This window comes from Gavia stellata, chromosome 33, assembly GCF_030936135.1.
Source record: "Gavia stellata isolate bGavSte3 chromosome 33, bGavSte3.hap2, whole genome shotgun sequence".
Classification (NCBI taxonomy): Eukaryota; Metazoa; Chordata; class Aves; order Gaviiformes; family Gaviidae; genus Gavia; species Gavia stellata.
The window spans coordinates 2,986,199-3,108,094 of NC_082626.1; the positions used below are offsets into that span (position 1 = coordinate 2,986,199).

The 121,896-nt window shown below is 69.0% G+C and overlaps 16 protein-coding genes across 22 annotated transcripts; 6 read left to right on the forward strand and 10 right to left on the reverse strand.

Annotated features, from left to right (window-relative positions):
* The first annotated feature begins 8,456 nt into the window (after window positions 1–8,456).
* Window positions 8,457–17,737, forward strand: EFNA3 (ephrin A3). The gene is made up of 5 exons (XM_059832313.1): window positions 8,457–8,581; window positions 16,230–16,519; window positions 17,168–17,233; window positions 17,393–17,470; window positions 17,616–17,737. Exons 1-5 carry the CDS (start codon window positions 8,457–8,459, stop codon window positions 17,735–17,737), a joined length of 681 nt encoding a protein of 226 aa, XP_059688296.1.
* A 5,511-nt stretch (window positions 17,738–23,248) lies between these two features.
* EFNA1 (ephrin A1) lies at window positions 23,249–26,733 on the forward strand. The gene is made up of 5 exons (XM_059832349.1): window positions 23,249–23,349; window positions 25,466–25,761; window positions 25,843–25,908; window positions 26,200–26,250; window positions 26,447–26,733. Exons 1-5 carry the CDS (start codon window positions 23,249–23,251, stop codon window positions 26,560–26,562), a joined length of 630 nt encoding a protein of 209 aa, XP_059688332.1. The 3' UTR covers window positions 26,563–26,733.
* A 2,109-nt stretch (window positions 26,734–28,842) lies between these two features.
* SLC50A1 (solute carrier family 50 member 1) lies at window positions 28,843–32,812 on the forward strand. The gene is made up of 6 exons (XM_059832328.1): window positions 28,843–28,883; window positions 29,910–29,987; window positions 30,101–30,224; window positions 30,312–30,473; window positions 30,575–30,698; window positions 32,669–32,812. The coding sequence occupies exons 1-6, from the start codon at window positions 28,867–28,869 to the stop codon at window positions 32,767–32,769; spliced, it is 606 nt and encodes a 201-aa protein (XP_059688311.1). The 5' UTR covers window positions 28,843–28,866; the 3' UTR covers window positions 32,770–32,812.
* A 3,003-nt stretch (window positions 32,813–35,815) lies between these two features.
* Window positions 35,816–36,118, reverse strand: DPM3 (dolichyl-phosphate mannosyltransferase subunit 3, regulatory). The gene has a single exon (XM_059832407.1). It carries the CDS (start codon window positions 36,116–36,118, stop codon window positions 35,840–35,842), a length of 279 nt encoding a protein of 92 aa, XP_059688390.1. The 3' UTR covers window positions 35,816–35,839.
* A 1,155-nt stretch (window positions 36,119–37,273) lies between these two features.
* Window positions 37,274–38,721, reverse strand: KRTCAP2 (keratinocyte associated protein 2). Its single transcript, XM_059832172.1, has 5 exons — window positions 38,689–38,721; window positions 38,258–38,412; window positions 38,121–38,184; window positions 37,729–37,795; window positions 37,274–37,483 (listed from the first exon to the last, which is right to left on the reverse strand). Exons 1-5 carry the CDS (start codon window positions 38,690–38,692, stop codon window positions 37,363–37,365), a joined length of 411 nt encoding a protein of 136 aa, XP_059688155.1. The 5' UTR covers window positions 38,693–38,721; the 3' UTR covers window positions 37,274–37,362.
* On the forward strand, window positions 37,721–45,960 carry TRIM46 (tripartite motif containing 46). Of its 4 annotated transcripts, none has more exons than XM_059832171.1 (10): window positions 37,721–37,731; window positions 41,384–41,634; window positions 41,748–42,091; window positions 42,210–42,353; window positions 42,500–42,595; window positions 42,714–42,967; window positions 43,079–43,200; window positions 44,553–44,852; window positions 44,951–45,248; window positions 45,391–45,960. In XM_059832171.1, exons 2-10 carry the CDS (start codon window positions 41,385–41,387, stop codon window positions 45,764–45,766), a joined length of 2,184 nt encoding a protein of 727 aa, XP_059688154.1. In that variant the 5' UTR covers window positions 37,721–37,731; window position 41,384; the 3' UTR covers window positions 45,767–45,960. The 4 variants fall into 4 exon arrangements, with proteins under 4 accessions (XP_059688154.1, XP_059688150.1, XP_059688152.1 ...); XM_059832167.1 differs by lacking the exon at window positions 37,721–37,731 and adding an exon at window positions 39,323–39,487 and having other exon boundaries at window positions 41,379–41,634; XM_059832169.1 differs by lacking the exon at window positions 37,721–37,731 and adding an exon at window positions 39,323–39,385 and having other exon boundaries at window positions 41,379–41,634.
* Window positions 45,961–49,506: 3,546 nt separating this feature from the next.
* On the reverse strand, window positions 49,507–53,509 carry MUC1 (mucin 1, cell surface associated). Its single transcript, XM_059832113.1, has 7 exons — window positions 53,467–53,509; window positions 51,852–52,567; window positions 51,578–51,651; window positions 51,324–51,466; window positions 50,887–51,002; window positions 50,634–50,780; window positions 49,507–49,581 (listed from the first exon to the last, which is right to left on the reverse strand). The coding sequence occupies exons 1-7, from the start codon at window positions 53,507–53,509 to the stop codon at window positions 49,507–49,509; spliced, it is 1,314 nt and encodes a 437-aa protein (XP_059688096.1).
* Window positions 53,510–56,722: 3,213 nt separating this feature from the next.
* On the reverse strand, window positions 56,723–66,033 carry THBS3 (thrombospondin 3). The gene is made up of 23 exons (XM_059832356.1): window positions 65,937–66,033; window positions 64,697–64,903; window positions 64,255–64,511; window positions 64,050–64,152; window positions 63,778–63,804; window positions 63,376–63,458; window positions 63,214–63,265; window positions 62,980–63,128; window positions 62,636–62,776; window positions 62,373–62,450; window positions 62,137–62,289; window positions 61,899–62,009; window positions 61,681–61,788; window positions 61,287–61,446; window positions 61,053–61,171; window positions 60,858–60,910; window positions 60,479–60,672; window positions 60,225–60,403; window positions 60,068–60,116; window positions 59,699–59,895; window positions 59,444–59,616; window positions 57,016–57,155; window positions 56,723–56,781 (listed from the first exon to the last, which is right to left on the reverse strand). Exons 1-23 carry the CDS (start codon window positions 66,031–66,033, stop codon window positions 56,723–56,725), a joined length of 2,889 nt encoding a protein of 962 aa, XP_059688339.1.
* Window positions 66,034–66,984: 951 nt separating this feature from the next.
* On the forward strand, window positions 66,985–71,599 carry MTX1 (metaxin 1). Of its 2 annotated transcripts, none has more exons than XM_059832309.1 (8): window positions 66,985–67,065; window positions 67,181–67,250; window positions 69,362–69,441; window positions 69,596–69,688; window positions 70,110–70,292; window positions 70,478–70,554; window positions 70,994–71,148; window positions 71,228–71,599. In XM_059832309.1, exons 1-8 carry the CDS (start codon window positions 66,985–66,987, stop codon window positions 71,452–71,454), a joined length of 966 nt encoding a protein of 321 aa, XP_059688292.1. In that variant the 3' UTR covers window positions 71,455–71,599. The 2 variants fall into 2 exon arrangements, with proteins under 2 accessions (XP_059688292.1, XP_059688293.1); XM_059832310.1 differs by having other exon boundaries at window positions 70,224–70,292.
* A 1,894-nt stretch (window positions 71,600–73,493) lies between these two features.
* Window positions 73,494–76,117, reverse strand: LOC132320017 (lysosomal acid glucosylceramidase-like). Its single transcript, XM_059832114.1, has 10 exons — window positions 76,051–76,117; window positions 75,704–75,895; window positions 75,469–75,615; window positions 75,158–75,291; window positions 74,800–74,972; window positions 74,460–74,697; window positions 74,156–74,380; window positions 73,911–74,074; window positions 73,683–73,808; window positions 73,494–73,602 (listed from the first exon to the last, which is right to left on the reverse strand). Exons 1-10 carry the CDS (start codon window positions 76,115–76,117, stop codon window positions 73,494–73,496), a joined length of 1,575 nt encoding a protein of 524 aa, XP_059688097.1.
* Window positions 76,118–79,597: 3,480 nt separating this feature from the next.
* Window positions 79,598–83,077, reverse strand: LOC132320113 (lysosomal acid glucosylceramidase-like). The gene is made up of 9 exons (XM_059832327.1): window positions 83,053–83,077; window positions 82,651–82,842; window positions 82,153–82,286; window positions 81,637–81,809; window positions 81,289–81,523; window positions 80,234–80,458; window positions 79,993–80,156; window positions 79,784–79,909; window positions 79,598–79,703 (listed from the first exon to the last, which is right to left on the reverse strand). Exons 2-9 carry the CDS (start codon window positions 82,799–82,801, stop codon window positions 79,598–79,600), a joined length of 1,314 nt encoding a protein of 437 aa, XP_059688310.1. The 5' UTR covers window positions 82,802–82,842; window positions 83,053–83,077.
* A 4,487-nt stretch (window positions 83,078–87,564) lies between these two features.
* On the reverse strand, window positions 87,565–90,083 carry LOC132320076 (lysosomal acid glucosylceramidase-like). The gene is made up of 8 exons (XM_059832255.1): window positions 89,918–90,083; window positions 89,388–89,521; window positions 89,133–89,305; window positions 88,794–89,031; window positions 88,407–88,631; window positions 88,130–88,293; window positions 87,846–87,971; window positions 87,565–87,707 (listed from the first exon to the last, which is right to left on the reverse strand). The coding sequence occupies exons 1-8, from the start codon at window positions 90,066–90,068 to the stop codon at window positions 87,605–87,607; spliced, it is 1,314 nt and encodes a 437-aa protein (XP_059688238.1). The 5' UTR covers window positions 90,069–90,083; the 3' UTR covers window positions 87,565–87,604.
* A 2,846-nt stretch (window positions 90,084–92,929) lies between these two features.
* Window positions 92,930–97,701, reverse strand: ENTREP3 (endosomal transmembrane epsin interactor 3). The gene is made up of 12 exons (XM_059832408.1): window positions 97,483–97,701; window positions 96,728–96,784; window positions 96,451–96,561; window positions 96,136–96,261; window positions 95,932–96,039; window positions 95,598–95,758; window positions 95,391–95,490; window positions 95,220–95,304; window positions 94,523–95,101; window positions 94,170–94,238; window positions 93,683–93,945; window positions 92,930–93,100 (listed from the first exon to the last, which is right to left on the reverse strand). The coding sequence occupies exons 1-12, from the start codon at window positions 97,699–97,701 to the stop codon at window positions 92,930–92,932; spliced, it is 2,049 nt and encodes a 682-aa protein (XP_059688391.1).
* Window positions 97,702–98,795: 1,094 nt separating this feature from the next.
* Window positions 98,796–102,153, reverse strand: SCAMP3 (secretory carrier membrane protein 3). Its single transcript, XM_059832412.1, has 9 exons — window positions 102,106–102,153; window positions 101,958–102,035; window positions 101,718–101,858; window positions 101,518–101,638; window positions 101,277–101,405; window positions 100,924–101,083; window positions 100,404–100,505; window positions 100,178–100,295; window positions 98,796–100,032 (listed from the first exon to the last, which is right to left on the reverse strand). The coding sequence occupies exons 1-9, from the start codon at window positions 102,151–102,153 to the stop codon at window positions 99,886–99,888; spliced, it is 1,044 nt and encodes a 347-aa protein (XP_059688395.1). The 3' UTR covers window positions 98,796–99,885.
* Window positions 102,154–104,212: 2,059 nt separating this feature from the next.
* Window positions 104,213–111,139, reverse strand: CLK2 (CDC like kinase 2). Of its 3 annotated transcripts, none has more exons than XM_059832411.1 (12): window positions 110,970–111,139; window positions 110,553–110,787; window positions 108,710–108,791; window positions 108,296–108,362; window positions 107,779–107,895; window positions 107,387–107,553; window positions 106,816–106,910; window positions 106,332–106,461; window positions 105,892–105,974; window positions 105,585–105,664; window positions 105,276–105,366; window positions 104,213–104,843 (listed from the first exon to the last, which is right to left on the reverse strand). In XM_059832411.1, exons 1-12 carry the CDS (start codon window positions 111,137–111,139, stop codon window positions 104,661–104,663), a joined length of 1,500 nt encoding a protein of 499 aa, XP_059688394.1. In that variant the 3' UTR covers window positions 104,213–104,660. The 3 variants fall into 3 exon arrangements, with proteins under 3 accessions (XP_059688394.1, XP_059688393.1, XP_009809849.2); XM_059832410.1 differs by having other exon boundaries at window positions 108,710–108,803; XM_009811547.2 differs by having other exon boundaries at window positions 108,710–108,806.
* A 2,273-nt stretch (window positions 111,140–113,412) lies between these two features.
* HCN3 (hyperpolarization activated cyclic nucleotide gated potassium channel 3) lies at window positions 113,413–121,582 on the forward strand. The gene is made up of 8 exons (XM_059832178.1): window positions 113,413–113,741; window positions 116,643–117,072; window positions 117,228–117,389; window positions 117,868–118,086; window positions 118,555–118,701; window positions 118,805–119,045; window positions 119,659–119,823; window positions 120,372–121,582. The coding sequence occupies exons 1-8, from the start codon at window positions 113,413–113,415 to the stop codon at window positions 121,514–121,516; spliced, it is 2,838 nt and encodes a 945-aa protein (XP_059688161.1). The 3' UTR covers window positions 121,517–121,582.
* Window positions 121,583–121,896: the final 314 nt, after the last annotated feature.

A 121,896-nucleotide genomic window follows, 5' to 3' on the forward strand; every position in this document is an offset into this window, starting at 1 on the left:
CGGGGCGCAGGGGAGTCCCTGCACAGGGGTCCCTCCTCATGCCAGGGGCCCCGGTGCGGGAGCCCTGCGGTGCCTCTGTGCCAGCTCCCCGTGTTCATTGATCCGCCCCGTGCTCCTTTGATCATCAGGCTGCTAACGAGCTTCCCTGGCAAAGACCTCGTTAGCCACGCGAGAGCCCCATGCTGCCTGGCCAGCATCCGGCTTCGGTGGCCATGGGGCTGGTGTGCCCAACTCCACCATGGGTGACCTCCTGGGTCCCTGCTGGTCCCAGCCCGGGGACAGGGATGGGGACAGGCGGGTGCCAGCGGCTGGCAGGAGCGTGGCACGGCCGGCCCGTGGCCAGAAGCAGGAGAAGCAGGAGGCGGATCGATGTGCTGAATTATTTAGCGAGGGAGCGCGAAGCAGCTGCGACGGCAACACCCCACGGGGGTGCACGGGGCCACTCTCGCACCCGGGCATGGGACCCCCCCCCCCCCAGCCCAGGCAGGGTGGCCGGGCACCCATTGCTAGGCTGCAGGTTGGGTGCACCTGCCCGGGGTCCTCTGCCACCGCCTTGGGCAGTGGGTGCCAGCGGAACGGGGCACCCCGCTCCCCCCAGCACCTCTCCATGCCCCGCTGGCCACGCCAGGCTGTCCCCGGGTGGTGCCACCGGCACCGCCGGCTCTGTCCCCAGCCGTGCACCACCGCAGCAGCACCCAGCCGGCACCACGGGCTTGGCACAGGCCCCACCGGAGCCCGGCGGCTGCAGCTGGCAGAGGGACCACCCGTTTTTCACCAGGAAAACCTGGTGAAAACCTGCCGCGTCTCAGGCGAGCTCTGAGCCGTGGCCGCCCTCGCCGCGCGCCCCCGGCCCCTCTCGCAAGCCTTTTATGAGCGATGCATTATTAAAACTAGCCCGCGCCATCGCTCACGGCCGGCGTGACGGCGGGTGCCGCGTCAAACCTGATGAATATTTCAGGCTCTGAAATCTCCTGCGCCTGCATGCTTTATCCTGAGCCCCCCTGTCATCCCCCTCCCCAATTTATGAGCTCATTCGCTTCCCCGCGCTTCTGCCCGGCACCAAGGGCGCGGCAGAGCAGGGTCACCGCATGCGCCCAACCCCAGGCCGGGGGGGGTTACCCACCGCCGCGGCTCCAGCCCGGGATGGATGGGGACGGGCTGTCCCCGTAGGGCGGGTGGGCAATGCCGGAGCTGGTTGCACATCCCCAGGGCAGAGCCAGAGCAGCCAAGCGCTGCCGAGCTCGGTGCCAGCCGGGGGTCCCCAGGATGGCTCCCGTGTCCCCCGGGACCCCTGCACCCATCCCCAGCCCTCTCTTGGCACCAAGGGTCTGCAGTTCCCCTGACACTGTCACCTGCAGGGTCAGGGCAGGAGCACAGGGACAGCCCCGGGCAGGTCACAGCATTGACCTGTCCCCGTCACCCCCAGCCTGGCACCCCCCCCATGTCACCCCTTCCGCCTCCGCCAGCGCTCCCGGTCCTGGCAGCCGGAGATGCTAATTGCGGCGTGATCTACGTACGGCGGGAGCGGGATATTGATGCTGCCTGTCACCCCTCGATCAGATTAACGTCACTTAGGCACCGGTAATGGGCAGCTCAGAGTCCTGCCACCGGCCCTGGAGCGGGGCTGGCAGGGGCTCCGGCACCACCATCCTGTACCAGCGCAGGTGCCGGCTCTGACCTGCCAGCACGGGCGTGCTCCCTGCCCAGTCCCATGGATGCTCCACCAGCTCCATCACCGCTCGCGTTTCTCCCGGCACCCCCGGGGAGCCGCCTCGTGCTCAAACCCCGCCGGGGCCACGGCACCGTGTGCACAGCCGCCAGCGCGGTGACGCACCCAGGAGCCCCCGTGCGCACTGACAGCCCCGCCACGCGCGCTGCTGCACGCACCTACGCGCGCTCACCCATCAGCTGCACGCGGCGGCTCGGGTGCGGGCAGCAACGGCAGAGCCGGGGCGGCCGAGGCGCAGGCAGCGTTTGGGGAGGGCGAAACGCTGCTGGGACTGAGCAGGGCTGAGCCCCAGGGATGCTGCGAGGTCCTGCCAGGGCTCCGGCAAGGGCGAATCCGGGGTGCAGGGCTCCTCGGAGGGGCCGCGGTGTGCGGTGGCCCACTGCCCGCCATGCGCCGGGGAGCTCCTGTGGCTGCTGGAAGCAGCGGGGCTCAGCGTGGGGTGTTTATGGCTCCTCATGGCCCCGCCGCGCCTGCCACCAGCCCCGTGCTAGGCTCTCCGTTGCCGCTCTGCCCACCGCCGCCGCTGCCTGCCTGGGTCTGACGGGTGCTGGGGGGGCAGCGGGCTGCAGCCCCCGGCCACCATGCAGGGGACACCAGGGCAGCACAGCCGGGGCGAGCGGAGCGCCGGGCCCCAGGGCCGGCAGGGACGAGGCCAGCAAGGAGCCGAACGCCGGGGCCGGTGGCTCCGTGTCCTTGTCCCTTCCCCGGGGAGCTGTGGCTGCCACGCCGCAGCGGGGCCGGGTGCCAGCCCCCGCTGCACTCGCCCTGCCCATGCCACACGGCTCCCTCCCGGCACGGCCCTCGCACCCACTGGCACATCCTTGCCGCGGCCATGCCGGAGCAGGAGGGGCTGGGACTGGGCCAGCGGGGCCGGGGCTGCCGCCGGTGGATGATATTGGAGTGATCTTGAGGCCGGGAGGGAGGTTTGCCACGCGGGAGGAGAGGAGAGGAGCCGGCTGAGTCACCCGGTGCCGGCTGCTGACTCAGGCGCTTACTGCCAGGTAGCCCCCACCGCCGGCGCGTGGGGTGCCAGGCTGCGGGATGCGGCAGAGGGGCCAGCTGGGACCCCGGCACCCCAGTCCGGCACCCGCGGTGCCGCAGGGTGGTCCAAGGTGAGAGCAGCGTGCGCGTGGGTGCCGGTCTGTGCCTTGCAGCGTGGTGACCTATTTCTACCTGGGATCACCCGCCAGCGGCACAACCGCGTGCCGGGGTGGCGTGGGGGGACCGTGGCTGCCGGGCTGTGGGAACCATGAGGAGCTGGCCGCCTGCACCTCCCACCCGGCACCTCTGTGTGCCCGCACGCCCAGGGCTGGTGGGATTTGGAACGGCGGAGCCCGCTGGAGCCAGGCTTCCGGCAAGCAGGCGCCTGGCACCCAGGGCAGGGACCCTACGGCTTCCTCCCTGCTGGGCAGCGGGAGCAGCCCCAGCGCCGTGAGCCAGCCCGGGGTTGCCAAGGCGGCGGGGCCGGGAGCCACGCGTGGCTTCATCCGGCGGCTCCGCGAGGAAGCTGATTTCCTCCGACAGCCCGGCTCTGCGCCGCCACCGCCACCCAGCGCAGCCGCCCGCTCGTGGCTGTGGCCGGGCTGCTGGCGGCGGCTTTGTGTTGGCAATTAACCCTCCTCTGCGATCCCGCGCCATCAAGCTCCGCATCAATTAACTCAAGCCACTGAGGTGCTAATTAACAAATCACCCCCATGTCCATCTGCGTAGCGGGGCTCACCTCCAGCCCCCCCCCCCCGGCATGAGGCCGCTCTGGCTGGACCTGTGGCTTGCCAGGGAGGCGGTCCGGTGGCCGGTGGCACTGCCACCCATCTTCACCTCCCCTGTGCCACATCCCTGCCCTGGGTGACGCCGCCATCGCTCCAAGCCCAGCCCCAACGCAGCCCCAGGAGGTTCTTCCAGGGCTGGAGGTGTCCCCTCTCCCCAGGGTGGGGGGGTCAGCACCCCATGCCCTCACCGGGGCGGCACTCGCCCGGAACTTGCCAAGACGCTGACGCGGCGCAACCATCCGTGAGGCCTTCATTTAAATTTAAAGACCGACACGGGGATAAAAAAGGAAAGGGGTGGCAAGGAGCGGGGCGGCTGCGAGTCTGCGGGCGCGCGGTGAACCTGCCCCAGGCGTGCTGGCCGGGCACGCTCCCCGGCAGGATGGCGGCGTGCCCAAGCGCCGGCGCGGGGCTGCATGGTGCTGCCTGATTTGTATGGCTAAGAGGCGCCAGGAGGAGTGGGCAAGAGCCGGGGGCCACTTCGGCTTCGTGCGGACATGCCGGCACCACCGGCTACCTGCTCCCCAACCCAGGTGCCGTGTCCGTGTGGCCCTGGCCGCCCGTTCTGCATGCCATTAGCGTGTTCTTGCCGTGTCCGCCTGGACACATGCCGGCACCTGGCTCCTCCCGGCAGGTCGGGAGCCCTGAGCTCAGCATGTTTGGGGCCGTGTAGGTGTGGCTGGTGAATATTTCATGCCGGCGTTCACCGAGCCCTTTCTTGGTTACACTCCTGCCTCCTCCCCGTGCTCTCGCCATGTTTATTTATTTAATGAATTATTTATCGGCTCCCCCTCTCGCTTGGCTGGGCGCTGCTCCGCCGCTGCCCCCCCGCTCCCCCCACCCGGCTCCCAGCCCGGCACGATGATTTATTGAATGCCGGCTCTGCTCTGCGGTTGCGACATGCTGTCACAGGAAGCCGCGGTTAAATATTAACCAGGGTGGGCGAAACGGGTCCTCTGCCCTGCCGGGCACACGCTGCCGGCGGGACCCCTGGGCCCACCCCGCTCCCAGCACGGTGGCCACCGTGGCCGGTGCCCGTGGCTGCCTGCTCCGGGCTTTGCTCTGGTCCCCCTGCTCTGACGCCGTAACCTGCTGGATCTCAGTGAGATGGGCACAGGGTGGAGGAGATGGGGGGCACGGCCACGGAGGTGGGGGGAACCGGGGCTGCTTCGTGCCCCAGCTCACCTGGAGAGCTCGAGGCCGCTCGTGTCCTCCTGAGAGCGAAGCCACCCGGCTGGCGGTGACCCCGGCCATCCCCACCGCGGACGTCGTCTCCTGCTGTGGTCAGCAAAACCCAGCCAAGCACCCTCCGCGTGCCAGATGCCGTGGCTGGGCTCCGTCCCCGAGCCCCCGCGGCGATGCCCGGTGGGTGTCGGCACCGGCTCGTGGGTGCACACCGTGATGCTCAGGGCACGTTCGGCCACCCACGTCCCTCCGTCCCTGCGGGACCGCATCCCGCCGCGGCCCCACGCATCGGGGTGCCCCGGCGCGGGGTCCCCCCCAGTGAGCACGGCCGCATGCGGGTGCTGGCGGCGGCGTGTGCGTTGCCATGAGCGGGGGGGGGGGGTTTCCATGTGGAGGTGTGTGTTGCCATGGGTTTGCCGAGCCAAGGCGTTTCCATGGCGGCAGCGCGGTGCTGCCGGGGGCCCTTCCAGAGGTGCGCAGCCCCCCCGGGATGCCCCAGCATCAGGGTGCACCGGGAGGGAGCCGCCGCCACCGCCGCCGCCGCCGCCGCCACGCCCCGGCACCTGGGTGCCCTGGTCCCCTGCCGCCCCTCCTGCCCCTGCCCCCCCAGCGCCCCCCCGCCTCCGCTCCCCGGGGCCAGCCAGAGCCCTTTTCCACGTGTGGTGTTTTCTTCACTTCACTTCTCCGGATGAATAATTAATAGAGGCTTTTTTGGTCTGCCGGGCCCTTCCGCCGGCCCCCTCCCCCTTCCCGGCAGGGCTCTGGCGGGGGCTTGGCCCCCCGGTGCCGCCGGGGCGCAGATAGGGGTTGTGGGGCTGTGGCACAGCCCTGCCACGGGCACCACCGGTGCTGGGCCCCCCACGGCGCTGAGTGGGACCGGGGGGGGACCTCAGCGAGACCCTGACCACCACCGTCCTCGTCCCCCGCCATGGGCTGGTGACCCCGCGTGTCCGAAGGGGTGTTGGGGGGTCCCGAGGGGGGAGCGGCTCCGCTCCCACCCTGAGCTCCCCCGGCAGCTTTGGGGGGGCCGGGAAACCCTCCTAACCTTGGCACTGGGCAGCGGATGCCCCGAGCTCAGGGCTACGCCGCGTCACCTGCCCAAGCCTGGGAGCCGCCATGCCCAGGTGGTGGGGACACGGGGACGCAGGGACGCGGCCCCGCACCGCCCCGGCCACGCTCGCCACTCCAGCGAGACGGCTCCCAGTGGGAGCAGCCAGGGCCGGCTCAGCGAGCCCAGCCGCGGTTTCGATAGCCTCCCGGTTTCGTTTGCAATCTCCTCGGCCTGCCAAACCTTCGGGTCATGTGCGAAGCCGGCACTGCCGGAGCAGGGGCCGTCAGGTCAGTGCCGGCAGCGTGCACGCGCGCGCGCGCGCTTGGGCGCGCTCCCGCATGGGAGTTCACGGTGAGCTGCGTGTGCCTGCGCTGGTGCGAGCGTGCTCGTGTGCGCACACGTGTGCTGGGGCGTGGATCACCTGGCACACGGGACCGTCGGGCGGTGCCGCACGGCAGTTGCTAAGGGATCTTGCCGAAGACGGCCGGCTGGAGCTGGCACCCAGCTCAATCTCTTCCCACATGGCCGGTGGGGAACGGCACCCGGGGAGCACCCACCGTCCCCGTGGCTGCCGCCGGCCCCTTGGGTACCTCTGCCCCACCGACCCTCGGGGGGAAAGGAGGTAGGGGTGTGGGAAGAGCGAGGGGACCGGCCCCACGAGTGGGTGCTCGGCCACGTGCAGGCTCCTGCGGCAGGACGGGGCAGGCGGGAGAGCCTGGCACTGCGACTGTGCTCCTCCGGCACCCGGGCTGCCCTGGCACGCTGGCCCCAGCCCGTGCCGGTGGCAAGTGGCTGGGTGCCCACCCTTCCGAGTGGCTGGGTGCCCAGCCTCCCGCTCGCTCCCGTGTCCCCGGGGCGGACAAAACCCTCTGCGAACACGTGTGACCGCCATGGTGCTGGCAGCAGCACCGCAAGGACCCTCTGGGGCCCTGAGCCCCCACCCACGGCTCTGCCGGCCACACCGACCCACGGGGGCCGCTGCCCCGAGCCCCAGCGCTCCCACCCAAGGAGACCCCAATGTCAGTGGGACCTGGCACTGGTGCCCCCACCCGTGGGTGTCCCAGTGAGACCCCAATGTCAATGGGACCTGGCACTGGTGCCCGCACCCATGGGGGTCCTGGTGAGACCCCAATGTCAGTGGGACCTGGCACTGGTGCCCCCACCCATGAGGGTCCCGGTGACACCCCAATGTCAATGGGACCTGGCACTGGTGCCCCCACCCATGGGGGTCCCGGTGACACCCCAATGTCAGTGGGACCTGGCACTGGTGCCCCCACCCATGGGGGTCCCGGTGACACCCCAATGTCAGTGGGCCCCAGCACCAGTGCCCGCACCCATGGGTGCCCCAGTGACACCCCAGTGTCAGTGGCACCCGGCACTGGTGCCCCCACCCATGAGGGTCCCGGTGACACCCCAATGACAATGGGACCTGGCACTGGTGCCCCGACCCATGGGGGTCCTGGTGAGACCCCAATGTCAGTGGCACCCGGCACTGGTGCCCCCACCCATGGGGGTCCCGGTGACACCCCAATGTCAGTGGGACCCAGCACCAGTGCCCGCACCCATGGGTGCCCCAGTGACACCCCAGTGTCAGTGGCACCCGGCACTGGTGCCCGCACCCATGGGGGTCCCGGTGAGACCCCAATGTCAGTGGGCCCCAGCACCAGTGGCCCCACCCATGGGTGCCCCAGTGACACCCCAGTGTCAGTGGCACCCGGCACTGGTGCCCGCACCCATGGGGGTCCTGGTGAGACCCCAATGACAATGGCACCCGGCACTGGTGCTCCCACCCATGGGGGTCCCGGTGACACCCCAATGTCAGTGGGACCTGGCACTGGTGCCCCCACCCATGGGGGTCCCGGTGACACCCCAATGTCAGTGGGCCCCAGCACCAGTGGCCCCACCCATGGGTGCCCCAGTGACACCCCAGTGTCAGTGGCACCCGGCACTGGTGCCCCCACCCATGGGGGTCCCGGTGACACCCCAATGTCAGTGGGCCCCAGCACCAGTGCCCGCACCCATGGGTGCCCCAGTGACACCCCAGTGTCAGTGGCACCCGGCACTGGTGCCCCCACCCATGAGGGTCCCGGTGACACCCCAATGTCAGTGGGACCCAGCACCAGTGCCCGCACCCATGGGTGCCCCAGTGACACCCCAGTGTCAGTGGCACCCGGCACTGGTGCCCCCACCCATGGGGGTCCCGGTGAGACCCCAATGTCAGTGGGACCCAGCACCAGTGGCCCCACCCATGGGTGCCCCAGTGACACCCCAGTGTCAGTGGCACCCGGCACTGGTGCCCCCACCCATGGGGGTCCCGGTGACACCCCAATGTCAGTGGGCCCCAGCACCAGTGCCCGCACCCATGGGTGCCCCAGTGACACCCCAGTGTCAGTGGCACCCGGCACTGGTGCCCCCACCCATGGGGGTCCCGGTGACACCCCAATCCCAGTGGCACCTGATCCCGGTGGGACCCGGCCCCTCTGCCCCCACCCGCCGCGACCCGCAGCCCAAGCCCTGCGCGCCGCCGGTCCCCGCCGCCCGGTGCCGATGCCGGTGGACCCGGGGCGGCGGCGGGCGCGCGCGCGCGCGCCGGGGGGGGCGCGGCGGCGGCGGCGGCGGCGGCGGCGGGCGCGCGCGGGGCGGAGCTGGGCGCCGGGGGCGCGGGCGGCTCGGGCTCGGTTTCTCCATTCATCGGGATCGCGGCGGGTTCCGCGGCGGCGGCAGGATGGCTGCTCGGTTGCCCGCGTTCCTGCCTCTGCTCCCGTTACTGCTGCTGTTGCTACCGGGCCGGGGCCCACCGGGGGCCATGGGTAACCGGCACGCCGTGCACTGGAACAGCTCCAACCTGCAGTGAGTGCGGGGCGGGGGAGGCCGCCGGTACCGGTACCGGGAGGAGGAGGCGGAGGCGGCGGCGGTGGGGGGGGGGCGCCGGCGGGAAGGACGCGGCGGGGATCGCGCTGAAGGATGCGCGCCCCGGGGGGGGGGGCGGCGGCACCGGGCCGGGGGCGCGCGCGCGCCGGGACTGCGGGACACCCCCCCCCCCCCGGTGCCGGTGTCCGCGCGACGCCCCCGGGCGGGCGGGGCTGCGGGTCCTCGGGACTCGGCGGCTGCCGGTACGGGTGGGTCGGTGGCACCGGGGGCCAAGCGCCCCCCCCCCCCCTACCCCACCCCGACGGTGCTGACCCGCGCCGCGGTGGGCACCGGGGTGCTGCGGGAAGGGCACGGCCGGACCCCCACCCCCGGTGCGGTGGACCGGGCGGGGGGGGGTCCCGCTGCGGCCCCCCCCCCCCGCCGCCAGACGCGCCCCCCGCCTGTCTGGGTGCGGGAGCGGCACCGGCGGGGCGGTGGTGGCGGGGCGGGGGGACCCCCCGACGGCTGCCCGCCGCTCCCCCCCTCCCCCCCGCTTCGGCGGGCACCGGTGCCGTCCGTGGGGCAGCAGCCGAGGGCGGTGGGGCCGGGGGCTCCCGGGGGGGCGCGATGGCGGGGCTGCCAGCGGAGGTGCGGGACCCGCCGTCGCGCCCACGGCCACCGGGAACCGGGGGGGGGGGTGTCGGTGACCACGGACCCGCGGCACCGCCCTCACGCCCCGTGTCGGGGGCTGCGCCCTCTCCTCACCCACCCGCGGGGAGGGGGGGGTGTGGGGTGCGGGACCCCCGCACCCAGGGCTGGCATGGCGCAGGCGTTGGGGCGGCGATGGGCACGGCGGGGGACTCCTCCCGGGAAAGTGGGGGCTGCGAGTCCGCGGTGGGTCTGTGGACCCCTCCGTGAGGATCGGGGAGCTGCACCCGCTACGCTCACCCATCGCCCCTTCCCTCGCCCGTGCGAGCGCTCAGGGGTGTGGCAGGGACGTGCGCCCAGCCGGAGCATCCCCCGGTACCCGTTAGTGGGGGGGCTCCCCCCGCCCTGCACCCCTTTGTGCCGGAGGGAGCGTCCCCCGGCTGCTCCTTCCCCTCCCATTGAGATTGTGTCGCCAGGCGGAAGCCCGGGCCCCATAAATTGTGCGTGTGTGCGACGTGCCGAGGCGCAGCACAATGGCGAGGCGCTCGGCTCGCCCCGCATCCCCCCCGCACCCCGCTCCTCCAGCCGGACCCCGCTCGCCCGCCGGCCACGTCCTCGCGCCGTGACATTGCCGAGACCTCGGCGGGTGGGAGACGCCCGCTCCCTCGCCCCGCCACGACCGAGAGGCCGCCTCTCCCCACCCCATCACCTGCAGCCGCGTGCCGTGACCCGGCGCTGCCCCGGCACCTCCCGAGGGATGGGGCGGAGGGGGTGCCGGCGGGCCACCCGCCATGCCAAGCCGGGGGTGTCGCAGCCAGACACCCGCGCCCGTTGCGCACGCGTCTCAGGCGCGGCTGCGAGCGTCCGGCTCAGGGCATGGGCGACGCGGTGGGGGCGGCTGCGGCAGAGACGTGTCCCAGGGACTCCGGAGCGCTGATATTTATTGTTAGGCAGTGCGGCAGCTCGGCCGCAATTATAGCCGCGCGGCAAAGTGTCTGGATTAGATAAATTATGGGGGGAATTAGGCTCCCTGGGCCGCAGCCTGCAAATCCCAGCAACCCCGCTGCAATCGGAGCGATAAACAAGCCCTGCGCGGCCCCACGGGGCTCTGGGGGACGGGGGGGGTGCGCCCGCAGGCTCGGCTGCCGGCCGCTCCTCGGGGGCTGCGCCAGACACCCCAGAAATTCATTGCATCTCCCACCGCGCTGCCCCCGGCGCCCCTGCGGCTCCCCTCGGTGGGAGGATGGGGCGAGGGGCTGCCTCGCGGAGCCCACCCGCAGCACCCGGGGTCCCAGTGGTGCCTTGGGCTGGTGGTGGCTCGTCCCCCTGGGGCACCCGGCCGGGCTCCTCCGGTCCCCTGGCCACCGCAGGGGATGGCTGGTGGTGCCGGGGGGCCAGGGAGGGCCACCGAGTAGGTAGGTCCCCCCTCCTGCAGCGGGTTCGGGGTGCTGATGGCAGAGCCGGAGGGAGGCGTGAAGGCGGGACCTGAGGCTCGGGGCAGCGCCGGTGCCTGCTCCTGCTTGGCCGGGCTGTTGGTCCGGCTGCGCTTTCCATCTGTCCCGCCGTCTCCGCCGGTGGCAGCCAGCGAGCCCGGGGGACACAGGACCATCGTTATCCGGTCCCTGCCCTCCGCTCCCAAGTCCTGCCGGGAACAGGCGTGGTGGCACGGGACAAAGGTACGGGGTGGCCACGTCCCACCTAGCGCTGGCATTCAGTGGGGCTGCGCCCCTGGGGTGCCCCATGGTGTGGGGCTGGGGGCTCCTAAGGGTGGCCCCAGCCGAGCTGGGCCCCGGCGTGCTGGTGCGCATGAGATGCCGCCTCCCCGCTGGGAGTCCCGGATGCCGAGGTGGGGACAGCGGTTTGTCCCCCCGCACGGGCACAGGCGTTGCTAGCCCCCCCCCGACGCTGCTGCAGCCCCCAGGAGCCCCCCAGAGCGGGTTGGGGTAAACCACACTGCTCCCCTGGCTCCGGTGCCGGGGCTCAGGGTGCTGTTGCCTGAGGCCTCAGGGTGCCCGGTGCCGTGGAGAGGGGTAGAGCGGGGTGGCTGTGAGATGGGGGTGCCCGGGGTGCTGGTGCCCGGCTGAGGCAGGCGGCTCAGAGCCCACCTGTGTGCGATGGAGCATCGCGTACGGGGTCCCCCCCAACCGCTGGCGCTGCCGCCACGCTCCTCGCCTCTTCAAGGCGGCTTTTATCTGGCTGACTTTGTGTTCCAGGCGGCGAGAGCTGGAGCGGGCTCTCGAGAACGGAGCAGCCTCTCCCGGGGGAGCGTCTCGTTTGGGAGAGGAGCCGTGTCCCCGCTCTGCGCCCATCGGAGGGTCCTGGGGGTGCCCGGACTCCTGGGTCCTCTGCAGCTGCTGCACCCCGACACCGGATCCCTCCATCGCATCCGCTGGCACCCACAGGGTTGGGGATGGACATACGGCGGGAGGGACACCCCCCACCACCCCGGCAGGTCCTGGGGGCATAGCAGGAGGCGCTGTGGGGCGCGGGGCAGTTGCGCACCCCGCCGTGGGGCGAAGGTGCTGATGACACCTCTCGGCGACTAATTATTCAGCCCCACTGGCTGTGGCATCCCTGAGCAGGATGGGGGGGGGCTCTGCCACCCTCCACCCCACAGCTGTGCCCCCGAGGTGGGTCCCGGTGGGGCACAGACCCCCCCCCGGTCACCCATGGGTGCTGGCTGCGGCGCTGGTGGGAGCTGTTCCTTGGGGACAGAGGGTGCCGTGCCCCGTGAGTCACCGCGCTGGGCGGCACCGAGCCCTGGCAGCGCGGCCGGGGCTCTCGGGGTTCCCGTGGGAGAAGGGGCTGCGACGTTGGGGTGTGGGGGCTGTCCCGGGGTGCGACGGAGCCGGGGCCGCTCGCTCCTGCCCAGGCTGGTAATTGAGTCACTGGTTGCAGATTGATGGTTTAATTAAAACCCAATTAGAAACCTCATTGATCTTGTTAGCAAAGCGGGAAGGTACGGGCTTTAGCGGGGATTAAAGGGATCGCGAGGCCGTCGATAGGGACGGGGGGAGTGGGGGCACCTGTAGGGCGGTGCTGGGGGTCCCGGGGTGCTCAGAGAAGGCTGTGCCAGTCACCCCAGGGTGGGTGCTGCCCCGTGGCACCATGGTCCCTTCGCCCGCCGTCGTGTCCCCGGGGAGCAGTCCCGGTCTCCCCAGGAACCCCGGTTCCCCGAGCGGGGAGGCGGCTCCGGGGACGCCGTGTGCCGGCGATGCCTTTTGCGCCCGCACCTTGCGGCTGCGCCAGGCGTGTTGGGGGGGGGGGGGGGGGCGGCCGTGCTGTGGCGCCGTGCCACCCGTGTGCGTGGGCTGCGTCGCAGGCGCTGTCTGCCGAGCCAGCGCGCGTGTGCGCGGCCGTCTGGGTGCCGTGACTGTGCAGCGCTGCCTGCGTGGGGAGGGCTGGCACGGGGTGGGGGGGGACAGGCCGAGCCACCCATCTCCCCAGCGGCTAAGCGGTGGGTGCAGGCAGGCAGTCTGTCCATCCGTCCCTCCTGGCCGCGGCGATCGATGCGCCTTCACCTCTCGCTGTCGCGTGGGGTGACTGGAAGGGGACCGTGTAAATCAATGGCACTTTTTTGTTCCCCGGCTGATCGATGGGCCCTGGATGTGCCGAAAGGGCGAAGCTGCCGGAGCCAAACAAAGGGCCCGGCTGGGCTGAGGGGGGCAGGGGGTGTCCGCCCTGACCCCCAGTGCTGGGGGGCACCATGCTGTCACCCGCATCAGGGGACGCCCTGTGTCACCCTGCTCCTCACCGCTGTCACCACCAACGTGGGGTGCTGAGCCCAGCTCCAGCCCCACCGCCCTCCAGGCCTTTCCTGCGCCGTGGGGACGAACCTCCACAGCACGGGGGTCCGGGTAGGGGTCTGGTCCCCCCCATGTTGCTGCTGCCGGGGCGTGCTGCAGTGCACCAGGCGCTCCCTAGCAGTGCATGAGCGAGCGTGCGGCGCTCAGCCCAGATTTATCGCAGCAGATGGGAGCGGAGCGGCCGCCCAGCTCACCAGCGGCTGCGGCTTGCCAGGTAGCCGGGGTCCCGCCGGTGCGGGGCCGGTGGGCGCCGAGCCCAGCCTGCGCTCGGGACGGTTCTGCCAGGGGACATCCATCTGCCCAGCGCCGACAGGCTGCTGGAAGGTACCACTGCCTTGCAAAGCCCTGCTCTAAAAATGCAGTCGTGCAGAAGTGATGCTGCCCATTCTGTTCCTGCGCTTAACCCTTCGGGCACTGCCGGAGCCCGCTGCGCCCCGTCGGCCGCACCGCGGCTGCCGGAACCTGGGAGGCCAGGGGGTCCGTCCTGACCCTGTCGCTGGGGCTTCCCGACAGCCGCAGGGGGCTGGCAGGGACCGGGCAGCCTGTGCCCGCTCAGGGGTGGGTGTCGGTGAGAAAGGAGGCTCCGACCCTCGCTCTGGGTGTCTGTTCCCATCCTCCTGCCTGAAAACGGGGCCCATGGGCTCCCTGCGCTCCCTGCTTGCTGCTGGGGTTGGGCCGGGCATGCAGCTCTGCCTGCCCTGCGCTGCCGGACAGTGCCGCTGGCAGAGCTCAGGGTGCTCCGGTGATGGCATTGGGGCTGCCGGGATTCGGGGGCATCCAGCTGCGTGGGGTGTTGCTCTGCACCCGCGGGGCTGGTGGTCACGGTGCAGGAGCCGATCGGGGCGGGGATGCAGCATCGTGGCCGAAGCTGCTGCTGGAGTCCCCTGGACGTGCCCCGGGCCATGGTGGCCGTGTGGCTCTGCCCGTTTGGGGCTGTGCTCCAGCCTCTCCCAGCTGGTGACGATGCTCTGATGCCTGCAAGCTCCCAGCACACGACGGTCAGCGATGTCTGTGGGGCTCACTGCCATGGGGAGCCGGGCTACCGGCTCCCACCGCATGGTCTTGGGTCCTCTGTACCTCCCCATTGCGGTGCTGGTGTGCCCCAGTCCAGGGCAGACCTCGGTGCCATGTGGGGCAGCGCTCGTTAGTGAGGCTGTTTACCAGGAGTCACGCTTCCTAATGAGCCCCGCAGCGGGGTCCCGTGGGGCAGGGGGTGTGCCTCAGCACGGGGTGTCGCAGGGGAAGGAGGGGGTTACAGCTCCCTGGCACCCCAGGACAGGGTTTCCCGCGGCATGGCGGGAGATGGAGCTGGGTGGTGGTTCCGTGGGGTGCAGAGACCTGGGGTCGATGCCGGGGGCTGCGCTTCCTCCGACCCCTCGCTCCCCCGGCATAGCCACAGCCCAGCCACAGTGAGCACCGGCTGCCGATGCTCGCCCCGCTGTGGGGCAGCCGGCTCGGAGCGCGCTGGCGTCCCAGCCCCGCGTCCTGCACGGAGTTAATTGCAATTTTCTCCTCTAGGCCATTTCTTTAATAACTATCCTTTTTCTCCCCCCCCCCCCCTCTTCCCACCACATCAAAGGGGGAAGATGAAAGGTCCCGGCACCCTGCGGAGCAAGGGTGGCTGCCTCAGCACCTTGCTGGCGGAGGAGTTGCCCGGCGGCCGGCGGGTGCCGGGCTGGGCTGGAGAATAGCGGCTGCGCGGCGAGGGAGGTGCCGCGTGGGGCTGCGCTCCCTGCCCCACGGGTGACGAGGTCTGCCGTCGGGCCCCCCACAGCCCCCGGTGCCGGTGGCAGCCCCGGACGGGGTGGCGGCACTGCTTGGGTCCCCCTTTGCTGGCGGACGCCGGGTCCTCCTTTGGTTCTCTCTCCAGCACCCGGCTTCTGGGGCGCTGCGTGCCGGGGTGCCGCGGGCCCTGGCAGGGTGCCGGGGCTCCCCAAACAGTGCCGGGGGCGGTTGGGCAGGGTGGGGCGTCTGCACGCGCAGCCCTGCCCGCTGCCTGCCCAGCCCTGCCGGGGAGACCCGGGAAGCCGGCTCCGCTGCGGGCAGGGCCCCGGGGAGGGGGGTGGCGGGACCCCCCGTGGGGCGAGGGGACCCCGGGTGCTGGGTGTGGGGCTCGTGGACCCAGGTTTGCCCTGAGACGTGGGGAAAGGGGCCCCGAGCCGGTGCGATGCACCGCGGGGGAGCCCGGCCACGTGTGCCAGCATGCTACGGCCCACGTCCCGGCAGAGCCCGGCAAGGGGACCCCCCAACGCAGTGGGGTGTAGAGGCACTGCTGGGCACGGCCACTGCTGAGCCAGGCGGTGGAGCGAGGTTCGGTCGGGGTCTGGCGCTGCCGCGGCAGCTCGGTGCAGAGCCAGCGCCTCGCAGCGCCGGCTGGTAATTAATTGGCAGGAGCAGTGGGTCAGCGTGGCGGCGAGGATTACCGTGGCCGGGATTTCCATCGGGCGCGGATTAGGAGCCAGCGGAGCCTCTCCTGAGTGGATCTGAGGGGATTGCTGCTCCTAATCAATGTAAATGAGGCTCCCCCAGGGCCACCCTTTACGGCATTAACGAACTAACGGGATTAGCCAGAGCAGGGTGAGAAATCCTCTCTCTGAGCTGCGGCACGTGGCGGGGCTGGGGCCGTGGTGGGCAGCTGCGGTGGGTTGGCTGCAGGCTGCCGGAGCTGGGGAGCACCGGGGCCCCGTGCCCCTCCTGCGTGCCCAGGGCCGCGTGGCGAGGACCAGGGGCTGCGCCACACAGGGTCCCCGGTGCCTTTGGGACCCCGGTGTCCGTCAGCCCGTCGGTCTGTCCGTCCTGTTGTGCCTGTCCCCTCCTCGAGGCCGCCGGCACGTTCCCGGCAGGACCCAGCAGTGCCGTCTCATGCACCCACATTCTTGCCGGCGTCCCACCCGTGCATGTGGCTTGGCACCCGTAGCATCCATCCCCAGCAGCGTCCCTCCCGCCCCAGGCTGGCCCGCGCCCCCCGAGACGGTGATGCCGCACTGCGGATCCATGGGGCTGAGGTTGCGCAGGGGTCCCGGTGCGTTGGGGGGGCTCCAGGTAGAGGTTGAGCAGGGGGATACCGCTGCCCCCCCGGGATCCATCCTCTGGGACCTGCCCGTTCTCCAGCCTCCAGGTCCCTTTCGAGGAGGGGACCGCGTCTGGGAAGGCGCAGGGGGTGTCCCTGACCCCGTCCCCCCCTTCCTTTGCAGCCTGCGGCGGGAGGGTTACACGGTGCAGGTGAACGTCAACGACTACCTGGACATCTACTGCCCGCACTACAACGCCTCGGTGCCCGAGCACCGGCTGGAGCAGTACGTGCTCTACATGGTGAACGCGGAGGGCTACCGCACCTGCAACACCAGCCAGGGCTTCAAGCGCTGGGAGTGCAACCGGCCCCACGCGCCCCACAGCCCCATCAAGTTCTCGGAGAAGTTCCAGCGCTACAGCGCCTTCTCGCTGGGCTACGAGTTCCGCGCGGGGCAGGAGTACTACTACATCTGTATGTGGGGCGCTGGGGCGGGACCCCCCCCAATCTCCAGCTGGGTCCCCCGCGTCCCACCCCGGCTGGTCCCCCTGCACCTCTCCCAGCTGGGTGGCTGCAGTCCCGTCCCCGCCGCAGGAGTGGGCACCCTGACCTCAGGGAGGGGGTTATGGGGTGGAAAGGGTGTGTGGGGAGGGTTGGGGGTGCAGGGAGGGGTCGTGATGTGGGGGTGAGATGGGGGCGTGGGGAAAGATGGGGGTGTGGGGGGCGGTGCTGGTGCAGGATGGGGATGCAGGATCAGGGTTCAGGGGATGCTGATGTAGGATGGGGATGCAGGATCAGGGTTCAGGTGCAAAAATCAGGGTGCTGATGCAGGATTGGGGAGCTGGGAGGGTGCTGGTGCAGGACAGGGGTGCAGGGTGCTGATGCAGGTGCAGCTTCAGAGTGCTGCTACAGGATTGGGGTGCTGGGGGGTGCTGATGCAGGTGCAGCTTCAGGGTGCGGGATGGGGGTGCTGCTGCATCCCCCCCAGCCCGGAGCGCGTCCCCAAGCAGGGCCAGACCCCAACCTGCCCAGACCCACTGGGTGGCAGCTCACCGAGCCTCCGGGTGCCCGGGGCTGGGGTCACCCGCTCCGGAGCCACCCCAGCCCGCTCTCGCCTTGCAGCCACGCCGACGCACAACCACCGCCGAGCCTGCCTGAAGATGAAGGTGTTCGTCTGCTGCGCCTCCAGTAAGTACCCCCGTGCCCGCCCCGGGGGCTGCAGGCGAGCGGGGGGCGGCGTGGCATGCCGGCGGGTCCCCCATCCCTCCCGGGCAGGGTTGGGGGGGCTGTGGGACAAGGCGGTCAGGGAGCGTGACCCCCCTCCTGTCCCCTCTCTCCGTCTTGCAGCGTCGCACTCCGGGGAGAAGCTGGCACCCACCCTGCCGCAGTTCACCCTGCGGCCCGAGGTGAAGATCGAGGACCTGGGTGAGTCGGGCAGAGCCCCCCCGGCCCCACAGCGCCGTGTGTCCCGTCCCCCTCCCCGCCCGCCGCCCGCGGGGTAGCCCCAGCCGTGGGGTGGGGGTTCGGGGCTGCCCCGGTGCCACCCTCACCCTCTCGCTCTTCCCCGCAGAAAACTTCAACCCGGAGATGCCCAAGCTGGAGAAGAGCATCAGCGGTACCAGCCCCAAGCGGGAACACTTGCCCCTGGCCGTGGCCGCCGCGCTCTTCCTCATGACGCTGTTGGCCTCCTAGCTCCCGGCGCCGGCGGGGACCCGGCCAGCGCGGCTCCGCCGAGTGGGGACCCCCCGACCTGCCACCCCTCTCGAGAGCCGGTGGGGAACCACAGCGGGACCACCCGGCCCCCTCCGCACCACCACCCCACCGCCCGGACAGCCGCCCCGCGGGGCAGGGGGTCGCGGCACGCACCGATCCCGGCTGGGACTCGCCCCCCCACCCCGCCGATGGCTGCGGTCGCCACGTCTGTGAGGATGCAGCTTTGGCGCTGCCGCCTGCACCGCACCTTCCGCCGACGCCGTCCCACAGCGTGGAGTCCTGCCCGCAGCCCACCCGGTGTCCCGGTGCTGGGGAGCAGCGCTGGACTGGGGAGCCCGGTGAGGGCAGGGACCCCCAGGGCCGGGCAGCCTGTACATACCTATATAGAGATCTATACATACTGTACAGAGAGCGACTATATAGATATATCTATACTGTACCATAGGCAGCGGCGCCAGCCCCGGGCTGGCTTGTACATAGTCGAACGTGTTGGATTTTCCTCGTCTTCCGTGAAGACCCGACCTATGCAAACGCACAGACACTTTTTGGGGAAAAACAAAACAAAAAAAACAAACTCAACCTTTTTTTCAAGTGCTTTGGCTGGTGATTTTCATATTCTGCTCTTAGTCTATATAAAAAAAAAAATTAATAAAAGGATAAAAAAACGGACCCCTGTCACAGCGGCGTGCGGTGCTGCTGGTCGGATCCGGTGCGGTGGGCTCCGGCCGGGGCAGGCGTCAGGCGAGGGCAGCGAGTGCCAGGTGCCGACCTTCACCGTGCCGCCCGCCTCGCCGGCGCTGGGCACGACGGCTGCGGTCATGGGCTCTGCGCCGCTGGCAGCGAGGGCACCCCAGGGGGATTCAGGGTGCTCCCTCCCGCCGGCTCTGCTCCGCGTTGACCCCCAGACACCGGCACGGAGTATCCGGCAGGGCCCCGGTGCTGCCCGCAGGAGGACGGCGCGGTGCGGATGGCAGGCAGCACCCTCAGGTAAGGGCAGTGCGAGGCCGCGGGCAGGGCCCTTGGCACGCGTCCCCGGGGGGTGCTGGGTGCAGTGGCTGGGAGCAGCGGGTGCAGGAGAGTCCTCACCACCCTCACCGGCTGCATGGGGTGAGCAGCCGCGAGCAGGCACCCCGATGTGCCCGGGGGCCCCGTGGGAATCCCCGCGTCACCCCCACCGGCGCGTCTGGCTCCGCCAGGCATGCCGGCTCCTGCCGGCGTCGGGGGGATCTGGCACACGCCTGTCTGCGCGGCAGCTCCCACAGGATGGGGGGACGCCCTCGGCTCCCCCCTCCCCGGTGCCTCCAGCGAGGCAAGGGGACGTGTGGGGAGGGGGCTGCGCCCTGGGACCTGCTGCAGCTGGGGTCACGCCTTGGGGGGGTGTTGCTGGGACTATGGAGGAGTGGGGTGCACCCAGCCCCATGGCTGGCACCCCACAGCCTCGGCGGGCGCAGGGGAGCAGCCGTGCAGGTCCTGACCCTGCACCCCGCTGGGTTGGGGGGGCCCAGTGCCCCCGGGGGGGGGGGGCAGCCACTCGAGGCAGCATGGGACCGAGGGGGCTGCGGCCCCTCTCCCGGTGGGGACGGACCTGCTGCGGACGCAGCCTCGGTCAGGGGGTCCCCGCGGCCATCGCAGCGGGGCGGCCGTTCTCCCCCCACCCCAGCAGGCGCTGCTGGGCGGTGGCTCGGCGTCCCACCGGCCCAGGCTTGTCCGGGTGCGGGAAGAGCTGGCGAACCTGTCAGACAGGTCCTCCGAGCGCTCCCGGCAGGCGCCGGGCTCCCCGCGTCCCCCCCGCGCTCCCGCAGGCCTGGCTCACTGTGGGGCCGAGGACCCTGCCTTGGACCCCCCTTTCCCGGGGACTCGGGGTGCCAGCGGGCACCTGGCTGCCAACCCCGGGCTGGAGCTGCGCGGCATGGCCGCGGTCCAGCCGGGGCAGCATCACCCAGTGGTATCCCCCCGGATGCTGGTTGAGGGGGACCAGCCGCAGCCCCCGTCCCGGTGCACGGTGGCTGTGCCGGCGGAACGCGGCAGGGTGGGCTGGGGAGCCTGGCGCAGCCCTCTTGGCCGGTGCATCGCAGGGGTAGTAGGGGAGTGACTCAGCCGTCCCGGCACGGCGCGGCATGGCGAGCTCCGCTTGCAAAATCTCTCCTTGCCGCTTGCCTCGACCATGGCACCGCTCCCCGGCGGGTGTGCGGCACCACCGCCAGCTCGGTGGGGACTGGTCACCCAGCCCTGCACCGCACCGTGCCCTCGGGCAGGGCGCAGCGTGGCACGCCGGGGGCAGCCCGGACCAGCTGGGAGAATCCTTGGGTGCTGGTACAGGGGATCCCCGAGCCCTGCTGCCCCAAGGCAGGGGCGACCCCTTGTTGGGACCCCAGCGCCGGGGCTTGGGTGTCTCCTGGGTGCTGGGTGGGCTTCCGCAGCCCCGGCAGCAAGTCCAGCTCTGGGCAAGGGGTGTGTGCCTGGACCGGCCGTGCGGCACGAGGCTTTGCATCACCCGGCGGCAGCATCTGTCCTCTGCGGGCAGGGCTGGGTGCATCCCGCTCTCCGGCCAAACGCGTAAGGGCCTGGCGTGGCCAGCCAGCCTCGGGGATGCGGCTCTGCCCCTGCCACGCGCAGCCTGGCGTTGGGCCGTGCCTACCTGCCGGGCTGCACGCAGCCAGCGCGGCACGTCACCGCGGCCTTCGCTCCCGGCCGCGGACTGGACGGCTCCTCTTCCTCCCCCAACCTCGCGGCTGGTGACGTCAGCCCAGGCAGGGGTTGGGGCACACCTGGGTGTCCTGAGCCGAGAAACCATAAATTGTTTGTCACGAGCTCCGCGGCCTCTGGCCGGCCCCACCTGCCCCGTGCCGCTCCGCCGCGAGCGTTTACGGTGTGAAATGGCTTCACCTTTGTCCTGCAAACCGCAGCCGGCGCAGCAGGAGCCCTGCCTGCGTGGGCACTGACCCCGTCCCGCGGTCATCCGGGGCGGCCCCCAGCGCCGCACGCACCAGGCAGCGTGGTCGTGACCGTGCGCATGTGCGCACCGCCGCTGGCACTGCCGCTGCGGGTGGGTGCCCACCCCGATGAGCACCCTATCTTTGCCGTGGCTCGTCCCTCGCTGTCGAGCCCCGGGTGATCCAGCACGGGGAGGTAACGGGGCACCCTCCAGCCCCGGCTTGTCCCTCGGGCTGTCCCCAGCAGGGGACACGTGCTTGTCCTTCCTCCCCCAGTCCAGCCACCGATGCCGGCGCTGCCCGTTTGCCACCGGCCAGGCAGGGCAGTGACGCCAGTACTCCACCGGGTCCCCGTGGCCTCGCTCCCAGCCCTGTCCCCATGCGCCGGTGGCCCTGCCCCGGGGCTGGGGACCGCAGTGGCCGACGGCGCTGGGCACCGCATCCCAGTCCCACGGGATGGGTCCAGCGTGGCGCTCCAGGAGGTGTGTTGCCCCCACCGGAGGCCTGCGCCAGCCCTGCCGGGGCGGACAGCCTCGGGCACGGGGCTTTGCCAGCGGCTGCACGGCCCCCCACATCGCTGCTCCCTGCCTCAGTTTCCCCAGGCACCCAGCACAGCCTGTCTCTGCCATGGTGGGGGCAGTACCGGGGTGCTGCCGGGACCCCAGGGAGGGCAGCGGCTGAGGTGCTGACCTGCTCCCACCACCGTCCGGCTGCGCCCGTCCCCATGGCTTGCACGCGCCGCGTTCCGGCTCTCTGATCCCGGCGGGCTGCGGTGCTGGGGGGGTTCCCGGGAGGTGCTCCCAGGTGCTCCCCTGTACAAGCCACGGCAGCGCCGGCTTCCCGGGAGCCTGAGGCCTCGCACAGTCATTACGGCGCAGGGGATGATGTCAGGCCTGGCCGCAACAAGGGAGGATGAAAGGGAAGAAGCGGGTCCCCCTCCCACGGGAGCTGAGGGTGGGGAGAGAGGCCGGGACGCAGGGAGGCCACGGGGGATGCGGGTGGGACGCAGGACACGCAGCCCCACAGCCTCGACCCCACGAGAGCCTTCGGCTGCCGGAGCCGACAGCCACTCTCCGGTTACAACCGCGGTGCCGGCGCCTGGCCGAGCCCCTCCAGCGTGCCAGGGGAGCGTTCCTCGCACGGCTGCAGCGGCGGGCATGCAACATTACCCACAATCAATGGATCATTATGTAATAAACAAGAGGAAAGTTGTTTTGCAAATGCGGCTGAGTTATCACTTCACAACACGCCGGCGAAGCATCTCTCCGCCGAGCTTAACAAGGACGGATCGGTGTTGGGGGCAGATGAGAACAGATAGCGAGCTGCCGCGCTCCCCGCCAGGCAGCCGGCAACGTGCCCGCTGTACCCGCAGCCCCCCGTCCCGCGCCGGGGGGTCACGGTGGGTGGGGGCGGATTTCATAATATTGAGCAAACGGAGAACCGGGGCGAGCGGGAGAGGGGACACGCGGGGGGTTTGTCCGGTGCCGGAGCCAAGCCCTGGGAGAGCAGAGGTGGCTGATAAGGGCAGGGGGAGGCGGAGGGGGGGTCACCTTTGCCACCTCCAGCCCCTCCCGGATCCCCACAACTTCTTGGCAGCGGCCACGGCTCCCCAGGCCCCGCTCGCCGTGGGGCCCCCCATGTCCCCTCAGATAAGGGGGTTCGCACGGGGAAGGCCGGGAGAGGGACAGGCCTGTAGGGTCCCCCCCCTCAGCTGGACCCCACCGCCGGCCGTTGCCCCCCCGCCCCCCCCAACAAGGAGGGGACGGTCACGCTCCGACCCTTCGCCCCGGGGGTTCGCCCCGGGTCTCACCCCATCAGCACCCACCACCCCACTGCCTCAGCCGGGGTCACCCCCCCCCGCCCCCCGTCTGTGCCCCACCCCCCGCATCGCCCCCCACCCCCCGTCTGTGCCCCCCCCCGCATCGCCCCCCGTCTGTGCCCCACCCCACATCGCCCCCCGCCCCCCGTCTGTGCCCCCCCCACCCCACATCACCCCCTGCCCCCCGTCTGTGCCCCCCCCCCGCATCGCCCCCCGTCTGTGCCGCCCCCTCCGCATCGCCCCCCACCCCCCGTCTGTGCCTCCCCCCCGCATCGCCCCCCGCCCCCCGTCTGTGCCCCCCCCCGCATCGCCCCCCACCCCCCGCCTGTGCCCCCCCCCCGCATCGCCCCCCGCCCCCCGTCTGTGCCCCCCCCCGCATCGCCCCCCCCGTCTGTGCCCCCCCCCGCATCGCCCCCCGTCTGTGCCCCCCCCCCGCATCGCCCCCCGCCCCCCATCTGTGCCCCCCCCCCCGCATCGCCCCCACCCCCCGTCTGTGCCCCCCCCCGCATCGCCCCCCGTCTGTGCCCCCCCCCCGCATCGCCCCGACGGGGGGGACGGGGGGGGGGTCCCCTCCCGGGGCCGGTGGTACGTGGGGCCGCCCCGCGCTGCCCGTGTTGTTGTTGTGTCTCGGCCCCGGTGCGCGGGGCGGGGCGCGGGGCGGGCGGGGCGGCGGCGGCGGGGCCGTACTTAAGGCGGGGACCGGGCCCGGTGCCCGCCCGGCGGAGCCCCGCGGAGCCGATGGAGCGGCAGTGGGTGCCCCTGGTCCTGCTGGGGCTGTGCTGGGGGGGGGTGGCGGCGGCCGAGCGTCACACCGTTTTCTGGAACAGCTCCAACCCCCGGTGAGTGCCGCCGCCCCCCCCCCTCCTCCTCCTCCCGGTACCGGGACGCGGCGGCCCCGAGGGCGCGGACGGCGCCGCTCCCTGCCGGGGCCGGGCGCTCCCCGGTGGCCTTTGTCCGGGACGGGGGGCCCCCGTGGGGCTCGGGGGGGGGGTGGGGGGGGGTCGAGCCCCGTGTTTAACCCCGGTGCGGGGGGGGGTGCGGTGTTGAGCCCCGGCGGGGCGGTCCCGGTGCGGAGCCGGGGAGCGGCGCGGACCGGTCCAGGTGGGGAGCGGTGGGGGGGGGGGGGTGGGGGGGCCCCTTTCCGTTCCCAGGGCCGAGCGGGAGTGAGGCCTCTTCCTTCCCCGCGGGGGTGGCGCGGCGCCAGCCCCGGCGCCGGGACACAGGGAAGCGTGTTGACAAACACGGGGCTGCAGGATGTGTGTGTGTGGGGGGGGGCTTACCGGGACCGGCCCCCCCCAAAACCCCCCGGCTGTGCCCGGGCACCGGCCCCCGGGACGGGCTGGGGCTGTGGGGGTGACCCCCATCCCAGGTATCCCCCCCCCTCCCCGAGGCTATGGGGTGCCCGTCCCAGGCCATGACCCCCCCCTTTGGTTTTAGGGGTGCCCCCCCAAGGTGGCAGCCCCCCTAGACTCTAGGAGTGCCCGCCTTGGCTTTAGGGGTGCCCCCCACTTGGTTGCAGCCCCCCAGGCTGGAGGGGTGCCCCTCTGTGCCGGGCCATGACCCCCAGGCTGTAGGGGTGCCCCCCACCCAGGCACCAGCCCCCCCAGGCTGGAGGGGTGCCCCATGCCCCCCCAGTTGTAGGGGTGCCCCCCACCCAGGCACCAGCCCCTTAGGTTTTAGGGGTGCCCCCTGCCCAGGCACCAGCCCCCCCAGGCTGGAGGGGTGCCCAGTGCCTCCACTGGTTGTAGGGGTGCCCCCCCACTAGGCACCAGCCCCCCCAGGCTGGAGGGGTGCCCCATGCCCTCCCTAGTTGTAGGGGTGCCCCCCCACTAGGCACCAGCCCCCCAGGCTGGAGGGGTGCCCCATGCCCCCCCAGTTGTAGGGGTGCCCCCCCCACTAGGCACCAGCCCCCCAGGCTGTAGGGGTGCCCCATGACCTCCCCAGTTGTAGGGGTGCCCCCCCACTAGGCACCAGCCCCCCAGGCTGTAGGGGTGCCCCATGCCCCCCCCAATTGTAGGGGTGCCCCCCCCACTAGGCACCAGCCCCCCAGGCTGGAGGGGTGCCCCATGCCCTCCCCAGTTGTAGGTGTGCCCCCCCACTAGGCACCAGCCCCCCAGGCTGTAGGGGTGCCCCATGCCCTCCCCAGTTGTAGGGTTGCTCCCCCCCAGGCACCAGCCCCCCAGGCTGTAGGGGTGCCCCATGCCCCCCCCAATTGTAGGGGTACCCCCCCACTAGGCACCAGCCCCCCAGGCTGGAGGGGTGCCCCATGCCCCCCCAGTTGTAGGGGTGCCCCACCCCTAGGCACCAGCCCCCCAGGCTGGAGGGGTGCCCCATACCCCCGCAGTTGTAGGGGTGCCCCACCCCTAGGCACCAGCCCCCCCCCAGGCTGGGGGGGTGTGCCCCCCCGGGAGGGACGGGGTCCCACAGGGTTTCGAGAACCGGGACTGGCCCCGATGGGTGGCTGTGCCTTCCTGAGGCCACCGCAGCCAGCGGGGTGAGGGGACCCCGCAGAGGCCCCCGACCGGCTGCCAGTCTGTGTGTGTCCCCCCCCCCGGGTGAGGTGTGGGGAGCAGCAGGCGCTGGAGCCGGGCTGGCTGCCCCACGGGCGAGAGCTGCCGACGCCTCCTGGCTCCGGGAGCTTTGGGACGGGCAGGGTGCGCGTCCCAGGGTGCGGGTCCCCTCCCTGCTCCCCGGCTGCTGGGGAGTGCTGGGAAGTGGGGGGGTGCGCTTGCCGGTCTTGGGGGGGCTTTTCCTCCCAAAGCCAGCCAGACTTTGCACGGGGAAGGGTGGACCAAAGGTTGCCCGTCTCGGGCTCCGAGGAGCTGCTGCGGGCAGGAGACTGCTCTCCTTTGGCCGTGTTAATCCCTGGGGGGGATTTGGGGGTGCAGGGAAAGGGGGACACCCCCCCCAGGCTTCTCCCTGCTGGAGCTGACCCCCACCTCCTTCCTACCGCAGGTTCCTGTGGAGCGACTATACGGTGGAGGTGCGTCTCAACGACTACCTGGACATCATCTGCCCGCACTACGAGGAGGGGAGCGTGGACCCCCGTGCCATGGAGCGCTACACCCTCTACCTGGTGGAGCCCGAGGAGTTCCAGACCTGCAAACCCCGCTCCAAGGAGCAAATCCGCTGGGAATGCAACAAACCCAGCGCCCTGCACGGCCCCGAGAAGTTCTCGGAGAAGTTCCAACGTTTCACCCCCTTCACGCTGGGCAAGGAGTTCAAGGAGGGGCACAGCTACTACTACATCTGTGAGTGCCGGGGGTCCGCCGTGGGGCCGGGGTCCCCGCCGGCGTCCCCCCCGCCAGCCTAACCCGCATCCTCCCTTGCAGCCAAGCCCATCCACCACCACGGCGAAGCGTGCCTGAAGCTGAAGGTGACGGTGGCTGGCAAAGGCAGTGAGTATCATCCGGATGCCCCAAGTCCCGTGTGTCCCCCCCGGCCACCCCGTGCCACCCGTTTTTTTTCCAACCCCAACACGCTTCCCGCTCACAGCGTCGGTGCCCCGCTCGGCCTTTCCCGAGCTGAGTCACGGCCGGGCCATGGCCCAGTGCCAGCGCCGGGGTGTGGGTGCCTGCGGCTCGGCCGGGAAGGTGCCAGCAGCTCGGTGGGGGGGACAGCCCCCCGTGAAATCGGGCTGCGGGGAGGGGGGTGTCCTTCACCGCCCTGACCCTGTGTTTGCTTTGCAGCTCAGGCACCGCCTGTCCCTGCCCCTACCCAGAAAGGGAGGATCCAGGCAGGTAGGTCAGTGGGGCTGGCTGTGGGGCTGGCTATGGGGCTGGCTGTGGGGCTGGGCTGAGCCCCGCTGCTCTTCCCGGTGTGGGGGGGGAATCGGGCAGCCCGGTGGGTGGCAGCCCCTGCGTGGGGTGCGACGCGGCGCTGGCTCAGAGCATGGCACCTCCCTCCGGGACGCTCACAGCTCCTCTCTCCCCGCAGACGACGCGGCCGCGCACGTGCTGAGGAGCGTGGGGCAGAACTCGGCGATGAGGGGCAGCAGCCCCTTCACCTTCATCAGCCTCCTCCTGCCCCTCCTGGTGCCGCAGGGGCTGTGAGCTGCCCCCCGCCCCTGCCCGGATGGACCAAGGCTGTGGCCGCTGGGGACGGAGCCGGGATCCTCGGGACCCCCGTGGTCCTCGCCCGTGTCCCGGGGCGGCCTTCCCTGCGCACACCTGGGTCAGGAGAGGATTTGTCAGTATTACGGGGCTGGAGGGCCCGAAGCGGAGCTTGAGCAGCCAAAACCCTTGGGCCGCCGCGGCCCTCGCAGGCAGGACGGCAGCTGGAGACCGAGCACCAGCGCTGGGGCTGGAGGGGCCGCGCGCCCCGGACTGGAGGGGAGCGGGGGGCTGGCACCCCTGCCCCAGGAGCCGAGCTCGCCCGCGGGGCGGCCCTCGGGTCTCTCTCTGCTGTGGGCTCGGACTGCGACGTGTCCCGCAGGCGGGGACGCGGTGTTGGCCCTGCGGCCAGCCCGATGCCACCGGCGCTGGTTGCGGCGGCGCCCTGGGTGCCATGGTCCTTGGGTGTCACCGGCTCTGGGAGCCGGGCCGTGCTCGGGATGCCCAGAGCGGGGCTGGAGGAAACACCCCCCTCCCCACCCTGCCCCTTCCCCATCCTTCACCCCACCCCACCCTGGACCCCCCCTCTGCCCGGTGCCGGAGGGGCACCCCCCCAGCAGCGCCCTGCGCCGGGGTGTTTCGCCGCCCCCCATTTGTACAGCTTTCTAACACGGGAGTTTTTATACCATTGTCTTGAATAAATAACCAAGAGCACCCCGAGTTGCTGGGGAGGGGGGGTCAGGGGGCCTGCCCCCCATGCCGTGGGGCTGGCCAGGGAGGAAGGGGTCGTGCTGGTTAATTAATTAAGGGGCTGGTGTTTGCATGGGGTTTTGGGGGGGGAAAATGCCGCAGCGGCGCTGGCGCTATGGGTTGGGTTTATCTGGTGACACAAAACCCTCCCAGGGGCTGGGGGGGGCTTTTCCCAATTCCCCCCCACACACACACACTGGGATGAGCTTCCAGTGGCTGCTGGGATGGGCCAGACCCTGCTGGGGGGGGGCTGAGGTGTGGGCAGGGGGGCCCTGGGGATGTGTGGCCTTGGGAATGGGGGGTCCCAGGGATGTGGGACCCCCTGGGGAGGTGGGATCTGGGAGAACTGGGATCCCAGGGGTATGGGGACCCCCTGGGGAGGTGGGATCTGGGGGAACGGGGATCCCAGGGATGTGGGACCCCCTGGGGAGGTGGGATCTCTGGGAATTGGGATCCCAGGGATGTGGGACCCCCCAGGGCTGTGAGACACACCCCCCCCCCCCCCCCCCCGGGGAGGTGGGAACTGGGATCTCTGGGAACTGGGATCCCAGGGATGTGGGATCTCTGGGAATTGGGATCCCAGGGGTGTGGGACCCCCAGGGCTGTGAGACACCCCACCCCCCCCCCCCCCCCCCCGGGGAGGTGGGATCTGGGGGAACTGGGATCCCAGGGGTGTGGGATCTCTGGGAATTGGGATCCCAGGGATGTGGGACCCCCTGGGGAGGTGGGATCTTTGGAAATTGGGATCCCAGGGATGTGGGATCCCCAGGATGTGAGACCCCCCTGGGGGGGTGGGAACTGGGAGAACTGGGATCCCAGGGGTGTGGGATCTCTGGGAATTGGGATCCCAGGGATGTGGGACCCCCTGGGGAGGTGGGATCTCTGGAAATTGGGATCCCAGGGATGTGGGATCCCCAGGATGTGAGACCCCCCTGGGGGGGTGGGAACTGGGAGAACTGGGATCCCAGGGGTGTGGGATCTCTGGGAATTGGGATCCCAGGGATGTGGGACCCCCTGGGGAGGTGGGATCTCTGGGAATTGGGATCCCAGGGATGTGGGACCCCCCAGGATGTGAGACCCCCTGGGGGGGTGGGAACTGGGATCCCAGGGATGTGGGACCCCAGGGATGGGGGATCTGGGGGTGGGGGACCCCAGGGATGGAGGGTCCTGCAGAGGGGGGGTCCCAGGCACACGAGCCCCCCCCGGAATCTGCGGGCCCGGGGATGTGTGCCCACCGGGATGCAGCGTCCTGCGGCGGTGGGTCCCCTGCCCTGGGGACACCGGCGGTCCCCGTTCGCCGGGGGGGGGGGGGGGGGGGGTGCCCCACGGGAGCAGCCGCTGCCCATCACCGTGGCGTCCGGGCTGAGAGGCGGTGCCCCCCCCCCCCCCCCCCTCCCGCCGGGTGTCGCGGCCGGTCCCTCCCCGGTAGTGCGTCCCGCCCCGCCCCGCGGCGGGCAGCCCCGCCCTCGCTGCCGCCGGTGCCCGGTGCCGCGGGCCGGCATGGCCCCGCCGCCGCCGCTGCTCGCCGCCGCCTGCCTGGGCTGCAGCCTCGCCATGTTCGGGACCGGCCTGTGAGCGCCGGGGGGGGCACGGGGGGGGAATGGGGGGGGGTGGGGGTGCAATGGGGAGGGGGCGGGGGGAGCTCAGGGGGTGCAATGGGGGCCATTGGGGGTGGGGGGGTGTTGGGACCAGGTTGGGGGGTGCAATGGGGGCTGGGGGGTGTTGGGGGTGCAATGGGGAGGGGGCGGGGGGAGTTCAGTGGGTGCAATGGGGTGCGGTGGGGGGTGTTGGGGGTGCAATGGGGAGGGTGCGGGGGGAGTTCAGGGGGTGCAATGGGGGCCATTGGGGGGTGGGGGGGTGCTGGGGCCAGGTTGGGGGGTGCAATGGGGGGGGGTAGGGGCGGTGTAGGGGCTGTTCAGGGGGTGCAACGGGGGCCATGAAGGATGGGGGGGTGCAATGGGGTCCAGTGGGGGGTGTTGGGGGTGCAATGGGGAGGGTGTGGGGAGTTCAGGGGGTGCAATGGGGGCCATTGGGGGGTGAGGGGGTGTTGGGGCCAGGTTGGGGGGTGCAATGGGGGGTAGGGGGGTGTTGGGGGTGCAATGGGGAGGGCACTGGGTCCGGGTCAGGGGATGCAGTGGGGGCCATGAGTGGGTGGGGGGTGTTGGGGGTGCAATGGGGAGGGTGCGGGGGGAGTTCAGGAGGCGCAGTGGGGGCCATTGGGGGGGCGGTGTGGAGGGGTTTGGGTGTCCAAGGGGGAGCACACTGGGGCCGGTTCAGGGGGTACAATGGGTGAGGAACTGAGGGGTGCAGTGTGGCTGACACTGGGGCGGTTTCGGGGCGGGGGGGTGACAAGGCTGAAGGCAAAGGGCCCCAAGGAATGGGGGGGGGCGGCTGGGGGAGCGGGGGGGCACTGGGGGTGTAGGGGCTGAAGGAGGGTTGGTCACAAGTGCAGAGGGTGGGTTGAGAGTATTTCAGGGTGTACATTTTGGGGGGGGGGGCGTGCAAAGATTGTAACCCCCCTGCAGGCCTGTACACCCCCCCACCCCCCCGCAGTGGGGCCGGGCCCCCAGGAGGTCGCTCCCCTCTGCTCTCCCTAGGTCCGACCTGCGCCAGATGTTGGCAACCAAGAGCGTGGAGAACATTCAGTTCCTGCCCTTCCTCACCACCGACGTCAAGTACAGCGGGGTCGAGCCCTGGGCGGGGCGGGGGGGTCACAAGCAGTTTGCCGGGGGGGGGGGTTACATGGTGGTGGCCGTGGCAGCAAGCGCCTGTGCCGTTTGCCCCGCAGCAACCTGAGCTGGCTGGGCTACGGCTGCCTGAAGCAGGACTGGACGCTGATCGCCATCAACACCATCGGGGCGACCCTGCAGACCCTCTACATCCTGGCGTACCTCTACTACAGCCCCGCGAAGGTGGGGGCCTGCCTGGGTGGATGGGGGAGACTTGGGGACCCCCACCCTGACCGTTCCCCCCCCCCGCCCCGCTGCTCTCCGCCCCAGCGCCCCGTGCTGCTGCAGAGCCTGCTGCTCCTGGCCGTGCTGGCAGCCGGCTACGGCTACTTCACCCTCCTGATTGCCGACACGCGGACGCGCCTGGCGCACCTGGGGCTCTTCTGCAGCGTCTTCACCATCGGCATGTACCTCTCGCCGCTGGCTGACCTGGTGCGTGGGGCTGGGGGGCAGCTGGGAGGTGGGGGGGGGCGGCCATGGGGGCAGCACCGGGGCTGCTCAGCCCGGGACCAGCCTCACGTTTGCTTCTGCAGGCCAAGATTGTCCGGACCAAGTCAACGCGCTGCCTGTCCTTCCCCTTGACCGTTGCCACCTTCCTGGCCTCCACCAGCTGGACACTGTACGGCCTGCAGCTCCGTGACCCCTACATCACGGTGGGTTGGGGCAGTGGGCGGGTGAGGATGCTATCCCATTCCCACCCCATCCCGTCCCGTCCCATCCCATCCCATCCCATCCCATCCCATCCCATCCCATCCCATCCATCCCATCCCCGTCCCGTCCCATCCCATCCAATCCCATCCCATTCCCATCCCATCCCGTCCCATCCCATCCCACCCTGTCGCATCCCATCCTATTCCATCCCGTCCCATTCCATCCCAACCTATCCCATTCCGTCCCATCCTATCCCATCCCATCCCATTCCATCCCAACCTGTCCCATTCCGTCCCATCCTATCCATCCCGTCCCATTCCATCCCAACCTGTCCCATCCTATACCATCCCATCCCATCCCATCCCATCCCATCCCATCCCATCCCATCCCCGTCCCGTCCCATCCCATTCCATCCAATCCCATCCCATTCCCATCCCGTCCCATCCTATCCCATCCCATCCCATCCCATTCCATCCCAACCTGTCCCATTCCGTCCCATCCTATCCCATCCCGTCCCATTCCATCCCAACCTGTCCCATTCCGTCCCATCCTATCTCATCCCATCCCATTCCATCCCAACCTGTCCCATTCCGTCCCATCCTATCCCATCCCGTCCCATTCCCTCCCAACCTGTCCCCATCCCATCCCATCCATCCCATCCCCGTCCCGTCCCATCCCATTCCATCCCATCCAATCCCATCCCATTCCCATCCCGTCCCATCCTATCCCATCCCATCCCATTCCATCCCAACCTGTCCCATTCCGTCCCATCTTATCCCATCCCGTCCCATTCCATCCCAACCTGTCCCATTCCGTCCCATCTTATCCCATCCCGTCCCATTCCATCCCAACCTGTCCCATTCCGTCCCATCCTATCCCATCCCGTCCCATTCCATCCCAACCTGTCCCATTCCGTCCCATCCTATCCCATCCCGTCCCATTCCATCCCAACCTGTCCCATTCCGTCCCATCCTATCCCATCCCGTCCCATTCCATCCCAACCTGTCCCATCCCGTCCCATCCTATCCCATCCCGTCCCATTCCATCCCAACCTGTCCCATTCTGTCCCATCCCATCCCATTCCATCCCAACCTGTCCCATTCCATCCCATCCTATCCCATCCCGTCCCATTCCATCCCAACCTGTCCCATTCTGTCCCATCCTATTCCATCCCATCCCATTCCATCCCAACCTGTCCCATTCCGTCCCATCCTATCTCATCCCGTCCCATTCCATCCCAACCTGTCCCATTCCGTCCCATCCTATCCCATCCCGTCCCATTCCATCCCAACCTGTCCCATTCCGTCCCATCCTATCCCATCCCGTCCCATTCCATCCCAACCTGTCCCATTCTGTCCCATCCTATCCCATCCCGTCCCATTCCATCCCAACCTGTCCCATTCTGTCCCATCCCATCCCATCCCATTCCATCCCAACCTGTCCCATCCCGTCCCATCCTGTCCCATTCCATCCCAACCTGTCCCATTCTGTCCCATCTCATCCCATTCCATCCCAACCTGTCCCATTCCATCCCATCCTATCCCATCCCGTCCCATTCCATCCCAACCTGTCCCATTCTGTCCCATCCCATCCCATTCCATCCCAACCTGTCCCATTCCGTCCCATCCTATCCCATCCCATCCCATCCCATCCCATCCCATCCCATCCCATCCCATCCCATCCCATCCCAGCCTGTCCCATTCCGTCCCATCCCATCTCGTCCCCCACCGTGGCATTCAGCTGAGCGGTTGCCCCCCCCCCCAGCCAGCGTCGTGCGTGTCACACAGCAGAGCCCGTGACTAGGCTCAGCGAGATGAGTATTGATTTTAATTAATTAGATGGTATAAGGCCAATAAATCTCCCCCGGCAACGCGGGGCTGGTGGAGTGGCGGTGGGGAGGGCGGCAGCGCCTCGAGCCAGGTAGATCCGTCGTTCCCCCCCACCCCACCCCGGCCCCCACCCATGTCATCCTGCAGGTCCCGAACGTGCCGGGATTGTCACGAGCGTCGTGCGGTTCTGGCTCTTCTGGCGGTACCCGCCGGGCCAGGACAAGCCCTACAGAGCCCTGCACGCTTGAGGGGGCCCCGCCGGCCCCCGAGGAAGGAGCCCACGATGAAGGATCCCCCCCCGACCTCCTCCCCCCGCTTTGCCAGTCTGCTCCAGCGTGGGCTGGCCCCAGCCACCGAGCCCTGGGTGCCACCGCGGCGCTGCTGTCCCCCTCAGCCGAGGGCTGCCCGCTCCCGGCAGGACCGGGGCCCCAGGAGAGCACCTCCTGCTTCTGCCGCCGTGGTTCGCCCTCGCCCCTGAAGCCCTTAGTCCTTTGGTGATGGTTGGTTTGGTCTCAGCGATGCTTTTGGGGTGCCGGGACCACCCCCCCCACACCTCAATCCCCGGGCACCCCGCCTGTCCCCGGGGACCCCTGGACTGTCTTCCGTGCCCACGGCTCTGCCCCAGCGCCGGGCTGGGGCTGCCGGGCAGCCCTGTCTCTCTTTTGTACAAATCGAAGTGCCTTTTAATAAATCAGAGACTCTTCCCAGCACCTGGTTGTTGTCCCCTCCCTCCCGGTGTGCTGGCTGCGGAGACCAGGACGGCTCTTGTCCCCACAGCCGCTTTGTCCCCAGGCTGGTGAGGGCTCATCCTGGCACCCACTGGGCTCTGGCAAACCCTCCTCCGGCAGCACCCACTTTCCAGCAGCGAGGAAGCATCAGCCCCAGCCCTGGGAAGGCTGTGTTGGGGCAGGGAGGGGACACGGAGGGCGGCAGCACTACCCGAGGGTGCTGCTCTGACTCCCTCCCGCCCCGAGCAGCAGCCTGGGGACACCAGTCACACCGGGGAAAGAAAAGTCCGTTCTGCAGCTTCGACACGGGGCTTGCTACGGGCCACGATGCCGTCAAACTTAGAATCCATTAAAAGCCTCGCTAAAACCACGACGACCGAGCGCGCACAAGTCAGGCGGCCGTTGGCGTTGACCCAAACTCGATTAACGAATTAACAATGATCCGGAATGAAGCGATCAGGCAAGCGCATCAGCAGAGGGACCGGCGCGCCTTTGGGTGACCAAATTACACAACAGACGCTGGCACCTTGTGAAACGCAACCCCCCTCCTGGGGCAGGAGACCCCCACACACACCCAGAGCGAGGAGCCCCGTCACGGCAGCTCCATCGGCACGGGCACATCCTCCAGCCTGGATGACGCAGGCCGGATTAAGGAAGTGGTGACGAGGACTTTGGCAGAGCCCGTGCTACGGCTCAGACACTTGTTTACACCTTGCGACGTGGCCTGGGAAAAATCAATACGGAGGCGAGCGGCAGGAACGGGGCCGAGCCGAGAGCGGTGGCTGGAAGGGATGATGAGCTCCCGCTGTGCTGCGGCATGCAGCCCCAGCTGCCGCGGCTACCGGGCTTGCCCGGCGTGCTCTGTCTTGCTGCCGTGGCCTGCGGAGCCGGGGCTCCCCTCGCCCGCACCGGCTGCGCTTGCAGGTGTCTCTGCCCCACGGACTCGCCGCAGGGCCGCGGTCGCTCCCCCAGCCGCAGCAGCCCCATTTCCCAGCGGGGTGGAGCCCGCGCTCAGCCCCCCCAGCACCGGGGTGCAGCTCCCAGCCCGGGCAAAGGCGCTGCTGGAGGACCGACCGCTTCGGGAAAGGGCAGCTTTCCCCGCTGACGCACCAGGCAGAAACTCGGCTGCCAACCGGTCGCTCCGGCTGGCATGTGCCGCGAGTGGATGGCGGGAGCGGCCGTGACGCGGCCCCACGCGCGAGGCCGGAGGCGTGCGGAGCATCTCCCAGGGATGTGAGCACCCGCAGCGGGCACGTGTCCGTGCAGGGAGAAGCTGCCGCCATGCTGCTGCCTGCCGAGCTGCCGGAGGGCCGTGAGTAGCCCCTGGATGGCCATGAGTAGCCCGCAGAGGACTGCGAGTAGCCCACGGAGGACCATGAGTAGCCTGTGGCGGGCTGCTGTCCTTGCCCTGCACCAAGACTGCAGTCCCTACCCCAGGAAGGTGCCGCTTCACCAAATCTGGGGTGGTGCCACCCCCCCAAACAGCCGCGCACAGGCGAGACTACGGGAGCTACCCACCCTGCTCTGAGCTGCCATTGTTGCTCAGGAAACAGCTAATTAGTCGCTCCTGCTAATTAGCCTGAGTCCTCCTTCATGATACCAACTGCTCCTTTTTGCAGAAGGATGCGCAGCCGATAATTAAAAACAAGAAAGTCCTTTGGCTGGTATGCGAAGAAGCCGGGGAGGCTGCCAGGAAGGCAGGCCCCGGCATGCGTCACCACCAGCCGTGCAGCTCTTCCAGCTGGCCCGGCAGCGCCAGGTCTCAGGCACCCCTGGACAGGGGGGCACCCCCGGACGGAGGGCAACCAGGGCCTGCCCCCCCCTGCCCGCAGCAGCAACGCCTCCACCGCAGGGCTCCCATCCCCATCCCGGAGAAGCCTGGCACGTCTGCCCGCCGCTGCTCGTGAAAGTGGGGGCAGAGGAGCGGCAGCTGCAGCCGCTGCGCCGGCAGGAGCGGGGAGCAGCCCCCCGGCGTGGGCTGAGCCGCCCCGGCAAGCCGGGGGAGACCACAGGCTCTGGGCTCTCTGCATTTTAAAGGCTGCGCCGCCTGCTCCACCCAGCCAGCTTCTCTCCTCCTTCCCCTGGAAACCGGCCAGCGGGACCAGGATGAGTCTTCTCCAGCTCCCACCTGACGGTGCGAACCACATCTGAAGGGCAGCCGGGAACGCGCTCTGCCCGCAGTGCTACCCAGCGCCCCGCGGGCCTGCGGGGCAAGGCCTGATCCTGTCCTCGCCACCTTGCATCCCTGCCTCTAGAGCCAAGCTCCAAGAAACTCGGAGAGGGAGAGGCCGGGTTGGGAAAGGACGGGCTCCCTGCAGGGCGGTGGGAGTGCTGAGAGGGGGACCTGGGCCTGCGCGGAGACCCCTCCTCTGCGCAGAGCTCCCCAAAAACCAGCCTCACCCTGGGGAGAGATGAGCGGTTTCCCACCAGAGCGGCTTTGAGCAGCGTCCCGGGGTCCTCGGCTGCCCGCTGTCCCCGACCAGGGCAGCACCACCCAGGGGAGCCCCAGCTGGAGGCCCCCTGCTCCCCCCCGGCCCCCCGGGGAGCACCGCACACCACAGGCAGCCGCCGTCCCTCAGCTTTATTGGGGTCAGAAGCGCAGCCCTCGTCGGCGCAGGTCCGTCCGCGCCGCGCTGATGTGCTCCTGCAGCTCGGCGGCCGCCTCCTCGCAGTCGTTAAAGGTGGCCAGGCGGTAGCCCACGGTGGCCAGGGAGTAGCAGCCGAAGGCCACCAGCAGGTAGACGGGCAGGGGCAGCAGGGCCTGCCGGTACGGGGCCGGCAGCCGCAGCCCCGGCGGCGCCAGAGCCAGCGCGGCCCAGGCCGAGCCCAGCAGGGCGAGTCCACACAGCCACTGCCCCAGCTTGGTCATGGCGGCCTGCGGAGAGAGGGGCCGTGAGAACCGGGCCGGGCCGCGCCCCGCACCGACCGCCCGGGCCGGGCCTGGCCCGCTCCGGGGCCTCCTGAACAGAGCCCAGCCCCGACCCCCTCCGGCCGTTCGCCAGTCGGCGCCGGGACCCGGCCCCGCCCCGCCGAAGAACCGGTACCGCCCCCCGGCTGCCGGTACCGGCCCCCACCCCCCACCTGGACCGGTCCCGGGCCGAGGGCCTGCTCCCCCTCCGTCGCGAGGATGACGTCACGGCAGCGCGCCGCAGCGCGGGGGCCGCTGGGAGCTGTAGTGCGGAGCCGCGCCACGGCGCCTAGCGCATGCGCAGCGGGAGGCTGCGGGGCGCCCCCTGCGGGCGGGGCGGAGCGGGGCGGGCGGGACCCAGCGGGACCCCCCGGGGCCGGGGCCGGTGCCGCAGGAAGCGCCGGGTTTTGTCGGCGGCGGCCGAGGCCGCGGCCGCAGGAAGCATCTGGTTTCCTCCGCGTCCGGCCGCGGCGGGCGGTGGGGGGGCCGGCGTGGGAGCAGGCCTGGCCAGCCCTCCCACGGCTTGCGGGGGCCTGGGCCCTTCCCACGGCCGCCCCCCACCCCCGGGGCAGCCCCGGTGCCCGGTAGCTCCCCCCTGCCTGTCGCAGGGAGAGCACGGACGTGCCTTTGTTCCCCTGCCAAGCGCCGGCAGCCTTGGCTGTGCCAGCGCAGGGGCTTAGCAGCAGCCGGAGACAGAGCTTTACCATCCACAGCCCCCAACTCTCATCTCCCGCCGGAGCCCCGAGTGCCGGAGCATCCCCCGCCAGCCCCGGGGACCCCCGCAGCCCCCCGCCGCCTCCCTCCAGCCGGGCCAAGCCCCTGCGGCACCAGAGCCTGCTCCGACCCGCCTGGCTCCGCTGGGATTTTCCTCCCTTGCAGGTCCAGCAGACAAGACGCCGTCAGCACATTTTCCCTGCGAGACGGCGGTGGGGGGGGGGGTCGGCCTGTGCCAAGCCCCCCCCCAGGCACAAGCGAGGCGGAAAACCCAGCCCAGGCTCCAGTGCAGCCTGGCCGAGCAAGCGGGATCGCTCTCAGCCACGCCGGTGCACAGCGGCGCGAGGAAACGGGGCCGAGAGCCGGCGGAGGAACCAAACCCGCGGCAGCTGCGGACAAGGAACTACAAAGAAATGGCTTTATTGGGCGGCTGAGAGCCCCAGTCCGGCCCAGCGGGGAGGGGGCTGCCCCGGGGAAGGGGCCGCAGGACATCAATTCCTCTTCCTGCCTTTGCCGACAGCCTTGGCGGGAGCAGCGATGGGTGCTGCGGACTGGTAGAGGGTAGAGGAGATCTTGTTGATGTAGTAGAGGCCAACCATGGAGAAGATGAGGCTGCGAGGAAAAGAAGGGAAGAGGCTGCTCAGCTGCTGGCGGGCAGGAACACGCCAGGGCTGGACCAACACCTTCCCCTTCGCCCCCGCTGCGGTTCCCAACACTGGACACCCTGGGGGTCCCTGACCAGCCGTGGCCCTGCCCCGTGCCCCACTCCCCTCCCAATCGCCAAGCACGAGCCATCAGGGTCCCCGGCAGCAGCCGAAGCAGCACGACGGCTGCTCCAGGCCAGGCTCTGGACTCACCAGGTGGTCACGCAGACTCGGTGAATGAGGCCGGAGGCAAAGAGAGCCAGCGAGAGGCAGGTGAGAACTGCAGGGGAAAAACAGGAGAGATAAAAGATGCAGTCACGCTGCCCCAACACGTCAGCCTCAGAGTAGTGGGGGCCAGGGCCGCAGCGATGCAGGAGGACAAACCTACCCACAGAATGAGAAAAGCTCCGGGGGAACTACCAGGGTGGCCCTTCCTCCAGGGCAGGGCCGGGACCCTGCGGTCCCACAGGCAGAGCACACACGGGGCAGGGCCCCGCCGCAGGCCCTTCGCAAACCTGGCCCTGCTGCGGGCCGGCACACCCGACGCCTTGGGACAACGGCGTGCTCCCACTCCTCCCCGCCCCGCACCCCTCCGCAGCACTCACTCTCGGGGAATATCTTGGCCTGGAAGCCTTTGCCGAAGACGAGGTTCTCCAGGTTGTTGAAGGCCTGGCCCGGAGGGTTAAGGGACAGAACGGGGCGCTGCACCCCCAGCCCCGCTCCCCGCCGCCCCAAAGGATACGGTGAGGGAGCAGACGAAGAGCGCGGAGCCCAGCAGCCCGCCCTGGATGGTCAGCCACTCGGTGGAGGCCAGCTGCCGGCTGTACATCTGCATCCCGGCGAAGAGCAGCAGCGAGAGCAGCGAGGAGAGCGCCAGGGAGGTGCCCGTGCCTACGGCTGGGGCCACGGTGTCACCTCAGCAAGGCTGCCGGGACCGGGGCCCCTGCTGCCACGGCGACAGGGACCGCGGGGCCAAGGCCGCTTCCCGGGCCTCGGCCTGGCCAGCAGCACCCGGGCCCCGGCCTGCCCCCGGGCCTGGGCCCAGGCCTTCCCGCAGGCCCCGGCAGCCCCCTGGCCCTGGCCGCCCCCCGGGCCCAGGCCCACCCCGCAGGCCTCGGCCGCCCCCCCAGGCCCGCCTTGGCCGCCCCGTGCCCCGACCACCGTCCCCGTTACCCATGGTGCCCCGCGGCGTCGCCCCCGGCACCGGCCCAGGCCCGTCCCGCTGCCACCGGCCCGCGCAGGCGCACTGCGGCCGCGCCGGGAGGGACACGGCATCAGGCGTGGGGGGGAGAGACAATGCGCATGCGCTGGCGCTCCCCGCCCCGCGGGCGCAGCGCTCCGGCGGGCTCGGGCGCCCCCTGGCGGCTGGGCGCGGCGCTGCAGGCCCCACCGGCTCGCGCGCCCCCCGGCGGCGGGGAGAGGCGCAGCGGGCGGCCCCGGGGCGGGGGCGCGGACACCCCCCCCCTCCGCAGCCCCGGTACCGGTCCCGGCCCCTTTCCCGGCGCCCCGCTCGGCCCGCCCGGGGTCCGCCCCGGGCGCCGCACCCCGAGCCGCGCTGCCGTCCGCACGGGCCCGGCGGGGGGTGCCCGGGGCTGCGGCGGGAGCCTCCCGGTGCCGCCCCGCCGTCGCCGCCGCCGCCCCCCGCCGCCCCCCCGCCGCCGCCGCCGCCGGGGCGGGTCCCGCCGAGCATGCGCGCCGCCGCCCCGCGCCCTCCCCCCGGCTCCGCCGCTGCCTGCAACAGACCGGGGCGTCCGCGGCCGCCGCTGCTGCCGCCGCCGCCGCGGGGACCGGCGCCGGGAGCGGAGCCATGGCCGAAGGCGAGGACCTGCAGACCTTCACCTCCATCATGGACGCGCTCGTCCGCATCAGCGTAAGCGGCGGCGGTGGGAGGGGGGGGGGGCAACCGCGGGGCCGCGCTCCCCTGGGACCGGCGTCGCCATGGCAACGCGGCGGGGCCCGATGGCGGAGGCGGGCGGGATGGCGGGGGTGCCCTTGAGGGCCGGGCAGGCCGCGGCAAGGCCTCGGCCCCGCGCCCCGACCCACCGGGCCTGGGGCCGTCGGGCGGCCGTCCCCGGGGAAGGCCGACACCGGGCCCCCCCCCGCACCGTGTTATCCCGGGGCCGGGAGCACCGGGAGCACCGGGAGCTGCCTGCACACCGGTGGGCGGGGGGCCCGGTCCCCATCCTGGCTGCGATCCTGGTGGCTGTCCCGGTACTGGTCCCAGTCCTGGTGCTGGTCCCAGTGCCGGCCCCAGCCCCAATCCCCATCCCGATCCCAGCCCTGGTCCCCATCCCAGCCCTCATCCCGGTGCCGGTCCTGATCCTGGCCCTGGTGCTGGTCCCAGGCCCGACCATGGACTTGGTGCTGGTCCTGGCTCCGGTCCCAGTGCTGGTCCCGATCCTGGCCCTGGTGCTGGTCCTCATCCTGGTCCCAGTCCTGGTCCCCATTCCAGCCCTGGTCCCAGTGCTGGTCCCAATCCTGGCCCTGGTGCTGGTCCTCATCCTGGTCCCAGTCCTGGTCCCCATTCCAGCCCTGGTCCCAGTGCTGGTCCCGATCCTGGTCCCAGTGCTGGTCCCGATCCTGGCCCTGGTGCTGGTCCTCATCCTGGTCCCAGTCCTGGTCCCCATTCCAGCCCTGGTCCCAGTGCTGGTCCTGATCCTGGCCCTGGTGCTGGTCCCGATCCTGGCCCTGGTGCTGGTCCTCATCCTGGTCCCAGTCCTGGTTCCCATTCCAGCCCTGGTCCCAGTGCTGGTCCCGATCCTGGCCCTGATGCTGGTCCTCATCCTGGTCCCAGTCCTGGTCCCCGTTCCAGCCCTGGTCCCAGTGCTGGTCCTGGCTCTGGTCCCAGTGCTGGTCCCGATCCTGGCCCTGGTGCTGGTCCTCATCCTGGTCCCAGTCCTGGTTCCCATTCCAGCCCTGGTCCCAGTGCTGGTCCTGGCTCTGGTCCCAGTGCTGGTCCCGATCCTGGCCCTGATGCTGGTCCTCATCCTGGTCCCAGTCCTGGTCCCCATTCCAGCCCTGGTCCCAGTGCTGGTCCTGATCCTGGTCCCAGTGCTGGTCCCAATCCTGGCCCTGGTGCTGGTCCTCATCCTGGTCCCAGTCCTGGTTCCCATTCCAGCCCTGGTCCCAGTGCTGGTCCCGATCCTGGTCCCAGTGCTGGTCCCGATCCTGGCCCTGGTGCTGGTCCTCATCCTGGTCCCAGTCCTGGTTCCCATTCCAGCCCTGGTCCCAGTGCTGGTCCTGATCCTGGCCCTGGTGATGGTCCCAGGCCTGATCATGGACTTGGTGCTGGTCCTGGCTCTGGTCCCAGTGCTGGTCCCAGTCCTGGCCCTGGTGCTGGCTCCAGCCCCCAGCCTAATCGGAGCCCTAGTCCCCATCCTGGTGCTGGTCCCAGTGCTGGTCCTAATCCTGGCCCTGGTGATGGTCCCAGTGCTGATCCTGATCCCAGCCGTGGTGCTGGTCCCAGTCCTGGCCCTGGTGATGTTCCAGGCCTGATCCTGATCCTGGTCCTGGTCCTGATCCTGGCCCTGATGCTGGTCCTCATCCTGGTCCCAGTCCTGGTCCCCATCCCAGCCCTGGTCCCAGTGCTGGTCCTGATCCTGGCCCTGGCCCTGGTGCTGTTCCCAGGCCTGATCACGGACTTGGTGCTGGTCCTGGCTCTGGTCCCAGTGCTGGTCCCAGTCCTGGCCCTGGTGCCGGCCCCAGCCCCAAACGCAGCCCTGGTCCCCATCCTGGTGCTGTTCCCAGTGCTGGTCCTGATCCTGATGCTGGTCCCAGCCCTGACCCGGTCCCGATCCCAACCCCAGTCCCCATCGTGCCCCGGTCCCGTCCCCGGCGGGTGACGTTCCCCCCTCTCTCCCCAGACCAGCATGAAGAACATGGAGCGGGAGCTGGTCTGCCCGGTGTGCAAGGAGATGTACAAGCAGCCGCTGGCCCTGCCCTGCGCGCACAACGTCTGCCACGTCTGCGCCAGCGAGGTGCTGCTGCAGCACGGCTACCTCTGCTGCGACCCCACCTCCGAGCCCACCTCGCCCGCCGCCACCCCCGCCACCCGCAGCCCCCGCCTGGGACGCCGGGCCGTCCCCAAGCCCGACCGCCTCGACCGCCTCCTGAAATCAGGTGGGAGAGCCAGAGGGGACGGGGACGGGGCTCGGCGGGTCGTCCCGTGGGAGGGCCGAGCGGCTCTGGGGCGCCGCGCCCCGCCTGACGCCCTCCCCGCCTCCCTCCCGCAGGTTTCGGCACCTACCCGGGGCGCAAGCGGGGCACCGTGCACCCCCAGACCGTCAGCTTCCCCTGCCCGGCCTGCCAGCGGGATGTGGACCTGGGCGAGCGGGGCCTGGGCAGCCTCTTCCGCAACCTGACGCTGGAGCGGGTGGTGGAGCGCTACCGCCAGACCATCAACATCAGCGCCGCCATCATGTGCCAGTTCTGCAAGCCCCCGCAGCTGGAGGCCACCAAGGGCTGCACCGAGTGCAAGTCCAGCTTCTGCAACGAGTGCTTCAAGCTCTACCACCCCTGGGGCACCCAGAAAGCCCAGCACGAGCCCACACCCCCCACCCTCACCTTCCGCCCCAAGGTACGACCTCCCCGTCGGGGTCTTCCTTCCCCGCCTGGGATTTCATGGGTGCCCGGGGGGTGGATTCTGGCAGGGGGGTGAGCGCAGAGCCCCGCTGAGCTTCCCTGTGCCGGCGCAGGGGCTGATGTGCCCGGAGCACAAGGAGGAGGTGACTCACTACTGCAAGACCTGCCAGCGGCTGGTGTGCCAGCTCTGCCGCGTGCGACGCACTCACACCAGCCACAAGATCACCCCGGTGCTCAGCGCCTACCAGGCCCTCAGGGTAAGGGCTGCGGGGGCCACGCTCGGGGCAGGGACGGGGCTCGGCGGGGAGGAATCGGGGGCACCGGCGGAGCCCCGGCACAGATGGGGTGTGCAGGTCGGGGATGTGGGGGTTGCCGGCACCTCGCCTCACCTCCTTCCCTGCAGGAGAAGCTGACGAAGAGCCTCGCCTACATCCTGAGCAGCCAGGACACGGTGCAGACCCAGATTGCGGAGCTGGAGGAGACGGTGAAGCACACGGAGGTGAGGACGGAAGGTGCCTGCCTGTCCCCGAGCTGTCCCTAGCTGGGGTTGGCGCTGCCAGGCGGGTCCCTTCTCCGCGCCGGGGCGTGCGGCACGCTGACCCCGCCGTGCTCTGCAGGTGAACGGCTCGCAGGCCAAGGAGGAGGTGTCGCAGCTGATCCAGGGGCTGTGCGCCATGCTGGAGGAGAAGCGGGCGACCCTGCTGCAGGCGATCGAGGAGTGCCAGCAGGAGCGGCTGGCCAGCCTGCACTGCCAGATTCAGGAGCACCAGGCCATGCTGGAGAACTCGGGCATGGTGGGCTACGCCCAGGAGGTGTTGAAGGAGACCGACCACCCCTGCTTCGTCCAGGCTGCCAAGCAGCTGCACAACAGGTACCGGGCTGCGGGGATCCTGGTGGGCTGCCGGGGCGGGGGTCAGGGTCCGCTGGTGCCCAAGGCGGCCGCCACGTACCACCCTGACGTCCCTGCTCTCCGGTGCCGCAGGATCCTCAGGGCCACCGACTCGCTGCAGAGCTTCCGTCCTGCAGCCACGGCCTCTTTCAGCCACTTCCAGCTGGATGTCAGCAGGGAGCTGAAGCTGCTCACCGACCTGGCTTTCATCCGAGGTAAAGGCAGCAGGACCCGGGCACCGGCTGTGCCCCGTACGGAGGTGCAGCCCCTGCGGGCAGAGCGGCTCCCTGCCCGCCTCGGAACCGGAGCTCAGCCACGGCCGCCGAGGGCTGCGCTCGGGCGGGCGCTCGCGGATCTGCCGGTCCCCCCTCCCCGTCAGGGACGGCCCTCGCCCCAGCAGCCCCCAAAGCGATCCCTGCCCCTGCCCTGTGCCAGGGCGGCCGGGCCGGGGGGCAGGACAGGCAGGGCCGAGGTGCCAGGTAAGGGCAGCAGGAGCGCCGGAGGGTGAGTACGGAGCGGAGGCTGCCCCGCTGCAGGGCAGGCGCTTCCCCGCAGGGCAGGAGCCGCGTGGCCCTGCCGGACCCGCTGGCAACAGTTTTCAGACCTGCTTCTACCTCTCTTTGTTTATAGGCTGCGGCCGCTGCTGAGTCGTCACCGAAGTAACTGAGGCAAGTCACATCCCTGCCCCAGAGCCGGCCCCGCTCTCTCTGTCCCATCCCTCCATCCCCGCTCCTGCCCCGTCCCCGCTCCGCCGCCATCCTCCATCCCCGTCCTGCCCGCTGGCAGTGGCAGGCGGTGGCTCTGCCTGCCCCCCCTTCTGCTGCCGCTCCTCCTGCCCTTCGTCCCCCATCTCCGTCCCCCTCCTCGCCCCATCTCCGTCCCCTTCCTCGCCCCATCTCCGTCCCCCTCCTCGCCCCATCTCCGTCCCCTTCCTCACCCCATCTCCGTCCCCCTCCTCGCCCCATCTCCGTCCCCTTCCTCGCCCCATTTCGTCCCCCTCCTCACCCCACCTCCATCCCCTTCCTTGCCCCATTTCCGTTTCCCTTCTCGCCCCATTTCCGTCCCCTTCTCGCCCCGTCTCCACCTCCCTGCCCCATTTCTGTCACCCTCTCGCCCCATTTCCATCCCCCTCCTTGCCCCATTTCCATCCCCCTCCTTGCCCCACTTCCGCCTGCCATCCCCTCATCTCTCCGCCCCTCCTTCCCACCCTTCTGCCCCACTCCCACCGCGCTGCCGGCATCTTCACACCACGCTGCCATCCCCATCTCCTCCCCTCCTCCTCTCCTGCTGCCTCCATCCTCTCTCTTTCTCTCTCTCTCTCCTCCCTCCCCGACTTGCACTCAGCCTGTCTGGTCCCTGGAGCCCCACAGCAGCGAGCTCCTCTGTCTCCCCGACTCTCGCTCTCCTCTGGTGCCTACACACAGTCTCCGCAGTCAGATCCCCCTAGACTCCTGCTGGTTGTGCGTCCGTGCGTCCGTCCGGAATGCCCCCTCCCTGCGTCTGGCCGCCTCCCCGCCTGCCGGCGGGGGGGATGCTGCCTGATGCCCGCCGGTGCCTCTCCCCGCAGCACCCGAGGCCCCCGTCATCGACACGCAACGCACCTACGCCTACGACCAGATCTTCCTGTGCTGGCGGCTGCCACAGCACTCGCCGCCCGCCTGGCACTACACGGTGGAGTACCGCAAGACGGACGCCAAGGCCAAGGGGCTGAAGCTGTGGCAGCGGCGGGAGGAGGTGCGCGGCACCAGCGCCCTCGTGGAGTACCTGGACACCGACAGCGTCTACGTGCTCCGGGTGAAGGGCTGCAACAAGGCGGGCTTCGGGGAGTACAGCGAGGACATCTACCTGCACACACCGCCCGCCCCAGGTGAGGGGTGCCGGGGGCTCGAAGCACAGATCCAGAGCACCCCGCCGGCCGCTTGCGCCGTCCCTCTCACCCATTCTTCTCTCCTCTCCTCCTTGCAGTCCTCAACTTCTTCCTGGACAACCGCTGGGGCTTCAACCGGGACCGGCTGGCCATCAGCAAGGACCAGCGCGCCGTGCGCAGCGTCCCCGGCATCCCCATGCTCTTCGCCGCCGAGCGCCTGATGACCAGCTGCCACCTCTCCATCGACCTGGTCATCGGCGACGTGGCCATCACGCAGGGCAAGAGCTACTGGGCCTGCTGCGTGGACCCCAGCTCCTACCTGGTCAAGGTGGGCGTGGGGCTGGAGAGCAAGCTGCAGGAGTGGTTCCAGGTGCCGCAGGACGTGGTGAGCCCCAGGTGAGCGGGGGTTCGGTGGGTGAACGGGGGGTCCTCCGCCTCTTCCTGCCTCCCCGCTGGGCGCCGGCGCTGGGGCGCGGAGGGGAGCCCCAGCCTGTCCCTCGCGTGTCCGCGCCGGGACTCAGCCGTCCCCCCACCGCAGGTACGACCCCGACAGCGGCCACGACAGCGGGGCGGAGGACACGACGGTGGAGGCGCCCCCGCCCTACGCCTTCCTCACCATCGGCATGGGCAAGATCTTGCTCTCACACGGGTCGGCGCTCACCTCTCGCGACCCCAACGGCTGCACCGTGCCCTTGCCCCCGCGCATCGGCATCTGCCTGGACTACGAACAGGGCAAGGTGAGCTTCTACGACGCCGTCTCCTTCCGCGAGCTCTGGGAGTGCGGCGTGGACTGTTCAGGGCCCGTCTGCCCTGCCTTCTGCTTCATCGGAGGGGGTGCCCTGCATCTCCAGGAGTTGGTGGCCAACAAGCAGGAGCGTAAAGTGACCATCGGGGGCTTCGCCAAGCTGGACTGAGCCGTGCCCGTGCTCCGCGCATGCGCGCCGGCTGTGACCCCCAATTGCTCGGCAAGCTCCAGGGCCTGGGGGGCACACGAGCGAGCAGGGAGCAGAGCACAGCGAGGGCAGCCCCGACCCTGCCGCTGGCTGGGAGCAAGCCAGGCGTTTGTTTCGTGGGATGGGGGGGACGGGGACAGCTCTGCCGTCCCCTCCTCTCCCCATCGGCCTGCCCCTTTCCCCAGCTTGGCTCGAGGCTGCGGGCAGGGCTGGGCAGAGGGTGCACGCCAGGTCCTGGCAGAGGGTCAGCCCTAGAGATGGACAAGGGAGGGGGGTGCGAGTGGGACGGGGGGCTGCGCGGGGAGGGGGGCGGCAGGTGACGGTGGGAGTGATGGTGGGGGGGAGAGGTTGGGTGCTGGCTGGGGTGGGGGAGGCAGCTGGGCTTGGGGAGAGAGGGTGGGGGGAGGCTGGGCTGGAACGAGGTGTGAAGACATTTTTTTAAAATGGCTCATTTTCAATGTGGCTCACCCGGCTGCGACGCCGCAGCCGGGCACAGACACTGCAGCCAGGCACAGCCGCCACCGGCTCCCTCCCACGGGCTGCTGGGCTGTGGCCCCGGGGCTCCCCTGGGGCCGCAGAGTGCCGCTGGCTGCTCTGCCGTGTCCCCAGGGAAGCCGTGCGCTCGGCCAGCCCTGCCTGTGCCCCTGCCTGCACGGTGCGCCGGCCCATTTGCTGCCTGCACGTGCTCCGGTGGGAGACGCTTGGTCCCCCTTACACCGCGCCGTGCCAAACTGCAAACAGCCGGTGCAGGCTGGGGCCACGGGGTTGGGATCTGACCCGGCCAGGAGCCGCATGGGGCTGCCATCCACCGCAGGGGCCCGTGCCGGTGTTCCCGTGCCGGGATCCGTCCGAGCTGCTGTAGTTTCTCCAGGGTTCTGTTACAATTGCTGTATTTTCATGGTTTCCTACAATAAACTGCAATGCCAGACTCCTCCAGAGCCACCCCGCGGCAGAGGGCAGCCGCCCCACAGGCAGCACTGGCACTGGGGGCTGTGTGGGGTGCTGGCCGCTCCCCGGGGTGCGGTGCCCGTCGGTGAGGCCGTGGGGCTGGCCCTGGCAGCGAGGCCGTGGGGCAGGGCTGTCCTTCGGGCCGTAGCCAGCAGGGGCCAATCCTGCCCAGGGAAGGGCCCAGGGCAGCCCGGGCAGCGCTGACGTGTCCGGTCCCTGCCCGTGCTCTGCCCGGCCACGTGGCCACTGCCACCGTCCCGGTGTCGGGGTGCTCCTGGACCGGCTGCCAGTGGGGACCGTCTCCCTGCCAGGCCTAGAGAAACCCCCTATAGCATCAGCGGGGGGTCCCAAGCGTGGCTGGTCCAGCTTGGGGGGCTGCATGGCGCTGGGGTGGGTTAATGGGGGCTGGAACCCCCCCACGCAGGTACCTGCATCCCACGGGGCCCTGGGAAGCAGCGTGGCAGGCAGAGGAGCCACATGTGGGTCCAGACCCCCGCCCTGGGCTGGCGCCTGTCCCCGGGAACACGGGCCCCATCCGTTCGGAGGCAGTGGGGCCGGGCTCCCTGCGAACAGGCAGCTCTTTGTAGGGCCCAGCCCTGGCGCCTGTTTCGATTCCTGCGGGCCCTGCCCAGGGCTGGGGGGGGGCAGACGCAGCCCTACCCCATGCGGCAGCAGCCTCACGCAGCCCCCCTGCACCCCACGGCTGCACCCCACGGGGCCCTGCCCTGGGCACACGGCCCCATCCCCGGCGGGTGGCAGGACTTGGGGGGGTGTGTGGGGGGGAATGGGACGTGACACTGTGCCACAACCGACCCTCGATGCTCTTTTTAGCTTTTCCCCTTCCTTCTGGCATGCATCCGGCACCACATGTCGTGCCCCCCCCATCATCCTGCTGTTCATGTGCATGCAAAGACCCCCCTCCAAGCCCTCCCTGCACCAAACCGCCCCCCCAGCTCCTGCCCTACCTGCCCTAATGCAGGGTGCACCCCATCCCCGCAGCCCCCCATCCCCGCAGCCCCCCCGTCCCCGCGCCTGCCGGGCTGGAAGGCTGCTGGGTTGCGCTGTTGCTGTTGGCAACTCCGACTATCAGCAAGGCACATGGAAAACCAAAAGTAGCAGAGCCCCCCCCCAGCTCCCCCCCCAACTCCCCCACCAGCTTTGGGGCTTGCATCACCCCCTCTCGCCGGGCAGCCCCAGCTGCCCTGGAGCCCCCCCCAGCCCCTCGCCTACACCCCGGCACAGCCCAGGTGTCTCCCGGCATATGCCAGGGTCCCCGGGCACCCACGTCCCCCCACCCGGATCCCACGTGCTGCAGCCGTGGCACCCACCAGCCACACACCACCGGGCCGGTCCCAGGGCTGGGTCCCGGCGAAGCGGCTGGCCCCGCGCCTGAGCTCACAAGGGATTTCTTTAGGGAAGGTTTGTTTCCTTGTTTTTCTGGCTTTTCAGTGCTTGCCAAAACCCTCCCAGCCCCCAGTGTGGGCCCAGCCCAAACCGGGACTGCCGGGGGGCCGCTCCCCGGCTCGGGGCACAGCCGTCCCGAAGGCTCGAGCCCCGGCACAGCCCGGCACATGGCCCCACGCTGGACAGACCAGGTCCCGCTTCGGTCCCCAGCCCTGCAAGGGCCACCCCGCTGCCCCTCGGCATGGCCCACAGCCCCACCGCGCTCCCCTTCCTCCCGGCAGTCCCAGAAGCCGTTTTGGGGCTTATCCGTGGGTTTGCAGGATCCCAAACCCAGACCAGGCAGGGGAGGGGAGTGGGACCGGCCGGGCTCGGACACAGCCGCATGCACGCCAGCGGTGCACATACAGCCTTCCCGGCGCTCGTCCCACAGTTTTATGGCCCCGTCGTCACCTTTACGGACCACTTGTGCAGCCGCGGGATAACCGGCTGCGTCAAACGAGACGCGTGTTTGCTCACGAGACAGAAACTGAGAGTGCGGGACAGGCGGGCGGGATGTGGGTGAGAGGGACGGTGTCCCGGCAGGGCACGGTCACACCTGGGGAATGCAGGGGACGGGGACACCACCCGCACGCGGGTGACTGCAGGTATGACGGCAGCGGGTGAGAAACACCCCCAGCACAAACCCCAAGTCTGCCCGGCCCAAGAAACGAGAGCAGCCCCCTCGAGCCAAGGTCACCCACGTGGGTGACGGCCACGCCGGGGACGTCCCACCAGCCGCCGGGCCAGAAAGGGAGTCAGTCCCCAGAGGAGAGGCACCCAGCACGCTGGGGAAGCCGGGGTGGTATCACGGTGTGCCGGGGCTCGCCGCAGCCCCGCGGCACACAGCGCCCGACTGCACCCATCCTTTTATTGTGAAATGCGATAAATACACCACGGCCGCGGACCCTGCCACCCCGCTTCCCTGACGAGCCGAGCCCGGCGCCGACACCCCATATATATATATTTATATAAAATAACACCACAAAAAGAGCAATTAAATCCCCAGGGGCGAGCGCGGGGGGGGGCGAGCCCGGCCCCCCCACCCACGGCGCGGAGCAGGGGGTGCACAGCCAAGCGAGCACAGGGGCCGGCGGGGTGCGGGAGACCCTCCTCCCGCCCCGAATCTTTGTTCATCCAGTTCTGTCATGCGCACGAATCCGGCTGTTCCAGAACCATCCGGCTCCCACTACCCACGGCGAGGGACCCGGCAGCACCGAGGGACGCGCTCGGGGCCGGTGCTGCTCCCCCGGGAGCGGGGGGCTGTGGCTGCCCCCTCTCCTCGGCGGCCGCCCTCCGTCCCGGCGCGTCCCTCAGAGGTTGTCGGAGGCGGCGGTGGGGTTGGTGTAGGTGAAGGTGCCGGCCCCCGCGCCATTGCTGCTGGCCACCTGGGGAGGGGGCGGTGGAGGGGGGTGTCAGAGCCGGGCTGGGCTGAGCCCCCTCCTCAGCCCCCACTCGGGGGCACTGGGGGAACCCCCACACCCTCACCGTGGGCGCCACGGACAGCCCGGTGCTGGGCTTGGCCAAAAAATGTGCACCCCACCCCGGAGAGTGGGCAGCTTCCCCCGGCCACGGGCACCCAGAGCCCCCACGGGCACCCAGAGCCCGCCTGGGCGCAGGAGCTGGCAGAGAAGCCGAAGCGGCCCCGCGTTCCTCTCCTCCTGCGTGATAAGCCTGCCCGGCAAGAGCGAAGGTAAATATTTACCCGGGCCCCTGCTATTTGAACAGGGCGAGCTGCTCGCAGGGAGCCAAGCAGCTGGATGCGGCCCCCGCCCGCAGCACCGGCGCAGAAGGCAGCGCAGTGCACCGGGGGGGACGGGGCTGGCCGGCCGCCCCAAACCCCACGTCACTTGCGGGAGCCCTTCGCGCGGGCGGGTGGCTCCCGACACCGCACCTGCAGCTCCCATTTCGGAGGCGCTGGTGCGGGGTATGGGGTGCAGGATACGGGGATCAGCCCCCCAGCCCCCTGCCACCCCTGAACTGCCCCAGCTCCAGCCCCAACCCCACTCCCCGTCCATGGCATAAGGATGCTCCGACTCCGGCAGACGTGAGGGTCCGGCTGGGATGCAGCCGAGCCCGAGAAGGGGCAGCGCTGGCAGGCAGCGAGGCCCCTGCCCAGCCCGGAGCAGGGGGAGCAGCCGCCCAAGGTCACGGGGAGCTCCCTGGAGCCGGGCCGGGTCTGCCAGCGCCGGCCGCGCACCCAGCGCCGCTGCTCCATCCAGGCGTGAAAGTTACGCTCACCTCCCAGCTGGGAACGGACCGGCGTGGGGCTGGCTCCCAGGGCCACCCGTCCCCTGCCCCACCGGCTCCGTTAGCCATTAACCCAGCGGTCAAGGGACCCAGCTGCACCAAAACCACCTTCCCCTGCACCACCCCAGCCCCGCAGCGGCTGGGATACCGGGCGCGAGCAGCCCTGGGGACGGTGGCACTCGGCTCTCACCTGGCTGTAGGGGTTGGGTTTGCTGTTGGGTGACACGTAGCGCCCGTGGCTCTGGTACTGGGGGTACTCGGCCATGGGGTGGTAAGAGTCCTTCGTGCTGAACAGGTCCAGCTTCCCTCGGCTTTTCCGGCGGCAGGTACAGGTGGTCTGGGGGGGAGAGGGAAGGGGTCAGGGGTCTGATGGCATGGGGACGGGGACAGGGGACCCAGCAGCGGAAGGCAGGTGAGGACAGGGACGGGGACGGGGGACTCACCATCAGAAGACAGGTGAGGATGCTCAGCAGCAGCAGGATGCAGACCAGGACCAGCAGAGCAATGGCCCAATCCGGGACCACAGGCACCGGTGCCGGGGACGTCACCTCCACAGTGCCTGAAAGAGGACCAGAGCCGTGTCTGCACCGCTGGGCAGAGCCGCAGGGCTGGCCGGGACAAACAGCCCCGAGAGACCCCCCAGGACAGGGCGTGAGGGGATGAGCCCTCCTCCACGGGGTCCAGTTGGTCTTCCCAGCGCTGGCCGCCACGGGCACCGGGACACTGCATCAGCTCTGCCGGCTGCACGCCCTGAGCCTGTCCCACCGCCAAGGAGCCTCCCTGCCCCGGCCAGGATGGGGCAGCGCTTGCAGAGCCCCCCCAAAGCAGCCCCGTGGGGCTCCGTCCCCCCTCGCAACCCCAGCCCGAAGCTCCCGCTCACTCTGGATGCTGGCCAGCTGCAGGTCCATGATGAAGCCGTTCTGATCCAGGCTGTTCCTCAGCTGCTGCTCAGCGGCATTGCTGGTGACGGTGTTGTTGCCATGCCCGAACACGAGGGTGGACTGCACCTCCACTGAGCCTTGGCTGCTCGTGAGAGAAGGCGTCAGTGCCCGGATCACCGCCCGCCGCGAGGGGCTCTGCACCGTACAGCCGGGACACGCCGGCCTCCGCAGCCGGAGCCGCCGACCCGCTCACCTGAAATGGAGCTCGCTGCATCCCTTGTAGGTCTGCCTGTCCACGCAGCTCGCGCAGCCAAAGACGTATTCGAACTGGAACAAAGCACGGGGGTGACTGCCACCTCCCCGGCACCCCCTCCCTCCCGTCCCCTCGCGGGACTGGCCGGGGCTGCCGAAGCGGCTGGCAGAGAGGATGCTCGGGGCACTTCCATGGGGAGCCCCGACGGGAGGCGGCTCCTTCCCAGCACAGACCAGGGGGTCTTTGTTTGCCCGCGGGCAGGGCTGGGACTCACCATGGTCAAGACAGTGTGGCTCAGGCTCACGTACTCCTTCGACGTGGGGTCGCGCAGGCTCTCGTTGAAGCTCCTGTTGAGGATGCGGAAGGACAGTGGGACGCGGCGGAGCAGCTGGACCGCGGAGGGAAGCAGGCCTGTGGTTTTGCTGGGGTTGGGAGCGCTGCTGCCGCCGCCCAGCACTGCCGTGGGGGTATGCCTGGGAGCCGTGCTGCGCTGAGCGGCGACAGAGGTTTTCCGTGTGGGGATGACCTGAGTGCTGCTGCTCCCGTTGCCTTTGGCGCTGGAGGTGGGGACCACCGTGCCACCACCTGCAGGGGAGGTGGGAGCCGTGGAGCTGCTGTTGGTTGTGTTGGTGCCGAAGGGGGGGACCCAGTTGCTGCTGCTTGCGGTGGCACTGGCATGGGAGATGGCAGCGCTGCTAGAGACAGGCACCGCGGTGCTCTTGGCTGTGGCGTTGCCTGAGGAGCTGTTGCCGGACTGGAAGTTTGTGGTGTTGCCCGTGGTGGGGAAGACTGTGGTGTGGGAGGAGGCTTGGGTCCCGTTGCCGCTTGTGTTTTTGGAGATGGTGATGTTCGGAGCGGCGGTCATGGGAGCGGTGGTTGTCTCAGTGGTTGTCTCTGTGGTGGTCGTGTCAGTGGTGGTCGTCTCCGTAGTGGTTGTGCCGGTCGTGGTCGTCTCTGTGGTGGTCTCGGTGGTGAGCGTGGCACACATACCTAGAGGAAACACCAGGAGTCGGCGGCTGGCACTGCAGCATCGGTTTGGGAAGGTTTTACACCATACGTCTCCTTGGCTGGACGGTCACCAGGGCCACGAGGCGCCGAGAAGCACCACGACCTCCGGGAGCCCACCACCGGCAGCTCTCGCTGGCCACGAGGACAAGATCTTCAGGAACATCCCACAACTGGGGCTTATGCTGGGCACACGTGGCACCACCGAGGGTCTGGGCGGTGCCACCTGGGCAGCTGGCACCGGCTCCATGCCCAGCCCTGCAGACCGCCCCTGCTCCTGACGGGACCCTGCCACGCTGCGGGGCTCGGGCACAGCCCCTCTGCCCCGATAAACCCTCCTTTGCTGTGGGTTGCTGGGCTGGGAGGGTGGGGTGCCACCCGCGCCCCCCCCAGACCCACATGGCCTGGCTGCTGGCCAGCGCAGGCGGTTTCCGGCTGGTTTCCCATCGGGTGCCGCAGGAGCCGGCGGTACTGGAGGAGAGCCCGGGGTCCGGATGGCTCACCGAGACACACCTGCATACCAGCCTGCGAGCCCCGGGCGCAGCCTGCTCCGGCTGGCCCCGGCACAGCCCGGCTGCCCAGCCCTGGATGATCCTTTCGGACACGGCTAAGAGCGGCCGCAGCCACAGCGAGGTCCCCAGGTCCCGGCTTTGCTGGGGACAACCGGTCTTGGGGCACTGCACCCCGGGGCCAAACCAGGAGAGACGGCCATGTCCCTGCCACCGGCGTGCCGAGGGCCACCGGCTCTGGCGTCTCCCAGTCCCCGCTCAGAAAGCAGCCCAGGGGACACTGCTCCCGTCCCCAATGCCCCATTACCTCCCCGCCTGCCCGGCTCCCAGCCCCGCTCTCTCCAGCTTGGGGTCCCGCTGGCCCCAGCCCCTCACCTGCGCCCAGCGCCAGCAGCAGCAGAAGGGTGGTGAACGCCATGGGACTCGTCCCGGGTGGTCCCGGCGCCTCTCAAGGCTTTGCGGCGGCTGCTCTCCCGTTAGCCGGTGGCGCGCTCCGCAATCCGGGGATCAGGAACTGGCGGTTCGGCAGCGGCGGGAGCTTTATAGAGCACCTGGAGCAGGTGGGGAGGCCCCACCCCGCCGCTGGCCCCGGGGAGGGGGGGTCCCTCCGCCCCGCTTGGCACAGGGCACCAGGGTGCCGCCTTGCCGATGGGGCCCCAGCGGCATCCTCCCCCCAGGCTGGGTCCCCCACGGTGCCCCGGCTCGGGGGGACACCGCCGGCAGCGTCCTTGTGCCACGCGTGGACACAGCCTCAGACGGGGGCACGGGCAAGGGGCAGCGGCCGGGCATCCCCGGGCAGGGGTGAGGGGCAGCGTCTGCCCACCCCGTGGGCTGAGCCACAGCCCCCAGGACCTGGTGGGGAGCACGAGGGGACGGAGCCCCCCAGCCCCTCGCTTGTGGGGGGCCTCATCCTCTGGCTTAGCCTGGGGTTAATCATTACCAGCCACCCACTGCCTCACCCTACACTCAAATAAACACTGGTGATGCCCCCCCGAAATGGTTACGCAGGCGGGGTCCAGGGCCCCACAAAATCCCAGTACCTCCCAGTAACCTCGACAGATCCCAGAGCCCCCCCCGGGCACGAGGCCCCCAGCGGGCACAAGACCCCCTTCCCACTCAGGACGTGGTCCCCAGCCCAGGCTGATGCCCGGTGCCAAGCCGGATGCCGATGCTCCACCCCAGAGGTACCAGGTGCCACCCGCGCTGGGGCGCAGAGCCCCCGTCCTCCCTGGGGACACGTGCTCCTGGCACGGCCGGACCACAGCAGCCTTTCTGGTCCCTCCCTGCTCCTGCCCTGCGGGAGAGCCCCGATTCCCAGGGAGGGCCCCAATTCCCAGGACGGCCCCGATTCCCAGGGAGAGCCCCGATTCCCAGGGAGGGCCCCAATTCCCAGGACGGCCCCGATTCCCAGGGAGAGCCCCGATTCCCAGGACGGCCCCGATTCCCAGGGAGGGCCCCAATTCCTAGGACAGCCCCGATTCCCAGGGAGGGCCCCGATTCCCAGGACGGCCCCGATTCCCAGGGAGGGCCCCGATTCCTAGGATGGCCCCGATTCCCAGGGAGGGCGCCGATTCCCAGGAGGGCTCCAATTCCTAGGACAGCCCTGATTCCCAGGGAGGGTCCCAATTCTCAGGACGGCCCCGATTCCCAGGAGGGCCCCAATTCCCAGGACGGCTTGGCAGGGGCCCTGGAGCCCGGCATCCTGCCCGGCCCCACGTGGAGCCAAACCAGCACCCCGGCCGGGCTGGGGGGTTTCTGCGGTGTCGGTGCAATGGGAGCAGAGCGAAGGGCACCCTCCGCGGGGCTGGGACGGGTGGCCTGGGTGTCAGCGTGGGTGCGAGGGGACCCAGCCGCACCCAATCCCCCGATGGGGTCCACAGCCTCGGTGCTGAGCCAGGGGAAGGCAGGCAGGGGACAGGCAGCAAGCTGTGGGTGCACACGACCACCCTGAGACCCCCCCCAGCCGTGGGGAAGGGGGGTCCCACACGGCGACGCTGACCCCACCGCCCTTCGCCCGGGGTGCTGCACCCTCCCACGCCCGCCACGTTCTGCTCTCTGTGCCAACCCCGGCTCCCCGCTGCGGTTCGGTCCGTGTCCCCAAGTGTGTGTCCCCCCCCCAAAGCAAGGGTTGAAGGTCACAGCGGAACACCCCAGAGGATGCACTGTGTGGGGGCATGAGGGAAAGGGCACCCCAGCACCCACCCAGGGCAGCACCCCCGGTCACCAGCACCCGCCTCGGCCGTAGCCGGCACCCACGCGTGCCCGCAGGGCTGAGCGGAGCCGGCGGTGGGGGTGGGGGGTGGGGTGGGTGGGGGGTGGGTGGGGGGTGGGTGGGTGTGTGGGGGTGTGGGGGTGGGTGGGTGGGTGTGTGGGAGGGGTGGTGGTGTGGGGGGGTGTGTGTGGGGGGGTGGGTGGGTGGGTGGGGGTGGGGGTGGGGGGGTGTGGGGGTGTGGGTGTGGGTGGGTGGGTGGGTGGGTGGGGGGATGGTGGGGGGGGGGGTGGGTGGGTGGGTGTGTGTGTGGGTGTGTGTGTGTGGGTGTGTGTGTGTGTGTCGCCCCCCCACGCGCGCGCCCGCCGCGCCCCGCCCCGCCCGGTGGCGCTGGAGCTGCGGCGCCCCCTGGCGGGCGCGGCCTCCCGCAACGCTCGCCCCGCCGAACGGCACCGGGAGCGGCACCGGGAGCGGCACCGGGAGCGGCACCGGGACCAGAGCCCCGCGGACGCCCCTCGCAGCCGGGGACCGGGGCTGCACGAGCCCCACCCCGCCCCGCCGCGCACCCCCCGGAGGGAGGGAGGGCGCTCGGTACCGAGCGGTGATTTCACCCGTCCCGACCCCGCGCAGGTGCGCGCAGCGCCGCCGTGATGCCCCGGCACCGCCCGCCCCGGTCCCGGAAGGGGCAGCGGCCGCCGCTCCCCCAACCACCGGCCCCGGCCCCGGCGGGGCTGCCCCGCGGCCGCCGCGTTGCCCTTTTAAGAGGGGGGCCCACCGCCGCCGCGCCCATTGTCGCCGCCGCCGCCGCCGCGGGGCGGGGGGGGGGGGGGGGGGGGGGCCGGGCCGGTGCCGGTGCCGGCCCCGCGCGCTCCGGGGCGGGGGCACATTCCGCCGCGTTGCCGGGACACCCGTCGCCATGACGACCGGGCACTGCCGCCGGGGTTCGGCGCGCGCCGCGCAGTTCCCACGGAACGGCCCGAGCGGCGGCGGCGGCGGCGGCGGCTCCGCTCCCTCCGGGGCGGCGGGAGGGACGGGATGCGGTGCAGTGTTGTGCTCTCACCTACCAATATTGCACTCGTCCCGGCCTCCCGCCGCCGCGGGCTCCGCCGGTGGGACCGGCCGCCCACCGGGCTCCCCCCACCCCCCCGCGACGACCACCGGGAGGACACCGAGAGACGGAGCCGAGAGCACCGGGGGGGGGGGGGTGGGGGGCAGCGCCCGCTCGGGGCACCGGGCCCCCCGCAGGAACCGGGCGCGCAGGCTAGAAAACACTCAAAACTTTATGGCCGGACTTGGGGCAGGGACCCAACCCCGGGGGGGCGGCCCCGCCACCCGCGGGGGCCCCGCTCCCGGCCGCACGCCCCCGGTACCGGCAGTGCAAAGTCCTCTGGGGGGGGTGGGGGGTGGGGTACGGGCGGCCGCTCACTCGCGTCCCTCCAGCAGGAACCGGCGGAAGGGCTCGAAGTCGGCGGGGATCGTGTCTGCGGGGCGAGAGCGGGAGGGGGGGTCAAGCCCCGGTAAAGCGGGAGGAGGCGGGGGGGGGGGGGGGTCAAGCCCCGGTAAAGCGGGGGCCCCCGACGGCCCGACCCCCGGCGCAGGGGTGAGGGAGGAGATGCTCTGCCAGCTCTCGGCCCCCGCCCCGGTGCGGCGCCGGTGTCCCCGCCGGGGGGGTGGGGGGGGTGGTGTCCCCCCCCCCCGGTGTCCCCGGTGCTCACCGTTGCAGCGGTACTGCAGGTTGGACCAGATGATGTTCTCCTGGGAGAAGCAGAAGACCCCCAGCCGCCCCCCGCGCATGGTGGTGTCGATGAGCACCCCGGAGTCGGCCACCAACCGCGGGCCCTCGTACAGCCGCACCCTGCGGGAGGGGCACGGCCGGTCACCGGGGCACCGGGACCCCACCGGGGCACCGGGACCCCACCGGGCATCCCGACCCGGGGCTTGGAGGGGGGGATACCGGGACCCCACCGGCCATCCCGACCCGGGGCTTGCAGGGGGAGATACCGGGACCCCACCGGCCATCCCGACCCGGGGCTTGGGGGGGGGGGGACACACCGGGACCCCACCGGGGCACCGGGACCCCACGGAACATCCCGGCCCGGGGCTTGGGGAGGGGGCACCGGGACCCCACCGGGCATCCCGGAGGGGGGACACCGGGACCCCACCGGCCATCCCGACCCGGGGCTTGGGGGGGGGGACACACCGGGACCCCACCGGGGCACCGGGACCCCACGGAACATCCCGGCCCGGGGCTTGGGGAGGGGGCACCGGGACCCCACCGGGCATCCCGGAGGGGGGACACCGGGACCCCACCGGCCATCCCGACCCGGGGCTTGGGGGGGGGGGACACCGGGACCCCACGGGGGCACCGGGACCCCACGGAGCATCCCGGCCCGGGGCTTGGGGAGGGGGCACCGGGACCCCACCGGGCATCCCGGAGGGGGGACACCGGGACCCCACCGGCCATCCCGACCCGGGGCTTGGGGAGGGGGCACCGGGACCCCACCGGGGCACCGGGACCCCACGGGGCATCCCGGCCCGGGGCTTGGGGAGGGGGCACCGGGACCCCACCGGGGCACCAGGACATCGCGACCCGGGGCTTGGGGGGCGGCACCGGGACCCCACTGGGGCACCGGGACCCCACGGGGCATCCGGGCCCGGGGTGGGATGAAGGCAACGGGCCGGGGCATCCCGCCGGGGCCGGACCCCCGGAGCGGGGCCCCCCGCCGGGGCCGGGATGGAGCCCCCCGGCCCGGCCCCGCCGCCTTTGTCGGGCGTTTTGCATGTGAAAGGCGCCGGCGGCCGGCGGGGTCGCCATGGCGACGGGACAATGGCCGCGGGGGCCCGGCGGGGCAGACGGGCCCGGCCCGCGGAGCGCCCCCCCCCCCCCCCCCCCCCGCTCCCCGCCGCGGCCGCCCCGACGGGATCCTTAAAGGGGAAACGTGCCCGTGCCCCACCGGGGCTGGACCCCTCCCCACGGCCGGCATCCTCCCCACCAGGGTGGCCCCATTGATGGGGTCCCCAGTCCCAACGGCCAGTATCCCCTTACTGGTGTTGTCCCACCGGGGCTGGACCCCCACCCAGCATCCTCCCCACCAGGGTGGCCCCACCGAGGGGGTCCCCAGTCCCAATGGCCAGTATCCTCTTACTGGTATGGTCCCACCGGGGCTGGACCCCCACCCAGCAGCCACCCTACCAGGGTGGCCCCAGGGAGGGGGGCCCCAGTCCCAACCCCCAGTATCCCCTTACTGGTGTTGTCCCACTGGGGCTGGACCGCACCCAACGGCCAGCATCCCCCCCAGCAGGGTGGCCCCATTGATGGGGTCCCCAGTCCCAACCCCCAGTATCCCCTTACTGGTGTTGTCCCACTGGGGCTGGACCGCACCCAACGGCCAGCATCCCCCCCAGCAGGGTGGCCCCATTGATGGGGTCCCCAGTCCCAACCCCCAGTATCCCCTTACTGGTGTTGTCCCACTGGGGCTGGACCGCACCCAACGGCCAGCATCCTCCCCACCAGGGTGGCCCCAGGGAAGGGGTCCCCAGTCCCAACGGCCAGTATCCCCTCACTGGTGTTGTCCCACTGGGGCTGGACCACACCCAACAGCCAGCATCCTCCCCACCAGGGTGGCCCCAGGGAAGGGGGCCCCAGTCCCAACGGCCAGTATCCCCTTACTGGTGTGGTCCCACCAGGGCTGGACCCCCACCCAGCATCCACCCCACCAGGGTGGCCCCAGGGAGGGGGTCCCCAGTCCCAATGGCCAGCATCCCCTCACTGGTGTTGTCCCACTGGGGCTGGACCCCACGCAACGGCCAGCATCCTCCCCACCAGGGTGGCCCCAGGGAAGGGGTCCCCAGTCCTAACGGCCAGTATCCCCTTACTGGTGGCTGGACCCCCCCTTACTGGGGCTGGACCCCACCCAACGGCCAGCATCCTCCTCACCAGGGTGGCCCCACCAGGGTGGTCCCCCTCCCAACGGCCAGCATCCCCTCACTAGTGTGGTGCCACCGGGACTGGACCCCACCAGGGACTGGACCCCACCAGGGACTGGACCCCCTCCCACCGGCCAGCACCCTCCCCCTAGGCCGTGGCCAGAGCAGCCCCCAACCCAGCACCCCCCATGCCCCCCGTGCCCGGCCCCCGCTCACCTGATGTAGCCCACCTGGGGCCTGTGCACCAGCTGCCAGCGGTAGGACGTCTTGTCCCGCCAGCCCACGTTGCGTGGGTCCTTCCAGAGCAAGCGGACGTGGTCGGGCGTGTGGCCCGTGTGCCACAGCGCGTTGCGTAGGTGCTCCCCAGGGCCCGTCGAGGATTTCACTGCCTGCGGGTGCACAGGGTGTCACGGGGGGGGGGGAACCCGGTCAGGGGGGCCCGACCCGGCGCACAGGGTGGCCAGCACCCACCTTGAGCTGCAGCCCTGGCTCTGCCACGGCGCGGAAGGGGGTGGCCTGCCAGTATGTCTGCTCCGTTTGCTTCCACATCACCACGTAGAAGCTGGCGCTGTCCTGGTAGCTGAAGATGAAGCCGGCGTAGTCATCATCGGTGACAGTGTTGACGTGGAAGGTGCCCTCGAAGTCCACCCCGTTGAAGGCCGTGTAGCCTACAGGCGGGCAAACGCTGCAAGGAACCCTCTTCCCCCAGCACCCCGGCTCCCTCCAAGCCCACCCTTCACCCCTTCGTGGGGCAAAGAACCTGCCGCCACCCCTGAGCACGGGGGGACGGGAGGAGGGGGGCTGCCCCACGGCGTCTGCGGGTGGGAGAGCATCTCTTACCAACGGCCAAGCCCGGGTCACTGTTCATGGTCTGCACGATCTCCATGCCCTGTGGGGGACAGTTGGGTGAGGAGCGTCCCCAGCAGCCCTGGGGACCTCCCGGTCCCCCTCCGCCCCCACCCCGGCAGCGCAGAAACACGGGGGGCAGCACCCACACCTGGTTGAGGACAACCCAGTTGGGATCGATCTGGGCGTCCCCCTCGGGGTCGAGGATGACAGTCTGGTAGGCGCGGAAGTCGGTCAGCGTCACCTCGGCGCTCTCAGGGCACACGTCCAGCTGGTCCACCACCGTGTCGTTGTCGAAGTCCTCCTCGCACACGTCACCCACACCGTTCCCTGGGGACACGTGCCCCGGTCAGGGTCGGGCTGAGCCCCGGCGGCTGTTCCTCCTCGCGCCCGCCCCGCGCTCACCGTCCGAGTCCTTCTGGTTGGGGTTGGGGATGAGGCGGCAGTTGTCTGGGCCAGGCGCCGTGTAGTCAGGGATGCCATCGTTGTCATCGTCGTTGTCACAGTCATCCCCCAGCCCGTCGTTGTCCGAGTCCAGCTGGGAGCTGTTGGGGATCTCAGCGCAGTTGTCCTTGGTGTCCTGATGCCCGTCCCCATCGCTGGGAGCAAGAACGGGGTCAGGGCAGCGCCACAAACCAGGGACCCGGCACCGTGTCCCCACATCCCGAAAACCCCATTGTCCCCCTTCCCAGGGCCCCGAGCCGGGAATCCAGCTCTGCCCCCAGGGACGGGACTGGGGAGAGGACGGGACGGGGAGGTGACCCCGCAGCAGCACGGTCCCCACCTGTCCTCGTTGGTGTCACAGATGTCTCCTACCAGGTCGCTGTCCATATCTGTCTGGAGGAGACCAGAGCCCTAGTTCAGCGGACACCCCGGGGCGAGGGGGCCCAGCCGAGGACCCCCTGTCCCCCCCGCCGGGCAGGGTCCTGCGTGCCCCGGACCCCCCGCCCCAGCCTGCGCTGCCTGGCCCCAGCCATACCTGAGTGGGGTTGCTCATTTCAGGGCAACTGTCACAGGCGTCCCCGACGCCGTCCTCGTCCCGGTCCGTCTGCAGAGGGTTGGGCACCTTGGGGCAGTTATCCAGCATATTGGGAATCCCTGCAAGGACAGCGCTGGGTGGATGCTCTCCCCGCCCCAGCCTGGCGTGACAGCGTCCCTGCTCCGCGAGCGGCCCCGGCCCCGCACGGGCAGGTCAGCCCCGAGAGCCGCTCACCGTCCCCATCGATGTCGTTATCGCAAGCGTCCCCCTCGCCGTTGCTGTCCGTGTCCCGCTGGTCGTTATTGGGCACGTTGGGGCAGTTGTCACAGGCGTCCCCGAAGGAGTCGGTGTCCGAGTTCTGCTGGTCCTTGTTGGGGAAGAGCCGGCAGTTGTCCTGCGGGGAAGAGGACAGGGATGCCGCGCTGCAGTGGCTGGCAGACAAGAGGCCATAGTCCCACATGGGTCAGGGCGGGAGGACGTCTCCAGCACGCCCAGTTAAACCATCCCAGAGCGTGATGATCCCCGGGGGAAGTATCTTGAGGGTGGCAGCACCAAGCCAAGGGGAGGAGGAGCCCTTTGCCCAGCACGGCCCCCAGAGCCACAGGCACATCCTGCCTGCCACAGCCACCTCCACGTTCTTGATGCCATCGCCATCAGCGTCATCATCACACTGGTCCCCAATGCCGTCGTTGTCGGCGTCCTCCTGCCCCGAATTCGGTGTCAGACGGCAGTTGTCCTGCAGGGAGAGGCAGCATTAAAGACGGGGAGGAGACGAGGTCTGAAGCACAGCCCCACCACGGGCTCCCCCAGCCCGAGGGCGCTGCCCTCCCTCTCCGGGACACCCACCTGCTTGCAGTGCTTGTTATTGTCGATGCAGGGCAGGGGCTCGTCCGGGTAGCCGTCGAGGTCCGTGTCTTGCCCACACACGTTGCCGTTGCCAGCCCAGCCCACATTGCACTGAAGAAAGAGGAAATCAGGGGCTGGGAAGCGGGGAAGGGCCCTGGCAGGACCAACTGCTGCTCCTGCCGATACCCCCCGCACCCCTCCCCGCTTCACCGTCCTCCTGCCCCCGTCCCCCGCTCACCGCACAGGAAATTTCACCGTTCCTCTCGAACACGCAGAAGCCGTTGATGTCGCAGGGGTTGGAGGTGGGAGTGCTGCAGGACTTCTGCGGGATGCAGCCGGACGTTTGGTTCCCCACAAACCCTGACTTGCAGGGACCACACTTGTAGGAGCCCTGGGAGAGGGAGGGCAGGGGCAGGATTAGGGGAGCAGAGCGGCCCCAGATGCCAGGCAGGGAAGCAAGGCGGCTCTGCTCACCAGCGTGTTGGTGCAGATGGAGTTGGGGTCGCAGCCCCCGTTGTTCCCATCGTTGCATTCATCAATATCCGTGCAAACCTACGAGCAGGGCGGAAGAAACCGTCACCTGGGGTCTTTCCCTGCCTGCAGCTCTGCCCATGCCTGTGCCCTGCCCAGGAAAGCTCCTCTCCTCTGGCAAGCGCAGCATCCTCCACCCATCCCCACAGCTCAGCAGCTCAGCGTGCCTACGGGGACCCGGCCAAGTCCTGTGGCATCGCACTCACCTGCTTGCTGGCCCTCGCGTAGTCAGCCCCCACGCCGGAGACGGTGTTGCCCCGATAACCGCGGGGACAGGGCTCGCAGCGGAAGCCGGGGGCCGTGTTGATGCACTTGGAGCCGGGGAAGCAGGGGTTGGCATAAGCGCACTGTGGCACAGGGAGTGAGAAAGGCTTCACCCTCGGGCACGGCGTCCTGCACATCAGGGTGGCCGCTGCCCCGGGGCATCCCGGCGGGACCCTTCCCCGGCTTGAGGAAGCATCCGGAGAGGGAAAGCGTCATCTGCCCACGCTGCTGTGGCAGCGCTGGGGCCCAGGCGGTGCCTGCTGACCCGCCCCAGGCGCGTGCCCACCTCATCGATGTCGGCGCAGTGTGTGCCGTTGCCCTCCAGCCCCGGCGGGCAGGGCCCGCAGCGGTACCCGGGGTATTCGTACGTCTCCATGCAGTCCACGCCGCTGAAGCAGGGGTTGGGGTTGCAGCGGGAGCGGTGCTCGTGGAAGCCTGAGAAGAGGAGGGCCGGGCAGGGGATGAGACGGGGCGGCCCTTTGCCCACCTGAGGTGGGAGCAGAGCCTCGCCAGCACTCACCGCAGACCTGGCACTCCATGATGGTGTTGCGGATCAGAGACATCTCCTTTACCTGGGAGGCAGCAGAGCACGGAGCGTCAGGGGGATGCAGCGTACTGCCTGGCACCCTGCTCTCGGGCAAACCCCAGCCCGGGGAGAGCCGATACCGCCCCACCGCCTCACCTGGTCCCTAATGTCTTCCCGCAGCTCGGTCAGGACCCGGTTGAAGAGGGTCAGCTGCGTGACCAGCGCCTTGGTCTGCTCGCCTGCCAGGAGCAGAAAGGACAAGGTCAGCCCCAGGACAGACGCAGCCTCCCGGGGCCGTGGGCTGGGGACTGCTCTGCCCTCCCCGGCACCGAACCGGGAGAACAAGACAGCCGACGGCCCTTCCTCCTCCTCCCTGGTCCGCACAGGACCCCTTCCCCCGGAGCACATCCCACGCCCTCTGATCCACCCCGTCCTGGGGCCCCGCGCAGGCACTTGGGGTGCTGGGACAGGCTGCGGAGGGTTTTCTGCCTCCGTGGAGCCCCAAACGCTGCCGCGGCCCTCGCGCCAGGGCAAGGGGGAAGCAGAGCAGGGACTTACCCAGGATGGATGCCAGCGCATTCGTCACTGCAAGGAGAGAGACGAGATATTACCGAATGCTGCCATCAAAGCCCAGCAGCGTCACCTTGCACAGTTGCTCCTGATCAGCGCCTGCGCAGCGCAGGAGCTCCCACCTGCGTGGGGACACCTGGACCGGGAGAGGCAGGAGCACCCCTCTGTGCGGCGTGCTGTCACCTCCCACCTCCACGTGCCGCAGCACGTGGCACGCACGGGTGACCCCGTAAGCCCTCCGCGCTGCTCGGCGCAGGTACCTGCACTCTGGATGGACTCGTCTCCTTGGAAAGGGCACTCGCTCAGGGCCCCGACACGGCTCATGGACCCTCCCAGGATCAGCTTCATCGACTCCACAAACCCCTGACGTACAAGGGGGGACGCAGTCAGACGTGGGGGGCTCTGCCTGGCCCCGAGGGGACGGGACGGGCTGTCTCGGCCCCCCCAGGGGTTCCCGGTACTCACCTGCATCCTCTGGTAGGCCTTCTGCCCCGTGCGCACCTCGATGGACTCCACCTCTCCCAGCGGGATCTCCGACAGCTCGGGCAGCCCCACGCTGGAGTCCATCTGCTTGCAGTCGACGTAGAGCTCCACGCTCAGCATGTCCCCGCGCAGCCCGCTCAGGCGCACGATGATGGTGTGGCTCTGCCCGTCCGCCACGTGCGCGTGCTGCAGGTTGACCGAGTGCAGCTTGTTGTCTTCCCGCAGGTAACGCACCAGGACTGCGGAGGAGCGGGAAGGGGCTGTCAGATCTTCCCCCCGCCAGCGCCGGCAGCCCCCCGGGACCGGCGGGCATCCCGCCGCCCTCCCCAGCGGGCCGCGCAGACGGCAGGAACTGGGTCTCCGTTTCTCTCGGGGCATCACGGCAAGGCCAGGGCCAGCACGTCCCCGCGCAGCAGGCACCCACCTTTATTGATTTTCCCCACCACGGAGACCTCCAGCCACCGCGTGTTGTCCTTCTTGGAGTAGAGGCCGAAGAGGGTCCCCCCCTGCTTGGGGGGCAGGCGGAAGGTGGAGAGGAGGTAAACGTCGTTAACGGTCAGGAGCTCCATCCGGATCTTGTGCGTTACGCTGGCCATCTGCCGCGCCTCGCTCACCATCAGCAGGTCGATAACTGCGGGAGCCAAGCGCGGGGGTCGCATCCTGCCCCGCAGCCGCAGCTCCGGCCGCAGGAACGCGGAGGTGCCCGGTGCTGGGTGCTGGGTACGGCTGCCCGCCCCGCTGGAAGCCCGGTCAGACCCAGGGGATGGGGGGGATGGGGTCCCTGGACCGTCGGGCCCCCGGGGGTGGGGGGGACCGGGGAAGCCCCGAGGGCTCCGGGCCCCGCCCGGCCCCGGCCCCGCGCGGTGGCGCTCCAGGACCGGCAGCGCTGCGGCCGCGCCACCGAGACGGACCCGCGGAGCCCCCCCCCCCCCCCGTCACCGGCGGGACCGGCGGCCCAGCGCGGTCCCCGGCCCGGAGCCTGCCCTGCTCCCCAGCTCCGCAGTCGGGGCTTCCCGGTGGGGGCGGCTGCACCGGTCCCGAGCATCCCGGGGCGGGCAGGGCTGGGCGAACCGGTGCGGCCCCGCGGGATCGCGAGCAGAGCGGGGACACAGCTCGCGTGGAGCTGCGGGGGCAGCGCGGGGTCCGTGTCCCCCCCACCCCCCCGGGCCGACCCCGGTGGGCGCGGAGCAGCGGGACCGGGAGCCCCGGGAGGGACGGCGCCCGGCGCACGGAGAGCCCGGTCCCGCCGCCGCCGCTCGGCTACCCGCCTGCCCCGTGCAACCGCACCGGGAGGAGCCCCGGCCCCGGGGCAGAGCCCCAGCCGCGCACCGCGACCCCGGGAGCCCCCGCTGACCCACGCGGCGGGACCGGAGCCCTCCCGCCGTCCCGAGCCGGCATCGCGACCGGTGTCCAGGCGGGGCCGGCGGCTCCCTGCCCCGAGCTGCCCCCGGGGGGTACCGGCGGCCGCCCCGAGCTGCGGGGATGAATGTCCCTCTGTCCCCCCGCTGCCCGCAGCCCAGACCTCCCAGGGCGAGCGGAGCCGCTGTCAGCCGCCCCGGACCGGGCAGCGGGGCCGCGGCGGCGGGCGGGGGGTCCAGCGCGCCGGGAGCCCCGTCGGGGCCGCCCCGCCGCCGCCCCGGGGCCCGGCCCGGTGGCAGCCTTACCTTGCAGCCCGGGGCGAGCCGCACCGGCGGCGCCCAGCAGGAGCAGCGCCAGGAGCGCGCCGAGCACCGGGCCCCCCGCGGCCGCCGGTGCCCCCATACCGCCGGTGCCGCCGGTACGGAGCGGAGCGCGGCGGGGCGGGGTGGAGCGAGCGGGGAGGGGCCGGCGCTGCCGGCGAGGAGGAAACAAAGAGCCGTCAATCACGGGCGCGCATCCCGGGGACCCCGGCGGGCGGTGCGGGCGCAGCCCCGCCGGCGGAGAGAAACGGGGGCGCCGAGCGGCGGGCCCGGGGCTGCGGGGGACCCCACCGGCCGCCCCGGCGCTGCCCGCCCCCGGCGCGGCTCCCGCTGACGGCAATCGAGCGTGGCAGGCGCCGGTTCACCGGGAGGTCAGGCAGTCTGGGGCCGCCTTCTCGCCAGCCGGAGCCGCTCCAGCCGCACCGGAGCATCCCAGCCCGGGGGAGCCGGGGACCGGCGCCGGCAGCCGAGGGCTGCTTTGCCGGGGGTGCCCCGGGCCGGTGCTCCCGGGCGGGAGAGCGGCGAGCGGGGCCGGTCCGCCCGGAGAGCGCTCAGCGGCCTCAACCGGCGGTCGGGGCCCCGGCCCCAGCCCCGCAGCAGCGGGAGGGGTCACCCCGGGAGCTCCTTCCCGGGGAGAGGGAGCGGGGTCGTACCGGCAGCCCCCGCCGCGCCCTCGGGCGGCGGCAGCGCGGTGCCCCGCGGGCAGCGCCCGCCCCGGTTGGTCCCACCGGGCCTCTCCCCGCTGAGCACCGGCCAAGGCGGGCGGGCGGCCCGCGGAGCCCGGGCCGTGTTTACGCCTGTTTCCCCCGGCGCCATAACAACGGGCCCGGCCCCGCGGCCCCGGGCGACGGGGTGGGCCGGAGCGGGGGCGGCTCCCGAGCCTCCCCCCGGAGGGGGGGGGGGGGGTGTCCTCCCTCCCGCCCCTGCGCTCTCGGCGTGGAAACGGGCGGGGCGGCCCCGCGGGCCGGTGCTGCGGGGGCTGCCCCGCGGAGGGGGCGGGGCCGGGCCGTGTGGTTCCGGGTCAGGCGGGAAGATGGCGGCGCCCATGGAGCTGTTCTGCTGGGCCGGGGGCTGGGGGCTGCCCTCGGTGGACCCCGACTGCCTGGCCGTGCTGGTGAGCGGCGGCGGGGACGGGGACGGGGACGGGGACGGGGACGGGGCCGGGGACGGGGACGGGGAGTCCCGCCCGGCCGAGCCCCCGCTCCCGCCGCCGCTCCCCTCTCTTGCAGACGTACGCGCGGTTCACGGGGGCGCCGCTGAAGGTGCACCGGGTCAGCAGCCCCTGGAGGAGCCCCTCCGGTAAGGGCCCCGCCGGGCCCCGCCCCATTGCACGCACCCCCCCGCCCCATCGCAGCCCCCTGCCCCACTGCAACCCCCCCGCCCCATCGCACCCCCCACCCCATCGCATCCCCCACCCCATCGCATCCCCCCCCGCCCCATTGCATCCCCCCGCCCCATCGCAGCCCCCCGCCCCATCGCAGCCCCCCTGCCCCATCGCACCCCCCTGCCCCACTGCAACCACCCCGCCCCATCGCAGCCCCCCGCCCCATCGCAGCCCCCTGCCCCACTGCAACCCCCCCGCCCCATCACAGCCCCCTGCCCCACTGCAACCCCCCCGCCCCATCGCAGCCCCCCGCCCCATCGCAGCCCCCTGCCCCACTGCAACCCCCCCTGCCCCATCGCAGCCCCCCGCCCCATTGCAGCCCCCTGCCCCACTGCAACCCCCCCGCCCCTTCGCACCCCCCCGCCCCATCGCACCCCCCACCCCATCACATCCCCCACCCCATCACATCCCCCCCCGCCCCATTGCATCCCCCTGCCCCACTGCAACCCCCCGCCCCATCACAGCCCCCCGCCCCATCACACCCCCCTGCCCCATCACAGCCCCCCGCCCCATCGCACCCCCCTGCCCCATCGCAGCCCCCCTGCCCCATCGCACCCCCCTGCCCCACTGCAACCCCCCCGCCCCATTGCAACCCCCCCCGCCCCATCGCAGCCCCCCACCCCATTGCAACCCCCTGCCCCACTGCAACCCCCCGCCCCATCACACCCCTCACCCCATCGCATCCCCCACCCCATCGCATCCCCCCCCGCCCCACTGCATCCCCCTGCCCCACTGCAACCCCCTGCCCCATCACACCCCCCCCGCCCCATCGCACCCCCCCGCCCCATCGCAGCCCCCCGCCCCATTGCACTCCCCCCACCCCATTGCACTCCCCCCGCCCCATTGCACCCCCCTGCCCCACTGCAATCCCTCGCCCCATCGCACCCCACTCACCCCATCACATCCCCCCCACCCCATCACACCCCTCCCTCACCCCATCACAACCCCCCCTCGCCCCATTGCATCCCCCTGCCCCACTGCAACCCCCCCGCCCCATCGCACCCCCCTCACCACGTTGCACCCCCCTTACCCCATCGTGCCCCCCCCTCACCCCATCGCACCCCCCTCATCCCATCTCACCCCCCCTCACCCCAACGCAGCCTCCACCCCATCACATCCCCCCACCGCCCCATCGCACCCCCCCATCTCACCCCCCCTCACCCCATCGTACCCCCCCCCGCCCCATCGCACGCCCCCCTGCCCCATCGCACAGCCCTGCCCCACTGCAACCCCCCCGCCCCATCACATCCCCCCTCACCCCATCGCACCCCCCTCACTCCATTGCATCCCCCCGCCCCATTGCATCCCACTGCCCCATCGCGCCCCCCTCACCCCATTGAACACACCCCTCACCCCATTGCAGCCCCTGCCCCACTGCAATCCCTCGCCCCATCGCACCCCCATCGCACCCCCCCCTCACCCCATCACATCCCCCTGGCCCGTTGCACCCCCCTGCCCCATTGCACACTCCCCCCGCCCCATTGCACACCCCTCATCCATCGCACACCCCCCTGCCCCATTGCCCCCCCCTCACCCCACTGCAACCCCTCGCCCCACCACACCCCCCCGCCCCATCGCACCCCCCCGCCCCATTGCACCCCCCTCACCCCATAGCAACCCCTCGCCCCATTGCGCACCCCCCTCACCCTGTTGCACCCCCCTGCCCCATTGTATGCTCCCCTCACCCCATTGCAACCCCTCAGCCCATCACACCCCCCTCGCCCCATTGCACCCCCCTGCCCCACTGCACGCCCCCCTCACCCCGTTGCACCCCCTTTGTCCCAGCACGCTCCCCGTGTCCCATCACACACAGCTTTCATCCTCTCACCCACGCCCCTCCTGTTCCTCTGCCCCCCTGCCCCACCTTACACTCCCCCCACCCCGCCGCACGCTCCTCCGCCTCGCACCCCCTTCCCCGAGCGTGGGGGCCCTTCACCCCGGCACAGCCCCCCCCTGCGCCCCTCGCCCGCGGCGGGGTGGCACCCCGGGCTCCGCTGCCTGCAGCCACCCCTCTCCCTGCCCTCAGGGCGCCTGCCTGCGCTGAAGACACGGGACGAGGGCACCATCTCCAAAACCCAGCAGATCATAACTCACCTCAGGAAACAGGTAGGAGGGGGGGGGCGAGGGGCACCCCCTGCCCCGGGCTGGAGGGCACCGGAGCCCCCCTGGGAAGGAGGGGGCTTTGTCCCGGTCGCCCAAGAGGCACGGGCGGGATTTGCCGCTTCCCCGCCGGATCACGCCCGTTGCGTTTGCGCTGCAGAAGTATAACGCCGACTACGACCTCTCGGCTACGCAAGGGGCGGACACGCTGGCCTTCGTGTCCCTGCTGGAAGAGAAACTGCTGCCGGTGCTGGTGGGTCTCCCTGCGGAAACATCTCGGGGGGGATGCCGACACGGGGAAGGTGGTCTCGCCGAGGACTGGATCCGCTCCCTGGAGCGATGCCGGCGGGCTCGGGTGTGCGCCCACCTGCCAGGAGAGCCAGAGAACGCTGCAGGCAGCAAAATCCCAGGGACCTGGAGCATCAGCAGTGGGGATCGGGGTGCTGGGGGGGTCTTGTGTGGCAGCGGTGGGTTGTGCAGCCAGGGCTGGGGTCTGGCCTTGACCCTGATGCTCCCTCAGCCCCTCGCGGTCTCCGCAGCAGCCAATTCTGTGCCAGGCACATGGTGCCGGTGTGAGCGACGCCGGGCACGGGCTCCATGGCGCCCGCCACGGCAAAGGGCTGCGCTGGCTCCAGCCGCGCCACGGCCTGGGCACGGATCGTTCTCCGCTGCAGATCCACACCTTCTGGGTGGACGCGAAGAACTACGTGGAGCACACGCGGAAGTGGTACGCGGAAACCATTCCCTTCCCCCTGAACTTCTTCCTACCCAACTGCATGCACAAGCAGCACCTGGAGCGGCTGCAGCTCATGTGGGGAGACGGCTACATGGAGGATGAGGAGAAGCTGGAGAAGGAGGTGAGGGGATGTGGTCTGGGCATGGCAGGTCCTTGGCGGGTGCCCAGAGGGACCCACGTGAGCCCAAAATCTTAATTGGGGTCTGGGTTTCACCCTGGCTGAGCACCCCCTTCCCGCTCCCCTTAGCACCCTTGCAGTCTGCCGCGTGGCCGGGTGGGTGACAACCCTCTGTCCTCCTTCTCCAGCTCTACCGGGATGCTCGGGAATGCCTGACGCTCCTGTCCCAGCGCCTCGGCTCCCAGAAGTTTTTCTTCGGAGACTCGTAGGTGGACGTAGGGAGAAGGTGCTCTGGCCTGGTCCCGCGCTCAGGCAGGACCCGGAGCCCGCAGCTGCAGGGAACCTGCAGCCCTTGCGCGTCGCATTGCGGGTTGGACAGGCTCGCAGGGGACAGGGCTGTCCGTGGCAGCACGGAGCGACGCGGGCGGCAGGAATTAAGGCCACAGGAGCTGCCGCCGGCCCCGGCGTGTTTCCCCCTCTCTGTTTGAGCCAGCGGAGCTGCTCCGGGATGGGCTCATCCCGCTCCCCTCCCGTCCTCACCTCGGGGGCTGGAAGCAGAGAGCCTTCCCGAGGAGGAGGAGCCGCTTGCCGTCCCCTGGGGTGCAGGGGGCTGGGGGTGGCCGAGGTGTCGAGGTGGCTTTGGGTGGGGACAGCAGGAGGAGGCGGGAGGGACCGTGACCCAGTCGCAGGTCTCTGCACCCCAGGCCGGCCTCGCTCGACGCCTTCGTCTTCAGCCGCCTGGCGCCGCTCCTGAAGGCGAAGCTGCCCAACGGGAAACTGCAGCAGCACCTGAAGTCCCTGCAGAACCTGTGCAACTACTGCACCTCCATCCTCAGCCTCTACTTCCCCTGGGACGGAGGTGAGATGTGTCCCCCCGCCTCGTCCCGCAGGCTCAGGGTGACCCGTCCCCCCTCCACACCCCCTCTCTGTCCCCCCAGGTGAGCCCCCAGCCAGTGCCCCGCGGGCTGCGGGCGCCGACGGCGGCGAGACGGAGGAGGATCCCCACAAACGGCGCAACCAGCTGCTGTCGGTGCTGGTGGGGCTGGCGGCCATGCTGGGCTACGCCTTCCTGAGCGGCATCGTCTCCATCCAGCGCGGTGGTGCGGGGCCGGCTGGCCGCCAGCCCATCACCCTGGAGGAGGAGGAAGAGGAGGAGGAGGAGTAAGGAATTGCTGCGCGACTGTTCCTCCTCCGGTCCCTGGAACTGACTGTTTTTACGCCGGAAGCCTGGCAGCATTGCTCCCTGCGGGTGCTCCGCTCTGCATCCCCCCAGGAATCGCAGCCCTCGCCGTTGGGAGCGCGCCTGCCACACCAATAAACCTCCCTCTCTCCGCCTGCACCCTCTCGTCCTCCCAGCAAGCTCAGGGCCCTTCCCAGTTTCCCCAGTTGCGCAGGCTGGAGCGCTGCGGCGGGCACTGATGTGCTGCCCCGTTGCCTGTCCTGCTCAGCCCCGGTACCGCACCCCGTGTCCTTCCCCCAGCTCTGCCCCTCGTCCCCAGCCTCGGGGCTCTCTGGGGATGGGGCGAAGGGGAGACCTGGGGGTTTTTAGGTTCCTGAAAGCGTCTCTGAGCGTCTCAGCAGCATCCCCATCCTTTCTCCGGCAGCTGTGGGGCTGAGCCCTCCGTCTCCCCCACCATGTGGCATCCCTGCCCTCCAGCTGCCAGGCAGAGCAAGCTGTAGGTTCTGTGGGGCCGGTCCCCCAACCACCACGCTGCTGCCAGGCCGGTTCCCCCGAGACCCGCAGCACGGCCGGGGATGGTCCCTGGCCAGCAGCAAAGGAGACCCGGGCTCCTCGGCAGGACACGTCCCCAGCCCGGGAGGGCGCGAGGGCTCCCCACTGCTGGAGGGACACCCGGAGCCCAGCTCCCCACAGCGGTGTGAGCAGGGTGGCGAGCGGCTGCGGCTGCAGCAGGAATCCCTCCGGCGCCGGCAGCTCTGTTTGCATTCCTCCGCGCCTGCCAGAAATGGGGAGTTCCTCGCAGCTGGCACTGCCAAAAGCACGTTGCGCGGTAAGCGTGGCTCCGTGAGCAGCGGCCGAGGGCACGTGGGCCGCAGAGCGGGGCGCAGGGGTGGCCGCCCAGGCACCGTGTGCTCCAGCAGCTCCGCGGTCCCCCCCTTGGGACACCCCGTGTGGGGCTCAGCCCCGGGGCTGGCCCTGCTGCCGCGGTTTCCTCTGGCCGTTGCCGGTTTACGAGCGCGCAAATGGAAAAGCGGCGTCTGGCCAGGCTCGCCTGCGCACCGGCTGCCGGGCGGCACACAACCCTCGCTTGTTTGGCCACCGGCTGCCGCTGCCACCGGCATCCTGACACCGCTGCTGCGGGTGCCCTTGGGGGCTGGCTGTGCCCGGCGTCCCCCGGCTGAGCTCCCCGGACACGTGCCCCATGTGCCCTCTGCATGGGTGTGATGGCCGGGGGCCCTCGTGTTGTGCCGAGAGTGGAGCCGCGGTGCTGTGCCGGGGCCGGCTGCGGAGCCTCCCCCACATTGGCCCAGTTTGAGGGGCCCCACCGGGAGGGGAATGACTCAGTGCAGCCCCCCCCCCCGTCCCTGCTCCCCCATAACGTCACTCGGGAAGTATGTGCCCGACGCTCCCGGTTCCCATTAGCTGTGGAGAGGCGGGGGGGGGGCTGATGGCTGCTCCGGCAGGAGAAACCGCAGCACACGTCCGCCTGCTCCGGCCCGGAGGAGAAGCCGGGGCTGCTGACATCGGGGCTCCGCGCTAAATCCCGGCTGCGGGTCCTGGCTGCTGCCGGCACCAGGTCCCTGCCAGCTTCTGGCCCCTGCCCTGCCCGGGGGATGCTGCCCCTCGGGGTGACGGCACCCTGCCCTCCCTGCAGCCCAGTGCCTGGTAGGGTGCCCCCAGGAACGCGGGCAGAGGCAGGATGGGACCCCACGGGGCTCAGCAGGTACCGCCAGCCCCAAACCTGCCTCCTCCTCTGGCTCCCGGCACAGTCCTGCCCGCTGAGCCGGCGGCAAGGGAGGGCAGAGGGAGCGCAGGCGCGGTTGTAGAAAACCTGTTTATTTTATGAAAACATCTAGAAAAGAGCAGGCGTTGCAGCCCTCAGATCAAACAGCTCCCCCGGGGCGTTGTGGGGCCGCAGGGGCCGTGCCACAGCCCCCGCCCCACACAGGGGCCCGTCCCCAAGCCCTCCACCAGCACCCCGCTCCCGGTGCCGGCCCCTCGCTCCTCCGCCAGCCGCGGCCGCGCTAGGCTGGCTGCTTCCACAGGAACGTCTGGATGGAGTCGCTGGGAGCCGTGGCCTCAATGAAGCCGACCCGTGGGTCGGAGATCCCGAAGGACACGTCCACGGGGGAGCTGTGGGGGATGCGAGAAGGAGACGCGGGTCAGAGCGGGCAGCCGGGCTTCGAGCCGGGGCGCAGGGCTGAGCCACTCACCGGTTCAGGACCACCAGGACGACGGCGCCGTCGGGGCGCAGGAAAGCCGAGTGCTCTAGGTCACACCGGCGGCACTTCTTGGAGACAGCCAGCCCCACGCGCTGCGAGCCCTCGGGGATGAACTTGCTGCAGGGACGAGCAAGCCGTGAGCGTGGTGCCCGGGACGGCAGCAGGAGCCGGCAGCCGGAGCCGGCAGACCCTTGCCGGTCCCCCCCGGCCCCGACCCACCTGAAGTGCCCCAGGTGGTAGAACATGGGCTGCTTGTAGAAGATGTCCTTGCTGCTGTCCACGATGACGGGGCTGTCCACGTAGTTCTTGCTCCAGTTGGGGCCCCCCTCCATGTCCAGGGCCAGGTTCCAGTCGGTCCAGCCCGTCACGTAGTTGTTGAGGTTCTGCGGGGGAAGGTGACGGCGCTGAGCTGCGGGTGGGCGCAGGGGGTGGTCGGCGCGCCAGCGGCCCCCGCCGAGCCCTACCGTCAGGATGCTGTGGCTGTACTTGCTCCCGCGGTCCCAGCCGCCCAGCACCACCCTGGGCTCCCAGAAGTAGGAGCCGGTGGAGGCCTCCGTGGAGAGGAGGAAATAGTCCGGGAAGAGGTGATGGGTGATGGAGAGCGTGAGGTCGATGGGCGCCAGGAAGTCCAGGTACCAGTGGATGCCGATGCCGCTGATGTAGCTGGCGGCCACAGGGTCTTTGAGAACCTGGCAGGAGAAAGGAGTCACCAGTGCCCAGGGCTTGGAGAGCCGCCGTGGGGCCGGGAGAGCCGCCGTGGGGACTCACCACCTGGGCCCAGTACGGCAGCATCACCCTCTGGTCATCCAGGATGATGAGCTGGACGTGGCGGTGGGAGCTGTTGGCCAGCGCGGGGCCCAGGTCCCGTGCGATGAAGTCCCGCTGGTGCTCGGGGGAGAAGCCCAGGCACTGGAAGGGGTAGAAGACGATCTCGCCGGCTGTGGGCTCGTTCCCCGCTGTCACCGCCCAGAAGGTCAGGTTGTGCTTGGCGTACTCGTCCAGGAACCTGAGCGCGGGCGCAGAGGGTGAATGGCCCCGTCGCGGCAGCACCAGCCCCAGCCCTGGGCACGGTGACACCGGCACCCACCGCGCTCCCACGGCCCCTCACCGGATGAAGTACTTGGCCCAGGCTTGGTGATACTTGTCCCCGGGGCTGCCTTTCAGCGTCCCCCTCCCCGTCATCGCGCCGTTCGTCTTCATCCAGACCGGGGAGGTCCAGGGGCTGGCATACAGCGACAGCGGCCGCTTGGCCACTGCCTGGGCTGCCCGCAGGATGGGGATCTGGGGAGAACCGGGATGGCAGCGAGCTCTCCAGGTCTGCCCCAGCGCCGGCATCGCAGGCGGCAGGATGAGTCCTCTCCCTCCCCACCAGCGGGAAGGTGCTCCCTCTTCCCAGCCCTTCCCATCCCGTCCTATCCCACCCAGGCTGCAGCCCCGGTGCCTCGGGCTCGCCCTGCAGGACTCACCTTCATCCGCGTGTCCTCCTCCGTCAGGTTGAAGTGCTTCAGCTCAAAGTCGCCCTCCGCATCAGCGTAGGTGTACAGGCGGACGGAGAAGTCGGTGCTGGCCATGGGGACGCGCACGAGGTTGTACTCGATGCCTGGGGACAGGGTGGGCAGTGATGGGCATCCTTGGGGTGTATTCGGGGCTTGTAGCCCCCCCGGCTTCCAGCAGCCTCCCAGCCCCTCGGCACGAGTCTCAGCAGCCAGACCCCGAGCAGGGGAGGCCGGACAGACCGGCCCTGCCACCCAGCAGCATCGCCCTGCCCCAGGCTCACCTTCCTCGGAGAAATAGGAGCGGAGCAGGTGGTTCTGGGCATCCTTGGACAGGGACTGGATGTTGATGGCAGCCGAGTCTGTGACGGAGCCACCAAAGCCCTTTACCTTCTGGTACCGCTGCGCTGTGTCCAGGGTGAGATGGAAATCTGCGGGGGACAAACATCGTCGCAGCCGCCACGCAGGGATGGACTCTGTTCCCTGGTGCGCAGGCAAGCATCCGGCTGCGGCGGGTACCTGGGGTCTCGGCGTTGCGCTGGAAGCTCCCCTCGCTGCGCTCCAGCCGCTTGCCGGCCTTGCTGCTCTCGTACTTGACGTAGGTGCCCGGGGCCGGCAGGACCACGGGGTCCAGCGTGTCGCAGTACGTTGCGCTGCAGGCGCACACCAGCGAGCCGTGACCGAAGTCCTTAGCATCGCAGGGACGGCCGCCTGCGGCAGGAGGAGAGTCCGGGCAGGCACAGCGGGCTGTGGCAGGAGCCCAGCTCTCCCCTTCGACCCACCAGGGACACCGAACCCACAGCTTTGCCATTCCAAACCTCTGACCTCCCCAGCCCTCTGCTCGGGGACACGGCACCGGCACTTACCTGCTGCCCGCAACGCTGCCTGCACCAGCAGAAGCCAGCCCAGGACACCGGCGCACGCAGGTCCCATGGCACCTCTGCTGCAGTGCGGCTTGGTTGAATGCTGACGGCAAGCACCGGGGCTGGGAACGGGGCGGCGGGTGTCAGCAATCAGCTCCTCTCGCCCTGTCTCAGCCCCGTGCGGGGACAGAGACCCAGGGCAGGAACAGCCCCAGCGTCCCCCTGCCCGGGAGCCTCGGGGAGCACCAGCACCCTCTGCCAGGGCTGAGCCCCCGCCGCCCTGCCCGCTCCCCACAGCCCCAGCCCTCGCCTTCCCTCCCGTGCCACCGCTTTACCCATGGGCACCTCTGGCCTCATCTTGGCTGGGGGTGCAGCCCCCCGAGCGTGTGCCACCCCGCGCCCACCAGCCTGGCGTTCCCAGCCACCCACGCCAGCCGTACCCGGCAGCTCGGTTCACTCCCATCGCTTCCCTCCCACTCCTTCGCCCTCTTTGCTCGTCCCACAGCTGCGCCGTGCCGTGCCGTGCCGTGCTGCTCCACTCCACGCATCCCCGGTGCCTCCCGAGCCGCGGCCGAGAGCAAACAGCTCCACGCTCCCAACCCCGCGAGCGTGGCAGCTGGGGCTTGCCCAGCCAGAACGCTTTGGGGCTTGAGCCCCCGGCGCAGGGGGGTCCCGCTTTTCCCTGCTCCCTGTGGATGCTCCCACCCCGCCCTGTCCTTCCCGTGAGCCTGGGCGAGGAGCTTCTTGACGAGGGCACGGGAGGAGCCACCTCCGTGCCTCGGGACCCCGGTGCCAGGCGGCTGCCCCCGGGCAGGGGGACGCGAGGGTGGGACGGTGCCAGCTCGCCGCTCCCCGAGACTGTGCGGGATGGGGAGCGGGGCCAGGCAGGCCGTCCCGCACGCATCGCCTCCCACACCCTGCCCAGCGCCGCGGGCATGGCCTCAGCGTGGTCCTGCTCTCCGGGGCCATCCCCATCCCCACCGGCTGATGAAGCCGCTCCGGACTCAGGGTACTCACCCGCTGCCAGAAAACCCTCTTGCCACGTCTCTGCTGGGCGCCGGGCAGCGGGGCGGCAGGACCTGCTTTCTGGCTGTGCGTGGTAGGAGGTGACGGCGTCTGGCAGAGCAGGAAAGGTGAGTCCGGGAGAGGACAGCTCATGGGACTCGATGCATTTGAAGAGGAGCCCGGGGATGATTTTGCAACCTCGCTCCAATGAGAACTTTCAACACTCACCGCAGCATTTGCAAAGCTCTCATGAAACCTGTCCCCGTGGCCAGAGGGAAGCCGGGGAAGGGGGGGCGGGATGCCCACCAGCTCCCCAAGTGCCTCCATCACCCCAGAGAGGCCCCCCCGCAGCCCCCTCCGCCCAGCCCCAGTGCAGCGCTCCCCTGGCAAAGAGCCCCACGAAAGCAGCCGTGTCTCCCCAGGACACCCCCGGGCAGGGGCCGGGTGGCCGTGCCCACCCAGGCGTCCCTGCTGGGGTCGGGCGGCTGCTCGGCCTCGACTCCCACCCGGCAGCGGCTCGGCTTTGCCGCGGGCACCTCTTGCCCAGAGGTGTCGGCAGCCAGTGCCGCAGCCACGACCCGTGCCCGGCTTGTGGCGGCACCAGCAACTTCCATGGCATGGGCAGAGGCGTTGCCAGGGCCGTGGGCAACCCCACGAGCGGCCGGCCGCGGCAGGGACGACTGCACCCCGCTTCTCACCGGCCGGCTGAGAAGGCGATGGGCGCAGCGGCGGGGTGCAGGTGCTGCTGGCCGGGGCCCCGCTCACCCCTGCCGTGGGGCTGTGCCCCCCACGCCTGAGCCCCACGCCCGCAGCCAGGCTGGGTGGAGCAAGCTGCAGCAGTTTATCATCTGCAAAACAAGTCTGGGCTCCGCACCTTCTAATTTGGGATCCTTCCTAATTGCAGGCACCTGCCCATCAGGAGAAACAGGAGAGCGGGGCAGAGGCACGGGAGAGGCAGCGTCTGCCCAGCCTGGCCCCGGTGTCCCCCCGATGCTGCTCGTGCAGGTGGCCAGGGGGGCAACCCCTCGCCCGGGGACCACAGCCCCTCGCTTGGGGACCGCTCCTCCCGCTGCGACCGGAGCAAGGACCCCCCGGGCTCAGGCTACGGCTGGCGGGGACGATGGGGGCAATTCCTCCAGCCTCACCCCGGCCCCTCACACCCGCTGCCGGGGATGTTGCATCCCTCGGTTTCCCCGTCAAGCTTTTTGGGCGTGGAGGGAAGGTACCAGCCCTGCGGCAGATGCGTTTCCAGATGGCCAGGGAGCGTGGAGCCCGCCCGGAGGGGCTGTGCCGATGCATTTCCCTGCACACGCGTCCCTGAGCGCTGCTGAACATCTGGGGGTGCGGGGCTCCGTATGCACCTTCCCTGCCTGGCAGAGCTTTGGCGTACCTTGAGAAGCGCCCGCAGCCCAGGTGCCGTTTGGGCCAGCGCTATCCGGGAACATCCGTAAAAACGCAGGACGGGCGGATGCGCCCGTGAACAGGGCTGAGACGGAGCCCAGTGCCACCTTCATGCCGCACTCCAAGAAAACAGCTGTTAAACCTCTTTTTTTTTTTGCCTTTTTTTCCCCAACATCAGCAACTCCACAGCTCACACACAAGGGGAGTTTGCCAAGGAGCGCTCTGGCTTTCTCATTCCAGGACTTCAAAGATGCTGGTAACGTTCCCAAAGGCTGGAGCGAGCAAATACTGTGACTGGTATTTAAAGAGAGCAAACAGGATGGCCAGGTAATTGTGGGCTCCCACCTCGATGTCGGCCACAGCCGGAATAGAGGGGAGTCTGTCCGGAGGCCACAGCAGCGGAGGGTGGCTGGATGCGGCCAACGGCGTGAGTTCTGGAAGAGATGGCATCAACCTAATTCGTCTGCGAGGTTTGGTGGATGGGGACACTGATATAATTTACTCGGCCTTTTCCACAGCGTCTGCCCTGGTGTAAGAGGACATTTTGATTTAAAATAAAAAAAAAAAAAAGAGTAGGCTGGGGAAAACCAACAGCACGTATGAAACGAATCAAGAGCTGGCAAGCGGCTGAGGCTCCAGCTGCAGCGATAAACAAGGCAGCCACACGCGGGCCACGGGGATGGAGCCCTCCGGGGCACCCCTCGCCTTTCGCCGCCTCTCCGAGGAAAACCGAGCAATTTCCGAGAGCGTAGAGGAAACACTGACGGGAACGGCGCATACCAGAGGGAGCGCGTCACGGCTTTACTTGGCACCCGAGACACACGCGAAGGTTTCAAGGGAGCCACGTGTGGAAGCGTGGTCCAGGAGACGGCGCAGCAGGAGCTTTCAGGGGGCTGGGGGGGTGCCGGGGAGGGAGGGGGGAGGCTGGGAAGTGCCAGCAGCGGCAGCCCTGGCGAGACCCCAGCGCCGGGAGCACGTGCAGCCCCTTCACGGGGGCAGGACCCCTCGTCCCTCCTGCACCCCCAGCAGTGGGTCACCACGCCGATGGGCTTCCACCATTGAGGTGTGCTGGAAAGGGTGGGGGACAAGCTGAGCCCTGGAGACCCCCAACCACTCGGCGCCGTCCCCAGCACTGCCCCGGCCGTCACTGCTGGCGCCACAGGTAGGTCTGGATGGAGTTGGCCGGAGCCACGGTCTCGATGAAACCAACGGCGGGGTCCTGGATCCCGAACGGCACATCCCAGCCAAACCTGGGGGAGCGAGAGGGGCTGAACAGGTCGCCGAAGCCGAACATCGCCCCGCGTCCCCCCGCCCGGGCTGCCCCGCTGACCTGTTGAGGACCACCAGGACGAGGGCCCCGTCGGGGCGCAGGACGGCCACGTGCTCCAGCTGACAGATGAGGCATCGGCGGCTGCTGTGCAGCCCCACGCGCCGGGAGCCCTCGGGGATGAACTTGCTGCGGGGAGAAGAGCAGGAGAGGGATCGTGCCCCCAGTCTCGGGCTGGCGGCAGCACCTGAGCCCCCCCGGCCCCGACCCACCTGAAGTGCCCCAGGTGGTAGAACATGGGCTGCTTGTAGAAGACGTCCTTGCTGCTGTCCACGATGACGGGGCTGTCCACGTAGTTCTTGACCCAGTTGGGGCCCCCCTCCATGTCCAGGGCCAGGTTCCAGTCGGTCCAGCCGGCCACGAAGTGGTTCAGGACCTGGGCAGGCGGGGAGGGGGCTGAGCAGGGCTGAGCCGGGCCCCCAGCCCCGGGCGGGCAGTGCCGGGGGACCGTACCGTCAGGATGCTGTGGCTGTAGCGGTCCCCTCGCTCCCAGCAGCCGAGGGACACGGAGAACCGGAGGGTGAGGAAGCCGCTGCAGGCCTCCGTGTAGAGGAGAAAATGGTCAGGGAAGAGCTTGTGGGTGGCCTCCAGGCTGCAGCTGGCCGGGACGATGCCGTCCAGGTACCAGTGAACCCCCACGCCGGCGACATAGCGGGCAGCGGTGGCATTGCCCAGGACCTGGGGGAGAGCAGAGGAAACGCCTCGCACCAGGGCCACCAGCGCCCTGAGCTCCGTGGGGATGGACACACGGACCCCAAATGCCAGCGGGGTCTCCTAGGGCCACCTGCCTCCCCTCTTGTCCCCTCCTGCGGGCACCGCAGGCTCCCGCCCCTGCACCCCAAGCAGCAAGCCATGAGCAGCACCCCGACATGGCTCCGGCACCCCGACATGGCTCCGGCACCCCGTTGGGTATAGAGCAATAGGTGTGTGGGGGTAGACGTGCCCCTCGGTGGGCTCCTTGCGCCCCGCATGGCTCCCGCTGCTGCCTGGTCCTCCCTCCGCATCCCCCCCGGTGCGGTCCTGGACCACAGCCCTGCCTGGTCCCCGGGAGCTGCGGGTTCGAGGCGAGGGAGGGAGGTGCTGCGCCCTCCCCTGCAGCTCCAGCCTCGCTCGAGGCAGGGGCAGGAGCACGTTTTAGTTTCTTTCCTTTTAGTTTAAGTTAATTCCCACAAACAGCTCTTCAGCATTGCAAAGGGGAAGCCGGATCAGCCGAAACTCTGCCTGGAGAAGGTGCTGGCACACCAGCAGCGCCTGTGCAAACCGCACTGTGGGAATCCGGGACGCGGATGCCACCTCCCGTCCCTGCTCCAGCCAGGCACACGCGGAGGCGGTTGCTACCAAATTAGCCGGCTCCGGCTCCCTCTCCGGCCCACCCGGTTTGCCTCCTGCTCCGTCTAGGGCTGGGAGCGGCTGTTGGCTTAATTTTCAGCTAAAACCCAAGGCTTGGGTGGGACGCGGAGTGGAGGGAGAGGAAGGAGCCGGGCAGGGCGGCGGGCTTTGCTCTTCACCGCTTTGGCCCAGTGCGGGAGGTGGATGCGCTGGTCGTCCAGGATGATGAGCCGGGTGCGGTGGGGGCTGCGGGCCAGCGCGGGGCCCAGGTCGCGGACGACGAAGTCCCGCTGCTGCGCGGCGGTGAAGGCAATGGTGGGGAACTGGGGGGGCGTCAGGAGCGCTGCGAGGGGCTCGTTCTGCGCCGTCACCGCCCAGAAGGTCACGTTGTGTTTGGCGTATTCATCCAGGAACCTGGTGCGGGGAAGGGGGGGCAGCGTCAGCCGTGCCTGCCCACCCTCTGCCCGCCCCAACCCGCTCCCCAGCACCCTGCGGTCCTCGGGCATCCCGGCCCCGGGGGACGGTACTTGATGAAGTAGTTGGCCCAGGTCTTGTGGTACTTGTCCCCTGCCTGCCCCTTCAGCGTGCCCTTCCCGCGGACGTCCCCGTTACTCTTCATCCAGGCTGGGGAGGTCCAGGGGCTGGCGTACAGCGACAGCGGCCGCTTGCTCATGGCCGAGGCTCGGTGCAGGAGGGGGATCTGCAGGAGGGGGCAGAGGGACCAGCTCAGCTCCAGCTGCAGCCCCCCAAAACCACACGGCCCAACATGGGAGGAAGGGGAGCACTCAAGGGACCTCCGCGGGGAACGGCAGCCTTCGAGCACCACCCCATGGCAGGGCGCCCCGGCTCCGCACCCTGGCAGTGCCAGCCGGGATGCGCCAGGACGTGCCCCGGAGGAGGTGCCAGCTCCCACGGGCTGTCCCCACGCACCCTTCCACCATGCATGGGGCTCGCCAGCGCCTGGTCACAGGGGTCCTGGCACTCATAGGAGCTCCGGCGGGAGAGGGAACAAGGTGCTGATGGCAGTGGCTTCAGCCTCCCACCTTCATCTTCACGTCCTCCTCCGCCAGCCTGAAGTGCTTCAGCTCGTAGTCGTGGGGGACATCGTCGTAGCTGTAGGGGCGCACGGAGAAGTCGCTGCAAGCCATGGGGAGCCGGATGAGGTTGTACTCAATCCCTGCGGAGCAGGAAAGGCATCAAGCGGCATCAGAGCAGGCACCCAGGTGAGGGGTGTCCCTGCAGCGGGAAGGGGCGCAGCCACCTCCAGAGACCCCAGGAGCCATCCCACACTGCCGGTACCCTCATTGCTCACCGTTCTCGGAGAAGTAGGAATGCAGTAGGTTGTCCTGGGCCGGCTGCGACAGCCCCAGGATGTTCAGGGCAGCAGAATCGGAGAGAGACCCACCAAAGCCCTTCACGTGCTGGTACAGTACAGAGACATTGAGCAGCAACAGCAGCCCTGCGAGGGAGACCCCGGCTCAGCTCGTGGTGCCTGGGGGTCCTGCGGTGGCACCCGCCGCCTGCCCAGCCGCAGCAGGTACCTGGGGCGCGCAGGCTGCGCTGGAAGCTCCCCTCGCTGCGCTCCAGCCGCTTGCCGGCCTTGCTGCTCTCGTACTTGACGTAGGTGCCCGGGGCCGGCAGGACCACGGGGTCCAGCGTGTCGCAGTACGTGGCGTTGCAGACGCACACCATGGCATCGCGGCCGAAGTACTTGGGGCTGCAGGGCCGGGCGCCTGGGGGGCACGGGCAGGGGGGGGCAGCGACCCTGGCAGAGCTCTCCCGCCTGCCCCGGGGTGCCGCCTCTGCCCCGTGCTCCGCGCCCTGTCACCTCCCCAGGCACCCCACCTCCGGCGCTGCCCCCGGGCTCCTGACCCCGTCCCAGGGCACCCCAGCGCCCACGCCGCGCCGTCCCATTGCCACCTCCGCGACATCCCTGCGCTCACCTGCAGCCCGGGGCACCGCCTGCAGCAGCAGCGGCAGCAGCCAGCCCAGGACGCCGACAGCCCCCATGGCTCCTCCACGTCCCCCCAGCTCCGGCGGGTCCCGGGTTGCAGAGCCTACAAGCAGGGGCACCCTCAGCCAAGGCAGGCGCGGGCGGAGGGGCAGGCTGTGCTCCCCGGCTGGATCGGCACCGTCACCTCTGCCCCCACTCCTCCTTCTGCTGCCGGGGAGCTCCTGTGGCACCCTCCGTCCTCCCACCCCCCCGCAAAGACCCTCGCCTTGCGGGAAGGTGAGGTGGGTCCATCCCTCCCAGGAGCCTGCAGCCCACCCGCCTCCGCCCCGGCTGCTCCCCAACCTGCGCTGCCGCCAGCCCTCCTCCTCCTCCTCAGGCGGCTCCAGCCTCCCCACCTCGCCTTTACGGGGAGCCGCTTCGAGACCTCCCTCCGCAGCACACCCTCTCCCACCCCCACAGCTCCTCCTTGCCCTCCTCCCGGCCCGTACCTACACCTGGTCTTGGACCCGGACCATCGTAGGTCTCCTCGCCGTGGGGCCGGAGCCGGGGAACACCGGGTCCCCCTCACCTTCTGTTGCCGTGCAAGGGTGTCAGCCCCCAGAGAGGCGAGACGGGGACATGGCACCTCCGGCTATGCCAAAGGCCCCACCGACACAGGGAGATGCGGCACGGGGCAGCTCGGAGAACCCGCTGCAACACCCTGGATGAAGAGCTGATTTCTTTCTTTTGTCAGGCAGGGTCTGGATGAATCCCTGGAGGCACAGCGGAGCCCACGGGCGGGCTCACGGGCACCGGAGGCTGTCCTGCTAATGAGCTCTAACAGCACCTTGGGCGATTTACCCCTGCCCATCACCCCGCTTCCCCCATTCCCCCCACCAAGAGCTGCTGTGGCCGTGCACCCGGGGTGGGGAGGGTCCAGGACCCCCAGACAGGGACGGCAAACATGGCTGCACGGCTCGGTGCAGCAGAAGGACCCGGAGCTACAGCCACACAGGAGCTGGGGCCGCTGCCATGCCCTGCCCAAGCCTTTTGCATGGTTCGCCCCACCTCAGCGCGCAGCACGGAAGGCGGCGGCGGCGGCAGCAAGCTGGCAAGTGCCCCAGCTCCTGCCCCGGCAATGGCAGCCAGGCCAGCGCTGTCGGGTCAGACCCGCGGAGGGGAACCCGCGGCCCCGACACTGGCCGTGCCAGAGGCAGAGCTGTGCTCCTCGTGCCTGGTGACAAACGGCTCCGGGAACGCTCCCTGCTCCTCTGAGAGCAACCCTCCCAGTCCAAAGAGCCAGGGCTGAACTGAGCCGGCTCACCCAGGCACGCAGACACCGCCTGGTCCTGGTCGCATCACCCGGGACGTGCCCGCGCCCGTGGACGCGCATGCACGCAGCCGTCACTGCGGGGACGCCCTCAGCACCCCTCCGCAGGGGTGGCCCAGGGGGACAGGGAGCAGCCAGCTCCCGGCCACTGCTCCGCCTGCCCAAGAGCATCGAACGCCGGGGCTCCGAGTTTCCCTCCACAGGGTTAAAGCACTCCGTTAGCTCTCCCTCTCCGGGTGGAGCAGCACTTCATGACTAATTTTCTCCTTTTCTGGCATATCAGATACAGCTGTGGGGCAATTCAATTCATCAAAGTTCCTCCTACCCTCCAGCACTGCCCTGCGCCGCCACGTGCGGCCAAGCCACGTGGGGCCGAGCCGTGGGGCCGAGCCGTGGGGCGCCCAGGCCAGCTGCCAGCGGGGAAGGGGCAGACGGGGCCGGGCAGCCCCCGGTTACGACTCACGGGGCAAACAGGCAGCCCGGGAAGGAAGCTGCTGGCCCCGTCCCTCTGCCCCATGGGTCCCCCACCCCAGCTGTGACTAAGGTGTCAGCCGGCTGCTACACCCAGGCTAATAAGCCCCAATTTTGGGGAGGGGTTAATAGGTCAGCCCCTGCTACCCCATGGTGATCAGCTGCCTCCTGGCCCGCTGCCAGCCGCCCCGGATGCCCCTTACCCCCTTTCCCTCCCCATTTTGGGGTCCGGCTCTGCCTGCCCCCCCGCCCGGCCACAGCCCCGCAGCCGGCTCGGGTCCCCGCAGCCCCCACAGCTCCCGGGAGCAAAAACACTGCGGAGGCCGCTGGAGCTCATCCCTATCACCACGGACTGATAAGAGCTTCCTGCTGAGCAGGAAAAGTGAGACCCAGGGGAAGGGCAACGCCTCGGCGCGGAGCGGCTGGCACGGGAGATGCTGGGCAGCCCCACCAAATCCTCTCCAAGCCGCTTCTTGCCGCCGCTCCCAGCGCGCGGGGTTTCTCACGGCGTTCGCGGACCTGCCCCGCAGCAGGCGGAGGAGCCTGGGGGGTGAATTTTGTCCCCTAGCCAGACCCGTGGGGATGGGGACCCTGGGGACATGGAGCCGGGGCTGAGCTGCCATTACGGGGATGGCGACTCTGAAAAACGTCGGTGCCAAAGCGGGAGCCGGGTGCGCAGAGCCTCGCTGCCGCTCGGTGCTGCCGGACCTCGGCCCTGAGCATGGGGAGACCCAACCCTTACTGGTGGTCACTGGTTCCAGGCCAGCTGCTGGGGGGGGGTCCCATCCTCCCAGCCCCAGCAGCCACCAGCCCATGTGCGCCCCAAAATGAGCCAACGCTTTGCACAAGAATTAATGAGCCAAGCCCAACAACGTTGGAGGATTCGCCCCCTCTCCATTTAACCCAGAGCTAGTCAGTCCTTCAGAGCCGAGCAGAGCGCAGGGAGAAGGGTACGTGTCCCGGGATTATTCACCATCCGGACATTGGCTTTTATTACCAGGGCCGGTAAAACGTTAAAGGAATCCAGTAAGTAGGAACCTGGGGAAGAAGGAGGTGGAGGAGCGGTCCTGCACCCAGGCACAGGGATGCTGGGAGCGGGATGGTGGGAGCGGGGCTCCATGTCGCTGCGATCCTGGAGAAATATTTCCCTCTTGTGGACAAACACAGCCTCCGGGCAGGAGCGGGGTGCTTGTGCCCCTCCGCAGAGCCAGCTCTCCCCAGGACTCGGGCACCCCCCCGATGTTGGGGGGTCCCAGGGCTCCTGTCCCAGAGCAGCGTCCCGGTGGCACCGCGGCGCAGGACGTGCCAGCTTCCCAGGGTGGCCCTGTCACGCACTTACCCGCTGCCCCGGGCGCTGCGGAGCTGGCGCTGGGCTGTGCCCGGCCCACGCAGCGTCGCTGCTGTCAGCTTTGACAGCATCCCCGGGCCGCATCCTGCCTGCCTCGACCCGGCTGACCCGGATCGGCCCAGCAGCCCCGGCCTCTCTTCCTCACCCTGCCTGCAATCGCGACCTCCCTGCCCTAATCCTTCGCTCAGCACGCCCGCCGAGCTCCCTCCCTCCTTCCTGGGTGTGCCCGCGCTCAGCACCCACTCTTGGCCCCGTGCCCGCTTGCTCAAGCTGCCCCGGCTCCGCAGCGGGTGCTGAGCCCCTGGTGCACCCTGAGCCTCCTCGTCGCAGCAGGAACAGCCCTGCCCGGTCCCCGCAGAGGACAGCACGCCCCAGCGCAGGGCCGCTGCAGCCTGGCCGGCATCCCTCTCCCTGCAAAGCCCCGGGAGAAGCTTGCCAATGCCCTGACCCCATCCAGAGCCAGCTCGTACCCCGAACCCGGTGTGCTGCGATGCTCCTGGAGCGGGTTCCGCTTCCAGCCCTGCAAAGCCCCGGGAGAAGCTTGCCGATGCCCTGACCCCATCCAGAGCCAGCTCGTACCCCGAACCCGGTGTGCTGCGATGCTCCTGGAGCCGGTTCCGCTTCCAGCCCCTGCACCCTGGGCTGGGTGAGATGTGATCCACGCACCCCCCCACCCCAGCATCGGGCTGCAAGCGGCTCCAGCTTGGCAGGAAAAGCCCGGAAAGCTGAAGCTTGGTCGCAATCCCTGCCCAGGGCTTCAACCGAGGCGGGTGCCCAGGCACTTCGCCCCGCTCCAGAACCCAGAGCATCTGTGTGCAGGGTAAATCCTGAGCTGCCTGCCAGTTCCTAAACCTGCCCACAAAGGCAGCGGGAGAGCACCCGGGCTCGGCTTAACCCCTTGCCAGGCAGCACGCTCTTGAAACTGGGACCAGACTGGTCTCTGGAGCACCTCCGCAGCAGGGTAAGCCCCACTGCGAGTTGTGGGGGGGAGAGGGGCCGCCCCGCGGGGCTCCAGGTGCTCTGCGCTGCTCTCGGGACTCCTGCGGGCTCCGTGCCCGGGCGGCACCCAGCCATGGCAGCCGGGAGCAGGGGAGGGACCTGGACGTTTCTCTTCCAGCCACAGACATAGAGGCAGCATCAGCGTTTAATGTCAGAGCAGCAGAAAACAGCGTTCACAGCCTGTAGGATCTCCACCCCAAGGGGCACCGGTGTCCCCAACCCTCCTGCATGTGCACGGTGCTCCCCGAGCCAGCTCACTCCTCCAGCTCGCCCGAACGCTCGCCTCCGTTGCGGCGCAGATAGCGGTGGGCCGCCTCCTCCACGTTCCCAGGCCCGAGCCGGCGGGCAGTGTGGGGCTGCTCTCCCGGCCCAGCTCAGTCCGGCCCCTGGCCAGCCACGGGCGTCCCAGCTGCGTCACTGCCGCTGCCACAGGTAGGTCTGGATGGAGCTGGCCGGAGCCACGGCTGCAATGAGGCCAACCGTATCAGCCAGCCCGAAGGTGACGTTCTGCAGGGACCTGGAGGGTGAGGAGCAGCAGGGTCAGACCTGCAGCAGCTCCCGAGCACCAGCGGTGCGCAAGGCTCAGCAGGACGAACCACACGCGTGGTCCGGCGGGACGGGGTCCCATGCTCGTGGGCCAGGCTGCATCGCTCACCGGTTCAGAACCACCACCACCACGGCGCCGTCGGGGCGCAGGAAAGCCGTGTACTCCAGGTCCGTCTTCTTGGACTCTTTGGAGGCAACGAGCCCCACGCGCTGGGAGCCCTCGGGGATGAACTTACTGCATGGACACGAGCAAGAAGCAACCCCAGGAAGGGAGTCAGAGCCCAGAACTCCTCTCCCAACAAACCGGCCCCGCTCCCCGCCCGACAAGCTGCTACTGCAACCATGGAGCTGGAGCCTGGGCAGCTGAGAGCGTGTTGGGGGGCCCCGACCCACCTGAAGTGCCCCATGTGGTAGAACATGGGCTGCTTGTAGAAGATGCCTTCGCTGGTGTCCACGATGACGGGGCTGTCCACGTAGTTCTTGACCCAGTTGGGGCCCCCCTCCAAGTCCAGGGCCAGGTTCCAGTCGGTCCAGCCGGCCACGAAGTGGTTCAGGTTCTGCAACAGGAATAGTCCAGACGTCTGCTGAAGGAGCGAGGTGCTGACGGGAGAGGGAGCGCGCCGGCAGCCCTCTCCGGGGCCCACCGCATAGGACAATGCAGGGGCCTCACCATCAGGATGCTGTGGCTGTACTGGTTCCCTCGCTCCCAGCAGCCCAGGATCACATCCCTCTCCCAGAAATGGGCCCCGATGCACGCCTCCGTGGCCAGGATGAAGTAGTCAGGGAAGAGCTCGTGAGTAGGCACCACCGTGTCCTGTATGGGACCAATGAAGTCCAGGTACCAGTGGATGCCAATGCCGTGGACGTAGCGAGCTGCCTCTTCATCCTCCAGGACCTGGCAGGGAGAAAAGTCAGCCACCACCGGCTCCCGCCGGGCAGAGAGCCAGCGCCCCAGCCCTCGCGCTGCAGGACGGAGCGGCCGAGCCTTCTGCGGGGATGTGCTGTGCCAGCAGGACTGGGGCTCTGCCCCGGCTCGCCGACCCCACGCCACACTCACCACTTTGGCCCAGTGCGGGAGGTGGAGCCGGTTGTCGTCCAGGATGATGAGCTGGACGTGGCGGTGGGAGCTGTTGGCCAGCGCGGGGCCCAGGTCCCGTGCGATGAAGTCCCGCTGCTGCTCGGCCGTGAAGCCCAGGCACTGGAAGGGGTAGTTGTTGATCAGCCCGGCCGAGGGCTCGTTCTCCGCCGTCACCGCCCAGAAGGTCAGGTTGTGCTTGGCGTACTCGTCCAGGAACCTGGGCACAGGGGAGAGGGGTGAGCCATGGGGTCTCCCCAACGCCACCGCCGAGGATCCCCTGGGTATCTCCCCCGTCCCCTTACCCCAGGCGCTCCTTACCGTACAAAGTAGTTGGCCCAGGTCTTGTGGTACTTGTCCCCTGCCTGCCCCTTCAGCGTGCCCTTCCCCACGAAGGACTCGCTGGTCTTCATCCAGGTCGGGGAGGTCCAGGGGCTGGCGTACAGCGACAGTGGCCGCTTGCTCATGGCGGAGGCTCGGTGCAGGAGGGGGATCTGCAGGAGGGGGCAGAGGGACCACCTGAGCTGAGCCCCTGCGCCCCCACCGCCTCCCACCCCGCTCCCTCCCGTCACTCGCCTTCAGCTTCGTGTCCTCATCTCGCAGGCTGAAGTGGGTGAGCTCGTAGTCGAAGGGAACGTCATCGTAGGTGTAGGCATGGAGGGAGAAGTCGCAGCTGGCCATAGGGAGCCGGACGAGGTTGTACTCCAGCCCTGCCAGGCACAGCGGGGTGGGACGGGCAGAGGTGGGCAGTGGGACAGGAGGTCTCCAAGCCCTGCCCAGTGCCCAGGCAGAGGCCCGCAGGGTCCCCGTCACTGTCCCTGTGCCCAGGCAGAGGCCCGCAGGGTCCCCGTCACCGTCCCTCCCGCCTCCCCCAATGTTCTTACCTTCCTCCGAGAAGTACGAGCGCAGCAGATGATCCTGGGCTGTTTCCGGCAGGGAAAGGACGTTCATGGCAGCCGCGTCGGTGACGGAGCCACCGAAACCCTTCACCTTCTGGTACCGCTGTGTCGTGTCCACGGTCAGGACGAGATCTGCAGGGAGCGAAGCCGATGTGACGGCGGGTTGCAGGCAGGGTCCGGCCCGTCTCCGCCGGCCGCAGCAGGTACCTGGGGCGCGCAGGCTGCGCTGGAAGCTCCCCTCGCTGCGCTCCAGCCGCTTGCCGGCCTTGCTGCTCTCGTACTTGACGTAGGTGCCCGGGGCCGGCAGGACCACGGGGTCCAGCGTGTCGCAGTACGTGGCGTTGCAGACGCACACCATGGCATCGCGGCCGAAGTACTTGGGGCTGCAGGGCCGGGCGCCTGGGGGGCACGGGCAGGGGGGGGGCAGCGACCCTGGCAGAGCTCTCCCGCCTGCCCCGGGGTGCCGCCTCTGCCCCCGTACCCCCTCACCTCCCCGGGCACCCCACCTCCGGGGCTGCCCCCCGCGCTCACCTGCGGCCCGGGGCACGGCCTGCAGCAGCAGCAGCAGCCAGCCCAGGGCACCGGCGGCCCCCATGGCCCCTCCGCGGCCCCCGGGCGCAAGGCCTGCGCGCAGCCCGCACCGGCGAAGCCTCCCGTCCCGCTGGCACCCCGAGCCGGTACCGGCCGCGCTCCTGTGGGGCAGCCCCGGGCCCGCTGCCGGCCTCGCCTTTAAGGGCGCCCGGGCTTCCCGTCCCGCCCACGGCCCGGGGCCCCGGTGCAGGAGCGGCACCGGCGCTGGGCGGGCCGGGCGCCGGTTGGGCAAGACAGCGGGCGCGGGCCCGGCCCTACCCCCGCGACGGTAACGGGGCCGGGGGAGCCGCACGGCCGGCGGGGCCGCTCACCCCCCGGCACCGGGGGGACCCGGGAGGCGCAGGCGGGCACCGGGCACCGGCCCAGCTTGGGCAACGCGCTGCGTCCCCGCTCCGCCCGCGGCCGGCGCCGGTACCGGCCGTCCCCCGCGGCGCCGCCGCGCGCTCCCGGAGCCGCCAGCGGGGACCCGCGCGGCCGACGCCCCGCCCCGCCGCTCACGTGACCGGTCAGCTGACGCGCTCGCCCCGCCCCTTCCCCCGGCGCCACCGGCCGCACGGCCCCGGGCGGGCGGTCACCACCTTTATTCGGTCTCTAGCGAGGGGCAGCGCGGCTGCGAGCGCCGCGGGACCGGCCCCGCGAGGCGTCCCCGGGCGCAGCCGGGCGCGGGTACCCCGGGGCGGGGGGACCGGGCGGGGGGCGGGCACGGCCAGCGCAAGGGACCGGGCACCGGGCACCGGGCACCGGGCACGGCCGGTGTGGGGACGGGGCTGAGTGGCCGGGCAGGGGCCGGGGGCCAGGCACGGCCGGCGTAGGGGACGGGGCAGGGGACAGGTATGGCCATCCCGGGGTACAGGCACGGCTGGCGCAGGGGACAGGGCAGGGGACAGGGCAGGGGACAGGCACGGCTGGCATGGGGGACAGGGCAGGGGACAGGGCAGGGGACAGGGCAGGGGACAGGCACGGCTGGCATGGGGGACAGGGCAGGGGACAGGGCAGGGGACAGGGCAGGGGACAGGCACGGCTGGCATGGGGGACAGGGCAGGGGACAGGGCAGGGGACAGGGCAGGGGACAGGCACGGCTGGCATGGGGGACAGGGCAGGGGACAGGGCAGGGGACAGGGCAGGGGACAGGCACGGCTGGCATGGGGGACAGGGCAGGGGACAGGGCAGGGGACAGGCATGGCTGGCATGGGGGACAGGGCAGGGGACAGGCATGGCTCGCGCAGGGGACAGGGCAGGGGACAGGCACGGCTGGCATGGGGGACAGGGCAAGGGACAGGGCAGGGGACAGGCACGGCTGGCATGGGGGACAGGGCAAGGGACAGGCACAGCTCGCACAGGGGACAGGGCAAGGGACAGGCACAGCTCGCACAGGGGACAGGGCAGGGGACAGGCACAGCTCGCACAGGGGACAGGGCAGGGGACAGGCACGGCTTGCACAGGGGACAGGGCAGGGGACAGGCACGGCTGGCATGGGGGACAGGGCAAGGGACAGGGCAGGGGACAGGGCAGGGGACAGGCACGGCTGGCATGGGGGACAGGGCAGGGGACAGGGCAGGGGACAGGCATGGCTGGCATGGGGGACAGGGCAGGGGACAGGCACGGCTGGCACAGGGGACAGGGCAGGGGACAGGCATGGCTCGCGCAGGGGACAGGGCAGGGGACAGGCACGGCTGGCATGGGTGACAGGGCAAGGGACAGGGCAGGGGACAGGCACGGCTGGCATGGGGGACAGGGCAAGGGACAGGCACAGCTCGCACAGGGGACAGGGCAGGGGACAGGCACGGCTGGCATGGGGGACAGGGCAAGGGACAGGCACAGCTCGCACAGGGGACAGGGCAAGGGACAGGCACAGCTCGCACAGGGGACAGGGCAGGGGACAGGCACAGCTCGCACAGGGGACAGGGCAGGGGACAGGCACGGCTTGCACAGGGGACAGGGCAGGGGACAGGCACGGCTGGCATGGGGGACAGGGCAGGGGACAGGCACGGCTGGCATGGGGGACAGGCATGGCCATCCCGGGGTACAGGCACAGCTGGCACAGGGGACAGGGCAGGGGACAGGCATAGCTGGCGCAGGGGACAGGGCAGGGGACAGGCATGGCCATCCTGGGGTACAGGCACGGCTGGCGCAGCGGACAGGGCAGGGGACAGGGCAGGGGACAGGCACGGCCATCCTGGGGTGCTGGCACAGGGGACACAACAGGGGACAGGCATAGCCAGCACAGGGGACAGGCACGGCCAGTGTGGGGGACAGGCATGGCCATCCTGGAATACAGGCACAGCTGGCGCAGGGGACAGGGCAGGGGACAGGCACGGCCATCCCAGGGCAAAGGCATGGCTGGCACAGGGGGCAGGCACAGCCAGCACGGGGGACAGGGCAGGGGACAGGCACGGCCGCCTCGGCCCCCCAGCAGACACCCCAGGGGACCAGCCCCTCGCCCCGGCCCCGCCTGGGGAAGGGGCCCAGAAGAGGCCCCAGAGCAGCGGCGCGGGCCCCAGCCCCGCCGGGGCAGCAGCAACGTCCGAGCGATGTCCGAGGGCCCTGGCCCAGAGCGGGACCCCCCTCTCCACACCGGGGCACCCGGAGGGTCCCCGCCGAGGCTGCGCCGTGGGTGGGGGTGCGTCGTCAGAGGACGCTCTCCTTGCAGGTCCCGCTGAGGCTCCGCGGGCGGCTGCGCTCCAGCCGGCGAGCGGACAGGAGCCGGCGCAGGGATGAGGTGGAGCTCAGGTCCCCACAGCTCTGCAGGTGGATGCCTTCGTGGGGCTGCTCCGCTCCCGGCCAGGCGCTCCGGGGAACCTGCAACCCCGCGGGGACACGCTGCAGCCGCACGGCCGGCGCCCGTGCCCGCGGCACACCGTGCTCACCCGCCCCACGGGACGGCCCGCGCTCTGGGGGCAGCGCAGCAGGGGTGGTGAGGGATGGCGGAGGCGTGCGTCACGCACATACGCTGTCATTAAGGACGGGCTTGTTCCTGTCAGGGCCTCCTGGGCTGCGCAAGGTCTCCAACATCCCATAAGCTGAGGCTGGGACATCCCAGCAGCTGCCTCCGGGCTGCAGTGACTCAGGGGCGAAGCCAAAGCCGTTGCGACACATACGATTTTCCCACTCCAAGCTCCGGTGGGGGCCAAGGGGAAGGGGCCGCCACGCCAAGAAGGGCCGGGCGAGGACAGTGCCGTAGGAAGGAGGCTCTGCCTGCAGCCCCTGCCTGCAGCTGGGGTGCCAACACCATGGGGTGCATGGCAGGGGAACGGAGACCCCAGAAGGGCCAAGCGTGAAGGTGCTGGTGGGGACCGGAGGGTGGGAGAGGGTGGGGATGGGGCTCCCTGGGAAAGCAGAGCCACCCCTGTCCCCAGGGCCACCGTGGCTGCCGGAGCTCACCTGCTTGTGCCCCTGGGAGCTGTGCCCGGGCACCTCCACGCCGGCTGCCGGGCTGCGCTTGGGTCTCTGCAGGAACCTGGCCACCAGCCCGCGGGTGCCCCGGCAGACCTTGAGGTCCCCCAGGGAGCGGGTTGTCGTCTTCGACAGCTGCTGCGTCACCTTCTTGGAGGGCAGCAGCTTGTTCTTCCCCGCCGAGCCGGCACGGAGCAGCAGCGGGGAGTCACAGTGCGAACGGCGGAGCAGGCAGGCCTCCGAGCACAGCCCTGCGGAGATGCCACCATTGGATGCCGGGATGCTGCTCGCGATGGGACCTGTCCCCGCAGCCCCCAGGGTGCCGGTCTCCCCTCCCTAGCCAGTGGGAACGGTACCACCGCGGGTCTCCGTTGTCCCAGCCCCAGCGGGGTGAGCCCGATCCCCAACGGGCTGCAGAAGCACTCCCCCCACCCTCTCCACTTCTCTATATCCATGTACGTCCCAGTGCCCTGACCTGTATCCGCAGAGGAGTTGGACACCGTGTCCTCCAGTGCTTTGGTATAAAGTACTTCCCTGAAATCTGCTGGGAGCAGAAAAAGCGTTGCTCAGACTTTGGCAGCGCCCCGCACCGCTGCGCAGCCCCCCCAGCACCAGCCCCAGCAGCACGAGCCACCCAGCACCCACCTCCTCCCAGCCCAGCAGCTCCCGCCTGCTCCCTCCATTCCCCTGGGACAACCGCCCGCCTCAGACCGGCTCTAATCCCGCCACTCCACGAAGAGACACAGCCAAAACCTGCGGCACATCCCAGCTGTACCGGTTACGCGCAGCCGTGCAAACGTCCCCGTCCCAGCAGCCGTTGCCACCTACCAGCATCACCGGCCGTCAGGACGCCGGGGTCACTGTGCGACCTCACGAGCGGCCGCTGGCTCAGCCCCGGGGCTGGGGACGAGGGGCAGGAGGTCTCGCTGTTGCGCCGTGGGTGGCAGAGGCGCCCGGTGCCGGGCCCCGTGGGGCAGCCGCCACCGCGCCCCTGCAGCGAGCCCTTCTCCTTCAGCCGCACCTCAGGGAAGCAGGGGCCGACGCAGCGGGCCAGCCCTTCCAGGCGATTGCAGCTGTGGGTGACGGCTCCCCCCACCAAAATGCCGTCGTGGCCGGGCTCCGCCGTGGAGCAGGAGTAGGAGCGCTCTCCCCGCACCCGGGGCTGGGGCGTCTCCTCGAAGGGCCCCTGCAAGCCCAGCGTGGGGCTGCGCGTGTGGTGGCTGCACTGCACGCAGTCCACGCTCAGGCAGTAGTCCGCGCGGCTGCGTTGGATGGAGCGGAAGAGGACGTAGTCCACGGAGCGCATGGAGCCCTGCAGCTCCAGCAGGCACGAGTCCTCCGAGGGGCTGCTGTCCCCGGGGATGTCCATGATCTCGGACATGATCAGGGACCCGCTGTCCATGGACACTGCAAGGATCAGGGTGGGTGCGGGTGAAGAGCTGCCGGGAAGGGCTGGTACCCCCGCAGCCCCTCTCCCGTCCCGCCGATGCTCCCAGCCCGAGGTGCGCGGACGGGGCACGCTCACCTTCTCCACTGAGCACGATGGAGGGGACGCGGTCGCAGGTGCAGGCGTGCGAGCCGTCCGTCAGCTGCGAGTCAAACAGGGTGGCCTGGGGGACGGCGCGGTCAGGGCACAGGCAGAGCAGGAGCCCAGCCCTGCCTGGCCATCCCCTGCCCGCAGCCCCCCATCTCCCACCTGGCTGTCCCCCCGCAGCCCCATCACAGTCTCGTAGGAGGGGGGGAAGTCGGTCGGGTAGAGGGGCACGGGGCTGTCCATGGAGCCGTTGTAGGTGATACTGCGGAGGCAAGAGCAGAAAAGCCACGTTGGGTGGGACGAGCCCTGCTTGGGGGCAAAAGGGCCCCCCACTCCTACACCACAGTGGCCCCAGTCCCAGCCGGGTACCTCTGCGCGTCGGTCTCGGAGCTGCAGGTGTACTCAGGTGGGTAGTAGGGGGGTGGTGGCACCGGGGGCACAAACTCCTCAAAATCCATCATGCTCTGCAGAAAGGTGTCAGGGGGGGACGTGCATTCCAGCGTCACGGAGCTCGAGCGTTGGGGGACGAGCTGCAGGGAGAGGAGGGAGAGCTGGGACCCCCTGCCCAGGGATCCAGCGAGGGACACGTGTCCTGGGACTTAATCCACACCCAGCTGGTCCTGCTCTGGCGCCCCGGGGTCCCCCCAGCCCACGAGCACAGCTCCCCATCCCTGTCTGCTCCCAGACCAGGGCTGGGACTCACCACATGGACGATGTCAAGGGAGAAGATCTGGATGCAGCACACAACAGCAGAGAGCGTGCAGATGATGGTGGAGAAGACGGTCAAGCCACAGACGCTGAAGAGGAGATCCTAGGGAGAAGCAGGATGAGCTGCGGATGCCCGCAGAGCATGGAGGGGTGTGCGGCTGCTCCCCAGGGAGACCTTGTCCCGCACTGGGTCCCCCACCTTGAGCGCCACGCGGATGCTCCGGCAGTCGGGATTGGGGAACATGGTCAGCATCTCGCTCTGCCGGCTGCAGGAGGTGGGCAGAGGCTCGGAGCGAGGCTGGCAGCAGACACACGAGTCCCTCTCCTAGGGACAAGGAACACCGTGAGGGACTACCGGATGCTGTGCTCTCCCCCCGAGAGCCACCGGCGTGTCCTGCCACCAGACCCGTGCTCCACAGCTCCCCGTGTCCCCGGAGCCCTGCGGCCAGCGACGAGCTGTGCTCGGCTGCCCGGGCGCACGGGGGGCACTGCGGCAGCCCCCGGCCAGCCTCACCCTCTCGCAGGCCTCCAGGGACTTCACCAGCTGCGCGTTCTGGCAGGACAGGACGGACCCAGCGAGGCTCAGCATGACGCCCAGCACCGACAGCAACGTGAAGAAGGTGATCTGCAGCGGGGAGGAGAGGGGCTGCCAGCCGGGCAGGGCTGCGGAGCAGGGAGCCGACGCGCGCGGCTGCACGTCTGGGGGCATGTGGGGCCGCTCGGTTTCCCCCCCGCTTCCCTCCCCAGCCTGGACCCCCTTCTGCGGAGGGGTTCCCCCCCCCAACACCTACCACCAGGGTGAGCGGCCGCTTCCAGGAGACGATGCCGACGAGCCCAGACAGCGCCAGCTGTAGATGTACAAGCCCAGGCGTGAGGATGGGGAGGGGTCTCTGCCAGGCAGTGGGGCCCAGGGCAGCCCCCACCCTGGGGCAGAGCCCCCCGAGCCCTGCGGCCTGGAGCGGGCCCAGGAGCAGCAGGGCCGTAGGGGCGGCCTCGGCGCCGCAAGCCTGGAGAAACTGCTGATTCAGGGCACTGGAGAGCCTGGGGACTGCGGGCAGCTCATGCCGGGCAGCGAAGCCAGGCCGGGATCTGTGCCATGGGGTGACTGCGGGGGACCCCAGGCCTGCCAGGGTGCTGCCCTCACGCCCTGTACGCGGCGGGCAGAGCATCCCGCCGCCGGGCTCGGGCGCAGGGCAGGGCTGCGGTCCCCCGCCCTGTCGCCACTGCAGCACCCCACGCACCCCTCCCTGCCTGCGGCTGCACAAACCTGCTCAGGGCTTTGCCTATAGCGCATCGCCTCAACCTGTACCCCCCGACAGCCCCCCGCACCGCTCCGGGGGTCCCCATCCCTCAACACGGTCACCCTGGGGGAACCCCCGGGATTCTCCCACAATGCACCACGGCAGCCCCGGGGCAGAGGGTGGGGGAGCAGCGGGGCTACACTCCCCCGGGACCGGCGGCAAACTCAGCCTCCAGCGAGCCGTAGGGCCCCGGCAGAGCCGGTTGGGGGGGCCCCCCCCGTGCCCTGCCCCGACCCCTGACTCACCGAGAAGCCGGCCCAGGACGGGCAGGAGTGGCGGACCTTGGCGGAGGGCGTGATGGTGGCCGCCACCAGGCTGAAGGTGACGATCAGGACGCCGAGGATGACTTGGATGAAGGCCAGCACCAGCAGGACCTGCAGCCAGGTCCGTTGGACGCGGAGGCGGGTGAGGCTGCGAGACGTGCGACCGGTCAGCGAGCGCCGGGACTCGCTGGGGGAGGGCATGGCTGCCCCGGGCGGCGGGCGGGGGAGGCCCCCAGAGCCCCGGGGCAGCCGGTGGCACCGCACCGGGACGGGGCCGGCCCGCGGGAAGCAGGAACGGACGCTCTGCGGGAACGGGCCGGGCTCCACCTTTCGCCTCCCGGAGGATGCTGACGACGGCTTTTCCCTGCCCCCCCACCCCCCCCACCCCCCCGGGACGGGCGCTCGGGGCAGCGCCCACGGCCACGCGGGACCCGGGGAAGCTCCGCGGGGCGTCCCGGCAGCAGCACCAGCCTCACCGGCACCGCCGCATCCCGCCCGGGCAGCCGACCTACAGCTCCCGGCCGGTGGCGGAGCGCGGCCCCGGGGCTTCCTCCTCTCTCGCCGTCCCTCCAGCGCCGGGCCCCCGCCGCGGGATCATGCCGCCCTGCGGAGCCCGAGAACCGGCGCCCGGGCCGGACCGGGCCGCCGGCCCCCGGGGCAGCACCGGCAGGCGGGACCCGCGGACCGGGCAGCGGGCGAGGGTCCGGCCGCCGCCCCGGCGCATCCTCCGCGGGCAGCGGGCGCAGGGGCCGGGGCGCCCGCGGGGCGGAGGCTTGGGGGGGGTGGGGGGGGCGTCCCGCAGCCGGGAGCACCCCCGGCACGGTCCGGTAGCGGCGGGAGGCTACCGGCGGGCTCGCCGCCCCGCGCCCCCCAGCCCCGGCCCCGCGCGGGGACGCCCGGGCGGCGGGATGCTGCGTGGAGCGCGACCGGGCATCGCCCCCGCCGAGGCCTCCGGGATCCCCCGCTCCGGCGGGGCCGTAGCCCGCGGCTGCGGCAGGAGGCGGGCACCGGGGCGGGCGCGCCCGAGGCACAGAGCAGCTCCGGGTACGCTCCCGCCGCCGCCGCCCGCACCCCGGGCCGCGCCCGCCCCTGCGCGGCACGCCGGGAGCTGTAGTCCGGTCCGCCCCGGCGGGAGGCCCCGGCGCTCCCTCCCGCTCCCGTCTGTAAGGCACGGAGGCACGGAGTGAAACTTCATTTATTCCTTAAATAAAACCCGAAGGCGGCTTGGCGTCGGGCACAGCAACACACGGGAGGCCACGGCGGGAGCTGCCCCACGGCGGGAGCTGCCCCGTCACCCCGTGCCAGCCCCCACGGCAGCAGGACACGGCAGAGCCGTGGCTACGGGTGACCTGTGGGGTGCACGGGCCCCCCCAGATGAAGGCACGAAGCCCGTCGCCAGCCCAGGGGCTGTGGGAGAGGAGATGGGGCGAAGCAGAACTCGTGAGACCCGGCGCAGTGACATCAGGCCCAGGGATCCCCGAGGACACTGGCACATGCGAGGGGGGACGTCGGGGGCTAGCAGGGACACGGGGCAGTGGCTCAGCCCCGAGAAGGGCGAAGGCCCCTGAGTGCCAGGGGGAGCGAGGGGTCACTGGGCCCGGGGCAGGCAGAGGAAGGGAGAAGCTGTTCAGTCCCTCGCTGGAGGCAAGGAGGGAGCTAAGGCGGTACCAGGAGCCCTCCCCCGTGCCTGTCCCAGTCCCACTCTCCTTATCCCTGGGCCTGGAGCGGGCTCAGGCCAGCAAAGGGGAGGGGGAGAGGACAGGGAACAGCACTGGAGGGGGGCTGCCCCTGAGCTCAGCACGCTGGAGACAGAGCCAGCCCCACACCACCGGAGCAAGCCCCAGGGGAAAGGGGGTGACAATTTTCTTGGCAGAGAATGAGGTCCCGTGTCAGAGGGAAGGCAGGCAAAAACCTCCAGGGAAGAGCTGGCCCCTGCACGCCCTGGGACAGGGCACACGGGGAACCCTGTGTGCCCTGGGGCACACAAGTGGCAGCACCAGGGGCAGGGGGGGAACAGGAGAGCCTTGGCCAACACAGGGACGGGGAGCAGCCACTTCAGCCCCTGTCCCACATCTGGAGGAGGCTCGTGGTGCTGGAAGGGAGAGCGATGACCTGCGCAGGGCTTGGCTGCAGCAGCTCCCATCCCGCTCCTTCCCCAGTCCGTTGACGGGAGGGGACCAGCACAAACAGGTGGGTAACAGCCTCCATCCGTGAGGAAAAGGGTTAGAGCAGCAGGACGATTCAGGCACCAGCACTTCCAAGCTGGGATGAGGCAGCCTCTGACAGCTGATGCAGACACACGGGGATCCAATGAAAGTGCAGCTTGGATTGCCTCTTCCTTAGAAAGAGCCCACGTGCGATGAGAAGCGGGGGACCCCCGCCCAGCTAGGGCGCCCGGAAGGCATTGGTGGCAGCACCCGCGGCAGCGTTGGCAGCCGCCGTGCGCACTGCCTGGTTGGAGAAGACCCCCGCAGCAAACTCCTCCTGCGCTTTCTGGAAGCTGGCGCCCGTCCGGCGGTACAGAGAGTGGATCTGGAAAAGAGCGGCAGGCTCGGGGTCAGCACTCTGGCCCCATTCCGTGTCCCCAGTGAACAGAGCTGTGCCCCCACGCCTGCCAAAACCCACCCTCATCCTCCCAAAGGGGGGCTCTGGCCCTCAAGGTTCGATCCAAACTCACCTTTTTCAGCATGATGATGCCCAACACAGCCACCGCTGTGAAGAACAAGGACACCAGGATCATCATCACAGCCACGGCTGTGTTCTTCCGCAGCGCTATCAGGCTCAATATCCAGCCACTGCAAAACAAGAGGCGGTTCCCCACAGGTTCCCTCTTCCCCACCCATCTCCTCCCTTTCTGGGGTACTCGGCTGGCCAGAGCTCCCCCGGGTCACCACAACGCGCACCTGAATCCCCAGTTTGGTATGCCAATCGCCTGCAGCACGTACATCACGTTCTGGGCAAAGAAGACGAAGAAGAAGACAAAGAAGTTGAACGAACTGTCACTCCTGGGAGAAAAAGACAGATGAGGTTAGGCCGCAGAAAACAACTCTCCAAAAAGGGGGACGCAAGGAGAGTACGCAGGCCCCAGAGGCGCAGCCACCGGGTAAGGCACTTAAAGCAAGGAGAAATCCGAGGAAGAGGCACGAGGCAGTGCAGGGATCTCCAACAGCAAGGTCCACAGGAAAACGGGTTCCTGTGACCTCTTTGGAAGAGCCCCATCCAAAGCAAGATTCGTTCCTCAGCCAGAAGCTCAGTGCGGAATCACCGCATCCCCCGGACCCAAAGGCCACAAAAGGAGCTGGGACACCACAGGCGCCGCACTCGGGGCGAGGGTCTGTTCCGGCCGCCCCAGCTTCAGGCGCTGGCCTTGCAGCCATCCCACCCCGCTGCTTTGCTGGCCTGGGAGCTCAAGCAGATACACACCTGAAAGCTTTGTACATCGGCCTATACCAGCAGACAAAGGAGCAGGGCGTGTAGAGGAGAGCCCAGAGAATGGAGAGGCCAAACCCAGAGCCGGATGAGGGCTCCACGCAGAACCAGGCCAGCGAGGACAAGAAGTTCAGGAAGAGAGCAATGGTGCTGGCTGAGAGAGAGGACATGGGTCAGGCAACGCGAGCAAGGCTCCCCCCTCCCCACATCAGGGGCTCAGCCCCCCAGACGCGGGCGGTGAGTGTTAATCGCAACTTCTCCAGAGCGGCAGCGCTCGCTGGCACGCAGGACACTTGTTCCTCTGCCTCCTCCCAGGATCTGCCCTTGGATTTCCCCCGGGGACTCACCCATCCAGAGGTAATACATGGTAGAAACGGTCTTCTGGAAGTCAGCAGGGATCTCCACGGGGATGTCTTGGTAGAAGCAGGGCTTCACCGGGCAGAAGGACGGCAATGGGGGCCAGTTGTTCAGCCTCGCTGCAGGGAAGGAGGCGAGAAGGAGAGAGCGGCAGTGCCCGGGCCGGGGAGGGGGGGGCCGAGGGGAAGGCGGCCGCCGCCCCCCTCCCTCGCCCCGCCGGCCGCTACTCACTTGCGGTGCCGCCGAGGGCCGCGTTCCGCAGCTCCCTCTCCCGCCGGTCCAGCTCCTCCGCCTTCCGGTTCAGCTCCTCCTGCCGCTTCAGCAGCTCTGCCGTGGCGGCTGCGGCCGAGGCCTGCGGGGGGAGCGCAGGCCTGGGGCTCCCGCCTTCTCCGCCGCCCAACCCCGCGGCGGCCGCCCCCCCGCCCCGGTACCTGCGTGCCGTAGGAGCCGTAGTTCCGGGGCTCCGTGGGGCTGGCCTTCCGCGGGGGCTGCGCGGCCGCCGCCGGCGGTATACCGGATACCGGCTGGGGCGGCGGGGCCGCCGCCGGGGCCTGGTACGGCGGCAGCGGCGGCTGCAGGAGGAAGAGGGGGGCGGTGAGGCGCGGCTGGCCGCGGGGGGGGGGGGGGCCCGCCCGCCGGGAAGCGGCCCCGCCGCGGCCCGCCCGCCTCACCGCGCCGCTCTCGAAGGGGTTGTAGGCGTCCAGCGCCGCGCGCTCGGGGCCGGGCCGGGGCTGCACCGCCGCGGGGTCCTGCAAGAGACACGGCCGGTGTGAGGCCGGGGCCGCGGCCGGGGCCGGGGCTCCCCTGGGGAGGACGCACCTGGAAGGGGTTGTCCGGGAGCACCGCGGGGCCGCCGCGCTGGGCCATGGCCGGGACCGGGAGCGGGACCGGGACCGCGAGCGCCGCCGCCTCAGCCCCCGCCGTCGCCCCGCCCCGCCCCCGGCGATTGGCCGCTGCACCGTGACGTCACCGGCACCGCCTGCGGCGCTGGGCGCCCCACTGCAGGGGGCTTCTGCGCACGCGCGGGGCCGGGCCGGGCCGGGCGGAGGCGAGCACGTGATGCGGGCACATGCCCGAGAGTCACGTGTCGGCGCATTTCACACACCACACACCCCCCCCAGCGCAGGGCCTGCCGGGAGCGCGTTCCCATGGCAACAGCGGGCCCACGGCAACGCCGGGCCGGGGCCAGGCCTCTCCGCCGCCCGGGCCCCATCGCGTCCCCCCGGGTTCCCGGTGTCCCCTCCCCGCGCCGGGTCTCCCATGCTCCCCCAGGTTCCGGGTCCCCCGCCCAGGGCCGGCTCCCGTACCGGCTCCGCTCAGCCAGGCCTACCACGACAGCCGGCCCCTCCTGCGGGTCCCCCGGAGGCCTCACGTCCGAGCGCCTCGGCTGGGCTCCCGCCTCTTACCGGGACGGCCGCGGCGCTCTTCGCCTCCAGCCCGCGTGGAACCCGCCCAGGCTTTACCCTCGGGGAGGTCGGCAGGGGTGCAGCGGAGCAGTTTCACTGAGCCCGCCCGAACCGGTAAGCAGAGGAAGTAAAACGGTCAGGGGAGAATTCATGGCGGGACGAGCAGCTCGGGGAGTTTAACTCCAGTGTCTCCTGGGGCGCTTATAGGGATCCCTGATGCCATCAGCTACCAGCTGCGTGTGGACAGCGTACCGACACCCGCGCCCGAACAAGGACTCCTCAGCAGCGCAGGACATCTACCCGCACCTCCATCTAGTTCCCATTCCAGCTCTCAGTGGTTAGCAGCAACTGCACCTCTCCACTAAAAATATTCTTTAGCCTCTGAACACAGATTTACAAACTTCACACAAATCAGTGAGCTCCACTTGAACGCAGACAGCTGGCACCTTGAGCCGTGCTCTCTGCTGGGAAGGTAAAAGCTGTGGATTCAGGTTTTGGACACCAGTGTGCGGTTTGGGGTTCTTTATTAAGTCCGAGACAGACCGCAGGTATTATTTGGTCAATCTAATTCTCATCCAGACTCACCCAGGGGCTGGCTACACACGCAGCAGGACACAGCCTTCCCCTGCTCACGTTCCCTGGCACACGCCGTCTGGCTGGCTGCTGCCGGGCCAAGCAATACCGCAGGAGGCAGGTGAAAGCTCCCAGCCTGAGCTCTTTAAGTCCCCCCTCCTAAGACTCCCCCCCACTAACTCCAGGTGAAGCCGTGACTTTTCCTTTATCCCTCTATGCGATGAGTCTGCCAGAGCCAGGACACAGTCTGCCACAGACAGATGGTGCCACAGCAGAGCGATAAGCTCCTGCAGAACAGACCGTGTGCATGTCTGCTCTGTTACTGACACCACCCCAGCGAGACTCTTCCAGACACGCTGGCAAAGCGTCTACACAGAGTTGCCATCAGGTCTGCGACTTCCCTGGCAATTCCCATGGAAAAGCCCAAGCCAAGGCCCCAGCCTCGCTGCAGAGCTGCTAAGAGCCCAAAAGGCATGGACAGACACGGGCACCCAGACACCCATTTTCCAACAACCATCACCCCATCCAGGGAGCGAGAGGTTTCTCTAGTAAAGAGAACACCTATCTTGAAGTACCCACCGTCCTCCTTTTTTTATGTCCCACCTCAATACTGATCACAGGGCACGATGAAGGGCCAAGCTGTGTTTTGCTGCCCCCCACCACCAGAATCTGCTCAGGTCCAGCTGCAGCCCTTGGAGGACCAAGAGCAGCTCGTACCCGGTGCAAGCTCAGACGCTAGCCCAGCATCCAAGCTCGGGAAGAATGGTGCAGCTGGATAGAGCTAGCTTCCTTACTAAAGTTTCCTTCAGCTTTCTTCCCAGAAGAGGACGCAGCATACAGCCACTGCACATTAGGAGCACAACCAACCAGAACAGCCCCAAGACGGGCTGCTGCTGGTCCAAACCCAGACCAGGTGGTTTATTCACTTCATCTTTATTTTTCACAAAGACTGTACAAAATTCTTATAAAACTCTGGTGTGGGGATGGGCTATGACATTGATCAAAAAAATAATTCCCATGCAGTCCCACCAGTTTCATAACTTACAAGGAAACAGATAAGCTACAGAGAGCTGCGAGTCCTGGAGTATTTACACCGAGGAGGGCAGGGGAGAACAGGAGACAAAGCAACACGTGAACAGAGGTATTTACAATATGGACATACAGGCCCCCTCGCCTCACGGTAACAGCAGCAGCAACAGCAGGAGGTCGGGCCTGTGGTGCTCAGAGGCCGATAGAGAATATGGGCTATTTACAGTATCTCACATATTAACAGCTTTACAAACGTGTCCAGGGAGTTCTTCTCATGTATAAAAAAAAAAGCACCAAGTGTCTGAATAGAAATCACGCAGGCCTCCACGGGGGCTAGAATCTGAGGGCAGGTTGGCACCTGTGGCGTCATCGGCTGATGTCTCTGCTAGAGTCCCACATTTTTGTGCTCGGCTCCATCTCCAACATGTCAAAGAAGGGGTGCTTGAGGGCTTCGGCCAGGGTGATGCGCTTGGACGGCTCGTACTCCAGCATGCTCTCAATGAGGTCGAAAAGGCGGTGATGGTCCTCAGCCTCAGAGGTCAGGTATCGCTGGGGAGATGGAGGGGAGAGGTTAGGGCCAAGGACGCCGCACCCTGTCCCGTCACAGTACGTTCCCTGGGCTGAATGGCTAAGCTGGGGGAAGACTGTTTTTTTCAGTCACTCATCCTAGACCTGAACTCTGGGCCACTTCACCAAGCATGGAAGTGCCAAGTTTTCACCCCCCTGCCATCTTTCCCAGGCACTTCCTGAGGTCTCCGTGCCCTCCTCCTCCTCCTCCACTTCAGATTAAGCTCAGGCTGCTGCAGTCTTCCTAGTTTATGTCTGGGACAGCCAAGGCTCCTTCGGGAAGACACTGGTCTGACCCTTTCGGTGGCCCAACCTCGCCCACAGGAAGAATCTTCACAACTGGGGCAGGCACTACAAGACTCTGCAATGAGAAAAGGATAAAGCAACCGGGCGCTCCTGCCCACCCTGCCTTACCCGCAGCGGCTTGCAGTTTTCCCTAACATAGCGGCCAGCGGAGGTGTTCTCGTCCCAGTCCAGGCGGCCATGGTAGAAATATTTCTGTTTCCTGTCAGAGTGAGAGGTGGGAACAGGTTACACCCCAGCACAAAATGTCACAGCAACAGCAACACGCCAGCTCTGGCAGCGCATGCTACTCAGGACACTGCAGCAGCATGGACAACCAGCTCAGCAGGCAGCTTCAAAGCTTTATCCCTCAGAGAGAACCGCTATACGCGAAGCGGGAGAGAGCTGGCAAGCCTGCTGTCCCCAGCCGGCCTTGCTCACCTCGTCTTCCGGATCATCCGAGAAGGAATTGGCCCCAAGATCCTCTCCATCATGGCCAGGTGCTCCCGGTTGTCATGTGTCTGAGAGAGAGAAACGTAAAGGGAAGGCATAGAACAGACTCCAGTCGTTCTGCCTCCAGCCCTGGGTACTCTCCCGTTCAGAACCCCTTGCTGGGCAACACCTCGGCTGTCTCTACAAGACTGCATTGATGGAGGGAACTCCGTAAGTCCCAGAGGCTCCTGGCTGTACTGGGAACAGCCAGCATCCTCTTTCACTAGTTGTGAGGTGAACAGCATACAGTTCTCACCTGAAACAGGGTGAAACCCACATAATACTCAAAGATGATGCAGCCAATGCTCCACACATCACAGGGCTGGCTCCAGCCAAGCTCTAAAAAACAATGGTTTTTAAAATAAGAGATCCAGTTATGGCCTAAGATTCCAAATCCCTCACCCTTTTAAAAACAAACAAACGGAAGAACAATTCCCATTCCAGCCAGGCTCCTGATACGCCGATGGCAATACACTGCCCAGCTGGTAGCAATGGCAAAACACCAACTTATAAGTTGTTGACCGTCCCAGAAAATAGAGAGTAGAACATGTTAAATCAAGCACTTCTCATCTCTCAGGGTAAACCCAGGACAGCTGCTCAATGATGTGGAGGCAAAATGCTCCTTAATCCAGCAGGCAGCACCCAGTGCCCTCGAGGCGAACGCCTGCCTCTGCAGAAAGACCAAGCGGGACCTACCCAGTATGACTTCCGGGGCCCGGTAATGCCTGGTAGAGACAATCGTGCTGTGATGCTCATGATCAAATGTGGCACTGCCAAAGTCCACCACTCTGATGGCTGTGCTCTTCACGCTCCGCTCATCCCGCTTCTTCATGAGGGAGAACAGTATCAGTTACTCAGGAGTTTTGAGATGCCCCTTCCTTACGCAGCCAACGCTTCGCCACAGGGCGCCACGGGAGGGGGAGGCTTCAGAGGGTATGTTAGTGCTGCCACAGCCCCCAAACAAACTCTCACCATCACGCAGGTAAGCCTGTGGTCCCTATGGCTTACTTATAAACTACACAGGCTGTTCATGCAGGATATAGGCCCTGAACAAGTGCATGAACGTTGTTGGTCAACCCCGTGTCTCCCAGGGCCACATTCCGACTCCTCCCACCTGCTGATAAGGTCAGGGATACCAAGAACCCAAGAGAAGACCTCTAACAGAGGGCAGCGCTGTTACCTTTTCCAGGTTATAGGAGAGTTCGTAGTCAGAGTTCACGAAGAGGATGTTCTCCGGCTTGAGGTCAGTGTGAGTGAGTTTATTGTCATGCAAAACTGAGGAAGCAAACAGAGTCAGGGTGACGGAACAGAAGCGAGGTGAGGCTGCACCCACCCGAAGAGCGAACATCATTAATTCAGTTTTCTCATACTGGCACCAGTTTAGCCCGCGTTTAGAACTGGGTGTGAACAGTCAGGCTAGTCCAGGCCAAGATGCTTCAGCAGAAACACAAAGATTTATCATATCGATCACCAGACTGCGTGTGTGGAGGTGGATGCTGAAGTGCCCTGAGCTACCGCCAGCCCGCATGCATCGGAAAACATTACCATCAGGGAAAGAAAAAGGATTCATTCCAAGCACACATTCACCGCTGGAGGGGCAGGAAGGCTCAGTCTCGGAACTGGCACAGCGGCACCGCAGCAAAACCTCACTGCTTTGGGCCACCAGTTGCAGAACTGGCACGGACATTGGGAGCTGCACAGCTCTCCAGGTCAGTTAAGGACCAGCGGAGAGAAGAGCAGTGAACACTTACATTTCACAGCCTGGCACACCTGGTAGGCCATGTGCCGTACTTGGTGGATGGGATAAGGCAGATAGTTGTTGTCCTTCAGGAAATCAAAGGTGCTGAGCCCCAGCAGTTCGAAGGAGATGCACATGTGGCCATGGTAGTCAAACCAGTCAAACATCCTGACACAAAGACTGAGAGAAAAATTCTGATTCGGGACAGATCTGAAGGCACCACTCAGCTACGTTATCCCTGCGCCAGGCTCCTCCTTTCCTTGCTCAGTCTGCATCCCACAGCAAGCCAAAGACTAGCTACAGACGAATTCAGTCACACAACACCAAGTACCTCTCTCATCCCATCCCTGCAACTGTGCTAAGGTGATGCTTGCCCTTCCATTTTAACATCAAGAGCACACTCACTTTGTGTTCTCAGGATCCTTCTCGTTGATTTTCTCCAGCACGTTAATTTCCAGTCGAGCAGCCTCTTTGTATTTCTCTACATTTTTAATGATTTTGAGAGCAACACGTGCACCACCCCTGGGGAGAAACAGGAAGAAAGAGCAAGATCACCCCTGAGCCGGGTCTGAGAGCCTGTGCCCTGCAAAAAGGGCTTCCTGATCCAGCCTCATCTCGTCAGTTGTGCAGCACAGCTTTCCACTGCCCTTGCTCAAGCCAGAAGGCGGCTGTTATGAAGGGGTGTCTGCCAAAGTAGTGCCTTTTCCACCCTACAAACAGCCCCGAGGCTCCCCCTGACCCCTCTCCAACACATGGGCGGCCCCAGAGGGTGAGCACCCAGATCAGCAGAGGAATACTGGAAACCAAGAGACTCATTTTCACCCCCAGGCTCCCACGTTAGGCACGAAAGGCTCTGTCGCCAGCTGAGGTCTCTCTTTTTCCCTCACCACCACGTCCCTCCCTGTCCCAGGAGCAGACGTACCTCCGGTGATCGATGCACTGCACCACTCTGCCAAAAGTGCCTTCCCCTAAGGTGCTAATAATCTCATCTGGGAGGGAGAGAAAGAGAGGAAGGCAGATGAGAGAGTGAGCACGACCTGGATGCAGCGCATACACAAGGCAGAGGAGAATGCATTGCAACACCTAACCTGCACACAGCTTGAGAGACCGGAGCAGCGGAAGGCTGACACCGGCTGCACAAGGCAACTGCCCTAGTTCCCTGGCACTTCAGTAACAATACAAAATATAAACGTAGCTTTAACAAAAGGGGAAGGAAAAGGAGAGGGTTTCTCTTTAATAAACAATGAAAATAAAATGAAACAGAAAGATAAGACAGATCTGCGACTGCGATGGGAGCTTAACTAGAGAGCTAAATTATGTTACGATTTGGCTGTACATCTTTCTTGTAGCCAGTCGCCGACGCGATAGATCAGATGCCCCTCGTCGTCGTCCTCCACACTCTTGGCCCTTCTGCTGCTCTGTCGACTCCGCTGCTGGCCCAGGCAGACAGGGAATTCATCATTCACCAATCAGATTTTCAAACCAGCGCAGCAGCCAGCGTCACGCATTGGTTGGTTTGGAAATTCACATGGTTGTTTGAGGAGGGGTTGCAGGAGGAGATTCCCAGCCAATTCATACGGCACAGAGGAATATATAACGATAGGGATATTGCAAGGGAACATGTCAAGATACAACACACTAGCTCAGAAAAGAAAAAAACAGTTTGCTTTTCGTTGTAGCAAAAAAAAAAAAAAAGAAAAAAAAGAAAAAAAAGAACCTACAAACAGCCCCACCCGAACCAGTGTGAGAGCAGAGACGGTCAGAACAAGGGCTAGTGGAGGGGCAGTGGAAGGGGCCAGCTGCTCTCGCTCCTAGGGGGGCTTGGAGAGGAACGGCACCGGCCTTCGGGTCCTGGGTAATGCCAAGAGAGCACGCCAAAGCACAGCTCTGCAGCCGGGCGCTCAGTGGCTGCGGGGAGAGGCTCACTTCAGCCCCACGGCAGCCACTGAGGAAAGGCAGCAGAAGGCAGGTGCTGGGAAGTCCTGCACAAGCAAAGGGCCAGGCTGCCCCACACAGACACTCCCCATCCCGTTCCAACAACCGCCCACGTAGCTTCCCCCAGCCCCAACACTCAGAAAAAGATGAATTCAGAGATTTCGGAGTAACTCTCGATACAACGATCCATCCAAAACCAGAAAGAATTTACGAGTGACTGCCTGGGGGAAGATGTGACACTTCTTCCTAGACCCTCCCCCAAAGAAGCTGATCCTGGAAGGACTAACTTCCAGGAGAGAAGCAGAGGCCCAACGGGGAATAGGGACAGCCTGGGATGAGGCAGATAAGAGGTTTATGCCGGAGAAGAGAAAATTCCTGCCTTCAGTTCTTCAGCTAAATATCCCCACACCTGGGAGCAACCAGTCAGCAGACCTGGGACCCGAATCCAGCCCACAATCCCATCCCTGGACATACAGCCAGAACAGACCAGACAACACTGAGAGCTCCACACACAGAGCAGAGAACGTGTCTGGGGTCTAACAGAAGTGGAAGGTGAACAGCAGAACAGAGAAGAAGAGAAAGCCAGGGACACTGCTGGGAAGATGGTTGCTGCCTCCACCCGAGCTGACCGGTCCACAAGCTCTACTCCTTTGCAAAGCCCCTCGCATGACATCCCACGTCAGCCGGGCCCTCCTAGAAGGATCCTGCTCTGACACAGGACCTAACCCTCAGAGACGGGGGGCTTCCTGCCACAGAACACAGGCCCAAACCAGGGACCACAGGGACCAAGCTGCCTGGCGCAGGCAGACCGAGCTCTCTGGGACCAGGACCAGCTGAACGCTCGCTGTACAAACCTCGCACAAAAGACTGCTTGGCTGGGGTTCCTAGACAGCTCTTAATGAGCATCACTGAACAAAAGCAGCGCCCTGCAGGGATAAAGGAGCTGAGGACTGCAGCACCACCCCGGGGACACGCCAGCCTCGCAGGTCACGCCTGTCCTCCTCCCACCTCTGAGCGGGCAACACTAAGAGAGGGTCTGAGCCGCCTGTGCCCAGCTGGCACAGGGCAGCCACTGCCGAGGCGCATCAGGATGGTGGACAGGAACTGCTGTCTGCATCAAAGGCTTTCTACGCATTTCTCAAGCTGAGTCCGAGAGAGCGTTAGAAAGTGAGTTTTCTACTTACCCAGCTCGCCACCTGGGAGAGAAAGGTTACAGGGGAGGCCCAGCACAGCAGGATACTCACCGATGAGGAGCGACTAAAGGACCGGCTGCGGCGCCGCCTCCGCCTGTGCTTACGCCGGCTGCTTTTGCAGCTCCGGTAGCTGCCCTCGCGGTCCCGGGAGCGGCGGTACTCGTAGGAATGACGGTACTCGGGTTCATAGTAGGCTTCCCCTCGCTCGCGGCTGTAATCGTTCCGCCGGTAGCTGTCACAGTAACGCCGGTCGTAGGCCCTCCTATCTGCTGAGTGGTCGTCGTAGCTAGGGAGGAGAAGCAAGCCGAGGGGATTCAATTATGAACACCGCCCGGGAAGTTACAGCTCAGGGCACATGAGAGAACAGGGCCTAGGCCATCCAGAAGCTGGGCTGACCACAGCTGCCGCCAGCCGAGCTGGAGAAGGCACCACAGGGTTCAGGGTCCCACCTTGGCTTTGCAGACTCACCTCCTGGATCGAACATGGTAACTGTCTTCCCGACGGTGCCGACGGTCACGCTCGCTGCTGCTCGATCGCGACCGTGTCCGCCGTCTCTTGTGTTTGCGACTTCTGTAGCGCTCATGATAGCTGCCTCGGCTGCTGCGCTCCGACGAGCGGTACCTTCTAGAGTGAGGCATCTACAGGGACAACAGACGGTGATGACTTTGTGAGGCAATTGCCAGGGAGAGAAACCAGCGCAGATCATCAGTGGCCAAGGAGCTGCTAGGGCAAGGAGGGGGAGGCAATGAGCAGTGCACCTGGGTGTGTGTGGAGGATTTGAGAGGGAGGGGATGAACTTGTGAGCGATCCCAGAACCCCATACGAGAGAGGATGCGACCACGCCCATGGGCTGTGCTTCCTGTGGTTCTGTTTTCCAGGTTACTTTCCCCCTTCACCCCCCATCTCTACTGGCCACAGCTTCAAAAGCGGCATTTGCACTTTTGGGGCTTCCACCTTCTCTCTTTAAACCACTGTGCTCCCCAGAAGGGAGTGAAGTACCAACAAGGAAAACTGAAGGAAAGTGAAACGGAGCTCAGGATATCACCGTTGCTCGGCCCAGTGTCCTTGTGCACCAGTACCGGAGACACCTAAGCAGGCAGCTCCTGCAGAGGCGTCTCTGGTTTACTGCCAAGCAAGCGACATCTACACTTCCCACTGCGAGCGGGGAGGGCCCTACAGCACCCAGGGAGCAAAAACGCCCTTCTCCCGTGCAGAGGCGTTATCGAAGCCTTGTAGGCCCCACCTCAGAGTGAAGGAGCGCTCACCTCTTCTGCCCTGAGTCCAGAGCGAAAGGGAAAATCCCTCAGTACGATGGCAGGCCAGGTCCCGACCCCGAAGAGCTAGTTCTTAGGATCCCGCTCCCACTGCCAGACCTCACTCCACAACTCTACGACATTCCCCGCACGCGCTCTGGCTCCCAAGCATCAAGCAGCAAAATCTGCCTCATCTCCAAAGGAGCTTCCCTTTGGCCACAGACCTCCCACCGGCAATTTCTTCCCCCCAGAAGGTTGACTCACGCAGCCGGCCGCCCTCCCGCCTGCGCACCTACGCCGACGTTACAGGCAGGGCTACCAAAAGGCAAAAACCGCCGTCACCTGGGGCCACGGGCTCGTTACAAGCTTCACCCTCCCGAGCAAGGCCGGGCTCTCGGGGGCTGCTCACCGTTCCCCCCGCCCCGGTTCGGCGGCTCCGCAGCCGGGTCTCGCCGCGCCCGCACCGGCGCCGAGCGCAGCACCGGGCGCCGCCGCCAGCCTCTAATTAAAGGCAGCGTGTGAAGGCGACGCTGGCGGCCGGCCAGGCCGGGCGCTCTCTTTACGAGCGGGCGAAGCCCGGACCGAGGCGTTTCGCAGCAGGCCTGGAACCGGTTTGGGGACGATGATGGCGGCCGCGCTCGCTGCCCTGCTCCGCCGCCGCCGGGTGGGGCCTCCACCGTGCGCGGGGCCGCGCCGAGCGCCAACAGCGGAAGCACCGCGGTCCGGCCGCGAAGCGGGTGAGGGGGCCCAGACACCGGGAGAGACCGGGGCCGGGGGAAGGGGCGGCGGGAGGGGAACCTCCCGCCGCGGTGCCGCAGGGCCCGGCCGCAGCCTCCTCGGGACATCCGGCCCCGCCATCGCCCCCCCGGAAACGCCCGGGCCGCCGTCCCGGGCCTGCCCCGCGCGGCCCCGGGCCGCCCCCGCCAGCCACGCAGGCCGCGGCCTACCCCCGCCCCGCCCCGCGCCGCACCGTCCTCGCAGCCAGCCCGGTGCGCTTGTCCCACAGGAAGTCCGTGATGGCGGCCGTGGGCCCCCGGGAATCCCGGGCCCCGCTCCAGCTGCTCCGGCTCCGCCGCTCGCTGCTACTGCCGCCGCCGCCGCGCCCCGCCGCGCCACCGATCCGGGTCCCCGCCAGGCCGCGCGCAGCTCGCCGCGGCGCCGCGCACGCACTACGCACGCACGCACGCACGCACGCGGTGCGTCACACGGCGCGGCGCGAGCCCCGCCCCGCCCCGCTCGCAGCCGCGGCGGGGCGGGGCCGAAGGCGGGGCCGGGGCGGGGCCGAGGGGCGGGGCGTGGCACCGGCCGTTGCCCCCGGAGCCCCGCCCCGCCCCGCCCGCCGCGGGGTCCCGCGCCGCCGCCGCCGCCGCCGCCGCCGCCGCCCGGGCCTGGCTGCTCGGCGCGCCGCCGCTCCGGTACCGCCGGCGCCTCCCCGCTGGCGGCGGGGCTCGGCCGCCGCGCCCGCGCCAGGGTGTGCGCAACAGGCGGGCGCCGACGGAGCTGCGGGCGCCGGCGAGCGAGAGCGACCGGCGAACGAGCGGCCGGGGGCGGCGAGCGAGCGCCCGCCCGGGGCCGGGCATGTGCGGCGGGGCGGCGGGCAGGGCGCCCGGGCAAGGGCGTTTGAAGGAAACGTGAGGCGCGGCGGCGGCGGCGGCGGCATGGACGCGGCGCCGGGCCGGAGCCCCGAGCCGCGGGAGAAGCCGCCGGTGCTGGACGGGGAGGCGGCGGGGGCGCCCGCGGGGGCGGCGAGCGCGGCCCCGGCCTCGCCGGCGGCGGCGGCGGAGCAGATCGTGGCGGAGGGCGAGGCGGCGGCGGCGGCGGCGGCGGCGGCGGGCACGTTCGTGCAGCGGCAGCTCGGGGCCATGCTGCAGCCCGCCGTGAACAAGTTCTCGCTGCGCATGTTCGGCAGCCACCGGGCCGTGGAGATCGAGCGGCAGCGGGTGAAGTCGGCCGGCGCCTGGATCATCCACCCCTACAGCGACTTCAGGTGGGACCCGGGCCCCGCGCCCGCCCCGGCCCCGGGGCCGCCGCCCCGGCCCCCGCCCCGGCCCCGGCCCCGGCCCCCGCCCCGGCCCCGGCCTCGGCCCCGGCCCCCGGCCCGGCCCCGGCCCCGGCCCCGGTCCCGGCCCCCGCCCCGGCCCCGGCCCCGGTGCCGGCCCCCGCCCCGGTCCCGGTCCCGGCCCCAGCCCCGGCCCCCGCCCCGGCCCCGGCCCCGGCCCCGGCCCCCGCCCCGGCCCCGGTCCCGGTCCCGGCCCCGGCCCCGCGCGGCGCCGCTGTCCGTGGTGCTGAGCGCGGCTCCGCCGCCCGGCCCGGCCCCGCCGCCACCGACCGTCGGGGGCAACAAGTGACGGGCGCCGGGGCTCCGCACCGGGCCGGGGGCCGCGGCTCCCCGCCGCAGCCGGACGAGCCGCCGCGGGACCGGCCCTCCCCGGTGCCTGGGGCCGCGCTGCCCCAACCCCTTCCCCACCCCCGGGTGATCCCGTGCCCGGCCCCACGGGGAGCACAGGCAACTTTCTCCGGCCTCAGCCCCTCCCCGGGCCCCCGGGGCTCCCGCCGGGCCGGGGGCAGCCCAGCCGAGCCGGGGACCTCCGTTGACCCGGCTGCGGGCGTGCGGAGGAGGAGGCAGGGGCTGCTTTCCCCCCGCTTCTCGGTGCCGTTTTTAATTTCTGCCTCCGGTGAGGAGCCGCGCCGTCCCCGCGGGCACTCGGGCCCCACGAGCCCGCCCAGCCCGGGGAGCTGCTGGAGGAGGGCAGGGCACCCCGCGAGGAGCCGGGCCTGGCTCACGGTGTCACCGGGATCACGGGGAGAGCTCAGGGACGGATGATGTGGGAGGAACTGGGTGTCACGGGGATGTTGAGTCATATAGGGTGGGCTTTCTCTACGGGGGATGAAGCTGCCAGGCAGTCATCTCCCGCAGCAAGCTGTGACACGGCTGATGTCCCCAGCCTCGCGAAGCACCCCGGCGCGGGGCCAGCACCCGCCACGGGTCTCCAGCACCCATAACCAACTCCCCTCGCCGCTGAGCCCTGACCTCCCGCGCACGCCAGCTCCCCTGCGCCGCTGCAGCGCGACACCGAGGGCTGCAAGCCCTTAGAGCCCTTTTCCTGGGGAAGCCGCCCCAAAGTTTGCGAGCCTGAGCTCGGCAGGAGCGGCTTGCGCAGCTGGCGCCCTGCGCTGAAGGTGACATGAAGCGAGGTGGCAGGTGGACAGCCGGTGGGATTACGCCGGGGTTTATCACATTATGGGGATACATAAAGGCCACTGAGATCAGGGCCCCGCGCGTTCGGCCTGACACAGAGTAAAGGACAGGGCCTGCCCTAAGGAGCTTAAGCCTAAATCCGAACCAAGAGCTCCCGGTGGGTTCAGGCGGCTGCGGGGGGCAGGCGGTTTCCCCGCTCAGCGTGCGGCGTTTCTCGGGGCACAGCATGGGGGTGCAGGAGGCAATTGCTCGGCCAGGTCAGGCCCCTTCTGCCTTGGCCGCTGTCTCCTTGCCTGCCCCGGCGAACCTTGGCTGTGGGCAAGAAGGTGTTAATTTGAGTGAGGCTCCTCGGCCCTGGGGGAGCGCCCTGGGGAGGTGGGGCCCCCCTCCCTGCCAGGCTCGGTGCTCTCTCGCTGAAGGAGCCTCACGTGGTGCCCCGACTTCTCCTCCCTCCTCTTCCCCGCCCATCACCTGCAGAAAGCTGGGTGCCTGCATCCCACCGGTGCCTGTGTCCCACCGAGGATGCAGGGTGGGAAACACCCGCAGGCTTCTTGTCACGTGTGAAGGCCAATTTGGATCCACGAGGCACTACGAGCTGCCTTGAGGTCACCTTTGGAGATTCGCGTCTATACGCACAACCAGGAGCTGGGGCTAACGGGGGCACCCGAAGGTGGGAGCTGGACTTGCTTTTCCAGGCGTCTGTAAAGACTTTGAGCGGGGAGCCCGGGAGTCCACCAAGCTGTTGCCGGAGCCGTTGCAGAAGCGACCGCAGGCCTTGCGAAGAAGGGCATTACATGGGTTTGTGTGAAGAATGAAGACATCCCAGCCACATTTGCATGTGAATGGGGATGCTGAATTTCATGGCATAACCAAACACTAACCAACTGCTGCCCGACGCCTCTTGGCTTTTCCTCCAAAGCCTCTAAGCTTGTCCGCTCTCAGAGAAAGGAGGTGGATTAGGGGGTCCTCTGGGCCCAGGGCTGTGGAGCTCCTGCCCAGTGCTCGCGAGCAGCCCCTTTGGGGTTAGAAGTATTCCTCCCACCTTCCCCGTGGTGATGGCACTTGTCTATCTTTGCTTGGCTGCTGCCTGGCTCACCCGTGCTGCAATCCCGACAGCCTCCCTGGCCCCCGAGCCCCTCGGCCGCCCCAGGAGCTCTGCACTCGGTTTGCATAACCAGCAAAGCTTATTCTAAATCCTGCTAAGCCAGCCTGGGTGGTGGCGGGGCGCCGCCGGCAGATGACAGGGAACTCCAGGGAGCAAAGCCCACGTCCTCCCTGAGTTTTCCACAGGGCAGATGTCAAGTTTGGGGTGGGGGCATACGTGTGCGTGCACTATCATGCCACAAGGAGAGGGAGGAGCGACAGCCAAGCTCCTCGAGCTGCAGCCCTCCGTTCCTACACACACAGGGTGATGTTTGCTCCCCCGGACCCTTGGCCCTGCTCTGCCTCGAGAGCCGGCACAGAATTGCTCCCCTCCGCACACGTATATTTGCGTGTGTCCCAGCCAAGCAACAGAGTCTTAGTCATTGTGTGGGCAGGCCGTGTGCGTGTGTCCTGAGCGCCTGTCTGTCTCTCCACGATGTGTTGGACTGTCTAACTTTGAACCTGGGTTTGCTTTCTAACCGGCTGTGTCCTGCCTCTCCCCACTTCTCCCCGCTCCACTCCATCCCCTGTGCTCCCTCGCTGCAGGTTTTACTGGGACCTCATCATGCTGCTCCTGATGGTGGGGAATTTGATCATACTGCCTGTGGGCATCACCTTCTTCAAGGATGAGAACACCCCTCCCTGGATCGTTTTCAACGTGCTTTCGGACACTTTCTTCTTGGCTGACCTGGTGCTGAACTTCCGGACAGGCATTGTGGTGGAGGACAACACGGAGATCATCCTTGACCCTCACACCATCAAAATGAAGTACTTGAAGAGCTGGTTCCTGGTTGACTTCATCTCCTCCATCCCAGTTGACTACATCTTCCTCATCGTAGACCTGGAGACCCAGGTGGATTCTGATGTCTACAAGACAGCCCGGGCCCTGCGCATCGTCCGCTTCACCAAGATCCTCAGCCTGCTGCGCCTGCTGCGCCTCTCGCGCCTCATCCGCTACATCCACCAGTGGGAGGAGGTGAGAACCCCTTGGGGGTCCAAGGCCCCTGGACGGGGTCTCGGGCCAGGTCAGGGATCCCCGGCCGTGGGGTACGGCTGGCTGGAGGGCAGGGGTTCAGAGGGCCGTGCTGGGAAAAGAGTTTCTCTGTAGCTCCACTCCTGCCTCTTCCCCAGATCTTCCATATGACGTACGACCTGGCCAGTGCTGTGGTGAGGATCTTCAACCTCATCGGCATGATGCTGCTGCTGTGTCACTGGGACGGCTGCCTCCAGTTCCTGGTGCCCATGCTGCAAGACTTCCCCGAGGACTGCTGGGTCTCCATCAACCACATGGTGGTGAGTGCCCCGGGCAGGGGCGATACCGGCCCGGCATCTACGGGGGGAGGAGAGGATTCGGTTACTCATCTTGTACTCTAAGGCTGGAGCTGCGGAGCAGCGTCTCTCTCTGGTCACAGCCCTGCAACAGCAGTGAGATGGGGTAGAGGGAATCTCTGCATCACCTTCCCATCTCAGCCCACCTTGGCTGCTGCTGGAGTCGGAGCAGCCAGGGGAATCCCTCGTGCTCTGCCAGGAGGGAACAGGGCAGCCGGGGTCCTGCGTTCCCCCCCGAGCAGGGGCTGGTGCCGGCTCAGGGCTTTGCACAGTCCCCAGCGCCTCCTCCCGGAGCAGAGCTCTGCCCTTTGGGCTGGGACACATCAGAAACCTTTTTCTCCCTGGGGCTCTGGCCTCCCTGGCTCGGGGAGGGGGGACTGGAGGGTTCAGCCCAGCAGCTCCTTCCGACAGACCCCCAGCGCCGCTGTTCCCTCGACTGCAGAACGACTCCTGGGGGAAGCAGTACTCGCACGCCCTGTTCAAGGCCATGAGCCACATGCTCTGCATCGGCTACGGCCAGCAGGCGCCCGAGGGCATGACTGACGTCTGGCTCACGATGCTGAGCATGATCGTGGGGGCCACCTGCTACGCCATGTTCATCGGCCACGCCACCGCCCTCATTCAGTCGCTGGACTCGTCCCGGCGCCAGTACCAGGAGAAGGTCAGCGGGGTGGGGTAGTGAGCGCCTGAGTACTGGGGGAAGACGCCCTGGCACGAGTGGGTCCGGCTCCAGAACGAATTCAGCGCGGGCTGCCCTGCCCTGCAGATTCCTGCCCTGATCTCTGCCCTTGCCACGCACCTGGGGGCTGTGGGAGGGGGGGGTCAGGCTGCCCATTTGGGTAGAGACGCCCCATTCATGGTGTTGGGGTTCACCCTAACATAGCGAGGCCCCATCCTGGTCTCTGCCCTGGGACCCTCTGCATCCTGAGTTCACAGGGGTTCCGCCCTCTGCCCTGGAGGTGGCCTTTGGGACAGGGCCCTGGAGACGGGGTGCCTGGATCCCAGCTCCGGCAGCAGCTGCTTCTCACCGCCGAGGAGAGGGAAAGCGTTGGCTGGCTGTGCGGCCGGCCTCTGGTGCGGTGCAGCTTGTTTCAGCGCAGCCCTGTGCGGCTCTGCCTTGCCCCCACAGTACAAGCAAGTGGAGCAGTACATGTCATTCCACAAGCTGCCTGGGGACACGCGCCAGCGGATCCATGAGTACTACGAGCACCGCTACCAGGGCAAGATGTTTGACGAGGAGAACATCCTGGGGGAGCTCAGTGAGCCGCTCAAAGAGGTACGGACCAACACCCCAGTGCTGGTGACTTGGGTGAGGGGGGCCAGCGCTTGCTGGGGTCGGGCTCGGCGATGTCTCTGCTGCCCTGCTCCTCACCCCACAGGAGATCATCAACTTCAACTGCCGCAACCTGGTGGCCAACATGCCCCTGTTTGCCAATGCGGATCCCAACTTTGTGACAGCCATGCTGACCAAGCTGCGCTTTGAGGTCTTCCAGCCCGGGGACTTCATCATCCGCGAGGGCACCGTGGGCAAAAAGATGTACTTCATCCAGCACGGGGTGGTCAGCATCCTCACCAAGGGCAACAAGGAGACAAAGCTGTCTGATGGCTCCTACTTTGGGGGTGAGGCTGGGCTGGGGGACCTGGAGAGCAGAGGGGAGCGAGAGCTGCCGGGGGGCAGGAGCTGGGGCATCCCTGCTGCACCCTCTGCCCATCCCCTCTTGCCCAGTGCCAAAGTCTTGGCACCCACCTCACACTGGGCTCTGGGGCTCCGACGTCCACCACCCCTGTTCTCATGGGGTGCCTTGTCCAGCAGATTGAATCAGAGGGACCAGCAGTTGGAGCCCTGAATTCTGGCTGGCTTGGGCAGAGGGGGCATCCACCCACCCCACCTCTGGCTGGAGAGGAGGGTGGTTTAGAGCAGAGCATCTGAGCCAGTTTAAAGGCTACAAGCACAGGTTTGGGAGAGAAACGGGCCAGGCAATCACAGCAGCCATGCCCAGGGATGTCTCCATGGCCTGGGGAGGGAGGAAAAGGCTGTGCCTGGCCAAGGGCACGGCCGTGGCTGTCCGAACTTCCAGGTCTGTCCCTCGTCCTGAGTCACACTCTGTTTCTGTGCAAGGTGTGGGAGTGCCGGGCAGTCCTGTCCCTGCTCTGGATGCCGTTACCTGGGGAGGCTGTTGGGAAAGGGATGGATGGCTGCATCATCCTGACACCCAAACCTGTCTCCCTGCAGAAATCTGCCTGCTGACACGGGGCAGACGGACGGCCAGCGTGCGAGCTGACACCTACTGCCGCCTCTACTCCTTGTCGGTCGATAATTTCAATGAGGTGCTGGAGGAGTATCCCATGATGCGCAGGGCCTTCGAGACGGTGGCCATGGACCGGCTGGACCGCATAGGTGAGGACCGGCCCCTGGGCTCAGCACGGCCGCCTCTGTGTCTGCTCCCAGGTCCACAGCACCCCAGCCCCACGGGTGATGGCATCACGGACCCCACGGGTGCCGGCATCACGGACCCTGTGGATCACGGCACCCCAGCCCCATGGGTGCCAGGGGGAGCACAGGGAAGGAGCCTGCCTCCAGGATCCCTCCCTCCTCCCAGGCAAGATCCGGGCAATGCCTCCTGGGAGGGCGGTCACCCTCCGCCACACATATTTGCACTGTCTGGCATTGACCAGTTGCTTGTCCTCATCCCCCCTCACCTGCGGAGGACAAGCCGGACCACAGAACACAGACCTCAGTCCCCAGCCTGGAACCTTTGGAGCCAGGACTCCCTTGTTTTGTTCCCGCTTCTCCCTCTGCCCCAGCCCAAACCCCCCTCAGGGTCTTGCTTCCCTTCAGCACGCTGGTGAGGTTTTACTGTCCCTTCCCCACTGCCACCCTGCCCTCCACGGTGTCCCCAAGAGCCAGCGCTCCCAGGGTCAGTGACACTGCTGCCTCCCACTCAGGGAAGAAGAACTCCATCTTGCTCCGCAAGCGAGCCGAGCACAGCGCGGGGCCCATGAACAACGAGATGATCCAGCAGATCGTGAAGCACGACCAGGACATGGCTCACAACATCCAGGACCTGCAGCAGATGGCGATGGGCCGGGAGCTGAGCGGCAAGCCGGTGATCTGGGAGCCGCTGGTGCACGCCCCGCTGCAGACAGCCGCCGCCACCACCAATGTGGCCATTGCCTTGACTCACCAGCACAGCCTGCAGGCCCACATCTTCCTGCCGCCCTCCTCCATCTCCAGCCCGCTCTCACCTGAGGCCACCCTGCTCACGAAGCAGGTGCGCCGGTCCCAGCCCAGCCTGGGGGGCTCCCGGCCCTCCTCCGTGAGCTCCCCGTCAGGGGCGCAGTCCCACCTCCAGACGCCCGCTGCTGGTTCGCCTTCCTCCCCCATGGTCCAGTCCCAGGCGCCCCTGGAGAGCGGGGGCCAGAGACCAAGCCACGGGGCGCAGCCCCTGCCGCGCGCGGCGCAGAAGGGAGAGCTGCCGGCGGCGGCCAAGCAGCCCCCGGCCGGCTCCCAGCCCCAGCTCTCCAAGTCCCGCGGCGCCTCGGTCTCCACCTCGCTGCTGCAGCAGGCGGCGGGGGCTCCATCCCCCAGCTCGGAGCAGGCGCTGCCGGCGGGGAGAACGCTCCACTACAGCCTGTCCCGAGCCACCGGCTCCCACATCTCTCTTCTGATGCAGCCCCAGCAGCTGGTGAAGCACAGGAGCATCCAGGGCCTGCCGGTGGGGCGGCTCACCCAGGACGTCCGGCTCCTCTCCGCCTCCCAGCCCTCCCTTCCCCATAAAGTGGCCCAGCAAGCCGACGGGAGCTCCTTGCAGCAGGGCAGGAAATCCGCAGGGAACCTGGCCCGCAGATCCTCTCCCTCAGTAGCCGGACTCCTCGCCAAGCCATGTCCGGGGATCCCAGGCCAGCCAGCACACTCGCAGCAGATGCCTTCAGGATCGCTGGCGCAACCCAGCCGCTCCGTGGCGGGAGCATCCACCCCGCAGTCCCCGGTCTCCGCATCCAGGCAGGCAGCAGGTCCCTCCCGCAAGGGCTCCGTGGCCTTCAGCCCTGAGGTGGAAACGGGGAAGCCCAAACTCCCATCCAACATGTGAGTCCCCGGCGGCACCCGCGCACAGGCAGGAGGGACCCGGCACCGCGGCGGCAGAGGCGGCAGGAGAGGCAGAGCACCTGGCGAAGGCCCCCAGCCCCGGCTGTGTCGGAGGGAAGACGAGGTGAGAGGCAGCACCCGGGGCCAGGGACTGGCCGCTCCGGGCATGGGGGCACGGCAGGGACCAGTGTGGGGCAGCCCCAGAGCTGGCCCAGCTGGATGAGGAGGGGGCTCTGCTGACTGCCCCGAGGAGGGGACCTTGCCTGGGCTCTCCCCTCCTTGCTCCGTCACCATCTGTCCCGAGTCCTGCCCTCCTCCTGGAGGCAACAGGACGGGTCAGAGCTCTCGCCCAAACTCCGGCCTCCCTGGGGAGCCCAGCTCCCC

Bases quoted from the DNA above. Each gene is read 5' to 3' on its own strand.
- EFNA3 (XM_059832313.1), top strand. From the start codon at position 8,457: ATGGCTGCTCGGTTGCCCGCGTTCCTGCCTCTGCTCCCGTTACTGCTG. The intron at 8,582-16,229 runs GTGAGTGCGGGG...CTTCCTTTGCAG, and splicing joins TGGAACAGCTCCAACCTGCA to CCTGCGGCGGGAGGGTTACA. The intron at 16,520-17,167 runs GTATGTGGGGCG...CTCGCCTTGCAG, and splicing joins GCAGGAGTACTACTACATCT to CCACGCCGACGCACAACCAC.
- LOC132320076 (XM_059832255.1), bottom strand. From the start codon at position 90,068: ATGGTGTGCGTCTGCAACGCCACGTACTGCGACACGCTGGACCCCGTG. The intron at 88,294-88,406 runs GTGAGGCCCCTG...TTCCTGTTGCAG, and splicing joins ACAGCCACAGCATCCTGATG to AACCTGAACCACTTCGTGGC. The intron at 87,972-88,129 runs GTGGGTCGGGGC...GTGTCCATGCAG, and splicing joins TACCACATGGGGCACTTCAG to TAAGTTCATCCCCGAGGGCT.
- KRTCAP2 (XM_059832172.1), bottom strand. The intron at 38,185-38,257 runs GTATCCTTTGGG...CCTCCGGGCCAG, and splicing joins TCTTCGTCTGCTCCCTCACC to GCCTTCAACAACCTGGAGAA. The intron at 37,484-37,728 runs GTGAGTCCAGAG...TTTTCCTCGCAG, and splicing joins CGAGTCTGCGTGACCACCTG to CCTCATCTTCTCCATGGTTG.
- DPM3 (XM_059832407.1), bottom strand. From the start codon at position 36,118: ATGACCAAGCTGGGGCAGTGGCTGTGTGGACTCGCCCTGCTGGGCTCG.
- EFNA1 (XM_059832349.1), top strand. From the start codon at position 23,249: ATGGAGCGGCAGTGGGTGCCCCTGGTCCTGCTGGGGCTGTGCTGGGGG. The intron at 23,350-25,465 runs GTGAGTGCCGCC...TTCCTACCGCAG, and splicing joins TGGAACAGCTCCAACCCCCG to GTTCCTGTGGAGCGACTATA. The intron at 25,909-26,199 runs GTGAGTATCATC...TTTGCTTTGCAG, and splicing joins GACGGTGGCTGGCAAAGGCA to CTCAGGCACCGCCTGTCCCT.
- HCN3 (XM_059832178.1), top strand. From the start codon at position 113,413: ATGGACGCGGCGCCGGGCCGGAGCCCCGAGCCGCGGGAGAAGCCGCCG. The intron at 118,087-118,554 runs GTCAGCGGGGTG...TTGCCCCCACAG, and splicing joins GGCGCCAGTACCAGGAGAAG to TACAAGCAAGTGGAGCAGTA. The intron at 118,702-118,804 runs GTACGGACCAAC...CTCACCCCACAG, and splicing joins TCAGTGAGCCGCTCAAAGAG to GAGATCATCAACTTCAACTG.
- LOC132320017 (XM_059832114.1), bottom strand. From the start codon at position 76,117: ATGGGACCTGCGTGCGCCGGTGTCCTGGGCTGGCTTCTGCTGGTGCAG. The intron at 75,292-75,468 runs GTGAGCCTGGGG...CCCTGTCCCCAG, and splicing joins CTCCTATTTCTCCGAGGAAG to GCATCGAGTACAACCTCGTG. The intron at 74,381-74,459 runs GTGAGTCCCCAC...TTCTCCTGCCAG, and splicing joins TGCCGTACTGGGCCCAGGTG to GTTCTCAAAGACCCTGTGGC.
- TRIM46 (XM_059832167.1), top strand. From the start codon at position 39,323: ATGGCCGAAGGCGAGGACCTGCAGACCTTCACCTCCATCATGGACGCG. The intron at 42,354-42,499 runs GTAAGGGCTGCG...CCTTCCCTGCAG, and splicing joins GCGCCTACCAGGCCCTCAGG to GAGAAGCTGACGAAGAGCCT. The intron at 45,249-45,390 runs GTGAGCGGGGGT...CCCCCACCGCAG, and splicing joins CAGGACGTGGTGAGCCCCAG to GTACGACCCCGACAGCGGCC.
- MUC1 (XM_059832113.1), bottom strand. From the start codon at position 53,509: ATGGCGTTCACCACCCTTCTGCTGCTGCTGGCGCTGGGCGCAG. The intron at 51,003-51,323 runs GTGAGCGGGAGC...GTCCTCTTTCAG, and splicing joins GCAGCTGGCCAGCATCCAGA to GCACTGTGGAGGTGACGTCC. The intron at 49,582-50,633 runs GTGAGAGCCGAG...CCCCCTCCCCAG, and splicing joins AACCCAACCCCTACAGCCAG to GTGGCCAGCAGCAATGGCGC.
- CLK2 (XM_009811547.2), bottom strand. From the start codon at position 111,139: ATGCCTCACTCTAGAAGGTACCGCTCGTCGGAGCGCAGCAGCCGAGGC. The intron at 108,363-108,709 runs GTACAGCCAAAT...TCTCCCTCCCAG, and splicing joins CGACTGGCTACAAGAAAGAT to ATGAGATTATTAGCACCTTA. The intron at 104,844-105,275 runs GTAAGGCAGGGT...CCATCTCCCCAG, and splicing joins AAAACTGCAAGCCGCTGCGG to CGATACCTGACCTCTGAGGC.
- SLC50A1 (XM_059832328.1), top strand. The intron at 29,988-30,100 runs GTACAGCGGGGT...TTTGCCCCGCAG, and splicing joins TTCCTCACCACCGACGTCAA to CAACCTGAGCTGGCTGGGCT. The intron at 30,699-32,668 runs GTTGGGGCAGTG...GTCATCCTGCAG, and splicing joins TGACCCCTACATCACGGTGG to GTCCCGAACGTGCCGGGATT.
- ENTREP3 (XM_059832408.1), bottom strand. From the start codon at position 97,701: ATGCCCTCCCCCAGCGAGTCCCGGCGCTCGCTGACCGGTCGCACGTCT. The intron at 96,785-97,482 runs GTGAGTCAGGGG...GTACATCTACAG, and splicing joins CGTCCTGGGCCGGCTTCTCG to CTGGCGCTGTCTGGGCTCGT. The intron at 96,040-96,135 runs GTGGGGGACCCA...GCTTCTCCCTAG, and splicing joins GCATCCGCGTGGCGCTCAAG to GATCTCCTCTTCAGCGTCTG.
- MTX1 (XM_059832309.1), top strand. From the start codon at position 66,985: ATGGCGGCGCCCATGGAGCTGTTCTGCTGGGCCGGGGGCTGGGGGCTG. The intron at 70,293-70,477 runs GTGAGGGGATGT...CTCCTTCTCCAG, and splicing joins AGGAGAAGCTGGAGAAGGAG to CTCTACCGGGATGCTCGGGA. The intron at 71,149-71,227 runs GTGAGATGTGTC...CTGTCCCCCCAG, and splicing joins CTACTTCCCCTGGGACGGAG to GTGAGCCCCCAGCCAGTGCC.
- SCAMP3 (XM_059832412.1), bottom strand. From the start codon at position 102,153: ATGGCCCAGCGCGGCGGCCCCGCGGTGCTCCCGGACAACCCCTTCCAG. The intron at 101,859-101,957 runs GTGAGGCGGGCG...TTCCTCCTGCAG, and splicing joins ACCCCTTCGAGAGCGGCGCG to CCGCCGCTGCCGCCGTACCA. The intron at 101,639-101,717 runs GTACCGGGGCGG...CTCCCCCCGCAG, and splicing joins ACGGCTCCTACGGCACGCAG to GCCTCGGCCGCAGCCGCCAC.
- LOC132320113 (XM_059832327.1), bottom strand. From the start codon at position 82,801: ATGGTGTGCGTCTGCAACGCCACGTACTGCGACACGCTGGACCCCGTG. The intron at 80,157-80,233 runs GTACGGTCCCCC...CCGCCTGCCCAG, and splicing joins ACAGCCACAGCATCCTGACG to GTCCTGAACCACTTCGTGGC. The intron at 79,910-79,992 runs GTGGGTCGGGGC...TTCTCCCCGCAG, and splicing joins TACCACCTGGGGCACTTCAG to CAAGTTCATCCCCGAGGGCT.
- THBS3 (XM_059832356.1), bottom strand. From the start codon at position 66,033: ATGGGGGCACCGGCGGCCGCGGGGGGCCCGGTGCTCGGCGCGCTCCTG. The intron at 62,010-62,136 runs GTGAGCGGGGGA...CTCTTTCTTCAG, and splicing joins ACGGTGAAATTTCCTGTGCG to TGCAATGTGGGCTGGGCTGG. The intron at 57,156-59,443 runs GTGAGCGGGGGC...CCCCTCCCGCAG, and splicing joins CCCCAGGTGGGCTACATCAG to GGTGCGGCTGTACGAGGGCC.